This window comes from Chionomys nivalis, chromosome 10 (genome assembly GCF_950005125.1).
Source record: "Chionomys nivalis chromosome 10, mChiNiv1.1, whole genome shotgun sequence".
NCBI lineage: Eukaryota > Metazoa > Chordata > Mammalia > Rodentia > Cricetidae > Chionomys > Chionomys nivalis.
In genome coordinates, this window is record NC_080095.1 from 23637887 (window position 1) to 23782065 (window position 144179).

At 40.7% G+C, this 144179-nt stretch overlaps 2 protein-coding genes across 5 annotated transcripts; one reads left to right on the plus strand and one right to left on the minus strand.

Moving 5' to 3' along the window:
• The first annotated feature begins 10138 nt into the window (after positions 1-10138).
• Positions 10139-16328, plus strand: Serpina10 (serpin family A member 10). Of its 2 annotated transcripts, none has more exons than XM_057783369.1 (4): positions 10139-10823; positions 12208-12481; positions 14595-14745; positions 16137-16328. In XM_057783369.1, exons 1-4 carry the CDS (start codon positions 10139-10141, stop codon positions 16326-16328), a joined length of 1302 nt encoding a protein of 433 aa, XP_057639352.1. The 2 variants fall into 2 exon arrangements, with proteins under 2 accessions (XP_057639352.1, XP_057639353.1); XM_057783370.1 differs by having other exon boundaries at positions 12370-12481.
• Positions 16329-19204: 2876 nt separating this feature from the next.
• On the minus strand, positions 19205-113943 carry Ppp4r4 (protein phosphatase 4 regulatory subunit 4). 3 transcript variants are annotated; one of them, XM_057783292.1, is made up of 25 exons: positions 113585-113943; positions 112160-112233; positions 84671-84773; positions 64250-64397; positions 63748-63821; positions 61323-61429; positions 58296-58403; positions 54868-54989; positions 52654-52776; positions 51384-51553; positions 50954-51073; positions 47830-47907; positions 47118-47201; positions 45665-45847; positions 42539-42644; positions 40974-41121; positions 38233-38377; positions 37398-37439; positions 37231-37305; positions 29489-29558; positions 28490-28573; positions 27675-27768; positions 25842-25912; positions 22458-22605; positions 19205-20220 (listed from the first exon to the last, which is right to left on the minus strand). In XM_057783292.1, the coding sequence occupies exons 1-25, from the start codon at positions 113705-113707 to the stop codon at positions 20196-20198; spliced, it is 2625 nt and encodes an 874-aa protein (XP_057639275.1). In that variant the 5' UTR covers positions 113708-113943; the 3' UTR covers positions 19205-20195. The 3 variants fall into 3 exon arrangements, with proteins under 3 accessions (XP_057639275.1, XP_057639276.1, XP_057639277.1); XM_057783293.1 differs by lacking the exon at positions 84671-84773 and having other exon boundaries at positions 113585-113636; XM_057783294.1 differs by lacking the exons at positions 84671-84773; positions 113585-113943 and adding an exon at positions 65117-65216 and having other exon boundaries at positions 112160-112213.
• Positions 113944-144179: the final 30236 nt, after the last annotated feature.

Here is a 144179-nt window from a genome sequence, read left to right on the forward strand (position 1 = left end):
ACATGGAAAAATGAAGAGCATCACAACAGTAATATGTGGGCAAAGATGGAAAATATTTCAAAGATACCTTTAAACTATGAATTATTATAATAGAAGTAATAGTAGCACAATTTGACAAGCAAGTTATCAATCAGTTTCATCAGCTCTCCCACCATCGTTGCTCTACAAATCTAAGTCCGGATCTTCTTGTTTCTGCTTCCACATTGGGCACGATGTTGGACTTTGTCAGTAGAGGGCGCCAGAGAGACACTGTAGAATGAAAGGGCTTCACTTTCTTGCCTGATTCAGGACAAACAAGTGAGACAGAGCACTAGATGATAATTAGATATAGATATAGACAGACAAGGATGGTAGAGAATGGAGTTTTAAAATATAGTTAGAAGTATGGACACATGACTAGACGGATGATGGACCCTGAAAAATAATAGTTAAATAATAGTTAAAAGACATTTTCTTAATGATATCTCTCAAATGCATATTTAGACACACATACACATCTGATTCTTATGTATTTCCTTCCTTATTTTGTTTTTTCAAGAAAAGGTTTCTCTGTAGCTTTGGAGCCTGTCCTGGAACTAGTTCTTGTAGACCAGGCTGGCCTCGAACTCAGAGATCCACTTGCCTCTGCCTTCTGAGTGCTGGGATTAAAGGCCTTATGCCACCACTGCCAGGCACACACCTGATTCTTAAAAGCCAGAACTTTTCTTACATAAAAAGCATTAAATTTATTCTTGATTCTTACTAAAGCAAAAGTTGAGACAAAAATACTCATTATGTCCACTGTCATTTCACATTGTACTAGAATTATTTACCAGATGATGCAGTTAATTACAGAAAGGGAAGTGGAAGGGGAGAACAAGACTGCATTTTCACGATGTGGTCATAGGCATCACTGAATAGATGAAAGGATTCCAAAGTCTATATCGAAACTACACACGAAAGCCAATGATCCCAGATATCGGTAAATGAGTCACCAAGATGTCCGGTTATAATTAGCATAAAATGACACTTTCAATACACACAAATAACTGCCAGTCAAGACATGCAATGGAAGAACAAAGCCAGCAGCTGTCCAAAAGATACCACACACGGGGATAAATATAACAGTGCCCCAAACCAGTATTGAGTAAAATAAACTGCTCCTTAAAAATCCAAAATCAAGGGCAGGGCGGTGGTGGCACACGCCTTTAATCCCAGCACTCGGGAGGCAGAGGCAGGCGGATCTCTGTGAGTTCGAGGTCAGCCTGATCTACAAAAACTAGTTCCAGGACAGGAACCGAAAAAGCTACGGAGAAACCCTGTCTCGAAAAATTAAAAAAAAAAAAAAATTCCAAAATCAAGTCGGGTGGTGGTGGCGCACGCCTGTAATCCCAGCACATGGGAGGCAGAGGCAGGTGGATCTCTGTGAATTCGAGACCAGCCTGGTGTACAGAGCAAGTTCCAGGGAAGTTAGGGCTGTTACACAGAGAAACCCTGTCTCTAAAAACCAGGGAAAATGCAATGCAAAATCAGATATGAACAAATTAGATGTGGAAAGTTATTCCTTCCTGAGTGGTTCAAAATCACCCACATGCTGTTTCCTCTCATACAATGAATTAATTTATTGGGGCTCCAGTGAAGATACCAACAATTTTCTTCTCCTAGACAGACAGCACGACATCAACCATTTACAAAGCACCCAAGGATTCCAGGACAAGAAGAAGCTGTGGGCTCGGGAAGAAGGGGGAGGCTCTTGTGACAGACGGCGAGCGGAGAACACAGATTCCTTAGTTCTAACGCTGGTAATTGCACATAGACACATAGGCAGACTGGTGGATGAGAGCTGTAAAGATGAGGCGGGACAGTCAACCACAACAAAGTGTGAAAAAAACAAGCAAACGAAGGAAACCTGCTACTTTGAAAGATAATTTTAAAAACAATTTTTAAAAATTTGGATTATATCTAGCTTGCTGATTTATTATTATTAAAATAAAGTATAATTAAAGATGACTGATAATTAAAGGGTTAAAAAAAAGTCTGGAAATGACTCAAGCACAAACAACAATAATATTTGATAAAGAATGATTTTTAGGAGCTAGAGAGAGATGACGTAGTGGTTAAGAGCACTGGCAGCTCTTCCAGAGGTCCTGAGTTCAGTTCCCAGCAAGCACATAGTGGCTCACAACCATCCATAATGCGATCTAATGCCCTCTTCTGGCCTGCAAACATACATGCAGATAGAGCGCACTCAATATAAATAAATAAATAAGTAAATAAATAAATAATAAATATTTTTCAGAATGAATGGCTTTTTAAATAAATGACTTGGGACAACTGGGTAACCATTTGAATGGGGGGTGTAGAATTCAAGCCGTTCAACATGTGAGGCATTGTACAGAGGAATAAAGGAATCAAAGATCTAGATGAGAAAAGAAATGCAGCTACACAGTATGAAAAGGAAAATGTCCCCCGTGTTGTGCAGGAGGTTATGAAACCTGTTGAGTTATAGGGTCAAGTTCATGGGTGCAGACTATGAGAGGTATGTCCTTAAAGAAGGTTTAGCCCAGCTTTTCTTCTATCCCTGTCGTCTGTCTCTGGTTTTTCAAGATGTGGCTGGAGGCCTGTGCCAGAAGCTCCCCACTACTTTAAGCAATGTATAGAAGGCATTTATTCTGGCTCCAGGTTTCAATCTGTACGTTGCTTCTGTCCAGTATTTTGTCACCGTGATGAAAGAGAGCAGTTAGTGCAGAAAACTGGTGCCAAGAAGTGGGGCCATTGCTGCGGTAAACCTGACAGTGGGCTGAAGGGGCCTCAGACTGATGTGGGCACTATGTAAGGGGCCAGCGTGGCAGGACTTCAGGAATGCTGACACCATCTGGACAGCAGAGTCTTTGTTCATGGCTTCCAGATGGGAACAGGGACCCTGCTGGATCTTGAGGCCATTCGTGGTGCATTTTAACAAAGAATCTGATTATGTTCTGCCCATGTCCAGACATTTTGAGACGGGATCTTAAAATAATATGCAGATTTGTTTGGCAGATGGAATTTCAAGACAGTGTAATGTTCAGACCATGCCATGGTCCTTACTTGCTGTTTTAAGCCCCGTTTATAACAATAATCTAGAGTGAGAAGTGGAGCAGAAGGCTGTGAGAAATACACAGTTGGGGAGGATGGGTTTAATGTTACAGGCAAGGTGAGCACAGAGAAAGAGCTGTAATTGTTAAAATGATGGACACAACTGAAAGGCAGCCATGCACTTTGCTCGGGCGCCATAAGAAATGTGTGCCCTAAGAGGGTCCTGCCCTCCATCTGAAGGTCCAGTGCGTAAAAATGCAAAGTCATTAGGAACACCTTCCTTTAAAAGTGAGAGCTTAAGAAGATTGAGCCTCGAGGGCATGCAGTTCAAACAGCCACCGAGGTGGGTATTTTCTCAGGCTCAGCCACACAGGCATTCAGAGAATGCTGCGTCCAAGGTGCAAGTGAGCCACGATGAGCTAGTCTCAAGATGAGCACAGACGTTGATGTCATATAGCGGGGGCTGTCTGCAGGCACAAAGATTTCCAGGGTTATGGGGGTCATGGAGACCTGCATTAAAGTTCCAGAGGAAAACCAATGAGAGCAGGCAACAAGTAACAGAACTGAATTCTGTGTCTGGAGAGATGCGCTTGGGTAAAGACTAAGTGGCAGTTGGCACTCGTGAGGGAGGCCATGTGTGCCATAGGCAGCAGAGACACAGGAATGGAACTAACCAGGCCCATTGGAGCCTAACCAATGTCACCACTTGTCACAGTTGGTTTTGGGTTCTCACTGTGGCCCAGTCTTTCCTTGCTATCCTCCTGCTCTCTTTTGGAATGGAGACATTTACTCTGTGTTATCGTACAGAAAAAGGATGTAACTCATGATTTGACTTTATAGGGGCTCACAGCTAAGAGTTTGCTTTGAGTCTCAGAAGAGACTTTGGATCTTGGACCTTTGAACAGTGTTGGAACTGTTAAGACTCTGGGGACTATTGAAATGAATGTTGCATTATCGATGGCTATAAGCCATGACAAGGGCATGGTTTGGGTATAAAATGTTCCCCGTAGACTCATATGTTTAAACATATGATATCCAGTTGGTGATTCTGTTGAGAGAGATTATGGTCCCTTAGGAGCATGGAACCTAGTTCATGGATACAGGATGCTTAGGGACAGAATTTTCAGGACTATAGGTAAGCTCTGTTTCTAGTCTTTTTTTTTTTTTCTCTAGTGCTTGATCCACTGAGATGTGGGGAGTATCTAGCACATGCTTTTAGCAATAGGAACTCAACTGTGTCTTCCCCTGAGATGATGGATAGAAACCATGAGCCAAAGTAAATCTTCCCTTTCTTAGATAGCTTCAATTGGGTGTTTTGTCAAAATGATGAGAAAATTAACTGATGCGGACACTATCATATGTGATCATTACTTTATAATTTAATGAAAAATTAAAAATTTTATACAAAATGAGCAGAGAGACATGAACACAAATATAGAGACAGTGATTAAACACTTAGATACACGCTCAACCTCACTTAAAAATCATCAACTAAAACTATCCTGAATTCCCATTTGCTAAGCACTAGGATGGCGGCAAATGTGAATACTTGGGGGTGTGACTGGGTGTGAAAGGGTCCTTCTCATCCTTCTTTAGTAGAGGCCAGACTTGCCCTGTGAAGAGAAGTTCACAATATACTTGGTGTTTGTTTTCTAAGGCGGATGTGACCAATTACCATAAACTAAATAGCCTTAAATGACAGAGCCATGCAGTTTTGGAGGGGTTAAGTTCAAGGTTAAAGTCTATCATTCCGTGTCTCCCTCCTACCTTGCAGGTGTCAGCAGCCATCTGCATTCCTTGGTTTCTGCACCCATCTTCATGCGGCCTTCCCCTGATAGTTCTCTGCCTCTCGGCCCCCTCTGCCTTTCTCTTGTGGGAATATTCATCATCCGAGCCAGGACCCTCTTCAATCGAGTAATGGCTTCCTTCCATCCTTAATTTGATTACACCCACAAAGATTAGTTCACCTAATTCTGTCACATTTACACATTCTGAGAGTTAGCTTGCATCTAATGCCAAGTTTTCTTTAAAAGGTTTTATTTATCTTATATGTGTGAGTGTTGTCTTTTGTATGTGCACCATATTGATGCTTGGTGCCTATGGAGGTCAGAAGAGGGTATTAGATTTCCTGGAACTAGAGTTAACAATGGCTGTGAGCCACCATGTGGGTGCTGGGAACCAAATCTAGGTCCTCTGCAAGAGCAGTCAGTGCCTTCATACACACACACACACATACATACACGTGCATATATATATATACATATACACACACACACACGCGCACACACACACACACAATCCAAAGTGGTCAGTGTTTGTATGTGTGTGAGCTTGTGTGTTCATACATGCTCCAACCTCAAGGCATGTACTGTTTTTCTCTTATACTTCCCTCCCATTTAATGTTCATGCTTAAATCTACATTAAAACCTCCTCTTAGTCAATTCCAACTTTATTCTAAAAAAAACAAAACAAAACCTTATAGTTTTAAGCATTTACCCTTGATCCAGAAGCCTGACTTTGAAGAATTTAAGCTAATGACACACATCTGGTGGCTTTAAAAATAATCTCCCTGAAGTGCAGTTGCAAAACATTAAAGCCTAAACATGGGAAATTTGTTGAGTGGACACTAGACATGACCGTGAAGTAAAGAAGTGACAATTCCTATGGGTGCCATCATGATTTTATGATTTCATAAGAAATAAATAAGACAAATGCATATGCTTATTCTTACATAAAGAAATCCAAGAAAAGGAGCTGGAAAGGAAATGGTTAAATGATGCACAGGAGGGAGGTTAGATGAGAGTGGAGGGATGGTGTGCAATGGGGCACCACCTCCTGCAACTTTTCATATGGCTTAGACTCTGGAAATAACAGTACCATCTTACAGCCTCAACAATACAATGAAGATGATAAAAGTCTCAAAGCCAAATGAAAAGATAAGCATAACAGCACATTTCAGATAACCACACAGAAGAAGAGAAAAAGAATTGAGCCAAGGATCTTCTGAACATGGCGTTTGGACCATATGCTCCCACTTTAAAGGAGAAAACACTGACAGCAAATCTCCAAGTTTTCTTTGCAGATTTGCTTCCAGAGTGGTGTAAGCATATGACGCTGTGATATTATTTATATGCCTATGGGACAGAGCAAAGAAGGGAAATGCAAATACGGGCCAGGACAGTAAGGAAGAATGCTGGGATACGGCTCAGTGGGAGAGTGCTTGCTTGGGATGTGTGAGGACCTAGGTTAGATCCCAAGCAAGAGAGAAACAGAGAGATGAAGGAGATGGGGACAGAGAAAGACAGAGGAGACAAAGACACAGAGACAGACGAGAGAGATAAGCAAAGAGACAAAGGTAGACAGAGTGACAGGGAAAGGAGGGGAGGGAAGGGTAGACTAAGGGAAGGAAGGGAAGATGAAGGGAGGGGAGGGAAAGGGGGACAAGGAATGGTCCTATGGGGCTAGATATGGATTGGTGGCATAAATGCATCCTTAGAGATATACATAAGTGCAAGCAAAATGAAAAAAAAAAACAGCCCTTAGTTGAGAAGTATTGAACATTCTTGAGAATCCATGGATCTCTTTTAGTAGTGCTAATAAATAAAAATACTTATATATACCTATATCAAAAAATAGATGGAAACTATGACATGGGACATGCACAACATATAAAGGGTGTAGGGGAATGAAGCAAGTGACTATGTACCCTGCAAAGATGAGGTAATTTACAGTCTTCTGTAAGAACTCAGCTTGGCATGCCTGCATCCATCTTGAGCTGCAATGACTGCGATTGGCACGGAATGATCCTAGTTATTTTCCTTGTGTAATTTCCCAGCTGCCTACAGACAGAGAACTGTCTCAGGGTATGTGGAGTGCTGCAACAGGACCAGAAGTGGGCCTGACTCAAATCCTAATCTAAGATAATTCCAGAACAATGAGGTCATTCAGACTAGCCAACCAAGTAGTCCCCATTTGTTCCCAGTGATTGGATGCATTTGCACTTGATACCAACGAGGGTCATGCTTCTGTTAGTAAGTCCACAAAATCACACTTCATGTCAGATGCCCACCTCTATACACCAGGCTGTTCCAGAGCAATCTTTCAGACCAAACCCAGGAACACTCAACCAACTAACCTTCAATCCCAGACCCTGTTACTTTTTTTTTCTATTCTTTGGGTAAGCTATATTGACTTTAAGTCTCATCTCAAGAATAGGAAGGGACACATAACAAAGCTGGCACATGACAACCTGCTATTGTGTCTTAAAGAGTCTTTTCCAGCTCTGACTCAGTGCTTGCTCGTGAGGGTCAGTCTCAACACAGACGGTCGTACGTGGACCTTGCAACAGGCTTTTTGTTGGAAGAAGTGACCCAGTAGGAGCCTGGTCTCCAGCACTAGACTGACAGTTCCTTAGGGAAAAGACAGTGTGTCTTAAATTCCACCCAAATCCACTAATGGTTCCCAGAAGCAGCCATGAGGCCCACCATAACCTTCTTTCTAGAAACTTCACTCCCCACCCTGCAAGGGTGAGCCTCTTGAGAATTCCGGTTATTGTTGGGGCCACAGGATCAGCCTGCAGAATTTCCAGAAAGTCAACCATATCCCAGCAGGATGTTAATCAGTAACACCCCAAGGGGACCACACTTTGGAATAACAAATATTTGCACAAGGCTCTGGGCCGCAAGCTTCTGCTTGCTCTGAATGATCTTAACAGCAGAGGTCGGAACTGGTAAGAGGCGGTGGATGGCGGGGTCCTCCTGCATGTCTAACAGGGCAGGGGTGGGGAGAAGCGCTGCTTCCACTCTCTCCTAGTGGGCTTCAAGGTGAGATCTGGGGGGAAGGCATGCTGTCTTTCAGCTTAGACCCCAAAGGGCTGTAAGTCCAAGTTGGTTTTGGGGTGGCATAAAAGGCATGTCAGCCAGAAATAGGAGGCGGCCAGGGGGATGGCTCTGAAGACTTGGTAGTTGTCTGCTGTAGCTCACTGCCCAGGCAAGCGAGCCTGGTCCCACCAGGGCTGGGGAGAGGCAAGGGAGGCACTGCTCCACACACGCTGCTCAGAGCTGAGTGTCAGGTTGACAGCCCATTTCCTGCTGTTCGGGCTCCGTGTGAGCAGGTGTGTCCTCAGCACACCTGATGGTGCCCTGCTCCTGGGAGCACCATCCCAGGAGCACCATCCTGGGAGCACCCTGCGTATATCGTTGATGGTTCCCATGACGAACAAAGGCCTGAAAGCTCAAGCTACACTGTTCCGTAAGCAGGTGTCGTAACACCGGTAGCAGACGTTACAGGGCTACTTCAGGAAGAGTGGGACTTAGTCCTAGGAAAGGGTGACAGCAAGCTGGTGCCTGGCAAAGTTCCCTGATGGCCGAGACAGTCAGAAGCAACTGTGAAATCAGGAATAATCGGAGGGCTTAAGTTACAAAGCTGAACTAAACACAATGATGGAATTCTCCTGGGCAGCTCGGGCTATTGGGACAGAAAATAACAAATTCAGGAAGCCTAACAAATATGTTTTCACGGTAATAGCGGTCCAAGATGAGGGGCAGCATGGTTGGGTGTGATGAGGACCCACTTACTGGTTTGTGGATGGCTGTCCTCTCAATGTGTCCTTGGCGGAGAGAGGAAGGTTCCAGTGTCTCGTATTCTAAGGACAAAAGCTAGCACCAATCTCCCTATGCTTATGACCTCTTCCAGCCACCTCTCGAAGGCTCCGCCTTGCCATGTCTTCACCTTAGAGGGTAGGGCTTCAGTTATGAGTTGTGAAGGAACAGAGGTATGGTGTCCAAAATGAAGGCATGATACTGGGGATATTTCGTACCTGGAAGGAGCTAACAACCCAATGCTTACAGTAATGTGGTGGCCTACAAAGTGTGGTCTTGTCATTAGCACCGGTAAGTAAATCCTAAATAGTGACATTTGAGAAACCCAGCAGGTCATTCAGGCTGGAAGGCAAGGGTGGGACTGGTTTCTGTGGGGGCGTTTAGCAAAGCAAGTGGCAAGGGCCCGTGTCCTAGGGCTGGATGTGGTTTGTAACAAGTATAGAAGAGGGACTGGGAGCAGTTCAGAAGCTGCTTGTCACATTCTGACTTGGGGTCCCATGGTCAGAGTGAGGGGCTCTACTGATGGGAACTGTCAGGCATCCCCCACAGGATACCTACTGACCTGGGTATCCTGTTATCCAGGCCTTCCTGTGGGCCAGCAGAGAGTGGACTATTGGGGACATCTTAGTGGCATATATGTCAGACTCTAGGATACTGGTAATATGGATGACTACATTGAATGGCACAGTCCCAGAGCCAGATTTTGGATCTGAATGTGAAGAGGGAATTTCAGAAAGGTAGCAGATGACATCAGAGGGAAGAGTATGGTGCTAGAATGCCACTGCCAGGGCAAAGTTAGCTTCTACTGGGCTGTGGGTAGAGGAAGGGAGGAGTCCTTCTGGGAACTGTGTACAGGACATGCAGAGGAAGAAGGGCTTAAATCACAAAGCTCTACGTGGGGACGCCTTCCTTTGGTCAGACTCCCTCTTAGACCCTCCAAATTCCCAGTCAAAGGTGTCCCACATCAAGGCCCTGGGGCTCAGCATGGAGGGGGCTTGTATGATATATCCTGCAGCCAAATGATAAAGGCGGAGCCCGAGGCAGATCAATAAATGGCCCCAACTCCCACCTGGTCCTGCTCAGAGGCCCATTCCACAGAAAAGAGCCATACCCGGCCCTGCCGGAGGAAAGCCAGTGAGCAGAAACTGGGGGAGGGACCACAAGCTGTTCAAGAACCTGGCAGAGGACAGGACTTGGAAGAAGGCTTGTAACCACCACCCCCCAATGTGGTGTACCCCAACCTATCTGCTCCAGGTCAGTATGGGATATAGCTAACCCGCAAGAACCCAGAGAAACCCACACCTAGCAAAGATGTTTTATTAGGTATTAAGTCTCTCTCTCTCTCTCTCTCTCTCTCTCTCTCTCTCTCTCTCTCTCTCTCTCTCTCTCTCTCCTCTCCTCTCCTCTCCTCCTCTCCTCTCCTCTCTTCTCCTCTCCTCTCCTCTCCCAGGATGAAGTGGCCCCTGGCCTCCACAGCTGAGCATATGAGGGCAGCTTCTAGCCTGTTGCTTCCTGTCCTCCTGGCAGAGGTGTGTCTGGTGACCAGTTTAAACTTCAGCTCCCATTTACCAGAGGCCCAGGCAGAGTTAGAGTCTCAGGATCCTCAGAACCAGACTTGGGTTCCTAGCAATGAAGAGGAGGAAGAATATTGGCTGAGGACTAGCCAGCAGCAGCTGTCCAATGAGACTTCAAACTTTGGGTTCAGCCTGCTACGGAAGATCTCCATGAGACATGATGGCAATGTAATCTTTTCACCATTTGGCCTGTCTGTGGCCATGGTGAACTTGATGTTGGGGGCCAAGGGAGAGACCAAAGCCCAGGTGGAGAATGGGCTCCATCTACAGGCCCTGAGTCAGGCAGAACCCCTGATCCTCCCATCCCTCTTCAAGAGGCTCAGAGAAACCCTCTCCAACAATCAAGAGCTGGACCTCACCCAGGGGAGCTTTGCCTTCATCCACAAGGACTTCGATATCAAAGAGACCTACCTCAATCTATCCAAGAAGTATTTTGATACAGAGTGTGTGCCTACAAATTTTCGAAATTCCTCACAGGCCAAAGGGCTTATGAACTACTACATTAACAAAGAGACTCGGGGAAAAATTCCCAAACTCTTTGATGAGATTAATCCTGAAACAAAGTTAATTCTGGTGGACTACATCTTGTTCAAAGGTATTTTGTTAGTCTTCTGTTGCTGCAAAGCCATGGGAACCTGACCCTCTCTCCCTTTCCTTCTTCTGGTCAGTGTAGTTAGTGCAAAAGGATGCTCTGCAAGCATGGGCTCTGCTTTACAGGTCCAGCACACATTGAAGAGGGAACGATGCTTTCCCCGAGGCCCCTCTCTTACCACCTGTAGACCTGTGGTCCTCAGTTCCCACAGCTCCTCTGCCTGGTTTTCTTCCTAATGGTTGAGAGAAGTAGCACAGGTGTATTGAATGTGAAACTATCAGTGACTTGGGCTGCATCTCCCATTCTCTGTTTTTGTGATCTGGGCTAAAAGTGTGCGTGCATGCGTGCGTGCGTGCATGTGTGTGTCTGTGTGCAGGTAAACCCAGAGGTCAGAGGTGTTGGATCCTCCTAGAATTGGAATTACAGGCAGTTGTGAACTACCCAATATGGGTCCTAGGAACCACACTCGAGTCCTCTGTACAAGTAGTATGTGCTCTTAACTGCTAAGCCACCTCTCCAGTACCCTGATCTTAGATTTTTTTAATATAAAAATTGGGATTCTAACTTGCTATAGGTATAAAGCCACCATAGCTGACATATGCTAGGTACTGCACATTGTGCTTAGAACTTAATACCCACCATGGGACAGGAGCAGATGGCATCTTTGCTATTCCTGGTAGTCAACGTATCAAGCAGAGTAGGGCCACTGTCTCCTTTCTTAAAGGGATGCAGGTGAAGACTGAAGAAGCTAGGTTGATCAGGATCACAAATGGATGGTAGAGGCTAAATACAAAGAAGGATCCCATAACCTCATTACCCATTCTTCCAGCTCCAACAGGGCACAGGGTATGGTGTGGATGCCTCTGGTACTTAAAGCTGTACCAGGAGACTCACAAAGCCCTAGGTTGAAGGGCCATTTGCCAGCACCCCAAAACAGATACTCAGTAGATTCGTGTAGTGGCCTCTCCTCTTAGAGCCACATGAAGCAATGTTGAATTGGAAAAACCCCTACTACCAGTAAAGTATATGTATGCATAAGGGCATGATGGGGCCATGCGGTAGCCAGGAGTCCCTCATGCAGATAGTCATTGGAAGCCATTCACCAGGAAATGAAGTTTTGTTCAGATCCAGAATAAGGGAACAAATGAGAGGAAGGGTCATCTTTGTCTTTGTGGGTGGTTCCATGATGGGTCATGGTTAGAGCTAAAGTTTGATGTTTGGGGAATTCATTGCCTGGGCTATGGTTCAAGCAAACTTGAAAAAGGAGTGGCACTCCCTGTCCCGAGTAAACGGGGTAGGTAGGATAGTCTCTCCTCCATGACTCAAGCAAAACCAATGTGTTCTGTGGAGGCTTGCTTCCATAGGGGCTTTCTTCTGACTTGTTCAGGGAAGTGGCTGACTCCATTTGATCCTGTCTCCACCGAGGCTGACAATTTCCACCTGGACAAATACAAGGCTGTTAAGGTGCCCATGATGTACCGGGAAGGCAACTTTGCCTCCACCTTTGATAAGAAGTTCCGTTGTCACATCCTCAAACTGCCCTACCAAGGAAATGCCACCATGCTAGTGGTCCTCATGGAGAAAACAGGTGACCACTTGGCCCTAGAGGACTATCTGACCACAGACCTTGTGGAGACATGGCTCCAGGATATGAAAACCAGGTATGTTGCTTCCTCTGCCTCTCAGATTTGGCCTGCCATCCTCATGATCACTCCCAACAGTTTTACCCAATGCCCGGTGGCTTACTGCCCATGCTTCTCAGTGAGGACCAAGCCCTTACAGGTAGAAGCAATATCTGTCCTGTTTTCTATTCTATCTTCAGCATCCCCAATGTAGGCCTAGGTTTATTGTTTATTAACTCAGCAAATACAACTATTTGCCTATTGAGATACCTCTTGATATCACGGTTGTATGGGTTAAGAAGCTGGTCCAAGGGAGAGAGAGACCACACTATAAGAGGACGGAGCACATCAGCAGGTGCAGGCCAATGCCGGGGATGTTCTCATCTGGTGGTGGAGGGTAAATGTCATGATTATATCTGGGGAAAAGAGTGTTTAGAGGCAGTTCTGGGACAAAGCACAGCTGGGGGCTCTGAAGAACAGCAAATGTGGCTGCAGGCATTGGAGAAGAGGTGTGATGATTCAGGTACGGTCGCCTCAGGACCTCACATCACAAGCTCAGAAGTCCCGGGCTTTGCCTGCAGGAGCTGGGGAGCCACAGAGGGTTCTGAACAGAGGCTTGAGGAGATCCGAAGACAGGATCACACAAGAGCCTGTTCTGGGCACAGGCACTAAGAATGAGGACCACAAGGAAGCCAGTCAGTAGATGTTGTGTACTTCAAGATGCCAGCGCTTAGGTTATTGTGGTAGCAGGAGGTAGCAGAGGTAGATGAGACTCTGAATCTGTCAGGAAGCAACAACTGGCAATACTGATGACTAGAAAGGAATGGGTGGGGAGAAAAAGAAGGAGAAATAGAGACATGGGTCCTGGGGGACAGCAGTCAGTCAACAGTAGCTGTAGCTCTTGGCGTCAGCATCTCAAGGATGGGTATACATACTACTTACTAAGAACATGAAAGGAACAGGTCTGGTAGTGAGTTCAGAGCTCAGTCCTAACTTCTGAACTAGAAATGTCTCCCTAGCTCTATGTGAAGGAAACCAGGCCAGGGCTAGACCAGGGTCTGACTCTAAGGGTGACAAATGGTTTCCTTGGGTTAGAACCATAAGAGCAGGTAAGATTAAACATGGAGGGGACTCTGTGTGGAGAGAAGAGATGGAAGGGCAGGGTAGACATTTGGTGTTTGTTGGAAGTCAGTCCACCCACTGGAGCACAAGGCAGACAGATCCAATAAGAATCTCACGGTGCACCTTCCGAGTTCTTCCACTCCAGAACTGGTATGGAGATGAGCTCAATACACAACACAGGTTTCACTTTCATTTTTCTGTCATTTTTTTCCAAGTCTTTAAGAACTAGCCCTAACAAACATCTGTTGACTGATTATATTTATGAATTAACACTTAGGATGTGTCACATCCTCAGGTATTTCCAAAGTGAAACCTGGTCCAGCATGCAGCAAGGAGAGAGGTGGGGGAAGGGCGTATTTATGAAATAGTTGTTGTATACCAGATACTGTTCTGGATGCCTTGCATATGTCAATCATATGTCAATCATATGTCAACTCTGATATTGGTATATGTACTTTTGACTACTCTTTATAGAGCAAGAAAACTGAAAATTAAGATTTGATGTAATTAGTAGCTTTTTATTTTTTTCTGAGCCACAAAACTCATCTTTCCAAATCTCATAATCTCAGAGAACTCTGAGGGAAAATAAATAACCTTGGGGCCTTCCTGGCTAAGATGGCTGGGCTAGTTGAAAGCCCTCTTTGCTTCCTTTGTCTGCTCATCCCCACGTTCTCTGGGAATACTTGGTCTGGGGTACTGGGCTGGGACAGTACCCCAGCAGTCTGAAGGGATGCAGGAAGCAGCTAGGAAGTTGGTTGGGGTTGTTTTTTCAACATAAGGAAATGGACATGGAGTGTGGCATCCTTTGATAATTCTTTGGATTTTGCATAGTGAGCTAATAAACTAGCTCTCTGGGGGAGACAAAGTGACTCTTCATAAGCCTAAAGTATTTTCTCTGAGACAGAACACTATGAAAGGTCACATGAGCTATGTAAAGTCAGGCAAAAGAAATATTCCTGTAGGAAGGAAGAAACCACGTCCTTATCAGCAGTCCCTAGCCATTTTACCATCATCTGTCCATGTGCCACAGGAAAATGGAGGTTTTCTTCCCCAAGTTCAAGCTGGACCAGAGGTATGAGATGCACAAGCTGCTCCAGCAGATGGGAATCAGGAGAATCTTTTCCACCTCAGCTGACCTCAGCGAACTCTCAGTGGAGGCAAGAAATCTTCAGGTGTCCAAGGCAAGTCAGGGGCTGCACTGAGACCCAGTCCTCAGCTACAAAGCCACTGAAACCAACAAATACTGTGCAAACCATGTCGCTGTGATTAAATGTCTAGCTTTGGTAAGGAATTTTACTCCAGTTCTAATAACTTGAAGTAGCATCCAAGCCGGGTGTTCTAAGCACCTCAAGCCATGCTACTCAAACACCTTTTTAACTAGGTTCTTATTGGAAGAGTTCCATCCCTCTTCACTCCCAAGATCTAGGGAGGCATCTGCTCCTCATATGGACTGCCTTATAATCCATCAGTACCTGTGTTGAATATCAAAAAGGCTCATGAAATTATATCACCTTTAGTATGAAAGAAACCCCTAGTCATCACCTGGCCCAGCCTGCCATGACTTGTGATGGACATTCGACCTCCTCCATAATTACCCTCAGAAGACCCTCTTGTTCGTCCTCTCCCCCCTCTTCCCCCTCCTTCCCATTCTTCAGACAAGGGTCTCATCCCTTCTTTGAAAAACAGCCTAATACACAAATGGCTGATTATTTTGCAATATGTTGACTGGTAAGTACTCCAACCTACACTTTTTGGTCCTGTTTCTGAAGTACTGAGAACAAGTTTATTCAACTTTGGTACTAGTAAGCACATACTTTGTATGTATGAGAGCTGGTACCTCTGGAAGATATTTTGAGGTGCCTGGACCTACCAAACCCTTTGGTGTCCTTCTGGTTAGCACTGCTAGCTCACGCCAAATCTCTTTTGCTAATTAGTGTTCTTCTGGGAAGTAATCTTGGTTCTTGCAGCAGTTCTGGGCACTGCAATGAACTAGTGAGCATTCCTGGCCTGTGCTCATTGCAACTCTGTCCCTCATCGTTACAAACAAGGTTTGATTCAGATTTGCTCATACAATTGTTAATTCTGAGAGATTTAAATTGGTACCCATGTAAGTAGGAGCCAGCAGGGTAACCTCAGCCTGAGTAAAGACAACCAGGGTCCAGGAAGGCACCATAAACCCTGAGGCTTGCCCACAGGAAATGCCTCAGGGCAATACCAGGCAGCCCAAAGTGCCTTCAAGGCCCAGGAGCTCAGCTCAAGAAGCAGCATTACAAAGTACATGTTCAATAAATACATACTAGATGCCCACATGTAGAAATTTACCAGCCAGCTTCCCTGATCCCAAGCCTAGAATGCATCTCACAGACCCCACACCAGTTGCCATAGCCTCCTGGTATTGTTTTGATTTATGAGGCAGTCTATGGCACAATCTCATGCACCTCTTGGCAAAGATAGGCTACAACACTGAACCCCAGGAACATGGCTGGATGGGCAGAACTACTGTGGAGATTTTCTGTCAATTCCCTTTTCCCATTGCCACACAAACAGCCTTCTGCATCCTTTCCTTTTCTAGGTCTTACAACAATCAGTGCTTGAAGTAGATGAAAGAGGAACTGAGGCAGTGGCAGGGACACTGTCTGAGATTGTCGCTTACTCCATGCCTCCTGTCATCAAAGTGAACCGACCTTTTCATTTCATGATCTATGAGGAGATGTCCAAGATGCTTCTGTTCCTGGGCAGGGTGGTGAACCCCACTGTCCTGTGACTCAGGCGTGTGTAATCAGATGCTGAGTCAGAGGGGTCTGAACCACAGGACGCTGGTGGTGAATGGTAAAGAGTGTACCCTCCTCCGCATCTGGCCAGTTTGTTGTGGCTGTTCTCTGATTAACACAGAAATTAAATGACTCATATTTTAAGGAGATTCTGTGCAATCTGTCCAGCATTTTAAACTTGCTCCTGAGAGCCTTTGTTGACTGACTGAAGACTAGCTGAGTCACTCACATGTCTGCACGTTGAGAGCAGTAGGTAGGGCAGCTGGTGTCTCTGGGACAGTCTGGGGAGCACATGGGCATTCTCCTACAGGCATGTTTCTCCCTCTAGTTCTCTCACGCAAAATCAGGGTTTTAATTTAGTTTATCCCAGAATTCCTCTGTCTCTCTCTTTCCCTCTCTCTCTTCTTCCCCATCCCCACCCCACCCTCCACTGACAGGGGCCTACAAAACTCTATGAAGATCAGGCTGGCCTTGAACTTGAAGAAATCCACCTGCTTCTGCCTCCAGAGTGTTGGAATTAAAGGTGTGTGCCACCATGCTCAGAGGGTTTTTGCATTGTAATATGTTTTAATTAATCACAGAATTCTTTCATTTTTATTAAAATTAGCATGAAATCACCATAATCTATCCTAATCACAATGTCTGGCTCAACAACACCCCCTCATTTCCATGATACTTCTAGTCACATATTTTCATCACAAGAACCACAGATCATCCAGTTCAATGCTTTTGTTTTATACAGAAACTAGGGCCACATCCTGACTTTCAGGAATGACAGGCACTTTTTTCTCTGTGCACTCCTTTCTTCCTAAGACTTTATATATGTACGTATAAATACGTATGCTGTAGCAATGAATACAGTCTCAATTATATTTAGCTTTTGCCAACAAAAAGTATATGTCTTGTTCATTGCTGATTAAGGACACACCTTCATGAGCCTTTATCATGTGGAGGGCCTTGACTGTACGTGATGAATATATCAAGTCTTATATCTCAGTGGGAGGAAAACACTTGCCCAAGGCCACTCAGTATGACCATGGTAAGTCAATCCTTCCTTCTTCTTATTCTAGTCTCAAGTCTCCATCTTCCCTCTCTAAAAATCTCTCAGAGACTGCCTTGATCATCCACTGTGGTTAAACAAAAGTAAGCATGGACTTTGTCCCAATATGAAAGGAAAATGAAAATCCCTCTAAAGCATTCTTGGGTAGTCATATTCTATCTTATAGAAAATGAGATAAGACAGTACTTTGGAACTGAGCGGTGATGGTGCACACCTTTAATCCCAGCACTCGCAGAGGCAGGCAGATCTCTGAGTTCGAGGCCAGCCTGGTCTACAGAGTTCCAGATCAGCCAGGACTGTTACATAGAGAAACCCTGTCTCTAAAACACAAACAAACAAAAAGACAGTACTTTGGGATTAATCAGAGATTCCTGAATGAGGCTAACTAGTCTCAAAATGTCAGCTGTGTTGACGAAATTCTTAGTTGCACTTCTATCAGCTGTCTAATAATAAACACACCTAAACATAATTAGTTCCTTAGTGACTTAAAGACTGTAAGTCAAGAGTAACATCAACAGGAGGCAGTCTAAACCAGACTTCCTCACCATAGTCTCAACATTAACTCACTCTGTAGTTATCCCAGGCATTAATGATGTTCACTTAGGATCAGAAAACTCTGGGGCCTAGGATGAGAGACAAGAGAGAACGGTTCTAACTGGCATTCATAGGTACTTGTGTTCAGTTATTTGGTTGTGCTTGTGGGGAAATAGTACGAAGAGAAATTTTATTTTTTTAAAGATTTTTTATGTATATGGATATTTGTTTGCATGGATATTTGCACACCAGAGGAGAGCTTCGGATCCCATAGGACTACAGTTATAGGTGGCTGTGAGTCAGCAAGTGGACACTGGGAATTGAACCTGGGGCCAGAAAAGAGGAATTTCTGGCTCTTTTCCCATTTTGAGAGATGAAATCTAGTAAAGCAAACCTACAGTTATAACCATACTGAAATACACATAGCCAAAGCCAGTGGCAGGCAGGCCAGCACTGCACAGGGAGCAGAGCACTGCCAACACACCTAGTTCAAGGAGGTTAGGTTTGCTGACAAAATGAAGATATGAGTGGGTGTTCCTATCTGCCACCCACTTGCATTTTAATCTTCCTGCATATTTGTCTCTGAGATATGATTTTTAACAAAGATTCAAATTTTTAAAAAGTTTTTAATGCTTGTGAAAAGAAATACTTCCAAAAGTAATTTTGAATAACTGTTTAATTGAGAATTTAATGCCTAAGCAATTGACTTCCAACTTTATAAGCAGTGGTGACTATTCTGTTAGATCACTTCCCCCTTATCCCACATATATAACAAGAATATAAAAAGTTTATAACTACTAAGTGTATTATTTAACAATCAAATTGAAACTTTCGATTTTATTTAAAGTAGACAGAGTCAATGCCGACTTTTTGAACCAGAGTACTGGAAAAACTGATGCAGCCTTGAGGTCCCCTTATGCACAATGAATTCTCCAGACCACAGTAGATTCAATCCCACATTACTAACGCCAGTAGGAGACATAAACTAGTTAAACTGAATTCCCTTATGCAGAACAGTCAAGTTTCTCATGGCTATTAGACTCTCCCTTCTGACCTGACTGTCCTTGATGAATGGTGTTATGAGTCCCACAATGGTCCCTAAAGAGGTCATAGGGAAGGAAAGGAATGACAAAGAATGAAAAAGCAATAAGCAGCTGTCCCAGAGTCCTTTCGAGTTAACATAAATCTGTTCCATTTGCTCATTGTTTAAAGATGAACTGCCCTTTCTTCATAGAGCAAGAGCTGTAGGAAAGTATTTAAAACTTTTCTCACAAGTGCTCATTAACCTCTGCTTTATTTTAAACAAGCTCATTATCCATTTCACATTATAAAAAGTAACCACGCACACATATGCATTCACAAATTAGATCATCTTTATCATACATCAATATATCTTTAAAAAACAAGTATTTTCTGATATCAATATAGGTATATGCTGATTGCATTTGAAATAGAGAAGCTGACAATAGCTTCATACATTCTATCTCAGGAACCGATACTTTAAAGTTAAGGACAATCTATGTTCCACAGGCAAACTTTGATGGAAGTATTAGCATCAGTACAAATGGCTGCTGTTGACGTAGCGTGAGCATGATAACTTGAAATAACAGCTGATTCAAACTAGATTCATCATTTGAAATTAAGGACAGATACAATCCAAAATGTAAACAAAGCATTTATAAAAGAAATTCTGGGAATTAAGGAAATCATCAATCTATCATTTTTAAGGTATTTGTTAGCTAAAATTTTCATGAATCTTTGCAGATTTTCATGGCCGAATCTAGACTGGGGTTGTCCAGGTGCTGACACTGTCACAGGATCCCAGGACCCATAGGACAGTGTTTGGTTTGATTTTTCTTCTTGGCTTAGAGAGCTCTGAGGAAATACAGTGCCTTCCTTACCTCCCGTGTCCCTGCTCAGGTTGCTACCCAAGGAGCAATCAGCTAATCCAGACTGCTATGGAATTTCTAAATGCACAACTTAGAGTAACCAAGAGCAGCTTCTCACAGACAGGCATGTCTCTCCTGCAGTCTAGGTACACATCTCAAGTTGGAGCTCATTACACTGTACTGGACACTGAGGTTCAGAGCCCACGCTAAAACATGTCATACCTCCTAGGAAATCTAATTCCAAGTAAGGTACGTTTCACAGCAGCTGCATGATGTTCCCTTCCCCTCCACACTTTAACAAGCCCGGCCATCACTGGAGCTCTTTTCCACCGTCACAGTCTCTGCCGACCACTTGCCTCCTTCACCAAGCAGTTGACTTAAGGATTGGATTTTCTGGATTTTCTGATGAAAGAAGGAAACAAAGTAGAAGGAAAGAAGGGAAGGAAGCAGGGAAAGAGAAAGAGACCAAAAAAAAAAAAAAAACATAAAACAATTATCCATATAAAGTAAATAAAGAAATGTAAATTAATGCTACTCTGAGTAAGCCTACAACATGAGAACTCTGTGTAAGAGGAAATGAATTACACGTTAAGGATTACTCAGACTTACCTGTAAGTATCAAAGACCACCCTGTGGACACCTACTATCATCCCCTTCAATTTCCATAACTTTTTCTACACTTTCGATTTTGTTTGACCATAAAGGAAATTTCACTGGAATATCAACTGCCCAGCCTAGAAGACAGACGCTATGCCACACACCTGTACTTCCCTTCTGACACACCGCTTGTTAGCACCAGAGGTGTCATTGGTAAAGCAAGTGCATGCACTGCACAGAATTTTCCTAAGAAGTAAAAACTGAGGAAACACTTTCTGCAATCACTTCACAGGCTTGTTTTAAATAAAGAGTACCTCTTTTCTTTTCAATTTGGATATGACAGTCTCTGAAACACTGGAAAAAGGCCAGTATAGATCCCAATCACCCATCCAACCAATGGGCATGTTAGGAGCATATGCCAGGTGCTGCACAGTCGGTCATGTGTGAAGAAGCGGCTGTGTATGCTAGCAAGCCTTCCTTCAGATCACTTGAAACAGGTACAAACTCTGTATGAGTTCTCATGGGTCTTTATTGTGGATTCATTTTGGTAACCATCGGTTACACAAGAAAATAGGAAATATGGTTTGTGAAAAGGAAACGCGTGTTCAGCAACATAAGAACACACAAAGTATCTGGAATAAAGGAAAGCCACCACAAAATACTGGTTCAGCAGCCTTTTCTCTAGAAAACAAAACTAGTTCTGATGATGCTACCATGTTCCTCAGGAGAAGCTCAGGGCAGTAAAAAAGAGGGTCTGGATTCTAATGATAAAAAGATAGTTTATTTTCTTTTAAAAAAAAAAAACAAAAAAAATTTTAAAAAAGAGGGTCTGGGGTTAAAGAGAGAACTCTCAGGATAAAAAGAGGTCCCTTAAAGGAGCTATGGGCCAGACCTGCTATTTGACAGATATGTATAAGCCCGAGGGCCAGGCTCACCAATACACAGTAACTTTCCTCATACTTGAGTGGGTACATGAGTCTAGCCTAGAGTGCTGCATACCAACCCATGCCACCTCTGCTCCCATAGCTCCTAGACAGCACTAGAGCGTTCTGTAGAAAGAACATCCTTCAAGTTGGCACCACTATTCTGCAATATTTGAATCACCTGTTGCTATGATTATTTTTGGAGTATTTAGTCCCACTGAGTTTCATTCAATATCTTTATTTTTGAATTCTGAATGAAATGGGATACACATATTTCTAAGTATATACCAAATGGCCAATCAGAATTTGAAATGAATTATAACTAGCTCCTAAAAGAAACTTCAGCCAGCCAGAGAAGAGTTTCCATAGAAAGAAGTAGCTGAAAAACTTTATTCAAAAATGTAAGCTAGGCATAGTGAGGTATACTTGTAATTAATCTCAGCATTTGGGAGGCTATGGCAAGGGGTCTCAAGTTCTAGGCCAGAGTGAGCTATATAGTGACCCCTGTCTCAAAAACAGAAAGAAAGGAAGGAGGGAAGGAGAAAGAGAGGAAGGAAGGAAAAGATAGAAAGGAAAAGCCCATGAATTTAGTAAGTTTCATTGTGATTTGAATGGCTGTTCTGTATAAAAGAACAAAGCTGTAACTATAGTTTGGGCATCCTTGCAGTGTTGTTGTAATGATTTTTAGGGTATCATTCTTTTAAATGTCTAAAATAAACAAATTCAAACAAGGAGCAAATAGCACACAAAGGAACCATGGGGAAAGAAAGCAGGCCCTTTATAACTTTAACTTCAAAGCACAAGTATTGACTACAAATATGTTCAGCTCAGCCACACTCTGGGTCCCGTGCTGTTGAGACATCAGCTGTAGCCACCTTTCTGAATGCCAGGTGATCAGATACATCAGTTAGTGGGTGTTTAGGTACCTAGTAGACAATGTCTTTGCCACATGGTAATATCAAATATTTCGTACACTCTAACATAGTCAAGGCTCTCACTTACCTTCATCTTACAACATGTCCCTTGCTACAGACATTTTTAGTTCTTTCAAGTGTGGAAGTGGGAAGTAAGGTGCTCTGAGTCAAACAGCACACTCACCAGTGGGAAATTGGTACTTACAAGGTAGCCTTCCGAGGCTGCGCATCTTTACTTCCACTACTCTTTGGATCAGCTGTGTTACCTGTCCCACGGGAAGTACTGGGCAAAACAGGACTAGGAGAAAAGGAGGCTGGGACGCTACTGGTATTGCGAGTCCGGAATGAGTCATCTGGAAGTTAACATGTGGAGAGGCAGAGGTGTTGATAGATAGAGGTAGAAAGATGTCTACCAAGGAGAGAATATTCCAGACAGTGGGCTTTTTTCCCTTATAATTTATATTAAAGTAAAGTGTACTACATTAAGATTTGGCATGCGTATAATCCACTGCCATTATCACAATCAAGACATGAAAACATGCTATCCCAAATGTTCCATTGGGTCCTTCATAATCATTCCTCCTCTACCTCCTCTTTCTACAAACCACCACTTTTCCCCTTGCTAAAGATTAGCTTGCATTTTCAGGATTTAACATAAAAAGAGTTATACAGAATATACTTATTTTTTTCATATGATCAGTATAACTGAAGTTCATCTGTATAGGAATATTAGCACTTCATTGTTTATAGATGGGCTAACATTTCTCCTAATAAGAGTTTACTTAGAGGCAATGGGATGAATCTGGTTCTTTTTTTTTTTTTTTTTTTTTTTTTTTTTTTTTTTTGACAGGTTTCTCTGTAGCTTTGGAGCCTGTCCTGGAACTAGCTCTTGTAGACCAGGCTAGCCTCGAACTCACAGTGATCCGCCTGCCTCTGCCTCCCAAGAGCTGGGATTAAAGGCATGCACCACCATTACCCAGCTTGATTCTGGTTCTTGACTATAATACATAAAACCACTATGAACATCTGTATGTAGCTGTATACATCTGTATGTGGTTATGTTTTAATATTTTTCAATAAATGCTTAGGAATAGATGTGCTGGGTTTTTTTTTTTTTTTAGTGTGTTTAATTTCAGAAAAAAATTGCCAAAGCATTATCTAGCTCCTATCTTTCTCATTTCCTCTCCCTCTCTATGTATGGAAGTCTGCAGAGTACTCTTCATTCTTGAAAGTCATACTATGAGCACTTCATTTTCAAACATGTTATAAGCAACAAACAGTACAGCATTTTCCACACAGCTACTTCTTTGTTTTGTTTTAATAGAAGGTCTCCTACAGCCCAGGCTGCATCAGTATTGCATGCAGTCAAGGATGCGTTAACTCCTGATATTCCTGCCTCCAACTCTCAAGTCTAGGATTGCAGGCAGACACTGCTATGCTCCACTTTCTCACTGTTTTTACTTGTACTTCCCTAATGATTGGTGATGCAAAGCATTTTTACACTTATATCTTTATCTTTAAAAATTCACATTCAAATCTTTTGTCCGTTTTAAGCTTAGCTGCCTAGTCTTCTCTGAACATTCTTGACACAAATCCTTTGAGATAAGATACACTATGCATATTTTCTCCAAGCCAGGTCTTGACTCATGTTTTTCTATGGCCCTATCTCAAAGCCCAGATGACGCAATATGTCACTCCTTTACTGCTATGGTTAATAGATATATCTACCTGCTTCAGACTTTCTTCCATTAACTTCTTAAAAAATGTAATTTTATCTTTTGTGTTTAAGTCTACATAGTGAGCTAATGATTTCTATATAATGCCAGATATTAATTGAGGCTGAAGTTTGGGGTTTCATACCCAATGAGCCTAGTGCCATTTTTTTTTAATGTACCATGAGATATGGTGACATCATTATACAAGTACCATGACCAAAGCACTTCTGATTTCTAGTGATAATCTGGTCTACCATGTTGACGTCTTTGTGCGAATATCAATGTTTTGATTATAGAAAGAGATTCTGTTTTAGAAATGAAAACACTGTTTACAAACTATCTCGTATATATATATATACATATTTTTCATGAGAAGAAAATTAACATAGTAAAAAGGAAGACAGATTACTCAAAATAAAACTTAAAAACAAAAGATAGCTAAACTCTTAAAATTTCAGGCCCTCTGAAATTAAGGGTTACTATTATTTATCTTAGTATTTATCAATCATTATTATAACTCTCAACCAATATATACAACATTAGAAATATATATATAGCTATATATATATATAGCCACAAATAATTTTTAGTAATATATCCTAGTTTTTTCTATGAATAATTCTATCTTTGACTGTAAAATCCATAGTCAGCAAACTACATGTTGTGAAACAAATGCCTGTCTGGGTACTTAAGATGCTATAGAGCACACCATGTTTATTCAGCAGGCAACACCTATGGCTGCTGTCACACTGCAACAAGAGTTGAGTGACTGTAACTAGACCACAGTAGCTAAAACATTTACCACCTGGTCTTTAAATGAATCTTCTGGCCCTTGAAACAAACTTTCAGGTACATAAGACGGTAAGTGGATTCTGCCCAACTTCCTTATAAATTACTGGAAATGTCTGTCTTCAGCAGGCCCTTTGATCACAGTCTAACTAACCGACAATTAGTTCTTATTCTCTCTTTACAAGTGTTAAGCTCTGAGTCTTGATGCAGTTTAAAATAGTATATGGTCAAGTATTTCCTCGGCTGCTGTGTTATGGTAGTACCAAAGGCCCATTAAGAGAAAATGGCTGCATCCTAGCAAAAATAATGGCATCTACCTCTGGATAGAAACATACCATTGTCTGCTGGAGCCCCTTGAAGTTCTGTTGGATCTGCCCAACTCCCTGTGGCCTGATTCAGAAAGGCCTAACTTTTCTTTTTTTTCCTTTTCTTCCTCTCCAACGCTGTCCAGAGCCCAAGCACACTTTCTCTGGTACTTTGGACTTGTTATTCCTTCTCTAAAGCACCCCTCCCCACCCTACGGCTGCTTGTCTGCCACCTTGCCTTAACTCAGACGGCACGGCTTCCTATTTTTCTCTTCTCCATTTCTATTCTCCTGGCAACTGCTAAGATTTACATCTTGCTTGCCCTATTGCTTTTGTCTTAAATTCTAATAAAATTATCCCCCAGTTTCAAGTCTATTTATAAATTATTTTAGTAAGGAAACTAAGACCCCCAAAAAGGAACCTCAATTTCCCCAGTAACAAGAAAAGTTTATTGCTTAAGGACTTGATGAGGACACACATTTAAGAAAAACATCTTGGGGATAAAGAAATGGCTCAGGGGTTAAGAGCACTGACTGCTCTTCCAAAGTACCTGGGTTCAATTCCCAACACCCCATATGGCAGCTCATAACTGTCTATAACTCCAGTTCCAGGGGATCTGACACTCTCAAAAAGACACACATGCAGACAAAACACCAATGTACAGAAAAAGAAATAAATTTTTAAAAAGCATCATATCTAGAATTAGAAGGATGTACTGTTTAAAGTAAATAATGCTTTACTAAAGCAGCCATTTTGGGAAGAGTGTGTGCTACTGCTTACCAGTTAGTGAAAGCATGGCAGTCCTCACCAGCCCTGAGACAGAAGGTGTGTGAGCTAAGGTGGAGCTTTTACTAGGAAAAAAAGTGACATAGTTAGAACCTAAAACCACACTTTCAGACTTAGCTACCTAACACTTGGGGTTTTAACCTTGTTTTGAAAATACTTTCTTCTACTTCTTATGAAACATTAGTATTTTTTTATATTTCATCCTTCCAAATACACACTTTTTCTACAACTTAAAAGCATTTCCTTTGCTTCGTCAAAACTATAGATGTTCTTCTGATGCTCAGCAAAGGTCGGTAAGATGGGTAAAGCCTTCCTGGGACTAGCTACAGTCCTGTTTATACATCCTGAGAACACTCTTGGCTAGGAGAAATGCATGGATCTACTGATGATACCAAAAGCTAGAGCTGAAAGTCTGGAACAAGGTATAATTAATAACAGAAAAAACAAAACATACTTTTCTTCAAAATGTTCTTTTTTACATTTTTTTATTTAAAAATTTTTTTTTCATTTTACATACCAACCACAGTTCCCTCTCCCTCCCCTCCCCCCACTCCCCCACACTTTCTCCTATCCAACCTCTATCCACTCCTCAGAAAAAGTAAGACCTCCCATGGGGAGTCTACAAAGTCTGGCCTATCAATTCAACATGTTCTTTATCTTGAGAAATAATATTTTTAAAGTATTTGTGCTTTCTTTCTAATTTTCAATATCTTTTGATATAATAATTTAATAATAAAATAATTATATAGAATAAATAATATGTAATGTTTTGTATCAATATCTTTTAAATATTTTTATTAATTGAGAATTTCATACAATGTATTTTGACCATATTTTTCCCTATCTCTTCCTGGATCCACTCCCTTTTCTATCTTCCCACCATATCTCCCAACGCCATGTCTTTTTTTTTTTTTTAATAACCCACCAAGTACAGATTGTACTTCCCATATACTCACAGGTGTGGGACCACCCACCAGAACAGAGTTGACCCAGCAGGGGTCACAACCTTAAAGAAAACAAACCTGCTCCCCCCAGAAGCCATCTGCTGTCAGGAGCTGCTCAGTTAGGGGTAAGGGCTCATAAGTTCCTACACCAACCATGCCAGAATACTGACTGACATTTGATATTGTGCAGAGGTTTTGTGCAGGCAACCTCATGTTTTCTTAAAACTGCTTGGCTTTTCCAGTGACCTACAGCTGTTAATGCTATATGCATTTAACACATATTACAAATCATGGTAGTTTAATCATGCCGATTCTCTTCTAATCTTAACTGGTTACAATTTTGACCTGGGCTATAAACAAAAAGCAGATATATAGCTCCTATCAGATCTCTGTTGTGACTGCCTACTGGATAAGCACACCTGTGGCCTGTCCATATGCAGAAATGATACAATGTACATGGATGTGCAGCCTGTTGGCAAATAGAGCATGCTCACACTCATTTGGAAGTTAAGAGGTATGTATAATATATTCCACCTTTCTCATAGAGAATGGGTATTTTCTGTGATATTTTCATATAATGTCATGGAAACAGTTGTCCTACAGTGCAAAGATACCCATTTTTTTTTAATTTTTTTAATTTTTTTTCCTTGAGAAAAGATTTCCTGAAATACCTATTTTGATACAAATAGTAAATACCGTATAAGTACCTTCTATTTTTAGTGTGATAATCTTTACAGAAGAAATTGATAAATTGTCAGCCCATAAAAAATTCAGATTAATTCTGAGTTCGTGATGTAAATATTTACATATGAAAATATGTAAATAAGTAGGGTGACTGCAAAATAAAAACTCCAGTTAAGAACGAACAGTTGACAGCACATACCTGGCACACTTGTCTAAGTTGCCATATTTTGCATGAAAAGCTTGATTATTAAAAGATTGGCTTCGAATCAATTTGGATTTCTTGATTTCTTTGCCTAGAATGAAGCAGAATGAAGGAAAATACAAACTCTCAGTTCCCCCTTTACCATTCCAACCCCCTAGTCCTCCTCAAATCCTACCATGTCCAGAAAAACCCAGATGGGTGAAGTCTCCACTCTTCAGTCTGAGCTGACTGCAGTAATTCTAATTCAAACCACCCATGAGGAATAATGGGGAAACTAACTGGAGAAGTTAGGGCACTTTCAAAGTCAAAGTGTAATGGCCTGGCAGGGATAAAGATGCTCTACACAGACAACTCTGACCCACCCTTTGGCCATCAAAATATTGAAACAGCAGACCTCAAGAAACTAGAGTGTCCCAGGAATTTCATGCAGGATGAAGGGAGAGACTAAATTCCTGGATAAGGGATTTGCACTCTGTCAGATCACCTGAGAGAGGAGACAGTGAGTCAATGGCAGAGAGGACTACAAAGTGACCTTGACTGCTCAGATGCGCATAACTTTAGCCTTTAATTAAACCTGAACCTCATAACAGGACCCTGGAAATGGTCTTAGCAGTGAGGGAAGGTGGACGTCACTAGACCTTTACTCCTCTTTTCAGTGTAGCCACATTGAATAAATTTTCATTTTTGTTTTTACTATTAAAAAAATAAAAAGACACCTCAGAAATCATATATATAATCTAAAAGCAAATAAAACTGCAATTTGTCTTTTAAAACAAACATTGTACGAATCATAAAACAGAATGAGTCCTTACTTGTTGATGGAGTGCTAGATGGTCCAGGAACAGAAACGGGGATGCTCTTGGGTAGGCTCTGCGTTGGTGTCCTAGGGTCTCTGCCTAAAATAAACTCTGTTTTAAGTTGTATAACTTCATCTGACCCCTGTAAAATTCACTATCCCTATTTAATCAGCACTATTTCCCAAATACTCTTACTTCATATTTTCCATGGTTCAGTCTCCGCGATTGAGGGTCAGTTCCACAACCTTCTAATTGTCATCCAAGATTAAGGTTTCCCTTCCAGGGACTCAGCCTCACACTGCTACCTCCCTTTTCTCATGTACTCCTAATACCTATACCACATTAGTCAGCCAATTTTCAAAAGTAACTTCTTTTTAAAAGCAAAAAAAGTAATTTTCCCTATCAAATTAAAGCTCCACATAGTATTTCAGGATACAAAGATACAAAGCTACTGTAGCCTTGGTTGCCTAAATGTCAAAAGAATGGAATCAACCTCTGGGTGAGCCTGAGTCTGCTCCCTTAAGAGCTAATCCAATTGGGCTGGTCAAAAACCTGGCTAAGGGGCCATCATGCTTCAAGAAGGCAGATTTGCCTTGATAAAGAGAAGGGAAGAATAATAATCCCTCTAATAATTTACCATTTTTTCCCAGAACTCCTGGCTTCTGCGCAGTTGCTTACAGAGAACCGCAGGCACACAGCTTCACAGGTCTGCATTTCTCAGCGCGCTTTCCCTAATGCTTTGGGCTTCACCCTCTCTAAAGCTCCCCTCCCCACTGTATGCCTTCCTGTCCACCATTCCAGCTAATCTTCTGGCTTTCTCTTTCTCTTCTCCATCTTCCTCCTCCAGGCAGCTACCTGGATTAACAGCCCACTCCCAGGTTTTTCTTTTTAAACCAGTGAAGTTGTTCTTGAGCTTCCTTTTGCATGTATTCTGCTCTACAGAAAGGGACCTGGATTTCCCCAGTCATCCAACATTAATCCTGTAACTGAATGAGAAGACACAGAACCACTTACGTTTCTTCTCAAAGCTTTTCTCACTGGAGGACCTCCCTTCGTTCTGATGCTTCTCCTTCTCAAGCTGTTCCTGTTGGGATACAGTGGCCTGTTAGAGGTGCAGCGTGGGAGTTTGTTCTGGGGAAAATGACTCTGGCCTTCAGAGATACAAAAATACCTCTAAAAAATGGGGCTTTCCCTTGGTACAGAATTTGGAGGCTTGCCATTGTTTTAATTTGTGGTATTTTATATCACAGAATATTGCTCTTGGGAGTCTGTTCAACTAAAACAATGACTTTGGCATCATTCTACAATGAGTATTTATTTCCTACAAGGTGTTCGCTGGTTCTCATCAACATAGCATATGTTTAGGTATGGCCATTTCAATTCCTATTTGGCAAACAACAAAATGTTTTTCTTTAAAAAGTCTAAGAGGCCTTCTCTGGGTGGTGGTGGCACACAACTTTAATCCCAGCACTCAGAAGGCAAAGACAAATCGATCTCTGTAAATTCAAAGCCAGTTTTGTCATCAGAGCAAGTCCCAGGACAGCCAAGGCTACAAAGAGAAACCCTGTCTCACAAAACAACAACAAAAAATAAAACAAAAACAAAAAACTGAGAGGAAAAAGAAGTCTACCAAACATATTTAAAGTATCTTATTGAAGCATGATATATAGAAAAACTGAGGACTATAAACTTAAGATCGCAGGCATTTCCACAGTGGAGCTTGTGATTTTTAAGAGAATATTGCTGACAGAATTAAATTAACCTGGGCTAGCTTTAGTCCTTTAAACAGGTATCCATTGCCCACCACTGTACTTGCTTCAACATCTTTTTAACTATCAGGCAAAACTTTTGAAATGTGCGTTTAGGGAACGAGAAATAGCTAATGGAAAGAACAAATACTGCTCTTACAGAAGACTCACGCTGACTCACAACTGCTTACAAGTTCCAGAGGATCTGACTCTGGCTTCTGAGGACATCTGCACTCACATATACAACACATAACTAAAAATAGAGGAGAATTATTCTTCAGCGGACACTAGCTTCCACTAATCCAAAGTCTACAAATATTATCAGGCAGCACCTGATAGCTACAGCAGAGATGTCCCTACTTGACTGAGGTATGCCTGCCTGCCTGTGGTCCCAAGGTATAAGGAGATGAGTATGAGCAAAACACAATGCTGTATATGTATAAAATATTACGAAAACCACTCTCTTGTATGCTAACTAAAAAAGTTAATAAAAATTCAAGTTCTCACAGTAGCACACACTAAGTGACACCTCCAGCCCCTAGATTAGCTCCAGTTAACACAACACTAACTAAAATGCCAACACACTTTTGACAAATAAAAATTGACAAACTAGATGTCAATCTTTTATCAAAATGCAAAGGTCCTACACTGGCCAAAGCATTAAATAAATAAATAAATAAATAAATAAATAAATAAATAAATAAATAAACTTTTTAAAGAGTTCAAAAACATACCCTATCTGATTTTAAAAATACCTACAGTTAAAAAGTATGAAAGCAAGTTGGTATTGCCTAAAAAGCAGACATACAAATAAGTGAGTGGATCAGAAGAGGAAGTCAAGAAACACAAGGATGACTGACACTTGTGAAAGGTGGTAAAGCAATTTCAGTGGAAGAAAAGGAGTTTTGGTAAGTAGAGCCAAAATAGCTAATAACAAAAGATATAAATATTAATTTAAAATTGGGCAAAGGCCTAAGTGTAAAATTCAAAACTCAAATTTGTAGAATCATGGAGGAACATGTGAAGTCAAACAGACAAACGATTCTTAAAACAGCAAATCATAAAAGAAAGGCTTAGTAAGTTGGACTTTAGGGCTGGAGAAACAAGACAGTGGCTAAAGTACTTGAGGCCTTTGCAGAGAACCTGAGTCTGGTTCCTAACAACCCAAGTGGGTGGCAAATATCCACCTACAATCCAGGAGGCCTGATGCCCTCTTCAGGCCTTCAAGGGAAATCACACTTCTGTACATATACTACATACATACACACACACACACACACACACACACACACAATCAAAAATAGATCTTTTTAAAGAATAAAAGGAACATCAAAATTAAAACTTTCCAAAGAATGTTAAATACATCAAGAGAAGGCAGAGTTCAAGAAAATATTCACAATGTGTGCATGTGACAGAAGAGCTCTTAATGATGTGATCAGCCTACTTTAGGTTCTCAAAATGGACTTACAAAAACAAGACAGGGAAACAAGCTCCACCGGGAGCAGAAGCCAGGAGCAAATCCAGTCCCAGAAGCCAACCCAGTCCTGGGACACTGGTGAACCAGGATTGAGCCAGTGACCTCCACCAGAACTGGAATGAGACTGAACCAGCTACCTAGGACAGAGAGTGAACAAGCTCTACCAGGAGCAGAAGCCAGGAGCAAATCCAGTCCCAAAAGCAAACCCAGTCCCTAGACACTGGTGGATCAGGATTGAGTCAGCAACCATATCCAGAGTCAGTGATCTCCACTGGAACAGTTACAGGGGGGTAACCGCTGAGCAAGTGAGCCAGAGCTAGAGACCCCTGAAGGTTCAGACGTAAATCTGTAACCTTCAGGGGAGTAGACCTAAGCCAGGACCCTGGTGGGTCCGGGTGTGAGTCTAGGACCTCGCAGGAACTAGGCCTAAGCCAGTCTGGGCATGAGTGACCTTGGGACCTCTGAAGGAATAGGCAGTAACCAGAGATCTCAGTGGGGCCAGGTATGAGTCTGGGTCCTCAGAGGGAGTAGGTCTGAGCCAGGACCTCTTTGGGTACAGGCATTGGTCTGGGACATCAAAGGGAATAGGCAAGAATCTGAAACCTCTGAGTGCCTGAGCATGAGTCTGGGACCTCTGAGGGAGTAAGCAGGTCCTTTGTGATTCTGGGCGCACCTGAGCCTAGGACCTCTGAGGCAGTAGACCGAAGTCAGAAATCTTTCCAGGTCCAACTCCAACCCATGGACTTCTGCAGGAGGGGTTCCACACCAGAATTTACAGAAACAGGGCAAAGCCAGCAACCTAGGCCAAAGTAAACCTGAGACAGCAAACTTCAAGGGAACAGAGCAAATCACAGGAGAGCTAAGCTATCTCCAGGAACATGGAGTAACCAACAGGGTAACTAGAACTGTGACACTGACTGTGTGAGGAACAACCATCTGAGCTTTCTATTTACTGGCACCTAGAAGATTACTCAACAGAATCTCAGACAGCCTCAACCACACCTATTAGAAGAAAAGATGAGTAGAAAAGGTAAGAACACACGCTACACCACAAAGAGCAACACAACACCAGTAAAACAAAAAGACCTTACAACAGCAAGACCTGAACAACCAAATATGGATGAAACAGAAAAAAATGACCTAAAAAGTAACTTCAAGATAATGTTTGAAACTCTAGAGGAGGAAATGAGAAATTCCCTTAAATAAATGAAAAAAGACAAACAAAAAATTGAAAGATATCAGCAAATCACTTCAAGAAAACCAAGAAAAAGAAATCAAACATATGAAAGTATTCAGCACTTGAAAAGAGAAATAGAGGCAATAAAGAAAACACAAACCAAGGGAATTATAGAAATCATGACAAAATGATCAGGAACCACAAACACAAGCATGAACAGCAGAATACAAGAGATGGAAGAAAGAATCTCAAGCACTGAAGATACAATAGAGGAAGTAGACTTAACAGTTAAAGAAAACATTAAATCTAACAAGAGCTTAACCCAAAATATCCAGGAAATATGGAACACCATGAAAAGGCCAAATCTAAGAATAATAGGTATAGAAGAAGAGAAGAAGTTAAACTCAAAAGCATAGAAAACGTATTTAACAAAATCATAGAAGAAAACTTTCCCAACCTAAGGAAAGATATGCCTGTGAAGATACAAGAAGCTTACAGAACACCAAATAGACAGGATCCAAATAAAACATCCTCTTGCCACATAATAATCAAAACACTAAACATACAGAGTAAAGAAAGACTATTAAAAGCTGCAAAGGAAAAGGCCAAGTAACATAAAGGTAGACCGATCAGAATTACAACTGACTTCTCAGTGGAGACAATGAAAGAGAGAAGGTCCTAGTCAAGACTATGTAGACATTAAGAGACCATGGATGCCAGCCCAGACTACTATACCCAGCAAAACTGTCAGTCACCATAGAAGGACAAAACAAGATATTCAACGACAAATCTAGATTTCACCAATACCTAGCCACAAACCCAGCCCTACACAAAATACTAGAAGGAAAACTCCAACCCAAGGAAGTTGGCTACATCAACAAAAACACAACTGATGGTCTCATAGCAGCAAATCCCAACGAAGGGGAAAACACACAAGTTAACATCACCAACAATGACAACTAAAGTAACAGGAGATAGCAACTACTGGTCATTAATATGTCTTAACATAAACGGACTCAACTCACCTATAAAAAGGCACAGGCTAACAGACTGGATACAAAAACAGAATCCATCCTTCTTCTACATACAAGAAACACATCTCAACCTCAAAGACAAACATCATCTCAGAGTAAAGGGTTGGGAAAAAATATACGAATCAAAGGGACCTAAGAAACAAGCTGGTATAGCTATCCTAATATCTAACAAAATAGACTTCAAGCTAAAATCAGTCAAAAGAGACAAAGAAGGACATTTCATATTAGTCACAGGAAAAATCCATCAAGAGGAAATTTCAATACTGAACATCTATGCCCCAAATACAACGGTACCCTCATTCCTTGAAAAAAAAAAAAAAAACCACTTCTAAAGCTTAAATCATACATTAAACGTCATACACTAATAGTGAGAAACTTTAATGTTCCCCTCTCACCACTGGACAGGTCAATCAGACAAAAAATGAACAGAGAAATAAGAGAACTAACAGATGTTGTGACTCAAATGGACTTAACAGACATCTATAGATTATTCCATCCAAACAGGAAAGAATGTACCTTCGTCTCAGCACCTCATAATACCATCTCAAAAACTGACCATATACTCGGTAACAAAACAAACCTCAACAAATACAAAAAATTGGAATAACTCCCATGTGTCTTATCAGATCATCATGGTATAAAACTAGAAGTCAACAGCAATAGTAATTCCAGAAAGCCCACAAACACATGGAAATTAAACAGTGCTTCCCTGAATCATCACTGGGTCAAGGAAGAAATAAAGAAAGAAATTAAAGACTTCCTAAAATTCAATGAAAATGGTCACGCAACATACCCAAATTTATGGGACACAATGAAAGCAGTGTTGAGAGGAAAGTTCATAGCACTAAATGCCTACATAAAAAAAGCTAGAAAAATCCCACACTAGTGAATTAACAGAACGTTAGAAAACTTTAGAACAAAAAGAAGCAAACTCACCTAAGAGAACTAGACGGCAGGAAATAATCAAAGTGAGAGCTGAAATCAACAAAATAGAAACAAAGAAAACAATACAAAGAATCAATGAGGCAAAGAGTTGGTTTTTTGAGAAAATCAAAAAATAGACAAACCTTTATCCAAACTAACCAAAAGGCAGAGAGAAAATATCCAAATTAACAAAATCAGAAATGAAAAAAGGGACATAACAACACACACAGCAGAAATACAGAGAATCATCAGGTCATATTTCAAAAATCTGTACTCCACAAAATTGAAAAACCTTAAGGAAATGGACAACTTTCTGGATAAACATCACTTACCAAAATTAAATCAAGACCAGATAACCAAATTAAACAGTACTATAATTGGTGAAGAAATAGAAACAGCCATCAAAAGTCTCCCAACTAAAAAAAGCCCAGATGTTTTCAGCTCAGAATTCTACAAGACTTTCAAAGAAGAACCAATACCAATACTCCTCAAATTATTCCACACAATAGAAACAGAAGGAACATTGCCAAACTCTTTTTATGAGGTTACAATTACCCTGATACTCAAACCACAGAAACATTACTAAGAAAGAGAATTACAGACCAATCTCACTCATGAACATTGATGCAAAAATACTAAATAAAATACTGGCAAATCAAATCCAAGAACACATCAGAACCATCATCCACCATGATCAAGTCGACTTCATCCCACATATGCAGGGATGGTTCAATATACAAAAATCTGTCAACATAATCTACCATATAAACAAGCTAAAAAAATAAAAACCACATGATCATCTCATTAGATGCTGAAAAACCTTTCGACAAAATACAACATCCTTTCATGATAAAGGTCTTGGAGAGAGCAGGGATACAAGGAACATACCTAAACATAATAAAGGCAATATACATTAAGCCAACAGCCAACATCAAACTAAATGGAGAGAAACTCCCAGCAATCCCACTGAAATTAGGAAAAGATTCTGCAAAGCAAAGGACATGGTCAACAAGACAAAAACGACAGCCTACAGAATGGAAAAAGATCTTCACTAACCCCATCAGACAGAGGTCTGATCTCCAAAATATACAAAGAACTCAAGAAATTGGTCACCAAAAGAACACATAATCTAATAAAAAAATGGAGTACAGTACAGACCTAAACAGAGAACTCTCAACAGAGGAATCTAAATGGCTGAAAGACACTTAAGGAAATGTTCAACAGCTGTAGTCATCAAAGAAATGCTAATCAAAACAACTCTGAGATTCCATCTTACACCTGTAATAATGGCCAAGATCAAAAACACTGATGACAACTTATGCTGGAGAGGTTGTGGGAAAAAGGGAACACTTCTGCATTGCTGGTGGGAATGCAACCTGGTACAATCCCTTAGGATGTCAGTGTGGCGATTTCTCAGAAAATTAGGAAACAACCTTCCTCAAGACCCAGTAATACCACTTTTGGGTATATATCCAAAGGATGCTCAATTGTGCCCCAAGGACATGTGCTCAACTATGTTCATAGCAGCTTTGTTCTTCATAGACAGAAGCTGGAAACAACCTAAATGCCCCTTGTCCAAAGAATAGATAAGCAAAATGTGGTACATTTACACAATGGAGTACTACACAGCAGGAAAAAACAATTATCTTGAATTTTGCAGGAAAATGGAGTTAGAAAACATTACTTTGAGTGAGGTAACCCAGACACAGAAAGACAATTATATGTACTCACTCTTAGGTGGTTTTTAAACATAAAGCAAAGAAAGCCAACCTACAAACCATAATCCCAGAGAACTTAGACAACAATAAGGACACTAAGAGAGACTTACATAGATCAAATCTACATGGGAAGTAGAAAGTAGAAAAAGATAAGATCTCCTGAGTAAATTGGAAGCATGGGGACCTTGGGGTAGGGCTAAAGGGGAGAGGGGAGAGGCAGGGAGGGGAAACAGGGAAAAATGTAAAGCTCAATTTAAAAAAAGTAATTTTGATGTAAAAGTTGGAAAAAAACAAGATAGGATGGCCTATAAGCAAAACACTAGTTTGTATCTTTGGCATCAGGGACATTTAAAGCCACATGAGTTCTAGAAAATATGATCACCATAGTGGTAGAGACTTATTCAATGAATTCTGAGAATGGATTGCCAGGGGCAGGTGGGAATGTCTCAACCGAGTCTGAATACATGTGGCTGCATACCCACTAGTTTCACTTAAGAAACTCATTTTCCTAAACACTCTCAACTATAATTTTTCTTCCAATTAAGAACAGATAAAACTTTAGAAAATGAAGACTTCAGTCTTTCAGAAAATTTGCAAAACTGAAATAAACTAGTTTTAGGTATACTATCAAAGCCCATCTAAAGCTAGTCAGAAAGAAGAGTGCATGGGACAACATACCATTTCCAAAAACAGTAGTTCTTCTCTTTCTTTCTCTTGATCCAACAAATCTTTCTCATAATTTTTTTTCTGAAACTGTTTAAAATTTAAAATGGCATTGTTAATCATTTGTGCCAACTTCTTACTGATGTAAGTATCTCTTTACTATAAGGGTAGAATGTACTCACCATATCCATAGACATTTCCATTCTGTCCAACTCTAATACTGTCTACAAGGAAAGTTTTTAGAAATTACAGTTGATCCAACAGTAATGAAATGCAATCAATAAGTATTTATCAAAGAAACTCTTTCCCCGGGGATATTCAAAGAGAAGAGCTTACACTATGCTAATCTGTAACCACCAATAAGCCTTCGAAAACTGTGTTCCAAAGTCATACCCATCCATAGTCTTTTTATTGATCTTCTAACAGTGTCAGTTACATATTAAGTTCAGTTTTTGAAAGCTAAAGCATTTTAAATGTTTTACTATCTTAGTTTCTCAACATTTTCAAACAATTCACATAACAGATCCTCATGCTAGAGCAAAATCATATGGCATAAATTTTGGAAAGAGATGTGCTTGGGTGATATCAGATCTTCACCACCTATTAGCATGTTCTCAAGCAGCCAGTTTCTAGCTCTAGTGCCTTTACAAGGCCAAACAGCCCACTGGATTCACTCTGAGGGTTCTTCCCACACTCTTCTAGAAAAAATGACTTCCTGAATTGAGAACAATAATAGATAAAATCTAGTGAATGAGGTATTGGTCATCATTTGAGCCAGGCTCACAGACACCTCACAAATGCTCAGCTCTCCCACAAGGAACTCATACTGCTAGTAACAAAAATGATTACTTTTAGAAACACCCTTCAAAGGAACTGGTATAGCCAGCAGCAGCAAACACACCTACCATGTATTAATTCTTACCACAGATTGTTATCCTATCAAGTTAAGGTAGGGAAGCTGAAGTTAACACTGCCATACTGCAAGACACATGCTTTCTAAGCAGAAGAGACACTTACTTTTTTCACAATAGCCAGGACATCTTTATCTTTTTCTTGACACAGGAGTTTTCTCACACACATTTCTAACTGCTGAAGAAGATGCATGTCTGCAGGAATCTTCAGAGCTGATTTCACTTTGGGCAGCATGTAGCAAAGTTTCATTCTGCATTTAGAGTGAGCTTAATAATAACTAACAGTAATAGGAATGTGCAACAGAAAAAGTTTAATCTTTAGAAATCTCAGAGTTCAATTGTCCATGCATGTGTGGAGTGCCTACTATTTATAAGGCATTCATTATTGTGGGTACCAAGACACAAAATTGAACCAAACCAATAAAATCTTCGGTTTTTCAAGAATTTACATTCTGGTATGAGGCATGGAAAATAGAATGCTTATAAAGAAAATGTCTGCCAGAAAGTGCTGAGTCAGTCTGAAAGACAGTGTTGGAGTAGTAATGTTTTCACTGAAAATATGTATTTAAGGAAAGATCTAGAAAGACAGGGAGCAAGTCTCTCACAAGTGTCTGGAAAAGCATTGTGGCCAAGAAGGAAGGCTTGCCTAGTGATACTCTGAATTAGCAAACTAGCCTCGAGAAAGAATATAGCAAAGATGAGCTTAGTAGGAGACCTGAGTGGTGACAAGGGGCCAGCTCATGCAGGGCTCTGCGGGACACTGTACAGAGCCTGGCTTCTATTTCAGATGCAATGAGAAGCACTGGAGGCTATGAGCAGAGGAGTATAGTGATCTAACTTAACTTTCCTAATTATCATCTGCTGTTTGAGATTAGACTGTAAGTGGTTAAGGAGAGAGAGAAGCAATGGAGAAAACCCTAATCAAGAGCTAATGGTGCTTTGAGCAAGGCGCAGTAGAGGTGCCCAGAGAAGCCTGCTCTCTGCATCTCTTTGTGAGCAGCAGAGTAGCCACAGGGACTGCAGAAGGGAAGATAGAGAGAATAGGGTTTAAGTTTAGGCCTGGGCAGTGGGAAGTTGAACCAGTTGCTTATTGAGATGCAGAACACTGCAGAAGGAAGAGATGCAGACAAAGCAGACCCAGCACTGAATGCTAGGCAGATTAAGTCTGGGATGCCCATTAGATATTCTATGGGAATTATAAATCTGCAGCTAGCTCAGTAAGCCTGGAGTCCAGGTGGATGTCCTTGCAAGAGATAAAGTCAGGAATGCATAAAAATGATAGTTTAGGCAAGAGAATGGAGAGATCGTTAACATAATAAAGGCAGTGAGGGAAGAAGAGAAATGGGAAACATGCTAAGTCTCTACCATTGTCTAGATCCATTAAGAAGAAACAAGGAGGCTAAGGATTGCCAGGGAGGTGAGCAGAGATCCAAGAGAGTGAAGAAAGCCTTCCCAGGAGAAGGTTGTCAATGAGATGTTCTGCTTTGTTAAACTCCACCTTTCCTTCTTTTTAGGCTAGTTCTGGGGACAGAAGCTGGGCAGTTTTCTATCTTAAAGCTGCTAGATTCATTTGCTCATTGTGTGTTCTCCAGGTTAATGCTCTGTATTCCTTTTTGCAAATCTTGAGGCAGCTAAGTGCCACTGCAGGGTTTCCAGGATGGGGTTTTGGCAGATGCTTAGCTGAGAGCTTTTTCTACACAGTAGCCCTTGCTTCTGTGCATATGAAAAGTGAAGAAGCTCTTCTCTGGGATTCTCAATACTATGCACCAATTGTCTCCATCTCAACCACTGCTCAGCACAGATACTGGGGACATTGTAACTAATAACCCTCAAGTCCCCTCTGGAGAAATGACTTCACTCTGGTCACTGGAGAGAAGGGTCCTTGAAATACCAATATAGGATTTTCCTAGCCTTGATGGTGTCTAAATGCAGTAAATTAAATATTAAAACATTTATGTAGAGAAGCACACAATTTATTACCCAAAGCATATCTAGAAAACATTTTGATTCATGGGTCACAAGATAATAAAGTTCTTGAAAATAAGGACTATAGCTTTTAGTAAGAAATACTTTTTAAGGATCTTATATTAATAATAGTTACTCAGCCAGACTGGCAGACTGGCTTTGATTTGTGCTTGCTCAATTCAGTAAGACAAAAGATGTCGACATCAATTACGAGACTGAGATTGTTATCCCAAGACTATTACTAACCAGGCTATGAAGCCAACTGAGCTATGCACCAACTGGTAAAGAAAATATGGTATAAAAACACAATTCTAACAAAGAATGAAACACTACTACAACACAAAGGGCAAAGGAAGGTGTTACAAAAAGTGAAATAAAGTAAACACAGAGTACTGTATGTTGCTCCTTAGATTCCTTAGATGTGGAAGCTAAAAGGTGAATAGTGGAATGGTGGTCATCAGCAAATAGATGGGTAGGAGGAAGGAAGGTTGGAAGGAGGTGCAAAGGATGTAAAACTTCAGTTAATATACAAGGAATATCTTGAAGCCTTTGCAATAGAGTGGATAACTACAGTTCATAGCAACTCATTATATATTTTATAAATAAATAAAGACCAGTCTGAAGGCTCTGAGCAAATAAAAATGACAAATATTTAAGGAAAAAATGCTAACTAGCCTGATTTTTATTGCTACATATCCATATATTATCCATGCAGGATCCCATAAATGTGTGGCTGTTAAGTCAATCTTCAAAAACAACTACTGAGACTCTGAAAGTAGGCATCAATTCCTTACTTGACTTAATTAAGAGAGTTTTCAAACATTTACCACAAAGGACATATGAGAAACGCAATATTTTCAAACCTTGCAGAGTGATACATACCTCACATTCGCTACTGGGTCATGGGTTAGTTCAATAACAGGTAGAAAGAAATATTTGCAGAAAAATGATTTGGAAAAGATCTCTATGATAAATTCACAGGTATCCAAAAACCGAAGTCTATTCCAATAACTCTTTCCTTGGCCCAACTCTACAAAACAACAAAAAAAACCCGTAACCTATTTTTTCCTATATGAAATTAAATATTATAAAGCTAAATATAAAAAATTATGCAAAGTTTCATTATACCTGTAACTTATTTAACAAATATAATAGATAAGAGAAAATAGTCATTGTATACTCTAGGTTTGTAGACTAGAATATTTACACACCAAAAACTAGAAAAGGATTTTATTAACACTGAATAAACTCCAGTAAGCACTGATGGACTGTGATGACTGAATGTCTAGCGTTACTATGTTTGACCATTGCCTATATGCTGAGTACCCTGTCTTATTGAAACCTGGAAAGCAATCTGAGTGAATGTACACACTTAAAACAATTCAAATGTGATCTGCAAACCCTCCAAGTCTCTCCAAACTAAACTAATTGTTCTCTCGTTGTTTCCTTAAAAGTGTCTGACATGCATAAAATCATACGTAAACACAATTACTGACAATGGTTTAGGTCAGTTTTTCAAAAATAATCTCCTCATTTTCACATAACTGTGTAAAGGCAAAGTTCTTAATACTTAAAACCAAACAGAATCTTTAAAATGAGACTTATCCTAAATTTAAGTCCCTACCAATGTAAAATGAAAACAGAATTAAAACAGGCCAAAAAATGAAAAATCAAAATACTGAGCAAAACAAACAAACAAACAAAAAAATACTGAGCACAGTTTTCCTTAAATAGAATTTTATGGAAGTATTTTTCCCCTGAAAAGTGGTGATTCATGATTAATATGGTGAATTCTAATAGTCAGGAAGTCCTTTTCCTTGTCTGTACTGGATAATAGTTTTATTAAAAAATATTTAAGCATAATTATAGTCAAGGCAAGTGTTCAATGATTAAACAAATGTATATATTTGCTACCAGAATTAACAACTTAAAGATTTTTGCCATGATGTTTATCCCTTAACAAATCACAATAAATTGCATGTGTTAACCTAATTTCTAAATAGTCAAATCATCACAGCTCACTATTAACATTAATATGTACTGTCAACACCATTCAAGAAAGAATTATAAGCCCATATTTGGTTCATTCAATTAATATTTAAAACAGCATTATAAAGTAAATTACTAGATTTAAAAAAATATTCTATTTGTGCTTTAGTTGCAAATGCTATTTCATTAAGGTAGAAATTAGCCTTTCAACATACATTTATGTATTTAAATTTCTTAAGTGTTGGAATTCACAAAAGAGGGCTCTGATTAAATACTACTTTCATCTATGAAAATTTTGATCATGACAAAGATTTCCAAGATAAATTAACCTATAAAATTCCACGAAAAGCACAATCAGATATTCACCTGCTTTATCTTTGAAAAATAATATGTAATACATTGTAGATATAATTAAGGTCAACTACTTCAGTAACTTTTTTTCCAAAATGATTACTTACGTTCAATTAATTTTTGAATGACTTCATGCCTCTGCTCTTGTTTACGATTATAGCGTAGAAAAACACATAGAGTTCGTGCAGCTGCTCTTTGGACAGGTAAGACATTCTTAAAGAAATAAAATAGGAAAGACAATTACACTACCCTAACATACATCCTCAACTAGTCTCCAGCAAATAAATTAGTTATTGGCTAAATGAAAAGTGTTCACTATCTGTCAAACTCTGGGCTCACACCCTTCTGGGAGATCTCTGTTACCTAATGCTAATGTCACTCAGGGAAATAAAATGTCCTATCACAAGCTAATTCAGTTGCAGAGTCACATCCAAATTACCCATGTTTAACTATCATTTCCCTGCCAGCTCATCTTAAATGACATGTTCTTCAGCCACCAATCCTTTCAGTCAACAGAATATTATTTCTACACATTCAACAAACATTTCCAGGAGTATGACATGTGCCAATTACATAACCAAAACCGTGCTACTTCTAAAGCAGAAATTTAGAGAGCCCATGTTCAAGTACATTGCTGAAGAATTTGGGTGATGGTATCTTATCTACGGCTGGAGACTAAATATCTAAGCCCAGGAGGTGCAATGCTATTCACTGTTCAGGGCTAAGGAAGCTCAATTTCCTATGCCTACACAAAAGCTGTAACATGTGTCAGTGTGGAGGTAAAGGTTCCAAAACACTCCACAAGGGTGTTAATATTAGAGAGTGCCACCAGCCAGAGCAAAAGGACCCAGCCAGCTGACAGGTAGCATCACCAGTTGGTGTGGAACAATTCTGTAGTCTGTCAATTATGTTTTAAATACACTGATTGGCTAGCAGCCAGGCAGGAAGTATAGATGGGACAACCAGACAGGAAGTTGAGGCAGGGCAATGAGAACAGGAGTATTCTGGGAAGAAGGGAGTTCTTCCCGCAGTCCTGCCCAGACACCGAAGAAGCAGGATGTGACCTGCCCCGATGAAAAAAGTACTGAGCCATGTGGCTAACATAGATAAGAATAATGGGTTAATATAAGTTATAAGAGTTAATAATAAACCTAAGCTAATGGGCCAATCAGTTTATCATTAATGTAGACTTTCTGTGTGATCTTCTTTGGAACCTAAAAACTGTGGGAACTGGGCAGGACAGAAACCCCAACTAGCAGGACTCCATGTTACAACCAGTATTCCAAACTCTCTGTCCTTAAGATTTTCATTACACCACTATACAGAATCTTGATTCTAAATGAATTTAACCAGTAAACTTTACTGAAAATTGGAGGGGAAAATCCAATACCTTTAAGAAAAATCTGTAACCCAAGTATACTGTTTCCATTGTAAATTCATGTTCACCATCCTGACATACTTATCAATATTATAATATTTCTTCACCTAACACCCAGACACTATAGTAGTAATCTCTGACAGGTAACCACAGCTGTGTAGTGTAGAGTCAGTGCTGATTGTACCCTCTTCCATCTACACAAGTGTCCATTATACTGGGCACTATGCTATGTGATATTGTTAACTGTTGGATACAAAAGGACAGTATTTGCTATGGTTTAGAACTGAAAATTTAAGAACTGCACATAAGCAGAAATATAATAGGGCTTAAATGGATTTCAGACAGTGAACTAAATAAAAGCCTGTTCCTCCCTTCTTTCATTTGGTTTAGTATGACAAATTTTCAAATCCATATATTCAAGACACATGAAAATATGCTCAGTTTATGCTTCATGTAATGTCTTATAATGCAAGGTAAATATTCATTTTGGGACAGAAATCAATGATGAGGGCCTAGAACAGCTTCCATAAATTGTCACGGTATCTGTGTGCTCTTACACATACTCACATGCACACACAGCAAATAAATAAATAAATAAATAAATAAATAAATAAATAATAAGTTACAGAAGTTATTCTTAACAAATAATTTTTTCAGATTATTATGTCTATAGCACAACCTTCAATTCCTCAGATTTCCATTGCTATGTGTGATGAACTTGTTAGGTGGTAGGTAATATACTGTGCTTCTTATTTTTTTAAGTTGATAATATCAGTAATATTTTTCTCCTTTCTAAATCTTTGAAACTAAAACTGATTTAGAATTTTGTAGATGATTCTTGGATTCCTCATTTCCCTTTTATGAAATGAAACATTAAGATACTTCAGTTCAGATTGTAAAGTAGAAACATATGTAAGCTTTTGTTTGTTTGTTTTTTGCCCTGTTACAGGAGATTGAGCCTATGACCTTATACACGATTCAAATGCCCTGTTGTTAAGCTACATCCCCAGAAGTTGCAGATTTTTCAAAAATAAAAAAAATAAAAACAACTTTCAAAACTGTTTTTAGGATGCCATCGTGCATGCACAGTGGATTACAAGCTAAACAGTCCTTCCTGGAAGTGTTATAAAAGGTGGACAATGAGGTTCTCACATAGCTGTTTTCAAGTTGTTACTACCTTCACTTGAATGGGCTATCTGCACTAAGGCATCCATACTTTCAGTGCAACTGTACTTAGGCCCTATAAAAGACACACTAACAGGGACTGCTGGGGAGTCTTGAGAATAATGGCCTGGCAGATGTGAGATGCTGACGTTGTGGGTACATTCAGAAGAAAGAGCAAAGCAGAGGTTCTTCTGCAGTTGACATTACTGAGTCCTGTCAACCTTTCTCTCCAGAAGTACTGTTAACAAGTCTAAGGTAAACCCTGAGTTCAGTCCCCATCACCACATAAACTAAGTATGGTGCCACACACTTATGGCCAGCAGAGATAGAGGCAGGAGGATAAATGTCATCTTCAGTTATGTAATAAATTTGAGGACAGATTGGGCTACCATGCAGTGCTTCTGAAAACAACACAAAAGAGTGAGGTGAGTCTAAGCACACTCCTCTGGTAGTGGACAAAGAGTATGTGTAAATGGAGTTCCGTTCATACCTCCCTGCAGCTAATGGTGGAAGAGCAAAGAGTACATCAGAGAAGCAGAGGAGACTTGATTCCCCTCCTCGGGGACCTGTGGAGATGCTGCCCTTCCAAGCTGACAGGAAATAAGGTTCATGTATCTTGAACAGGTAAAGAATTTGGTAATGACAAAATTATCCCCAATTTCAAAACCATCAGGGGAAATTCAGAGCTCACATTTGTCATCATGATGGTGAACATTCTTTGCAAGAAACGGTAATAAATCTGGTCGCTTGATATGATGTGAGGCAGACAGGCATATTTCTGCAGCAGCTTCTCATGGGTCCTCCACTTCAGAGAGGATGCAGCTCGCTGCTCAGCAGCCGTGAGTGCAGGAATCAAGTCAGGCAGAGAAGACAACTGGAAAGCAATAGAAGGGTGATGGTGACTAAATCCAAAACTGCAGCCTATAATGTAAACATATACCAAAGGACTTCAGAGTTCAGAAGCCATCTCAGAAGTCACTGGGAGGTAGTTACCAGACAGAAACAAGTATTTTAAAAATTCTTGAGTAAAATTTATGACACCAGGAAATGAAATCTCTAGAGCATGGACTTGTTATTCTCCCTTGGTTGTTTACCAAGGCAACTATACTACTAACTAGTGCAAAAACCCTTACATATTACTCTGGGCAAGTTTTGACCTTCTAAATTCCTACTCTTTGTCCCACTTGTTATGCTTATAATAAACATTAATACTGAAAATATGAACATAAATTCCAAGGGCAATAATAAGAATTGTGTGGTAGGTGGAACCACTACATAGTAGCTGCAGAGAGCAGTTTATGCTGGCAGCTTTCACAGGCATAGACATGGCTATGCAGCAAGTGCTATTTAATTTAGTCGCTAATTTATTGTAAATAACCAGTAAGCTTAATGTTTTTGAAAAGGGCCTTTCTTTAGAAGTTTTCAAATACTCTACCCACTTCAGTGTGTCACCCATATAGCAGAAGCACAGGAAATAGCCTGAGGGGAAAGGAGTTGGTAACTTGGAAGATTTTGTTCTTACATCGTTTCACCATCTGTGGAAATACAGGTGTGTGGGCGCCTATGGCTTTTGGGCCTTCAAATTCCTTAATAACAGGATAAAAACTGAGAGCTTGAGACATTTCAAAGTAATTGTGTCTCACAGTAATGCTTCCAAATATGGCTCAGAGCTATGAAAGTAACCTGAGCTTCCTTTCTATAGCATAACACTCACACAAACTCGCTTATATATTTATTTTTATTTTTTAATTATGTGCATGTGTGTGGTGATGGGGGAATGGTACACTTGAATGCAGTGTCAAAGGAGGCTGTAAGAGGGCACTAGATTCCTTTGGAAACAGGACTTAGTTACCTGTGATCATCAGGTGCCCAATAAGGATGCTGGCATGGAAGCCAGGCCTTTACAAGAGCGGTGGAGCTCTTAGCTGCTAAACCATCTCTCTAGACCCCTTGTGTAAATTTTAAAGCCAGCTTTGGATGCACTACCTGCCATTCCCGGGTCCTGACAAATGCACAGAAGGCTGACACTGGCCAGCACAACAGCAAGTACTATTTTGATGCTTCTCACACATTCACCGTTTCCTCGCAATCACCCTGTACAATAAGATCACAGACTTGTATCTTTCCTGAAAAATAAGATTTACCTTATTTTCTTGAATACTGCTTTCTCCACCAATAGACATAAGTTCCAAGATTTCCGGGAGGTGATTTATAAGAGCATCTAGTACCTTAAAGAGATATTGATTAAGTTTATAATGGTTACTATCGGTCTTCTAAATTAGTTAACTCCACATTTCAATTTATATACAGAAATATTTTTGACCAAGCAACATTAGGTATATTTCTATGAAAAAAAATTGTGGCATCTACTTGTCTAAACTGGAGAAGGCTAATATCCTCAAAACTATCGCATCAGGTGGCACCCTCAAGTATCATGTGATGAGCTAAGTCCTCTCAGGCTAATGGTCATTTTGGTGAATAAAATGTGCCAAACAGCACCAGACGGAAGAATTTCAGTATCTTCATGAGTCTACGTACAAGGTAAATACTCCTGAAGCAATACTGAGCAAAAATCCAAAATGTGTTATGATTACAAGTGTGAACAGAAAAAAAAGCAACACCTATTAAGAGAAAAATGTAACAAAATGTCAACAGTGATTTAATTAAAGGTCCTCTCTTGTCTACTTATTGGCACTTCCTAATCTTCCTTAATAAACAACACACACTTCCATTTTAAAAGCAGATGTCCTGGAAGTTCTAATTTCCAAGACCTTCCCAGTGATGTAGTGACACAAGCACTGATATAGTCTGGCTCACCACAAAAGAAGTAAACACCAGGGTGGGGACTTATATTACCTCCAGTGATTCATCTTGTAATAATGTTATCAGTTCTTTGTGTATTAAATATACGCCAGAATTCAGAAGTTTAGATACCTAAAATACAACAATAAGATCTCTCAGATTTGAAACTATATAAAGTTAAGATACATATTTTAAAGCTACATTCTTATTAAACATTCCTCCTAAAAATAAGTTACAACATAAATATAAAGTTAATTTCTAATAAATTGAGTTTTGCATAGGTCTGTTTCCTAACATGCTAGTGTGTACGGCCACAGGGCGAGATGTGCATAAGTTGGGAGAGAAAGTGCAAAGGATAAGATTACCAGAGCGGGAACTTCTGCACAGTTCATCATAACCCACAGGTGCCATTACTCACACTTTAAATCTTAGAACAATCAAAGGCATCTCAAAGAATACCTGAGATATATAGGCATACATTTCCACTAAAGCTTCTCAAAGACAGAAACTGGATTGGAGGCCACTGGGGTGTCATAACTCTCAACTGCAAACAGTCTTCCTCAGCCCTGTCAGACTGTCCTCGGTCTGAGAGGATCTGACAGAGTCACAGTCAGTCTAGATCAGTGCTCTTGGTTTCGTTCCTCTAAATAAATTCAGAGTCTGCAAAGGGAGTTCATCTATTTGTACTTTACCTTTTAAAGGTGGAAAAGAATATATACTATAGTGGGCTTGAGTCAGTTTTGTTTACAGGGGTTGGGGATGGGAAGATGCCTGAATAAAGACAGTATTTTAAAATCTTTGGCTTTGGGTTGTTTTTAAGTTGCTAGAAAGATTTTCAAACTGGCATTTTCTGAAAAATAAGAATAAAGTTACAATTTAGCAGTTATCAAATCTAGCATTAACACTAGATTAGAAAACTTGTAAACACCCTGGGAATTTTCATTATTTAAAGGGCAAAATAAAATATGCCCTTTATTTTAGGGAACTGAACATTTCTTTTAGCCTACACACATTATGAAAATATAAAAACTAGACATCCATAAAATATATAGAACAGCCATCTCCAAAGTGACTCCTATTACAGAAATACTGATGTGTGTTGTTTTGTCTGCTACGAAATATAACTAAAATCAAAGGTTAAACAAAGTAGACAAGAGAAACTAACATTTGTATAGATATTCTCAGACTTGAAGACTGCATGGAAATCAACCCAAATGAACAAATGACCTGCAGGATCCACCGGAAGCACTTTCTGCCTTTTCTTCCTCTAAAAGCAAGCGTTTGTGGGTTAATTTACAGAGCTGATACAACTGTGTAACATTGTGATTATTTTAAACAATCATATCATTTAAGAGGAATATTTCCTAGACTTTGTACTATGATTTCATCCATACATTTCAGAAAAGTGTAATTTTTACATTTTTATTTCATTGTTTTCATTTTCACATGTGTTTGGGAGTATGCATGTGTGTGTGCATATTCACATGTATGTGGGCACATAAAGTTGATATTGGGTATCTTCCTTGATCACTCTCCATTTTCACATGTGTTTGGGAGTATGCATGTGTGTGCATATTCACATGTATGTGAGCACATAAAGTGATATTGGGTATCTTCCTTGATCACTCTCCATTTTATATATTGAAGGTTTCTCACTTAAACCTAGGACTCCAGGTTGGGCTATTTTAGCTAGTTAGCTTGCTTTGGAGATGTCCTGTCTCTGCCTCCTGAGGGCGTCGATCACAGGCAGGCTGCCATGCCCACCAAGGTTTACATGGAATCTGAACTAATCCTCACACTCAGGCAAGCACTTTACCCACTGAGCCATCTCCCTAGCCCCAGAAAAGTGCTATTTTAAAGAAGAATACAGCTCAACATCCCAAAGAACCATAAATAACATTTATAATGATGCTATGAATATCCTTCATTCTCTCAGCTAATCTAGTGGTGCTTTGACATGGGAGAGAGTGCAAGGAAGATGATGAAACATTCTTACTGGCAGTAAGAATTTACTATACCATTTACAAGGAAAGAAAAGATGTTATATCAATATAAAGAGCGTGTCACGTAACTATTTTGAATTGACAAGTTATAGTTTACATATTGTGATGGTTAATACTGACTGTTAATGTGACAGAATCTAGACTTACACCAGCAGACAAACTTCAACATACATCTGTGAGGGAATTTTTAAATTGGAGTAGCTTAGATGAGAAGACCCACAATGTCCTAGTTAGCTTTAGTTGTCAACTTTCTTAACACAGAGTCACCTGGGAAGAGGAAGCTTAGTTGAGGAATTGCCTAGATTAGACTGGGTGATTTTGTTGAGCACTGTCTTTATTGATGGTGGATATGGGATAGCCCAGGCTGAACTGTGTAAGAAAGTCAGCTGAGTCATAGAGCAAGCCTGTAAAACAGCATTCTTCCAGAGTTCTGCTTTGAGTTTCTACTTGAGTTCTTGCCCTGACTTCCCTCAGTGATGGGCTATGATATGGAAGTGTAAGTCAAATAAACCCTTCTCTCCTACAGGTTGCTTCAGGTCATGGTACTTATTAGAGAAGCAAACTAAGACACACTAATTGTGAGCAGCACCATCTGGTGGCCTGTGACCCTGGACTAAATAAAAATGAGAGAGCAAGTTGAGAAGCAGCATTCAGTGCTCTCTCTCTGTTTCCTGCCTGTGCTCCCTCCATGACGGAATGTGCCCCGACCTATAAGCTCAAGGAAACCTTCCTTTTGTACATAATTTATGCAATGTGCTAAAAGCTATGCTCATTATATTTCATTTACGGTAAAAACAATAAATGTAAACAATTTGTTACTCAAATTTCCATTTACTCTAAAACTACTCAAACATAAGGGCAAAGTACAAAAAGTACAAAGCACATAAAATTATAGCTATCGAGTCTGCCCTAAACTAAGGATTCAGTTTAAATATGTTGAAAAATAGGTTAATGAGTAAATGAATATAATGTATTTATGTAAATGGATTTTGTAAACACATTAAAAAGAGAATTATGGGAATTCAAAAATAAGACTTAAAACTATAGCATGAAAGAGCTATGGGATCTCTATCTTATAACAAGTCTGTAAATACAGCATACAGAATATTAAAACAGCATCTAATATATACAGACAGAATCAACATGTGTACCATGGAATTCATTCTCAGACTTACTTCATAAAAGCAAATAGCAATAGTGTATCTGACTGGTACTTCAGGGTCATGACAAAGGCAGAAGAATGTAGAATAGAGTTCCATGTGGAAGTTTTTAGGATCAACAAAAACAATCATGGCCTAGTGGAGGTGGAAGGAAATGAATGGGAAGGAGAGAAAAACATGCATCAATACCTAATATAATCATTTCACTAAAACTGAAATCATATCCTATTAAGCATATTTAATAAAATTTTGTTTATAAACACAAATGCATGCACATAATATACAGAAATATAAATTCTGCCAATATTTGCTTCATATTTCCTATATATTTAGATACAATGCTAAGCAGCAGGTGTCAAGCATGTAAATATTTTAATGGATTCTGTTCTTATATTCTAATGTCATAATCTTCACAGCCCGTAAATACAAACAAGTATTTTGTTACCGGAAAGTTGTAAGCACAGTTCTTCCGTACTGAAGTGTATTTTTTCTCCTGCTCTATAATTTGGGATGGAATCTGGTTTTCACTGTGACCATTTTCTTGTTGCAAACCCAATGTACAAAGTTTCTTATAAAATTCCAAAAATCTCAAGTGCTGATCTGGAGTGAAAATTCCTAAAACATTAAATGTGAAACCTGTGTCCAACATTTCAATTGCAAACAAAAAATTAAAAAAAGAAACTCAAAGTGCAATAAAAACATATTTAGAACAAAATATTTAAGCCAAATGTTTACAGATGGTTCATAATTATAGCAATGAGCAAAGAACTACTCTGAAGAAAGCTAAAAGGTCATATTTTTCACCTTGTGCTCACTTGAATAATATTTTAACTTTAAAAACATAAACTACAGAAAACAAGAATCACGTCTACATTAGTTAACACTGTTTGTAGAGAACTAAGATATCATCATCAGGATTGTACTTACAATAGTGCTGTTTGTTTATGGTACATGTTTTAAAGTCTCTGCAGAAAAAAATGCATGTGTATCTATGAGAAGGAACCTAGGAACTTAGTCTGGAGAATGTCACAGTGATTAAAATATTATTTATCAACAGAATGACTCCACATTCATCAGCTCTTGTAGAAATAAGGATTTGTGGAATATTGTAAAACACTTCTCAATTACTAGGTGTCTACAATCCATATGAAATATGTTACTGTGCTAGAAAACAGCTCAATTCTTACATGGTTACAGTAAACTAAGGATGTTCTCAAATACCTAAACTCTTGGGTATTGGTCTACATTCTAAGCTGAACTATTCACATGCTATATTTATTATTTGAAAAAAAGGTTTATTTATTTTTTGCTGGGCAGTGGTGGTGCACGCCTTTAATCCCAGCACTCGGGAGGCAGAGTTCAAGGCCAGTCTCATCTACAAGAGCTAGTTCTAGGACAGGCTCCAAAGCTATAGAGAAACACAGCCTCAAAAAAACAAAAACAAAAACAAAAAAGTTTTTTAAATTATTTTCACTTCACACCAACAGTTAACATACCTGACCTTCTGTTAGCACACTCCAACTTAAACATGCAACATGCCCAGAAATTCCAAGAGCTATGCCTATTTGACTCTTTCAAATAGGGTTCCATTCGTGAAAATGTCATTTCTAAGTGTGTTCTAAAGACTTCACATACTTGAGAACAAGTGCTATGAGTAAAGAGCTAAACGAAAGGAGTAGGAGCAAAAGAAAAAAACAACTAGTTTTGCAACATACCATAGAGTCCATGGCAGAGCTTTCCTAAATGAAAAGATAAAGAAATAAGAATGGATTCATCCGCTTTAAAAGATTTTTCACAGAATGATTTCACTAAAGGAAGTATAGTTTGACTTCTGTCATCTGAAAGACAAAACAGAATAACATATAGTTATAGTATATAGTTTAGAGCTAGTTGCTCACATTACCATGTGGAAACTAATACACATATCCCCTCCAGAAGAAAAATGTCCACGTTAGACTAACAGGGATAGAAATTTCTGCTAACAGTGACAGGAAGAGGACAAGTGACAAGGAGTAAGATCACCAGAAACATTAAATTTGGGCTTCAAAGGAGCCACACAAGATAGGGTCATCACAAGCAAAATAATAAGGTGCCTGAGGTCTTGAATCTGAATAACAGGAAGAGTTCTAACATTTTCAATTTAAGTAGACAGACAGCAGGCCTAGGAAACTTCTAATTCTCTCTTTCATTCACTCTATGCCATGCTTTTTTTTTTAAATCAAAGTCAGTTTGAAATGTAACATGTCTGCCTGCTTAATTTTATGTTTTTAGTTTTTAGATGGCTCTTTAGAGGTTGACCAATTCTTTAAATATATCTATCTAGTTCATATGCTTCTGATAGATTAGAAATATTTAAGTCTCCCTTCCAGGTACTCTTGAAAACCCTCAAAATTTGATTAAGCTATTAGACATGCACCAGTACTTAGAGGTAAGAAGCTCTAATGGGCAGAAATGTTACTGTTATTATGATTGCTATTATATCATAATTCAGGGCCTTATCTTCAGTTGTTACCAGATGAAATCCATACAGTATTGCCAGCTTAACAATACAAGTAATATATTAAGGGGGAGAAGTTTCATTAGGTAAAGAATAATAAATGGTCTTATAACTTGAAGAACAAATCAGCAAAGAAACTAAACACACAAAATAATGATACAATATGGTCACCATTTTAAAGGCCAAGGCAGGGATCTGAAAGCGGGTTTCATAGACGATCTAGTTTGTGTAGGCTATTTATTCCAACCACCCATCTCTGTCCCCATAGCACCAGAATAGCCATACATAATATATACACAAGTGAACATAGCTAACTTCCAACAAACTTTAGCTAAACACATAGGGTTTAAACACTTAAGTAACCTTCCAAGCTCTCATATAAGTAACTTGAAAAGATAAAAGAGAGGAAAATGTATTTGAACTAGACACTACAAGAAGCCTAAAAGTTGTATAGGACAAAAATAGAGGAGGGGGGAAAGAAACTTAGAGGCAACATCAGGGAGAGGAAAGTGGACATAGCGAGATGTGCTGGAGTTGGAGCACCAGGAAGAACAGGAGGAAATAAAGTAAGGTCTGCAAAACCGAAGCCCAGGGCAGTGAGGCAGGAAAAAAAATCAATGCCAACATTTCCTTCAAGTCTGGATTCTGGGGTTGCCCCCATTATTAAAGGCAAAAAGATTCATCCAATTATGTGCAGTGTCGCTCCTGTGATTTATCATATTATCTCAACGATCATTCTGAAATATTTACACAAAATTATTGTCTATACCGCAATAATCTCCAGGGGCCATCCCAGTTCAGACAAAATGTTGATAGTCCCAGTCAACCCAGTCCTACAATTACACAACTGATTTTCACACCTCAGACTTGACATTTAGCCCTCCAAGTGTTACCTTGTCATGATGAACTACTTGTCCAGAGCTAGGCACCAGTCTAGGTCTAGGTATACACTTGGTAGAGCAGCTAGCTGTTCTGTGGCTTGGTTTGCATAAGAACAAGAAACACCTTCTTACACGTCCCCACTGAGTTATCTACTCCAAATTTCTCCTCCCATGACCAGATTTCTGGCATTAAAATATTATTAAGAAAGAATTCATTAAGGCATATTATGATCATGTTATAGTCATTTAGACATATTGCAGGATTTGACATCAGTTAGTTAAGGAAGTTAAGGGCTACTTCTCAGGACAAAATCTTCAACTTCTACATATGTCAGTTACGTTTTGAAGACAGAAGTGAGAAGCATGAGACATACAGCAGCACTAGATACCATGAGGGTAAGAGTAGAAGCATGAATGACATCATAAAGGAAAAAAATCATAAAACTCTAAACTAAACAAAAAATTCTGAATTAGTCTCTGTTCCTTATTAGTAATATAAAACACGGAAAATAGTCTTTCAGAAATAAAGATACCTGCACATGCAGATTTACCTGTGTCAAACATGTCAAGCATGTTAACCAAGGTTTCAAAAGCAGCAAGTCGCACACTGCCACTCTCGTCCCTAGAGAGTTCTATTAATTCGGGGAGCACCACACTCTTTGTCAGTTCTGTCCTGCACAATAAGCAGTAGAAAAAAGTAAGTCAGACCAACAAACCTGCAGCAAGAGTCCAATGAACACAAGTGATTAGCACAATTAGTCCCGGTGCCCAAGTGTGCCATCTGGTTGGGAAAGCAGCCAAGGGTGTAAGTAATACAGGGTAGATGCAGGAGGAGTTATGGAGGGCTGTCAAGGAATATAATTAAAATAAAATATATCATGTGAAATTCTCAAAGAATTAAAAATATTTAAATAAATATTAATATTAATTGCATTATTAAATCAATTCTATTTTCTTCTGTAAACTACTGTTAACTATAGAAATGTTAATGACCTGGACCTATATTAAGCTTTATAAATTATGCCATTTTCTATTTTAAAGAAATTTCAAGAAATGATCCAACTAATTAAGAAAAAATATATTATAAGAATTTGTAGAAACTCAAGCAAAATCATTTGATAGATTTTGGGGCATATGTTATTTTTATAATCATCTGAAGTACAACTTTACAATAATTAGTTTCCACACAGAAGATTGACAAACAACACTGGATATTCAACATAAAAGAATAAGGTACAAAGATGCTTTGGGAGAATAAATAACGTTTAGAACATAGTCATAAGCTGCAAAAAGCCAGCACTTCATTCCTACTGATGACAAGGGTTCAGACTCAGATAAAGGAAGTCTTGATACATAAATGGCTTTCTTAAATGCAGTAAGGAAGATAACATAAATTAGACCCAGTATAGCATATTGACAGAATTTAAAAAAAAATAGCAGAAGCAGGTAGATCTCTGTGAGTTTAAGGCCAGCATGGTCTCTAAAGTAAGTTCCATGCCAGCCAGGGCTTCACAGTAAGACCATCTTTAAAATAATAATAATAATGGTCAGGCAGTGGTGGTACATGTCTTTAATCCCAGCACTTGGAAGGAAGTGGCAGGTGGATCTCTGTGAGTTCAAGGGCAGCCTGGTCTATAGAGTGAGTTCCAGGACAGCCAAGACTGTTTCACAGCAAAATCCGGTTTCAAAATACAAAACAAACAAACAAATAAATTTAAAAAAACATTAAAAACTGGGAGAAGTGGCACACTCCTTTAATTCCAACATTGGGAGGCAAAGACAGGTGAATTTCTAAGTTTGGGGCCAGCCTGTTCTGCATAGTGAACTCCAGGCCAGCAAAGGCTATATAGTGAGACCCAGTCAAAATAAATCAATAACTAAATAAAGCAAACAAAAAGCTTTCAACTGAAGATTGTTCCTTCAGTTTCCTCAAACGAGTTTTGAATGAAGTGTCCTTCTATGCTGTCTGCAATTACTGCATTTGTTGTTAGCTAGGACATCATCATGAACCGCAGCTGGCCATGTGGTAGACAGTTCCTGCCCCACCACATCTAACAGCATACCTCTAGGCAATTCATAAGTGCATCTTTCTCTTCTGAACTCGGAGAATGATTATGTAAAACTATTCACTATGCATTTGGATTTTCTATCCCATTTTAATTTTTAAAAGAGTTAATTTTAGCTTTATTTAAACTTTCATTCTCACAGCTTTTTCATCTCAAAAATGTCACCTCATTAAATCCTCAACCACATTGTATTAATGAGAATTTACATACTTTTAAATATTAATAAGATAATTAATTTTTCTCTTTTTATTAAAGCCAAAAACAGTTTTGCTTTTTGACTATTATAAGGAGGTAATGGGAACTTTATGACATAGGACATATTGGGAGTTTTCCAGACACTGGAGACATGCACTGGAAGCAGAAAGTCCCTTCTTTCTCATTTTCGTTTCCTGGTTAAGAAGTGATGGCTGTGCTCCCCCACACTCTCCAACATGATGGGCTGCCTCCCTAGAGACCCAAAAGTAAGAGAAAAACATCCAAAGAATGACTCCAAATAAAACTTTTCTCCTCATAAGTTGTTACAGCATCTGTGACAACAATGGAAAGCTTACTGTCACAACTAGAAATAAGGTACCTTTACTTTTCAGTTATCACACCATTAAAAGTCCTCTAAGTGCATTTGTTAATAGGACAAAAGAACTCAGCAAATAAATGTACATATATGATCAAGAAAATTGGTTCCTTAAAAATATTCTAACCTACAGAAGTTGAGTATATTCTCTGTAATTTTCATTAATTAATTCTTAAGGAATAATTCAATTTGAAGAAGACTAATTTGAACATCCTTGGTGTGGTGGTTTAATTGTTTGAATGCTTGGGTCACCAGTTGAAACTGCTTGAGAAGAATAGATGTGGCTTGTTAGAGAGGGTGCATCACTAGAGGTGGGCTTTGGAGCATAAAAAGGCCACATCAGACTCTGTGTCTTTCCCTCCCTCCCTCCCTCCCTCCCTCCCTCCCTCCCTCCCTCCCTCCCTCCCTCCCTCCCTCTCTCTGCCTGCTGATTAGAATATTAAACTCTCAACTACTGCTCCAGTGCCGTGCTTGTCTACTTCCCACCATGATGACTATGAACTAACTCTGAACTGTCAGCAGCCCCCAGCCAAATGCCTTCTTTTCTTTCATAAGTTGTCTTGTCACGGTGTCATTTCACAGCAACAGAACCATAACTAAGAAACTCAGCCTTCCCATTTTTTAAACAGTAGAAAAATGTTAGGTGGTTAAAAAAAAAGCAAATAAATACATATTTCTCGTCTTTATAAAGTGAAGCAATACACTGTCCAATCAAATTCTGATTCTACCCAAAGTAAGACACCAGAGTTTCACCAACGACTTTAGAATCCTTAAAGCAAAAATCACTTCCCAAGATAGTTTTTAGATGTTTCCTTTAATACTACACTTGTACCCTGACCTGGGAGCTGTTTTTAAGCAGAGGGTGAACTGCCTGTCCTATGCTTCTACTTCCTCAACAGTATGTGGTTCTTCTTGTGCCCAAATAACTTGTCCCCAAAGGAAAAGAAGAACCACAAATCCAGAAGCACACAAAGCTTGGAATTGCACAGGGACATACTTCAATGACAGCAAACCCACCTAAAACACTTAAAATATGGTCATCTAAAAGAAATGCTCAACATATTCCAGATATTGTTCCTGCTAGGATATGGTCCCTTGTTGGACTTGGTTACTGAGTAACCATGGTGAGAAAGAAAGAAACAGACATTAATTGAATATATACTGCTATGCTAAACACATCCCTTCTTATCTCTTTTACTGTAGACTCATTAGGAGAGGCCTGCAATTGAAGAAAGCACAGAAAAATGAATAACACACTTTCATGGAATGCATGAGCAGGATATGCTCGCCACACAATCTGGATCTAAGACTGTGTGGCATAAGGACTTGGAAGTACACTTACCCAATGCCCTGAGCTATATTTTCTAACTGCCGACACATACAAGATCGAACTTCATATTCCACATCTTGACAGAGTGATTTTACCAGGGGAAGTATTTCTCTTTTAATGCTGAGAAAGACAGATTTAAAAAACATGTAAATGAATGAACATTTTAGACTAATTTTTCAATGATTTTCAAAATTTCAAATTACCTCATATGAGAGAGTTTTTAGATTTGTAAGTTTAATATGGAGTGTCTGTAGAAATCAGGAAGCTAGAACAGGCAAATAAGATGGGGGAGGAAGTGGCCTTGAGGGAAGGGATAGTAGAGTTCATATGATATGAAAATAGAACAGGAGGAATATTGGGAATTAAAGGTTTAAGCAGGGATTGAGGCGGGAGAATGGAGGGATAAATAAGGTGGAAGGTGGGTGTGGTGGTATGAATAAGAATGACCCCTATAGGCCCATAGATTTGAATGCTTAGTCATCAGGAAGTGGCACTACTTGAAAAGGATTAGGAGGTGCGGCCTTGTTAGAGGAAGTATGTCACGGGGGGATGTGCTTCGTAGTTTCAAAATCTCAAGCCAGGTCCAGTGTGTCTCTTTTATCCTGCTGCCTACAGATCTGGGTGTAGAAGGCTTGGCTATATCTCCAGCACCATGTCTTCCTGCTTGCTGCCATGCTTCCCACCATAATGATAATAGATTAAACCTCTGAAATTGTCCAATTAAATGCTTTCTTGTATAAGAGTTGCCATAGTCCTGGCATCTCTTCACAGCAACAGAACACTGACAAAGACAGTTGGTTAACCAAAACTAAGGGTATATGGAAAAGCTTTAACGAAAATCACTGCTTTGTCAGATAATTTTAGTTTAGTTTAGTTTTTGTTTTTCAAGACAGGGCGTCTCTGTAGCTTTGGAGCCTGTCCTGGAACTAGCCCTTGTAGACCAGGCTGGCCTCGAACTCACAGAGATCCGCCTGCCTCTGTCTCCTGAGTGTTGGGATTAAAGGCATGTACCACCATTGCCCAGCTTGTCACGTAAGTTTTAAGGTACAATGTTTTATAAAGGAGTTTGAAAGGCAGTGTTCTGTATGGGTATACAATACTTCTTTCTACAGAAGACATGGGTTATTAAATGAAAATCTTGGTGCTAGATGTGGGATAGCTCCATATTAGTGATACTGTTCTTGGCTTCCCATGTAATAATATATTAAGACCCTAATACTCAAGATACAAAATATTTTAGTTGTAGGGCATAGAGAAATCAAGTCATAACTGACATAAAAACTTCTACTCCGCTGGCTAGATTTCATGGTGTCAGAAGGTACAATGCAGGTGACCAATGGAGAATAGAATTACCTGGTGGTTGATCTTGATACTGACCCATGAGACAAGATGTGACTACTGATACAAAAGTGGCAAGACTGTTGTAGTTGTAATGAACTACTTTCTGATTGGGTTTTAATTCTGTTCCATGGGAAGGCGGATCTCTGTGTGTTCGAGGCCAGCCTGGTCTACAAGAGCTAGTTCCAGGACAGGCTCCAAAACCACAGAGAAACCCTGTCTCAAAAAAACCAAAAAAAAAAAAAAAAAAAAAAAAAAAAAAAAAAAAAAAAAAAAAAAAACAGAGATGGAAAGACATGCTGTGAAAGTCTGTCTTCTTGATATGGCATGGCTGTTGTGCTCGTGAATTTACAGCAGCTGTGGTTACTGGCATATGAGCAAGCTAGACAACATTCTAGCATGGATGGGAAAGGGACACATGAGGTTCCACCCATTGCTGAGGAGCTACTGGCAACTAATGGCTATAGAAGGGTTGCTTTTCTCCAGGGTGGGGAGATAGGTTGCCCTACATCCATGTGTATGCAGGTAGTACTGATTGATAAGATTATTTTTTAAAAAGAAGACATGAAAGTGGGAAGGGAAATATCTAGAGTAGCTTAATGGGAGTAAGGGGGATTTGGATTAGATATGTTTTATATATCTATATGAATGTATGTACATATACAAATGTATATATGTATATATATGACATTGTTAAAGAATATTAAAACATTCTTTAAAATCATAAATGCCTTATTAACCATATACTTTAACATTGTGTTTAGCAGTTTATAATGCGTTGTTTTGTTTTGTTTTTTGTTTTTCGAGACAGGGTTTCTTTGTAGCTTTGGAGCCTATCCTGGAACTAGCTCTTGTATACCAGGCTGGCCTTGAACTCACAGAGTGCTGAGATTAAAGGCTGTGTCACCACCGCCTAGCTATAATGCATTTTTACATAAATTCTTTACTTTGAACACTATCATCAGTTACTTGTATCTGTCTTAGCAGTTAAATGTCAATAGCTAATTCAAAAGTCTTTAGCAGTGTAATGTCTGATTCTGGCAATCGTCAGTCAAAATATACTTCTGTTTTGATTGATGTTCACTCTCATGTTATACTTCACACAGCACATCAAGTGTGAACATGTGTCATTTGTTATCGAGGTAGAGAGCAGCATGTACACTGTAGCTAGGCTCTGATATGAAATTATTCAAAATAAGGGATTCATAATAGTGATGTAAGAAACCCTATCTTGGCTGGGTGGTGGTGGTACACGCCTTTATTCCCAGCACTCGGGAGTCAGAGGCAGGAGGATCTCTGTGAGTTTGAGACCAGCCTGGTCTACAAGAGCTAGTTCCAGGACAGATTCCAAAGCCACAGAGAAACCCTGTCTCGAAAAACAAACAAGCAAAACCCAAACAAACAAAAAAGAAACCCTATCTTTATGTCAGGTTTACCTGACATGATTTTGGAAGTTCCAAGATAATGCTATTTTAGCTTCACAAGAAAACATGGTATGGGGCTGAGAAGACTTGATCAGAAAATCCATGAAACTGAGAAGAAATGCTTCCAACAAGTAGATTTCTGTCTGAGAAGTGTAGCTAGGTGGTTAAGTCTGTGAGTAATGTGGAATAATACAAAAGTAACCATTGTTGATACAGTCATTACATGTTTAAATAAACTCATTTGATAAAAAAGACAAAATTACATATACTTACTTACCTATGGGCATCAAATTTGTTGGTTAGTTTTCCTAAAATTTTACAGCTAACTAAACGCGACTGGACAGTTTGGGAAAGTTGTGCCTTGGAAACAAGTGGATTCAGAATCTGAAAGGCAACAAGTTAGAGTAAAGGTAGGAAGTCACCAACTTCTTCAAAAAACATTTTCATGTTTTGAACACTTTTAAAGAACATTCATTACAACTGAGATACACGGCCATTCTTGACCTGGAGCAGTTTCTTTGTCTTCTTGGCTAAGGTAAGATGTCAAACTATGGAATTAAAACCAATTAGAAGAAAACACTGAAGTAAAGCTCAAATGTTGCAGTGATCTGAGTGCATACAAAGACAATTTAAAAAACACATTTTTTAACAGAGAAAAGCAAATTAATTACCAGATACTCTGAATTTTATTTCAGAAGAAGTTTTATATTTATCCTAAAGAATACAGAAAAATCTATTTTGAAATTCTGTTACATAATGACCAAAGTCTTGTGCTATATTATGCACATACTATGCACTCAAACATTCAATAGCATGACACACTGTAAAGAATTATGAATAGTGGTCTACTATCCTAGCACCAACTCTTCAATTTTTAAGCTTGCTATTTCTCATCACAAGGAATCTATCAAAGAGCACATGCTAAAAATGCTGAGCACTCTTGAGTAGCAATGGCCTCATTTACATTTACACTGTTCTTCAAAAACACAAAGAAAACATCTCCACATTGTGCTCAGCAGTTCAGTATGTGTATGTCTAGATACTTGCCATCAGGTACAGATTCTTTTAACTGGCTAAAACATGTCATCTTAAAGAGTATTCTGGTGTTGTGATAGAATAACAAACTATAATGACAAAAGACACAATAAAAGCAGTTGGAGGGCCGAGAGATGGCTCAGAGGTTAAGAGCATTGCCTGTTCTTCCAAAGGTCCTGAGTTCAATTCCCAGCAACCAAAGGTGGCTCACAACCATCTGTAATGAGGTCTGGTGCCCTCTTCTGGCCTGCAGGCATACACACAGACAGAATATTGTATACATAATAAATAAATATTTAAAAAATTGTACAGGGAGATTTTTAAAAAACATAAAATAAAATAAAATCAGTCGGTGGAAGATATTTCAATGAATAACATTTTACCATGATATGTTTGCAAAGAAATATATACAGGGATAATAGTCAAGATTGCTTGAGGACAGTTTCTGTCTATTTTTTCTAGTCTGTCATCTTAATTTATAATAAAACCTTTCAAGATGGACAGAATAAACCATACTGGAAATTAAAAGGCAATAATTCTTATACAAATATGTACAAACATAACAAAAGATGGCAGAGAGATGGTATATGTAAATAGTGCTAAAGGATATGATCAGATAATTTCTAAAGAATAAGTACAACTAAAACAATAAAAAAAGATATAGAAGCTCTCTAGCTGGGCAGTGGTGGCGTACCCTTATAATTCCAGCACTGAGGAGGCAGAGGCAGGAGGATCTCTGTGAATAGAGGCTGGTCTGGTCTACAAAGTGAGTTACAGTCCAGCCAAAACTGTTACACAGAGAAACCCTGTCTCAAAAAAGAAAAAAATACAACTAATTTGATATAATATATGAAAAAGCAGCCGACAGTATAATTTAAATTTTCCAACTAAATGGAGGTGTGCCTTTAGCCTATCAAATTAAATTGGAACACCATTTTTGTTAATTGATTTTGAGGCACGGTCTCATGTAATCCAGGCTGACCTTGAATTCACAATGCAGCCAAAAAGGGCCTTGAACTCCTCATCTTCCTATCTTCACCTTGTGAGCCCCAGGATTATAGGCATATGACCCTGTGCCTAGTTCACATGCATGCGGTCATATGTATATGAACTGGGGATCAAATCCGGGCTTCAGTGCACACTAGGTAAGCACTCTACCAAATAAGCTACATCCCCAGTGGAACACTATTTTTAATAAAAACTCAGGGTGACTACATTTCACATATTTAGTAGAGTTTAAGAATCTTAATATCTTCTCACCAGGTGACACTTGTGTGGATGCTACAGTTAAAGAGCTACATAAAGCTCTACCGAGATGCCTTATTTCAATAGCAAAACTTAAGGCTCAAAATAGCTTCCAGCGTGTAACAAATAAAATAATTTTCAATTATGCACAGAAAATAACGCTCCGTGAAAAGTGACCACACCCAGATTCAATACGATTACTGACATGACAAGCAGTGACCACAGAGGGGAAAATCTGAAGGATATCTATCAAAAACTTATAAGCAGCTAACTACAGAAGTATACATTATTTTTCTCTCTTACATTTTCCAAATTACTTAAATTTTCTGCAATGAGTATTGTTGCTTTCACAATGGAAAATAATCTTATTATTAAAAAAATCATAAAGTTGACTATTTACAAAAAAAAAAACACAGTATTACCTCATGCCTCAGGGTTTCTTTTGGTAATAATTCTATTGCAGAGAGAAGCGTTTCCAGCCATGCATTGCTGACTCCTAATGGGCACAGACATGACATGCTAGCTTAAAACATCTCAGGTGCAAATGCACTCTCAACTCATCCAATTAACAGCTGCAATAACATTGTATTACAAAATACGAGTAATAGTTGTTATTACCATTCTAAGACATTTTCCACAACTTTTGTCTTGACTAACTTTAGAAAATTTAAAAAACTGAAAATAATTTGAGGGAGATAATTCTAACTCAAGGTATTCTGTTCTCACTGTATGATAACTCCATGAACATAAATGTAAAGGAAAACATCTAAGGAGAGAAGACCCCTGAGAACGCTCTAGGGTGTTCTCTCTCTCCCAGGGCATTTCTTAGAGGGACCCCAGCTATTTTCATCAGCCCCATAGATGGAAATGAACCACAGCCATTTGCCATAAACAAGAGCGTAATTAAGTACACGTGGACCTGACCTGTGTCCCTGTGCTCCAGGTTCAGGAGAATGATTTGCAGGAAGGAGTGTGCATAGGTGTGGACTGACATTGATTCTTCCTGTAGAATGGTCAGAAATGACACTGCAGCCGTTAGCTGCATTTCCACGCTTGCAACATGCAGGACTTCCTGTATGATCAGAAAGAATTAGCTATTTACAGAGATGAGAGGTCAGAAAAGTAATGTTTAAAAGAGCCAAGGTTGCAGAAAGCCAATAGTCACACTCCACAAATCACTAAATATAACTTTTAGGGATATGCACCATTATTACTTAAGAGGACCGTATTAATCTGTCCCTAATATTTAATTCATTTTCTTAAGAAATCTTAAATGTTTTAAGAATTTATATAATATAATGCTATTTTGCTTTACTGGATGAAAATGATAAAGCACATGTAAACCTTTAAAGAACAGAGTAGGTGGCTTTGATGGATTTGAACTTTTACACTGCTAATGTCAATATGCAAATGTCATCCTACTGAACACACTAATGTTAAAGCTCAATTTCATGTATTCTCATTTCCTGTATTTCTGCTTCAAAAATAAGGGCTGGAGAGATAACTCAGTGGCTAAGAGCTTGTACAGCTTTGGCAGAAGACCTGAATTCAATTCCCAGCACCCAGGTCAGGCAGCTCTCAACTGTCTGTGACTCCAGCTCCAAGGATACAATGGATCCTTCTTGCCTCTGCAGGTAACTCCATTCATATGCACATACTTCAAAACAGATACATACATGACTACACATAATTAAAAACAGAACAAATCTAAAATAAATAAATAAACTTATACATTCTCATATAAAAGGAAATACTTAAGAATGTACAAATGGTCCATGTGGTGGCACACACCTTTAATCCCAGCACTTGGGAGGTAGAGGATCTCTGTGAGTTCCAGGCCAGCCTGGTTTACAGAGAAAGTTCAGGCCTGCCAGAGTTACACAGTGAGACCCTGTCTCAAAAATAAAAAAAAGTATAAATGTGGCTTCTTTCCCCTTGATACAACTGATTAGAGAATAAATTACCATGAAGTAAACTAAATTTAAGGAAGTTTCTTAAACATAAGGATGTTTCTAAACAATAAATTATATTCATAAACATTTAAAAATGTGAGCATGCATATTCAAATTTAAAGCATATACTAAAACATATACTTTTAGTACATCAAAGGCTAAAAAATAACCTAAGGAGCCTTACCAAATACCGAGATAACTGTACTTCTCTAGAAGCCTGTAAGTTTTAAGGATGTATGTAAAATATAAAGGCAGAACAGAATTTTTTTGCTCAATCATGGAAATTGTGAGAATTTCACTTATACAGCAACTTTGTGACTGGCAGAGAAAAATTTTCAGAATATCATGATACTTGTCATAAAGTATTTTTTTGTGATCTTGAGAAAACTAACCTTTCTAGTATTATTTCCTTATATAATAAAAGTCAATTACAACATGACCATCATACAAATTTAAATTATTTAAGCAGCTTTTATTTGTACAATTTACCAAGTTACTGTGCAAACGACCATTTAAATAATGACACTGTCCACCCAGTATCTTTCTCTACACTACCCTTGAGTTCATAGAAGGAACAGCACCTTGCCCACATCTTCACTGCTCTTGTCCTAAAACCTAAGCTTCCTGTCACCTTCCTCACCTGTTCTACAACTCTGTTTTCACAAGCAGGAAGAGCTTAGGTAGAATTTCTGGGCAGAGAGAAAGGAGGAGATGAATCTAGGCATAGGAGAGTCACAAGCTGCAGAGGAAGCAAGACATGCAGAAGTAGAGGTAAAAGCCACCTTGTGGCAGCAGGTAGATTGCACATTTTCTTTATTAAACATACAATTGAAAATCATCAAAAAAAAAAAAAAGAAATGGGTTAAGTTATAAGAGAAAGTTAGAAACAAGCCTAAGCTAAGGCCAAACTTTCATAATTAATAAGTCTCCATGTCATTTGTGAGCTGGTGGCCCAAAGAAAAATCCATCTACACCTGGTGCTGCTCCCTATTGTGCCTGTGGTGTTGATGAGCCAGGATACAGCAGGGCAGGGAATGCTGAAGCGCTTCCATGTTGACTCTACCTCATTTACTCTCAGATCCGGTGTTTTCAAGAATCAAATTCCCAGGCTGACAGAATTTTTTCATTCACATTTGTTAAGGACAAGAGTCAGGCTAAGGACTGAGTAGTTGGGAAAAATCAAAGATCTGGTTCTCTACCTTCAAATGACTACTGCTCTTCTCAGACATTTAGACACTCAAGAAATAGCCAATCACATTCAAGGATTATGCTGAGTGCTAGAGACTTAGCAATCAATCAAGACCAGGAGTGAGCCTTATATTTTGTTAATTCTGTTGTTAAAATTGTGATGAGAGCTAATGGTGAGAAGTTCAAGACACCATGAGAGCCCTAGCAGATAATAACTGAGGAGTTAAAGAAAGCTTTCCTGAGAAGTAACTGTCTGTGTAAGGAGAAAGGAAAACCTATACAGAGATTGCAATAGGCGAAGACAGGAAAGCAAGAAGCATAATAAAGAGAGCAGTCCCAGCATACAGCGCTGGGAAGTGTGGAGAAACATACTAAAAAAGAGAACTAGAAAAAACGATCCATTTGCTTGTAGCAAAGAGGTAGGTTTGCTTTGGCAGTAAATAGGCAGCTCAATTAGGCAAAGCATCAGACTCTTTAAACATAAGAAGAAATACAGTGTAGTTCTAAATGCTTTAAAATGTCCTGCCTACTAAGAGTTGAAATAGAATTAGAAGTAGAGAAGCAGCACACCATGAGAGGGAAGCAAGGATAGGGAAACCCTGAAAAGCTACTGTGCTTACCAGAGCAAACCATCACAATTGCTGGGGCCAGCACAGGCGCAGTGTGGCTGGGAAAAGTGGATACATTAAAGAAGTATTTATGACATAAAATAAACAAGACTACATAAGAGAATAAGTAGTATAAGAACCAAAGGTATCTGGATAATTCTTAAGCCAGGAAAACACTGAAACACCTTGGCAGAGAAGACAGTGAAGGAAATCCATATGTTGGGAGAAATGTCATAAGCAGGCCAGCAAGATGGCTCTGGCTCCATGGGTAATGATCTGTGCTTGATTCCCCAAAACCCACACAGTAGGAGAGAGACAACTCTTGCCAAATTTTGCGTGTGCACACACGCACGCACCACACACACGCACTCACGCATTACACACACACACACACACCAGAAAATGCACCCAAACACGCATATAAAATAAATAAATGTAAAACAACAAAAAGAAATTCTACAAGCTCAATTTTAGGTCTGCCGATTAAGACATAAATAGATACCACAAGAAGAACGCTACATATACAGATCTCATACTCTTTAAGTACCCTAGTTAGATTTTTATCAACTTGATACAAGCTAGAGCCATCTGGGAAGAAAAACTTCAGTTAATAAAATACCTTTATCAAATTACCTACAGGCAAACTTGATGAATGGTGTGAGAAGACACAACATATGGGGGGGGGGTTCCTCTCAGCAGGTGGCCCTGGACGGTTCAACAAAGCAGGCTGAGGAGCCATGGAAAGCAAGCTAGTGAGCAGGGTTCTTCCATAGCTTCCACTTCAGTTTCCACCTCCAGGGTCCTGCCTAGGCTTCCCCCAGTGGACTGTGAGTCAAGAAATGTAAACCAAATAAACCCTTTCCTCCACAGGCTGCTTATAGCCACAGTGTTTTATCACAATAATAGAAAACCAAAGTAAGACAGTAAGTGAATTCATATAGATGAATTTAAAGGCACAGATTTATGAAATTTCTCAAAGAGAAAATAGAGATGAAAGTGGGAAATTACAGAATATTTAACTGCAGGTTCCGGAGTATTCCTAACATATCATTAGAAATTAATTAATTGGCCTGTGTGAGTACTATTATAGAAATAGTAGAGGAAGATATGCATACCTAAAACCTATGGAGTTATATAAACAAAAACAGTCTGAGGGCTCGGGAGAAGGCCCCACAGTTAAGTGTACATACTGCTCTTCCAGAGGATCTAAGTTTGGTCCCCAGCACTCACACAGGAAGTTACTCCAGATCCAGGTCTCTTCAGGCACCTGTACACATATGCACATACCTATACACATGTACACATAAATAAATCTCAATGTTAACATTCTGAAATTAAAACAAGGAAAAATAAAGTGAACTTCTTCTTTTAGTAATGGCAGATGGGTAATTCTCATTAATACTCCCAACAAGGATTTTTTAAAATCTAGACAAAAATATAAAAACTGTCTCCATGGAAACACATAGACATTAACAAGGTAGTGAAAAGTTACCCACTGAACCTCAAGAGACTATGTAAACACGGTAAAGCAAGCACGTAATTTTGAATTGCTTCTCCTCTTCAATAGTTGCTGATTTGAGACAAGAAACAGGAGAGGTTGGTAGCTTAAGAGACTGGCTGCTCTGCTAGGCTTTCAGAGCCCTGGGAGCCCTCTTCCCATCAGAGAGGAGCACTCTGGCTACAGTTGGTAGCCTCGCACTTGGATAAATGCCAGAAGCAACTGAGAGGAGGAGAGGTGTGTTTTGGCTCAGAGCTTCAGCTAATGGGTGGCTGGCTCCACAGCTGTGATGATGCAGAACATTAAGGCAGAGAGGGAAGAGTGACCAGAAAAGGGGACAGAGTCACTTACTCATGAATGAAACAAAGGGGAGAAGAGGAAGCTAGCATCTAAGTGTCCTATTGAAACATTCCATCTTGCAGAAATGCTTCTTAAGCAGGAAGGTAAAGAACTGAAAATAAATTCAGCAAGTCCCTGAGACTGACCAGATTCACTAGGCCCCTCCCTCCCAGAGTAAACAATAAAGCTGCAAGACTGTCAGGCAAGTGAGGTTACAAAGATGTCTCTGAGACCAGACCAGAAACAGAAAGCAGCCAAGATGAATGAAAAAGTTTAAACCAGAGTTTCTTGGAAAGAACACATTCCAACCTGCTGAACTGCCTGCATGCTGTACAGTTTGCTTCAGGTTTCCCAGTTTTTATGAGCTGTCACCCATGCTGGGGTGGGCCTTGGCGAGGCAGCTGTCTTTGAGTCACTTCTGCTCTTGTAAGTAACCTCTCACCCATACTCCTGTAAGTAATCCAAATAAAACTCACTGGTTCGTCAAGGTGGTCTTTGATGGTATCCGTTCTTTGTTCTGTTATGGGCTTCTTATCTGGAGTGAGTACATGTGTATTGGATCTCCCCAAAGACAGTTTTGTCATACAACAGAGGGAGAGGTTCCAGGGACAGGACCTACCCTTCAAGGACATGTACCCAGTGACTTGTTTTTTCCAAGCAGGTCCCACTTTCCAGTAACCCTATGATCATCACCTAAGATCATTATCTATAATCATCAATGATTGACTTACTGATAAAGTTAGCACCCTCATGATTCAGTCACCTCTCAACAGTGCCACCAGATGGGAACTAAGTCTTCGACCCAAGTACTTTCAAGGTTATTTTATACCTGAATCACAATACATCCTATACCTGAAATGGGATTACAAGAGACTTTAGTACAATAGTTAAGTAGTTGGATAAAAGAAAAAATATTCCCTTCTAAATGAAGCTATGTTGTGGGGCTGAAACCATATCAACAAATAACTTGGCAAATATAACATCAGGCACAAAGTCCATAATATGCAGGAAGGTGAGGATATTAGACAATACAAAAAAGAATCAGCAAAACAGCAGGAAATAGAAACACCCTGGGTAGGCCTGGTGGCACAGGCCTATAATCCCAAATACTCCAGAGGCAGAGACAGACAGATCTCGGTGAATTCAAAACTAGCCTTTTCTAGAAAGAGTTCAGGACAGCCAGGGCCACATAGTGAAACCCTGTCTTCAAAACAAATACACTAAAAGGAGTGCCAGGTCCTGATGTTATCAAATACATTGCCTGGTTAAAGAAAACAAAAAATACAATTAAGAATTTCAACAGAAAATTCCAATATATTTAAATGGGTTGTAGAAGATTTACAAAAATTAAGTAGAATTTCCAGACCTAAAAAATATAGTTATCAAAATTAAAATTAGGTTAGACACAAACTACTAAACTAGACAATTGATCAAGACTAAACACTCAACATAAATCACAAAGAAGAAAATGACAGAAAAAATAAAAGACAAAGGATACTAAGAAGAGGTCTAATTATATGAGAAATGGGAAACTTGGAAGGGATGAAGTAGAAGCACATTTGATTTTTTTTAAAAAAAATTATAGTTCAGAATTTTCCAAAGCTAGCAACATAAAATAAACCATGGATTAGAGAAGCCATATGTGTGTCAAAAAAAGACAACAACAACAAAAAAAGCTGCCAGTAGGTGCCTAAAATGAAATATGTTTAGAAATGAGCACGAAGGACAGGTATGGTCGTACACACCTATAGTACCAACACTAGGGAATCTGAGGTACAGAATATACAAGTTCAAGGACAAACTAGAATACATACTAAAACCCTGTGTCATAAATACAAAAGTATTATCCCATGGTTGTGCTGTTACAATTTATTTATCTATTACTAATGGATGTATATTTCAGTTGTTTTCAGCATTAGCTGCAAGTAACTAACCATAAACTTCAATGCCTTCATGACCAAGTCTCTATGCAAACATGAGTGTCAGTCTTAATCCACACAAGGAAAGCAACAGAGTAACATACTAAGTATTTGTCTAAATTTTTGAGAAACTCAGTCTTCCCATGTGGCGAGTCATTTCACATTTCCACCAGCAATGTGTTTCTAATCAGATATTCACTTCTTACCTATGTTACCCTAAGTAATATTTCCTGCTCCTTTCTTTCTGGCTGATCTCAAGACTGTCTCATTTTCCCTTATCACTGTGTTCCTGGGAGAGAGAGTGTTTGTGCGTTTATGTGTGACTATGTGCATTTGTGTGTGTTTCTCCTGTTTGGTGTCCTTATATTCTTGGAGCTAAGGTTTCTTGTCTTTTACTAATTCCAGAGTCTTGGACATTATTTCTTCCATTTACCATTTTGTCTTTCTGAGATCCAACTGGAATACTAGGTCACTTCTTTGCTAAGTTTTATACTCTTTGTTGTCTTTCAGGTCGGCATGGATAACATCTGTCTTCATGTTCACTGATTCCCCAGTTGTGTCCAAACTTCCAATAAATACATGCTTCAAGTCTGATATTACTCTTTACTTCCAGCATTTCCTTTTGATTATTTTTATTGAACCACCACCTCTCTGTTGAGATTCCTATATAGCATGCATATCATTTTCCACCAAATTTTCTAACAAGTTAATCATAGTTATTCAATTTACCTATCTTGTATCTCATACTTCTTGGGCCATCATTGATACTTGGTCATTTCCTCCCTTTATTTTGGGGGTTAGCAATTTTTCTATTCAATACTATTCACTGAAGAGAGATGCAACAACTCTAAAACAGACATGCCTCCTCTCCAAGGTTATGGGGGTTGGCAAATAAATCTACTCAGTAACTCACATAGGTTCAAGTTTTATTGTTGCTATGGTAACTTCTATGGCATCGCTGGTTTTAGATTCCTTCAACAGTGAAGCACTGTTACTTTGTGTTTAGCATGCAGTCTGAAATACCAAAGGTTTCTCCCCCATAACCCAACAGTACTCTCAAGCAGGGATTTTTTTTTCATACTTTATCTTCCCTATTTATAAAGCACTGTTGCTTATAGCTATACATTGGCCTAGTGGGAGAAGTAAGAGACTTTCATTCCTTATTTCTGTGTCATTAGTCAGGACCTTTGAGACCAGTCTGCAAAAAAAAATGAGGCTTTTTCAGTGTACCTATCTGACTATTTCTTGGAGCAGGGCAGTATTTGGCAGGGTCAAATTTCTTGCCACTTCCCCACTAGCAGATCTCTATGCATTATTTGGGTACAGAGTCTTGGATCTAACATTTCCTCCCCTTTTCTCAAAGTCAAGATGCTTATGTTTCCATTGTATTCCAGAAGCAGTAACCATTGCATTGTCATGAAGAAAGGACACCTGATATCTGTCATAATTATAACTCTGCTGGCCTGCCCTGTTGTTACCTGGGTACCCTGTCCCTTTAAGATACAAGTTCCACCAACTCCCATCTCCCCCTTCCCACCAAGGGAAGCTGATCTATGTCTCCTCTCTCTCTCTCTCTCTCTCTCTCTCTCTCTCTCTCTCTCTCTCTCTCTCTCTCTCTCTATCCCTCTGTTCATCCTTCTTCTGAAGAGGCAGCTTCTGTCTCTCCCTTCCCCCTCTTCCACTTTCCTCTCTTCTTCAGTCTCTCTCTCTCTCTCTCTCTCTCTCTCTCTCTCTCTCTCTCTCTCGCCTGTCTTTCTCCTCCCCCACATAGCCCCTTACCCTTATACCCTTCCTTCCCAATACTCACCAAATAAACTCTATACCCAAGCTCTCTCTGCATGGTGTATCTGTCTGTCTCTCACCTGCTGTGGTCTCATACTCGGACCTGCCAGGATCACCTAACATAAATCATAAATCACAACACTAGAGCATGACTCAGCCAGGATCCCTCCATGTTCTCTCCCACCTGTGGGCAGACTAGCTGAGGCCCATGAGGATCCTGAACTAGTACCATTTTCCAACTTCCTGTGTCCGCTCCATTGCTGCACACAACACCAACTAAATGGTAAGGTCACCTTCTCCAAGTCAGCTTTAGCTGACTTTCATTTCTGGTAATTCCCCATGGCTGAGGACTAGGATCTCATTTCTTGTCTCAGACTGTTGTCCCTCAGACTACTCGGAGTGGTCCTTTGTGCTGACGAGCCTTAGTAGGGCTTGACCAACATGCTCTACCCTTGCATTATTTTAGGGACACCTAGAATATTTTGCTATTGGATCTCTTCTCTCGTCCCTCCCTCAGCTCTGGGAAATGGCCTACGTACCCCTTAAATAACAACCTATATTGGCCACCTAATGGCAGACCCCAACACGGAAGCTTTCTAATTTCTGTCAGTGAACAGGCAGATATAAAAAGTTTCAATCCAGTTATGTTAAATTCTGTCACACCAGCATCTCACACCCATCTGCTTATCCCACCGCTGTGCTGCCTCCCATAGAGGCCAAGTCTGTCTGTGACTGGATCTCAGGCAGGAGCCAGCAAGGCTGGTCAGTGCTACAAGTAGCAACATTATACAGTAATTGCTCAGTCATCTTCTCATGAGTGACTTATCAGAACCAAGGGATCTAGTAAAGGCTAAACCAAAAGGCAAGGCTTTATGGCATTATTGCTTTGTGAAAAAGTGGGTGTGCTTTGCTGTAGATATTTTGCTGGAGCTGACTTCCCTTTTCTGTTACATATTTGGGAATTAATTTCCACAGTTCAGAACTGTTTTGTGAGAACAGTTTCTCACTGCCAGATCTCTGTTCCTCCCCACTAGATAAGCGTGGAGAGTTGCCTTCCTGTCAGTATCCAGGCATAGGGCATTCCATCTAAGATATTCTCACAGTACTACTTGCCCAAGCTGCTGCTCTGATTTTACCCCAAGACCAGAACAGCAGATAACAGCATACACTGGAACTGATCATTTAGAGGATTGGTTCTCTTCTTCACTTCAGCTTCTCCCTGACTGTTTATGTAGGTTGCTTGGTTACCTGGCAGCCTATATGCATACTGGGAGAAGAGTAGTGATGAGCTGATTTAAACAATCCATACTCTATTCATAATTTTACTGAAAATAAACTTTTTAGCCCTAATTAGTCACCTAAAAATGCAGTATAGCACACTAATCTTCCCCTCTAGAATTCCCTGGTGATTTAATTCCTTTCTTAACTAATTTTCTCTACTAAGAAGTTCACCAGACATGTACTAGCCACTCCCATGGATCTGTGTGGGGGCGGGTGTGTGTGTGTGTGTGTGTGTGTGTGTGTGTGTGTGTGTGTGTGTGTGTGTGTGTAAACCCTTATTTGGTTTTCTATGGGGTAAAAGAATCCCGGGACCTTCTAGGGTGCTGGGGGATTACTGGTTTTAAGGATATATATTACTGGGAATGGTTGGCAATGGGCTATAGAGAAGAATAAAGAAACATGGACAGACGATTTGCATTGTGAGCAGACTTCTTTACCTTCAGATTTCTAGCCCTCCTTTAGCTATTCGTGTGGCTTTAGTTGAACCCTGAAAGGGATTGTGAGTTCAAGCATAGCCAGAGCAACAAAGAAAGAGTTGGTATTCAAACAAATGAAAAAGCCAGTGGTCCCATGTCCCACCTTCTTTAAAGAACTAAGCAACATGTTGCTCTTTAAAATTCAACTCATGAAGCAGCCTTGGGACTTCTGTGACATGCTCAAGAAAAGATATGAGCATGTGGATTTAGTAGCTAACCTAGTTATAGAAAGAGAATAATACTTTCTTACAGCTCCTCTACAACCTAAGAAGGAGTGGAGCTAACCGTTTTTTGAGCCCAGGAATTGTTTCATATTCTTTTAAGCTCTATACATTTAAAAGCATTTCAGAAAATCCACCTCATTTTTATTACAGTCAGGATGGATGACTAAATGACCAAGGAACAAATATATGAACACTGTTCTTTACAAGAATTTTATGAAGGCCGGGCGGTGGTGGCGCACACCTTTAATCCCAGCACTCGGGAGGCAGAGGCAGGCGGATCTCTGTGAGTTCGAGGCCAGCCTGGTCTACAAGAGCTAGTTCCAGGACAGGCACCAAAGCTACAGAGAAACCCCTGTCTCGAAAAAACCAAAAAAAAAAAAAAATTATGAAACAAAAATCAAATTTTAGATCTATTAAAAATATTAACTGCTGATCATGGTGACACACGCCTATAACCCTGACACTTGGGAAGCTGAAGCAGGAGGATCAGAGGTTCAAGGCCATTCTTTGATGCATAAAGAATCTGAGACTGGGACTGGCCAGGTTACATCACACCTTGTCTCATAAGAAAAAAAAAAATAACTGTCTTGCTTATATTAATTTTCCTTTTTGTCCAATCTACATACTTGTAAATGTTTTCATAGATCTTTATTATTATAAAGTAATTAGTAATGTTAATCTATTTGTCCTTAAAATAAAATAGCCTTTGTATCCTTTACAAATAGATAAGATTTAAAAGGATAACATAGGCATTATCTTTAAAAGATTATGTTCAACATAATTTTATTTTACACTATAACTCACAAAAGAGCAGTCCCCAGAGTCTGTCCCTGCTCCAGTTTCTCCAGTTGTCGCTCTCTCTTGGTGAACTGGGAGAGTGTTTTATAACTTCATACCTCTAGACCACAAAGTCTCCTGCACTGCACAGTTGATTCTTACCCTGATGCTGGAAACCTCCATTAACCTTACACCACTGTGGGAATCTTCCCCCTCCCCTCTTTCCCTGCCTGCAATCAGAGTGTCAGCCAATGGAATGCTATGCTCCACCACAGGCCATCTGTGACCTGCAGGGTTCCTGGAACATCATGTTCTGTTTCAGATATATAATTGTGCTGCTTTCATAAAACCCTTTTGCTTTTCTCGGAATTTAAACTTTTATCACAAAAAATGTCAACTCTGATGAGGAAGAGAGTAACGTTTTCTGAGATGCAAACCAAAGAAGATAGCAGCAATTTGTATTGCTCATTTGTATTCCTTCATTTCTTAATTAAGACTTTTTTTCAGAGAACTATCAAAACCAATTATATATTCTTTCATACTTCTTAGAAACCTTCTAACAAAACACTGCAGTCAAATATTGAACTTTAAGTGCACATTTCCTCAACCTTAAATGAGTATAATACATCATATGGAACTGACAGTTGTTTACAGGGTGTGTCTGGGGCATGCGGCACAGCGCCTGCCCCACGGATCGTTATTGTTTGTCCATTCAACTGTACTACTTCAAATAAGACTTTTTTAAAAGCGTATTCACGTTTTCATTCACAAATATCTTTATTTGCAAAGTAAATGACTTCTATTCAAATTCAAAATGAGACCATTTAAGAATCTATCTCTATTCAGTATAAATGCTGTATCATTTACATCAGGAGATATTTTTGGTATTTTCTTATTGTATCACTCATAAAAATAAAGTCACAAACAGTAATAAAAGAAGTGGTACATCTTTGCAGAATCAAAATATTGCTAAATCACATCTACCAACTTTAAATAATCAAATTTCACACTGATTTATAGACTATGTCTCTTTTGTCTTCTATTATGTACTTCCACTTTCTCCTCTTACTCCTGTAAAATGTCTGAGAGCAAAAGTCAGTGTCATAGCATGCTGTCAATGCTGTCTTCAGTCAAGAAGGCTTCAGTGAGTGGGGCCAGAGTGTCAAACACACCAAGGGTCTTTTGGGTAGATACTGATTCTCTGAGAACATTCAGTTTAATCAACATTCTTTCTCAAGCAGGCCGTGAGTGCCTGTTATTTCCAAACACCATTCCAGGCTCTAAGGATAAAATGGCAAATTAGAGTGATAAAGATTCTACCTTTATGGAAAAGAGGGAAAGACTAGTAGGTGCCAAGGTCAGAAAGGACATGACAGCAAGTTTTATTCTATCTGAAATGAAATTTGTTTCCTTTAGTTTTCTTGTAGCTACTATTAAAAATTAACACAGCTAAATATGTTAAAGCAGCAGAAATTTACTCTCTCACAATTCTAGAGGCCAGATGTGCTAAAGCAGTATTACTCAGGCCAAGATGTTCAGTGCCACACTCCCTTCCTTATCACTTCCAGCTATTATGCTGTCACTTGTTGGCTTTCCCATATCTTTCCCTATCTTTACTGTTGTCTTTCCCATTCATTCATCTTCTGCCTTCCTCTTCTAAGAGATACGTTGTAGCATGAATAATAAAAACCCAGAGACAGGGGGCTGGAGAGATGACTTAGAGGTTAAGAGCACTGGTTGCTCTGGAAGGTCCTGAGTTCAATTCCCAGAAACCACATGGTGGCTCACAATCATCTGTAATGAGATCTGGCGCCCTCTTCTGTAGTGAGGGCATACATGGAGGCAGAATGTTGTATACATAATAAATAAATAAATCTAAAAAAAAAAATAGAGACAGAGACAGAAATTGGAGTTCAACCCAAAAACAAGAAAAGCAAGGCAGCCAAGCAACTAGAGAAGTCTTACCTCTACTAAGGCTAGGTGACAGCAAAACTAAGCAGGAGTTAAAACTGAGCTATCCACGTGACAGCGTTTGGGCCCCATCCAAAGGATCCAAGACAATCTCCCTATCTCCGAATCTGTTATTTACCCACATCCTGAAATTACCTTGTTCTGGAATAAGGTAACATTTACAGTTTCCTGGTATGAGGGCTTGATTCTTACAAATAAAGGGAAGGGACAGAACAGAAGGGAGGGAAGGGAAGGGGATAGTATTCTGTCACTTCACTTCACATTGAAGTAGTACTCTTCTCACAAGAGTATTGGTATTGGTTGGTACTTTTTAAAGACCTCTCTGGGTGAGTAGTTTCTAGAAGGCTTCTAGAAGTAGAAGCAATAGGTCCTGTGTGTAGCTTGCTGTAGATTCACACAAAGTAGCTGAGGCCTGAGAAGTGAATTACACATTAGAGATCTCTGCAATCAGATCAGCCAGTCAAGAGGATGACAAAGCTCAGATGACTAAGACCAAAACCTCAAATGACAGCTTATGCTGGAGAGAATATGTAGTAAGGGGAACACTCCTCCATTGCTGGTAGGATGGCAAACTTGCATAGCCACTTTGGAAATTAATATGGCAGTTTGTCAGAAAATTAGGAATCAATCTACCTCAAGACCCAGCTATACCACTCTTGGGCATATACATAAAGGATGCTCAATCATACAAGGATACTTGCTTAACTATGTTTATAGCAGCTTTATTTGTAATAGCCAGAACCTGGAAACAATGTAGATGCCCCTCAACCAAAGAATGAATAAAGAAAATATGGTACATTTACATGTACCATACAATGGAGTAATACAATGGAGTATTACTCCGCTGTTAAAAACAATGACATCAGAAAATTTGAAAATGATTAGACGGAACTAGAAAAAAATATTATCATGAGGTAACCCAGACCCAGAAAGAAAAACATAATTTGTACTCACTCATAAGTGAATATTAGCTGTAAAGTAAAGGATATCCATGCTTTAATCCACAGACCTATAGAGACTAGGTAGTAAGGAGGACCCAAGAAGGGGACATATGAATCTTCCTAGAATGGGAATAGAAGAGACTTCTTGGGTGGCCTGGGGCTGGTGGGGATGGGAATCTGAGAGATTGGGTTGAGGGGTAGATGGAGGGGGAGAGTACTGAAAAAGAAAACTGGAAATGGGGGGATGGCACATTTCAGGGTCAGGTAGAAACCTGATGCAAGTGAAACTTCCACAAATGGCCCCAGCTAAGACTTCTAACAATAGTGGAAATGTAGCCTGAACTAGCCATCTCCTGTGATCAGACTGGTGACTACCCCAATTGTCATTAGAGAGCCACTGTCTACTAACAGACAGAAACAGATGCAGATATACAGCCAAACATTAGGCCAAACTCAGAGAATCCTGATGAAGAGTGGGAGGAAGGATTATAGGAGTCAGAGGAGTCAAGGACATCACAAGAAAGCTCACAGAAAAAAAAGCTAATCTGGCTCACAGGAACTCATAGAGTCTGAACCAACAACCACAGTGCCTGCAAGGAACTGACCTTGGCCCTCTACAAATATGTGACAGTTGCAGTTACGTAGGTTGGTCTGCTTGTGGAACTCCTAACAAAAGGAGCAGGGCTGTCCCTAACACTTTGACTGGCTCTTGGAGTCCTACTCCTCACACTGGGTCACCTTGCCCCTTAAAACAAGGAGAGGAACTTAGCCTTACTGCAACTTGATATTCCATGCTTTGTTGATATCCATGGAAGGCCTGCCCCTTTCTGAACAGAAACACAAAAGGAGTGGATTGCAGGGGAGGGGAAAATGGGAGGGAAGGAGTGAGGGGAAACTTTGGTTGAATGTAAAACAAATAAATAAGGTTAACTAAACTGCCACAGGAAGTTGGTTGATTAAGCTGTCCCTTTCTTTGTGGGATGAACAGGCATCACAGAACTGTTGTCTGAATTCAGAGATTCAAATATATAAAACATTCAATAGTGTACAGCGTCTGGCACCCAGTAAGACCTTAGTAAATATTCATTACAGTCATTTTCTGAGTCTAACGACACACCTTTTCTACTGTACAATATTATGACACAGTTTTGGAACAAAATATAAGTAAATGAGATTAATTCAAAAGTTCAACAGGAAGAAATGTTTGGTGCTGTATTATAATGAAGTTCATTATGCTATCTTAAGTGTAATGATATCACCTGTAGTGGCATTTCATTTGTATTTTAATAAATAAAGCTTGTCTAAGGATCAGAAAAGTAAAACAGTCACATTGGCTAGCCTTAAAGACCAGGCAGTAATGACACATGCCTTCAATCCCAGAGGGCACACTAGTCACCATAAAAACCAGGTACTGCATGCCCTTAATCCCAGTGGTTTATGCCTTTAATTCCAGGCCTAGAGGGGAATATAAAACGAAAGGAGATGGCTCACAGCCACAGCCTCATCCTGAGATTCCTGGAGGCAGGATCATCATTTGGGACTGAGGTAGAATTATGAGCCAGTGGCTAGCTGTTTTGCTTTTCTGATCTTCAGGTTGAACCCCAATTTCTGTCTCTGAGTTTTTATTAATTGTGTTTCATTTGGTGCCCAAATAAAATACAAATGAAATGCCACTACAATAACCCTCATTTGTAATTTTATAAAAGGATACAGAATTTTAGAAATTTATCTTGACAGTCAAAATCCATTCACTTCCAGATAACATAAGCACAAGTATATTATTAAAGTATAATGTCTCAGAATTCAGTTTATTAAGTTCTGGAAAAATACTAGATCAATAATGATCATATAATTAAACTATATAACATGAATAAAATAACTATATCTTGAAATATTTTCACATCTTTTAGAACTTAAATTTCCTTCTTGATTCTTACTAAAATTCTACATTGAGACAAGTACACAACCCTTTAACATCCACTTTGGATACAGTTTAGAAAGGAAATTTTGGAAATAATTGAAATTAGTTCAATTATAATCCTAATTTTTTGGCTGGAATTTTAATATTTTATTTATTTTGTTTTTAGATTTTATTTTTAATTGTGTGTTTGTGTGTGCACATTCACACATGTGCATGTATGCACATGTATACACATGTGAGTACAGTGTCCATAGAGGCCAGAAGAGGGCATCAGATCTCCTGGAGTTGGGGTTAGAAGTGACTGTAATCCATCCTGCCTAAGTGCCAGGAACCAAACTCAGATTCTCTAGAGCAGTATGCACTCTTAACTGCTGAAACATCTCTCTAGTCCCTCCTGTTTTAAAGTTTAAATTTCTTCATCTTGGCAAAGTGTCGTGGCTCACACCTTTGATCCTAGCACTTGGGAGACAGAGGAAGAATATTCTTTGTGAGTCTAAGGACAGCCTTGTCTATATAGAAAATTCCAGAACAGCCAGGACTACCTAAAAAGATCTTGTCAGGAAAAAAAGGCAAATTTCTTTATCTCTAAAACAGTGAAAACAGCAACCTTTCAATTAAGACATAGGAGACACAGTGGCAATGATAAAATGAAAATGTAGTAAAAAACAAAATATCACCAATACAATTTTATAATGTGTAAGACCAGCTAAGCCCCAACATTCCTTTTCCTCATGTTCTTTTAGGTGAAGCAAGGTAAAGGGTGAGCTCTGAAAGTTGTTTAGTCTGGAGTCACAAATGTGGGTAATACCCTTGGGAATAATTACTTCCTCTGTGAAATACTTACTGCTTGGATTTTTAGATTCTCTCAAAGTGAATCATGAAAGATCAATATTAGCCAGCATTTCTATTATTATCACCGTGGACTCAACAGACCTTCTACTATCACAATGAAAACCACTAGATGTTCACACCAATCATCTGGAAACTGTTCCCAACTACAACACAACTGGAATTTTGTTCATTCTGATATATGCAACTGAGACATATATGCACACCACTCCATTGCTTTAGTTCATCATTTCAATCCAACTTGCCATTGACTCTTATTTAAGACCCAGTACTGAAACACTGAAACTGTCCCATTGAATCTGTGCTCTATACATTAATCAAAATGAACACAAGATGCAAATAGATTAAGTAACTCTGATGCTCAAAGTCTCCAATAGCTTTCCACTGTCCTTAAAATCAATGTCATTGACATTTGTCCAGCCTGTTCTCTGATCCCACTCCACCCCTCCCATTAGCCCCAACCACACCTACCACTGTTCTATCAGGTTCTTGCATCTCAGGCCACCTGCTGCTGTCTTGGCCACAATCTTGCAAAGAGGATTTACTTGCCCTCCCAGTGCATGGAAGGTCTTCTGCTAACTTACTACTTTGTCTCAGTGTCCCAGTTTTGTTTTTTGTACATTCAGAGCACTTATCACAAGTGACAGTCAGCCTTTTGTTTGGTTACTTATTAAAGTCTGGGTCTCCTCCGCACTACAGCCTCCTAACAAGTTACCTGTTTTTATTCATCTCTACTTCAGTGTTTACAACTGTGCCTCATTCCTGGCAAGTAGTGCTCAGTAAATAAACACAAGTGAGCATAAATGCCATTATTATTAAATGTTCACTGTGGCATACAACATGGATTTGCCACAAAATCAACTAAGAAATAGCAAGGTGAAGAAACTGACTATGAGAACTATATTATCATAGCTTATCACTAGAATAAACCAGGCAGAGCTGAAAACGGGCCAGCCTGAAGTACCAGTAAGTCCTGACAATCTCTGAGCACAATGGTTTTTAAAATCATCTACAAATAGGCATTGTTTCACCAGTTAAAATGCACTGAGAAATGTTTGACCATCTTCTATTGTGTGTTGCGCTGTCCACAAAAGATGATCATCACTGTTACCCCCATAAACTTTATCTCCTGTGCTTCACTTGAATGTCTTCAGGCCAAGTGAGAACTACACAGTACTCTACTACATTCTGCTGCTCCTTCACCCAGCTGCATGACTTAAGGACTTTCCTGATGAGGGATCCCACCTGAGACCCTTCTACCTTTTTGTATCTCCTCCAAACAGTGCAGGCAAGAGAGACGAAGGTCCTAACAAATGCTTGCTTACTAGTTATCCTGAAGAAAGAATGAAGAGCTGGGGTTATAGCTCAGCTGCAGAGTACTCGCCTAGCTTGCACAGGGCCCCAGGTTCGAGCCCTAGCACTACATGAACTGGCCACAGGAATGTAACCCTCTAATACTAATGCTTGGGAGGTGGAAGTAGGAAAATCATCAGAAGCTCAGTGTCATCCTCAGCTACATATTGAGTTCTACACCAGCCTGGGTTATATGAGATTCTGAGTAGAAACTAATTAATTAAATAAAAAAGAAAGTAATCATTCATCAATAAAGATTTTCTTAAAACAAATTCATTAGTGGGTACTTGTTTTGAATCAATTAATCAGTTAATGTTCTGTATTAAAACCATATCTTTATCCCAGCAGTGGTGGCGCACGCCTTTAATCCCAGCACTTGGGAGGCAGAGGCAGGCAGATCTCTGTGAGTTCAAACCCAGCTTGGTCTACAAGAGTTAGTTCTAGGACAGGGTCCAAAGCTACAGAGAAACCCTGTCTTTAAAAAAAAAATTTCAGCTAGACATGGTGAAACACACCCTTAATTCCAGGCTTCAATAAACAGAGGCAGGCAGAGCTCTGAATTTGAGGCTAGCCTGATCTACAGAGAGTTCCAGGCTATCTGGGGCTACACAGAGAAGTCCTGTCTCAAAGAACATAAAGCAAACATATCTTCAATAATGCAAGCATATCTTATAGTTTCAGAAGATACATCTGAAACTGCATATAAATACACTGTATATATGAAATGAATGTATATTCTCCTTTCTTCTTTTTTCTAAAGGGGAGGTATTTTGGTGCTGGGAACTGAGATGAACCCAGGTCCTCACATATGCAAAATTTCTTAGTAGTTATACATAGTTGTCTTGACTATGAACACATTAGCAAAATTTTGGCAGAACTATTTCAGAACCTACAAAGGTTGCTGCTGTCTACCTTTCATCCTCTATTGTTGTTTTGGAGAACTGGATGCTAGGGGCTGGAGAGATGGCTGCTCTTCCAGAGGACCTGGAATTCAATTCCCAGAAGCCAGAAGGCAGCTTACAACTATCTATAACTCTAGTCCTGGAGATCCTAATACCTCTTTGGGAACCAGGTATGCACTTTGGACACTCTGTGAACTAGACTTAGCCAACTCAACACAGTATGCAGAGATGTTTTACATTAAATTAATTTTCTTACTTATATGAACTTCTTTCAACCATTTACTTTGTGCCTCTGGTGTCATGATAATAATGTTAGGTCAGTTAACACTACCAAAATCAAATGTACAAATAGGCTTGATCTATATACTTATCCACTTCAAAATTAGACATGATTCTGGGAAAGAGACATAACAAAGCTCAATGAATTCATGAATCAACATGGTAGCCAGTAAAAAATCATATTGACTTGTAGAAATGTGGGTTTCTTATGAAAATGACAGTAGTTGCAACCATGCTATAAATAATTTCAAAAACAAAGCTCAAAGATATATTAATGATTACAGTTTGAAAATATCTATAAATTCGTTTGTAAGCAGTTATAACAAAATGGAAAGCTGAAGGTAAGTAAATATTAGCAAATATTATCTCCCATAGCAGGCAACCTCTGAGACCATTAGTGATTATGATGCTAGAGAACATAAAGACAGCTGTCCAGATTGTTCATAAAATACTTGTTAAAAAATTAAAAAAAGGAGTTCTTCATATGCACACAGGTGCAAATAAATAATAACTATCAATTATTAATATCTAGCATGATATATTAGCAATCAATGAACATTACATACTTGAGGAGAAATAGGACAGTAGAGAAAATATTTATGGTCACAGCAAGAAACTAATTCTCAAGAAACTTTGGAAGGAGTGAAATCCATGTAAACTAAAACTGAGATGATCATAATGAACTCCATTTGAGGATTCCTCAGAAGTCAGCACAAGCCTATCCACAGGATCTTAGTTAAATTACTATCAGTAGTGAAGACATAAAATTAGTGTGCTAATTTTTGAAACTTTTGAAAACAATATCAAATGATATATCTATAATTTTATAAAGATAGCTACATTTTTAAGCTATTACAAATTTACCTTTAAAATGTCTTTACTGAAAATCACCTAGAAACTCTTTACAACTAATTTTCCTAAATATGTTTATTATAATTCAAAATAAACATAACATTTCTTCTACTCCATTAGTAGGTGTAAAAGATCAACCATCAAAGCTCCAAATTTTTCTCTTAATAGTGACAACATGCTACTGGGGAAAGAAAAAAATCGAGAAACTTGAATCTTATTTCATACCAACTTACTCTGACTTTGGGTAAGACTCTCCGAAGGGTCTCAGTAGGATTCTGTCGCATCAAAATTGGAAGATTTGCAATCACACTTGTTCCTTGGATATCTTGACCAGCACTTACAAGGAAAATGCAAATTTTTAAATTTAAAATTAGGAGCTGAATTTTAAATTTAATGGGTCAATTTGAAAAAATAAGCGTTTTAATGACTTCCTACAATGTTTCAACCACATCATTGAAATACAAAAGTAAAACCAGATATAAAATCTTATTAAATAAATCTTATAACAAATACATATAGATATTACAGATATGCTAAAATACAATTTTCTGTTAATATACATGTCATAAAGTGTTAACCATTTTACTAATACTTTACAAATCTACCACATTTTTCTCTGTGATGTGAAAGTTTGCCATACTTTATAAAAATATATGATAGAATATAGTAAAATAATAATTATAGCAACAATTAAAATAATCTACACAAAACCACAATGCTGAGTACACTGAAATGACTTATATAGTTTGGCTTCATGAAATGCAAGAAACTTCTGAAAGATACACTAGCCACTAGGACATTTTATATAATGCCTTTTTGGTCTAACATGCATTACAGCTTTGTTCCCAAAATAATATCTGTGGTATTCTAGAGGCCTAAATACTTTGGGAAATATTCAAATCCTTCTGGAAAGAACACTTCCATGAACTACAAATACTTCTTTAAAATACAGCAATAGTCCCTGCAGAAATTATAGTAACTTTTACTAATGATGAAATTAACGAACTATGGGAAGTAAGTGGACCCTGACAAAGAGCTTGTAGTACAACTATCCCAAAAGCCTATCAAAATATATATTATAATCTTTAAACCATGAAGATATGGTTCAGAATAGCTTCCTATTTTAGAGTCTTTTTTTTTTTTTTTTTTTTTTTTGCTACCTTTTGTAATCTTGAACATGTGATGTTTGCCTTTTGAGGTCCAAGTTTACAAACACTTAGCCTTTACTCACATATAAATCACAACAGTAGTGTATTTGTCTATGTGTAACCTGAGACAACAAGAAATATTGTTTTCATAGCTCTGTAGACCAGAAGCCCCAAGTCAAGAAATCAGTGGTACCCAGTTTTGGCCCTCTTAGCTTCCTGCATCAGCATACCTTATCTTGTGGCTACATCACTCCCATCTCCATTTTTGTGGTCAAATTGCCTTCTCTTGTCCTGTGTTTTACTCTGGATAACTCCTTTATATACACATGTTACTAGACCTAGATAATATAGGATAATCTCTTCATTTCAGGATTCTTCTAAAAATTAAGAATACACTCCAGCATTCTAGATTAGGGTGTAGACATATTTTAGGGGTTACCTTTCATTGTATGACAAGTAATTTTTTGGACAACTTTAGTTTTCACCTCTGACAATCTTCCAAGATTAGCATAGTCCCTTATTTCATGCTGTTCTCTTTTCTCTTCATTTTTTTCTTTAAAAGATCTACTTACAAAGGTAAGAAAGCTGCCATGATCAAGTCTTGATCTGCTGCACTACAGCAGACTATGGAATACAGGGTTTCACAATCATTTCACTTTCTTACCTTTGTAAGTAGATCTTACATTTCACATTTCCAACATTGTAAAATTTCATAAATCTTCACAAATGTTTGTTTCTGCTGTTCTAAAGACATATAATGGTCTTTTTGTAGTCCCAGTCCAATTAAAGACTAAAACTAGCTTTGGAGTTGGAGTGTGGCTCTCTCCTTCTCTAAACCAAATCATGATTATTAAAGTGAAATTCAAAATCTCTGTCTTGTGTCAGAAGAGTCACCTGATAGGGGACAGAAGAAAAACAAAAATTTAAGGACTATTTTATTGCTATTAATCTCATAATCCTTTGGCTTTATATTGACCCTTTGACAGCTTTTCTTAAGGTATAAGATATATAAGATATATATTTTAAACTTTTTGTCATGTATTAATGGTCATATAGAGTATTAACTAATTCTAGAAAAATGTTTCATCTACCTTCCTGTACATGATTTTGGTTTGAGTCTCTATCAGTTTTCTCCAGTGAACCATGAGCACACCTAACAGCAACCTTTGAAGTCTCCATAGGGAGCCTGGGGCCCCACAACGATGAAGACGACGACTCCTCCAGGACTATGCTAACACTATTAAGCTGAGAAACACCACCTAATTATTGGCTTTGGACTATAAACTGCTCAGAATAATTTCGAGGTGGCTAGCTGAGATGATCCAACCTAAAAACTACTCTAGCCAGGACTTGAGACAAGGCCTGCACTTTCCCATTACGCAAAGACTGGACAAAAAAAAAAAAAAAAGATAAAGCTACCTCTCCCAGAACTTGACAATTAACTCAAATTTTTCTTTTCAGGATCCCCTAAAGATACCGTCACCCCCAGACAACAGGAAGTAAATTTAAAAATACAATGTTCACATTCCCAAGAGATGGGGTAGGTGGTGTTTGGTCATTCAATGGATTATGGATATTTGTTATTGTTTGGGGGGTTAGTAATAAGTTATTCTTGGTAATGGTCAGGAAAAAAGGTAAACAAAAGAAATTAGATTTAAGGTTCTCGTTTTGAAAACAAAAAATGGTGGGATATAGATATGATAGAACAAAAGGGTAGATATTGAATCTACTCTGAAAAAAAGAGAGGATATAGAAATGATAAGATAAAAAGGTAGGCTATTGAATCTACTTCTAAAAATCAACTACTAATTTTAAACATTTTACATTGGATTGAACTTTTGTATATTGTATACAAACTTTGTATATTGAGATTAATTCTGTTAGAACCTACTGTACATACATTTCTACTCTTATTCAAGGTATTATAACTATACAGCTTATTAAACAATATAAGGCAAATTTCTAGTCCTTAAAAGTTATTATTAACAACTGTTTAGGATAATAAGGGAGTGCAGGTTAGTAATTAGCCACCTATTATAATCAAACTTATAGTCACATTAGGTATGTTTTCAAGGTCAAAGATATATTTTAGATATATCTTCAAATACTTCAGACATCTAGAGAATATAGCATTTAAGATGTTAAAATAACTTTGATGTAGGTTGGTCTTCTATCTATCTCTTGCTTTCATTGGTTAATTAATAAAGAAAACTGCTTGGCCTGATAGGGCAGAATTTAGATAGGAGGAGTAGACCAAACAGAATGCTGGGAAGAAGGCAATGAGGCAGACAATATAGCTCTCCTCTCCAAGATGGACAAAGGTTAAGATCCTTCCTGGTAAGCCACCACCTCGTGATGCTACACAGATTATTAGAAATGGGTTAATCAAGATGTGAGAATTAGCCAGTAAGAGGCTAGAGATAATGGGCCAAGCAGTGTTTAAAAGAATACAGTTTCCATGTAATTATTTTGGGTAAAGCTAGCTGGGAGCCAGGCGGCGGGAAGCGGCCCGCAGCTCCTTCTATATAACTTAGGTTCTTTTTATGACAATGAGGCATGTCTGCCCCTGGCAGTACCATTCTACTTCACTAGGTATTTTTTCAAGGTCAAAGATATATTTTAGATACATCTTCAAACACTTCAGAGATCTAGAAAACATAGCATTTAAGATGTTAAAATAACTTAGGTTCTTTTTATGACAATGAGGCATGTCTGCCCCTGGCAGTACCAGTCTACTTCAGAGAAGATAAAGGGCATTGAAGAAGTTTACTTTCTTTGTGGCAAAAGTAAGCCATGGAGCAAGAAAATATCCTTGCTTTGACTGCTGACAGTATGCTGTCCTAATAGAACAAGCAGGACACAAAAGAAAGTGACACCAAACATTGTCAAAACAAGGAGGAACTGTCCTTCCCAATATCCTGCTTCACAAAAAAAAAAAAAAAAAAAAAAAAAAAAAAAAATATATATATATATATATATATATATATATATGTCTGTCAGATATGCTAGGGCCTGTAGGCTGAAGATGGATACCCCAACATTGCAGAGGAACTTTGGGTGAAAGTTCAGGAAGTCAGCTGTTTTTGTCATTTCTCACAGTTTTTGAAAATGCTTGCTTGCTTATTCAGTTAATATTATTTCCTTCTTGGGTCTCTGAGAGGGTTGAAGACTAGATAGTTATAGTTTTCCTTGTTTACCAGATGCAGAAAGCAAGTTTTGATAGAAAGTAAAGGTACAAGACTTTGGACTCACCAAGATAGGATAGATATGGAGTATTTTCTCTGAATTTGTCAAATGCAAATGAACTAGGTGTTGTTAATGTACTTATTGCCTGTATGCCTGTATATACTGTATACTGCTATTATATTTACTGTATATAGTTTTTCTTATATTAGTTATATACTTTTAATTTTAGATAAAAAAGGAAAAATATAGTGATATTTTGTTTCCCTTTTCATAAATAAAGCTTGTCACTACAAGTCAGGCAGTGGTGACACACACTTTTAATCCAAGGATTTGGGAGACAGAGGCAGATGGATCTCTGTAAATCCAAGGCCATCCTGAGCTAAACAAGATCAATGCAGAAACAAATCCAGCTGGTGGCGCCTCACATCTTTAATCCCAATACTAGAAAGTTTTACACCTTTAATCCCAGCACTAGAGGGAATATAGTTTGGAGGAGAGAGAGAGGCTCTGGCTGCTTAGTCTGCTTAGTCTATGGTCACCCAATCTTGGTAGAGATAAGACTTCTCTAGTGGCTTGGTTGATTTGCTTTTCTGGTTGAACCCCAATATCTGTCTCTGGATTTTTATTATTTGTGCTACAGTCATGAATATGGAAGACATTTGTATGAAGAAGGGAGGGCGGCAGGAGGAGAGGGTGAGCAACCAGAGTACACTATATACATGTATGAAATGGTCAAAGAAAATGTGTTTTTTAAAGGTTGGCAAAATGGCTCAGCAGGTAAATGCACTTGCCTCTAAGTCTGACAACCTAAATTCAATTCCTGGAACCTATATACAGGTAAAAAGGAAAAAACTAACTCCACAAAGTTGTCCTCTGGCTTCCACATGCATGCCATGGTAAAAAAAAATTAAGTAAATATTTAAAAATTTTAATGAAGAGTTACAAAGATGGCTTATTAGTTAACAGCGCTTGCTGCTCTTGCAGAGGACCCAGCTAAGATTCCCATAACCTACATGGTAGCTCTTTTTCATCTGCAACTCCAGTTCCAGGGGATCAGATACCCTCTTCTGACCTCCATAGGCACCAAGGACACATGTAGTGTACAGACCCATACACACACAGATGAAACACCCACACATATAAATTTTAAAATTAATTTTTTCTAAAATTAAAAAAATGAAAGAGCATACCATATTCCCAAGAAATCAATACAGTACAACCACCACTTAGATAAACAGTTGAACTTTAAAGAAAATAAAAATTATTTGGGAATCCAAATAAAATGAACAAGTTACTTAACAACAGAAAATCACACTGCCATTGATTTTGATAGCAATATGATATTAACAAAGCAGTGATGCTTCAGAGGCTGACACTGCTTACTATACCTAGGATATAAACAGGAAAAAAAGAAAATCAACCTAAACCATAATTCTTATAATTGCTGACAAACAAAAAACTAAATTTCTATAATCAATTAATACCTGGCTCTTCTCCTGACAGGAAGAGAAAAAGGTATTATGGATAACATAGTGGGCATCATCAGTTAATAGAGAACAGGTCAGTGAACTCCTTCTTTCCTTCCTACCCCTGTTTGGGGTCCATTTACAATATACTGTTACCCAGCAGGTAGAGCCCAGGATGCTGCTAAACATCCTACAGTGTGTAGGACAGCTCCCCACAATGAAAAACATCCATTTCCCAACAACAACAAAAATCCAAGAAACTCTGGTTTAGGCAAAGCAACTATTAGCTAAATAATGTGAATAGCAGTGTTAGATAACTGCTTAGCTAAAATGGTTATTTCCTATTTTTGACTACATGTTCAGTTTAGCAGAAATACACAGGTGCTAACTTCATGCTGGGAAGTACGACACACTAGAGAAGTGGCTCTCAAACTTAGCATGCTTGAGATCAGCAGAGCACTTGATAATACTAAGCCAAATCCCAGATCCTCTGGGTTATAGGTCTCACTGAGGCCTAAGGACTTGATTTCTCACAGGTACCCAGTGATCCTGCTGCTGTGGTCTGGGCCAGGCATTTTAGGAGCCATCATTCTAGATGATTTTTTAATAATGAAAAAATAATTTTAAAAAGTATATTGATTAGTTTTTTGTCAACTTGATGCAACAAGAGTTGTCTCGAAAAAGCATCTTCAAATAAGAAAATATCCTCCATCAGGCTGCCTGTAAGCAATTTGTGGGACATTTTCTTGATTGATATGAGAGGGCCAAGCTCACTGGGCAGGTTGAAGAAACCAGGAGTAGCAAGCCAGGAAGCAGTAATCCTCTGTGACCACTGCTTCAGTCTCTGCCTCCATGTTCCTGCCCTGACTTCCCTTCAAGATGGACTATAAGCTATAAAATTAAATAACTTTTTTCCTTTCAAGTTACTTTTGGCTATGGTGCTTCTCACAACAATAAAATGCAAAGTAGGACATAAATGTAGAAAGAGCCTACAGAGTCACCACAGATGCAGAATGAGTGGAACCAGTCAGAATCACAGCAGCAGTTTGTGCAAATGAAGCAGCCTGTTGAACACACGTGCTCACTTCTTCATCCATCCTTCCAGTACTGATGTTGCGATAGGGATAGAACCAAAAGCAGCATAAATGTGTCCTAACTAGTTTTAAGTCAACTTGATACAAGCTAGTATAGTCATCAGAGAGGAACCTCAATTGAGACGATGCCTCGATAAGACTGGGCAGTAGGCAAGTCTATGGGGCATTTTCTTTTCTTTTTTTTTCTGTATACATTTTTATTTAATTAATTGTTTTTATTGAGCTATATATTTTTCTCCACTCCCCTTCTCTTTCCCCTCCCCTTCTACCCTCTTCCTTAATCCCCATGCTCCCAATTTACTCAAGAGATCTTGTCTTTTTCTACTTTCCATGTAGATTAGATCCATGTATGTCCCTCTTAGGATCTTCTTTGCTGTCTAGGTTATCTGGAATTGTGAATTGTAGGCTATTTTTTTTTTTTTTTTTTTTTGCTTTATGTCTAAAAGCCACTTATGAGTGAGTACATGTGATAATTGTCTTTCTGGGTCTGGGTTACCTCACTCAAAATGATGTTTTCTAGATCCATCCATTTGCCTGCAAATTTCAAGATGTTATTATTTTTCCCACTGTGTAGTACTCCATTGTGTAAATGTACCACATTTTCTTTATCCATTCTTCGATCGAGGGGCATTTAGGTTGTTTCCAGGTACTGGCTATTACAAATAATGCTGCTATGAACATAGTTAAGCACATGTCCTTGTGGTATGATTGAGCATCCTTTGGATGTTGAGGTAAGTTGTTTCCTAATTTTCTGAGAAATCACCATACTGATTTCTAAATTGGCTGTACCAGTTTGCACTCCCACCAGCAATGGCATTTTAATCAGTGATTGAGCGAGGAGGGACCAGTGCATTGTGGGTGGTGTCTTCCCTGGGCTGGTGGTAGGCTGAGCAAGCCACAAGAAGCAAGCCAGTAGGTACCACCCCTCAAAGCCTCTGCTTCAGTTCTTCCTTCCAGGTTCCTACCCTGCTTGAGTTCCTGTAAGCTGAATTAACCCATTCCTCCCCAGGTTGTTTTGGTCAGAGTGTTTCTGAACAGTAACCCAACTAAGAGTCTCTGCGTAAATATGCATTAGAAGAAAAGTATGAGGAACAATCTGAAAATGGTTGCCAATAGGACAAAAGAGACACAGAGAACAGTAGGCTTGGTTGCTAAAGTAGAGTGCTGAACTAGAATTTCTTAAGGCTATGAACCTGTGATTAGCATTTGCTAACTTTGGTGACAGGGTAAACATAACAAGTGTGTGCGATTAATTCATATCTGCACTACCATCACTGAGTGGAAGGGACCCAGAACAATATAGAGGTGTTAGTGTAAAATCATTTACTTAATGCAGCATATATAATCTTTAAATAATTATCCAATTAATCTTACCCTTTTTGTTTAAAAAATTAAGTTTTCAAGACTTCAAAACCTCCAGTTTTCTGTTGAAAGTGATGCATGAAGAACATTCATGGGCTGCCCCATGGCTTCCCTCTGCCCTAGTGTTTAGGGCATGCTTATTTTTAGGATACTCACTAAGAAACAAAAAGGATTCAAACAATTCACTCTAAAGCCAGTCAGCAAGACATTTCTCTAACACTGAAAAGAACTGGGTTAACCATCTAAGCTGTACACTAGAGGTTAAAAAGTGAAGAGGGAAAAATATAAGACTAAATAAATGGATGTAGGACAGCTATCTTTCAAATTCTAAATTAGTGCTACTAATTATTTGCTTTCCCTTGGGAGATGCACCTATTTTAAAAAGTCTCTTCCGTGATACATTAAGCCAATAAAAAACTCAAGCATTTGTTACCACAATAAAGTTTGATTGCCACCCTCTCTGCTGTAATAGTAAACACTACTCAGGTGACTAAGTGACCAAAGGGCAGTTTCCAACTTCTTCTAGTCAAGGGTGTTTTGGCCAGATCTTATACACTCCCATACCTGGCACAAGGCACACAGCAAATAGTTATTTATCTCTACTTCACATCCGCATTTCACTCCTGTTGTCAAAAGCTGGATCTTATTACCATGTCCAGAACCTTAAACTCTGATCTCGCTTGCTGGCCAGAACCTTGACTTTGCATTTTTTCATGGTTAAGACCAGTTTCACACCCATCACAATCCTAACTCCTCAGCTCTGGATTCTCCAGTTTCTAATACTAACATGCTAGTTTTCTTTTTTTTCTGTGCCAACCCTGCCCTCACTATTACATCAGTTACACATTCACCAAAAACATTATTTATTTGCTTCTCCCCAATAACAAGATAAAATAGTGTCTGCTATACTGCATACCAGGTGGTATGCTAATAAACACCTGACTTACTTTCACGTAAGCTAATTCTCACAATTATCTTAGCAAGTGGATAGATACTATCACAGGCTACATTCTATTTCCTCTTTAGGAAGATAAAGGTTCCAAAGCTATCCATCTGTACAACTCAAAACCTATGCTTCCAATCACTACATTACATAGCCTTTGCTATAGCTGGAAGTGTGGATACATACAAACTCATGTTGGGACTCCTGGTCCCCAGATAGGGGTGCTATTTGGTGAGACCTCAGAACACTTAGGAGATGGAGCCCCAGTGGCAGATGGAACACTAGAGGCCAGTCTTTAAGGGTTACAGACATCAAGGGTTCTGGTCTAGCTACCTCTGCTCACATCTACTACCATGGTGTAGCATGTCACAATTCTCTCCACCAAAAAATGAAGTCACCCACTATTCTACCTCCACCACCATCCCACTGTACCATGAGTCAAAACAAATCTTCTTCACTGAGTCATTTCTACCAGGTGTTTTGTCACAGCCACAAAGAAAAGAAAAATAACTAATAATGTACAACCATGTTTGAACTTCTCCTTCCACTTCATTCACTCCACTCTTGCTCCTAAGCTAGGCTATGTGCCCTACTGTGGAAAGATACAAAAAGTGATAATCAATTTGAGACAACCAAGGAAGGAAGGAAGGAAGGAAGGAAGGAAGGAAGGAAGGCAGACTGATTTGAGTATTTGTGTGTGTGTGTGCGTGTGTGTGTGTGTGTGTGTGTGTCTGACTGTCTGTCTGTCTGAGGGGGAAGGGCAGCGTATGGTGGCACATACCTATAATAAATATCAAGCAGCAGAGAGAATGAGAAAGATAGAAGTTCAAGGGTAGCCTGGGCTACATAGTAAGACTCTATCAAGAAAGGAAGGAAGGAAAAAAGGAGGAGCAGGGGGAGGAAGGAGGGAGGGAAAATTCATTATTTCTAGTCTCTGAAAATGAGGTTAGCTGTTCTAGTTCATAAAACCCTTGTCCAATCCCACAAAGTTACAATCCCACAAAGATAGGTATGTAGTTTAATAGAAGAATGTTTGCCTAGCATATAAGGAACTCTGGGTTTGATCCCAGCAATTACAATGAATTTATATTCTTAAATATTGTCATTAGTCTAGTACCCTACTCTAACCATCTAAAAGCTCAAAATTCAAAAAGAAGACAGATTCCCATGATAAGAATATTAACTATATAGCATAATGTTCCCTTTTTCCTACATAGTTTACTTAATCCTAAACTAGTCAGTAAAGAAAGAAGTGAAGTAGATGCTACCCACAAAAGATGGGATAACACAGTCACTACGGTATCTGAGAACTCTGCTTACTACTACTATTTGACTAAGTGCAGGGTTTAAATGACCTTAGCTCATACACAGTCAAGGAGCCCTTCCTAGGAGTTTCACTTAAGATCACACAACACAGAAATTACTGTGACAATGTGTTTGAATTTATGAGGAACTGGGTGCTAAACAGACCTTGCTTTGATATCATAACAAAAACTAAGCTTTATATAGTTACTTATTTCTTTATTCATCAAAGCCAACATTAAATCTTCAAAACGATGCCTTAAAATATTTATAAAGTCAGAGAACCATCAAACCTGTTTATAATCACCATGCTTAGTATCACAAAAAAATCAACATATCTATTTTAATGTAACTAAAGCAAGAATACAAGAAAAAAGAACACTGCAGGCCCTGCTTACAAAATGAGGCAAAATGCTATCCCTACGTATCTTATTAGTCTTTACACTAAATATATATAGTTATAACTTATAATTGTGTAAACTGAGATGCAAGGAATGAAAGCGGTGCACTCAAAGTTATGAACTAGTAAAGATTACGGGCAAGATTTCAACCTACAATTTTTAAGTCTATAATCTATGGCCGTGCATCCCTTCAGATCACAATCCTATTACAAGAAGCAGATTAACAGACAATCTTTTTAAAAGAAGTTCTCTGGGATGAGGATTAACTCAATGGGAGAGGACTTGCCTAGCACACACAACTGGGTCTGATCCCCAATTCCACCAAAAACAGAATCTCAGTTGATACTGCCACAAAGGTTGTCAGATGGTTTATTTGATATCAGTGCTATAAAATTTATTTTGCTGATGATTCCTGCTATGTGCCCTCTGCTATCAGCATGGGTTTGTACTAGTTGTAAAGAGCCACATTCCTCAACTTTATTAAACACATCATCAAGTGCAAAGAGATCACTGGCTGTGGAATAAATTCCAGCTACCTAAAACGGAGTTGGTTTTCCAGCCACCTTTTTACCAGAGACACAAAACAGCCCTCTGACTCTCAAATTCACATCACAGAATTAGCTTAAGTTTCCCTCTCCTCACACCTCACAACACTTACAGAGGACAAAACCTCCACTTTCTTGGAATAGAACTAACTTATAAAATACAAGAACACCTGAGGTATCATTAAATCTTAATTTTATGTAATTTACTTTGATTTTTTCCCATTTTATAGTTCCATATTAAGATTATTTTGGTGTTAGCATTGATGTTTTATTAGACATAGAGATAAAATAATTACTATTAAATTTTCATTATAAATACATATACTAATAAGCACACACACAAAGTGCACTTGTATACAGCCAATCACAACTTAAAATGTATTCCTACTGGTGAGGATACAGGCAGAAAAGTATAATAATGAAGACCATAGTTCTGTAGTAGTTTGCACAGTAAATGGGATGTGTTGAAGGTCTGCTTTTGTTCCTGAGGTTGGGTGCTGAAAGTTTGAAGGTATGCAAAATGCAAAGGTGTCCAGAAGCTCTTCCCTGTTAGGTTTTTAAGATAAGTTTAGGTTTGTTTTTATTTTAAGAAAATCCTTTAAAAATGTTTCTAAGATGTATTTTTGATATGTTATGGCATAACAGGAGAGATAGATCAAGCAAGAAAATGTAAGAGAAAATCTCAGAAGGGAAAGTAACAAGACAAGCAACCTTTGGGAGACAGAGACCTGAAGTCTGGCACCTATAAAAAAGAGGTGATCAGTAACTTCTGCAGGAAAGGACAAAACTCAGTTACTGAACTACAGAAGACAAATGGTCTGATGGAATCAGCCTTGAAGGAAGCACTTATTCAGAAATGCTGGCTTCCAGGCACTGGTCTCAATTCTCTAGCACAACCTAATAATGCTTTATGCCTAGACTAGATTTTGTCAGGTAGCAATTAGTGGCTGGGTACTTAGAGTACTGATGGGAAAATGAAGAGAAAAATTGAAATGATATAAAAGGACAGTCAGGCTTTAATAACAAGTAAACACATGTAGACTAAAAAGTGACTAATTCAATTTTACATCTGGAAGGCCAGCAAGACATTCTAGAGGAGACATTGTGGAACTACAATACCAGAGGGCCAGCAAAGTATCTTGGCCTGAATTTCATGGGGAAAAGGTTAGGGACAGCTACCTAAACTCCAGATTTGGAAGTGATATCATGGAGAGGATGACTAAAATCCAGAGTGAATAATATGACCCACACAGAGTCCAAATAACACATAATAGTTCCTGGCTGCTCATCTGACAGATGTGCTGGTAAATAAGGAACTGAGTTAGAAAAAATACAATACAAACAAATCAATTATAATACTTAGAAGATCTTGAGCCAACTAAGTCAGTCTGGAAAAGCTTTGTGGAACAAGGACTCCTTCTCCCTACCCAACCCCTCACCCAGGCTTTGAGCTGGGGATTGGGCATTTTTAGGTACTGTGAGGAATGTGAATTCCCTTTGCTGTGTATATACCTAAAAGAATCAAAGACAGCTACTGTGGAGACCAGCAAACCCATAATTAAGGATACACTACTAACAATACCCAAGTTATGAACTCAGTCTAAGTGCCCCTCAATGAATAAATGGATGGAGATTCATTGTATATGTCATTTTGTGATATATGTGATATATATATATATATGTATGTATGTATTTATGTATGTATACCAAGCCATAAAGAAAGATGAAATTATTCTGTTTGCAGGAAAATGGAACTAGAAATCATCATGCTAGTGAATTAAAACAGCCCCACAAAGACAGGTACTGCATGCTTTTTCTCATGTAATCCAGGAGATGGGGAAACCTGAAAGTAAAAATGAGACTATTAGGAATATGCACTGACAGGCAGTAGGAAAAATAAAAAAAAGTAATAGGGAAATATCAAAGTGCATTCTAGCCATGTACAGAACTCTTGGTAAAATCAACATAGGCCAACTTTTTAAAAGAAAGTTAGTTTATGCAGTCATTACTGTAAAGTATCTTTTGGTGTTTATTTAATATTTATTTATTTTTATTTTATGTATATGAATGTTTTCCCTGTATGTATGCATGTTCACATACAGGTGTGCAGTGCCAGGAAAGGGCACTGGATACCCTGGAACTGGAGTTACAGACAATTGTGAGCCACCATGTAGATGCTAGGAATCAAACCAGGGTCCTCTACCAAGCAGTAAGTGCTTTTAACCACTTGGCCATCTCTCCAGCCCCTCTGATTTTTTTTTAAATGGTCAAAACCTATTGGGATGAGTCAGGCAGCCACTTGATTGACAGCTTGCAAAACCTTGTGCCTGATTGCCTAACGCTATCAATAAACAAGTCCCTTCCTGGTCAGTTATATGGCTCTGCAAGCTAAGGTATTTAGTGCCAAACCTGACAACCTAAGTTCAAGCCCCAGGACCCACAAAGGAGAAAGAGAGACCCATTCTCAGAAGTAGACCTCTGACTGCCACATGTGTGCTATGACGTGTATATGCACACATGCACACATATGAAAATAAGTAAAGGAATGTTTTTAAGAAGTCCTTTCTTTGCCAATAAGCTAAACTGTCATCACAGCAGTTGGCTGCTTTGAACACTCTATGATTGTTCTGAGGAAACTCTACTCCAACTGTCAGGAACAGAAGTCCTGAATTCTGTTTCAGGAGGCTTTGCTCAGGAACAACCATTCCAATGTGCAATGACAATAAGCCTCTGTGAACTGGGTGATTGATGTCATATACTCTGCAGCTAATCTCACTTAAGATGGGAAAAGAAGCACCTCCTCATTGCCTCATCAAAAGGCCTGTGATGGTGCTTATTGTGTATATGTAAAGCATGCTATTGGTACTAGAAGCCAGGCACTGTGAAGTAAGGCTGTGATTGGTGACAGGCTGTTCACAACCATGTCATGCCCCTATGGCTACATAAACATGCTGGTTTTTACTCTTTTCAGGCCTATTCCAGTGGCTTCTCTCTGGTGCACTGCCCCTTGTGTTGCAACACTAGGTACCAATAAAGGTTTCTCCCAAGTGGACTTCTATTGCCTATTTGGGGTTTTTACTACAGGTGGAGCAGACTGAGCTGGGAATACCAAGAATAGATGAATCCTTGGGTTTTCAAGCCCAAGCATCCTGAAGCAGCAACTAAAACCTGCTGCAGAATAACATTCAAAAGAACCCAGGCCACTCTATTTATTCAGCAGTTAGAAGATGTCTTCAGAGTTCCAGAGAGTGGCAGGGAGTACAGACTAAGGAATGTGACAAAAAAGGACAGCAGAATAAGAAAGACCATGTAGGGGAGGACGCAGCCAGAGTTGCTGAAAGGGGGGTCTATCGGGCTGCCAAAGGTTAAGAAGCACCAACACCCCAAGTTCAAGGGCTGCAAAACTAGCTGCTGAGTGCAAGGAGCCACCGGTATTCACAGCCCAAACAGTAAACCACTGACCTGAGCACCAAGCTGTAAGTAAGTCTCTGGCCTAGAAAGCGTGGGGCCATGAGTCCCTAGTTTTCAAGGCTGTATAGCTTTCAAACGGGCTCCTGATTTGAAAGCCTGGTCTGTAAGCCTCTGGCACTCAAGAGCTCAACACTATGGAAGCTACTTCTCTTGCCTGCTTGTGATTTCTACCCCAAAAGAACAAAGAGACCTTCAACCAGTTATCTGTGACATGAAGAACAAGAAACAACAGGACATAATAGAATGTGGGAGTTATACAAAGATTTAAAAAGACAAATAACCGGGGCTGGAGAGATGGCTCAGTGGTTAAGAGCATTGCCTGCTCTTCCAAAGGTCCTGAGTTCAATTCCCAGCAACCACATGGTGGCTCACAACCATCTGTAAAGAGGTCTGGCGCCCTCTTCTGGCCTTCAGGCATACACACAGACAGAATATTGTATATATAATAAATAAAAAAAAAAAAGACAAATAACCTCTCTCATGGCCTTCATTTTGTGACAGTAAAGAAAGCAACTATGAAACTTGTTCAAAGTCATCCAACTGTCAGTGTGAAAGCATAATTTCCAAAAAGCAAGAATCTGATTAAAACAATCACCTACTGGTCCTCTACGATCTTCCACGACTTCCTATAGAACTCTTCACTTCACACCTGCATGTTTTCCTCATGAAAAAGTCAATTTTCTTCTCGATGTTCCTCATAGTAAAATAACTATTTTAGGCAAGTTTACCATTTCTCTTAATAACATATGAAGTATCAGTATCCTAAGTAACCTATAAAAAGGGGGATTTTAAGATTAACTGAAGCATAACTGACAAAATTTGTGTACGATATAGATATAGAATATAGTGAGGTTTTACCTCTTATAAAGTAAACTGACAACTTACATACACACACACACACACACACACACACACACACACACATGGCCATCAGGATACTTTGAGAAACATACACATTGTTGAGTGGATACCAGAATCAATCTAATTAACTTATCAATTAACTCACACACAATTTGACACTAGACAACCCATTGCTGTGTTCTTCCCTGAAGAAAATCACCTCTCTTGCTCCCAGCTTTCCTCCGTTGCCTATCTATAGTTCTTCATGTAGGGTTGAGGCCTCACAAGCTTTTCCCTGCCCACTTTATCAGTTTCACTCCGCAGGCACCACCTAGTGGCTGGAATGTGAAACTGATGTCCAATCTCCTTATCTTAGACTGAGTCTCAATCAGGCTCAGTCATCACTTTGAACACCTGAACCAGGAAACCTAGCAACTGAAGAGCTTAGGTGACAGAAACAGAACCCAAATACTTGTCTTTAGAAAAACAAACTGGCCCTCACTAAAGCCATACTGAAGAAACATTAATTCTAATCCTTTTAGCATTTACAACTAATACTTGTAACATTTAGAATATTTAGCTTAAAATGAAGAGCATAGATCTAAAACAGGAAAAACTAAATTCTTAACATTTCTTTTTTTAAAAAGGGGGAAAGATCTTGGTAATCTGTTAGGCAAATGTCTCCTAAACAAGACACAGAAATACTAACTATAAAGAAAAACATCAATAAACTATATCTCAACAAATTTAAAAGATTTTACTTTTCAAAAGATACACCTAAGAGAATTAAGAGGCAAGCAACCAGCTGGAAGAAAACACTTGGAAAGTATATCTAACAATGAGCAAAGATTCAAACAGACACATCATCAAAAAAGACTGCTTATGGCTGCTCCATTAACACACATGACCTCCACTGGCCACTGTGAAATCCAAATTATAGCTATTATGGAACATCATTACATCTGCATTATCTTGGCTTAAAATTAAGGAGATTGCTCACACAAGCTGCCAAAAAAAAAAATAGCAGTTTAGCTATTTCATAAAAGTGTAATAATAGACCCTGAATACAACCCAGCCACTCTACTTCTGGTGTTTAAACAGTGAGCAAGGACAAATGAAACATGGTCTCATGTATCTCAGGTTAACCTCAAACTCACTATGTAGCTGAGACTGTCCTTGAACTACTGATCCTCCTGTTTTAGCTCCCACATTGTAGGATCACAGTATGTGCTACCATAGCCAGCTCACACAAAGATTTGTAAATTAATGTTTATAGTCACTTGTTTTTTAATACTCAAAAACTACAAAAATTCCCCCAAACTACCCAAATGTTCATCAACTGATGAATGGCAGATAAACAAAATGTCTCACTACCATAAAATTATGAATTTCAATGAAATTATACTGAATAAAGGAAGCTGGACAAAGAGTAGATAATCTTCACTAGTCATGTCCATAGAATCCCTCAAATTGACAACTAATCCACAGCAATAGAAAACAGATCAACAATTGATGTAGGTGGGTCATCTGTCTATCTGTTGCTTTCATTGGTTAATTAATAAAGAAACTGCTTGGCCTTTGATAGGCCAGCCCTTAGGTGGGTGGAGTAGACAGAACAGAATTCTGGGAGAAAGAAAGCTGAGTCAGGCAGTGGCCATAGCTCTCCTCTCTGAGATGGATGCAGGTTAAGAATATTCCCAGTAAGACACCACACCACCTTGTGGTGCGACACAGATTATTAGATATGGGTTAATCAAGATGTGAGAGTTAGCCAGTAAGAGGCTAGAGCTAATGGGCCAAGCAGTGTTTAAAAGAATACAGTTTCCGTGTAATTACTTCGGGTATAAAGCTAACCATGTGGGCAGCGGGGCGCCAGGAACGCAGCCCACCGCTTCTTATTACAAACAATTATCCTGGGTGGAGGAAGAACTAGGAGACGTAAAAATCATGACAAAAGAATACAAAATAACTTTCTGGGATGACTAAATTATTTATTACCTATTCATAATAGTTTCACAGATAAGTACACATGTAAAAACTCACCAGATTTCACCATTTAAATATGTATAGTTTACTGGATGTCAAGTATATCTTAAAGCTATAAAAATGAAAAAAATATCCTTGACAGATGACTCATTGTATTATATCTAAAGCACTTATCCAAAAAAAATATGAAGACACATGTCTACATTCTAGAACAGGTAAAGCTAACCAACAGTCATAAAAAAACATGAGTGGCTGCTTAGGGTCAGGAGAAAGATTAACTGCAAAAGGATACTAGTGCAAATGTTCTATATGTTGACTGAAATGCTGGTCAGACAAGGTATCTGTTTTTCAAAATCATTAAACTGTATGTTTTATTTATTTGATATATACTCAATAAAGCTATTTGCACAACATTTTAGGAGGGGTCAGATATCATAACCTAGAAAACTGACCACACAAAGTTTCTGCACAGAAATTTTCCTCTGTATCAAAAGTAAAATATGTGGTGCCCTGAAAACAGGAGATTTAAGGAATAGTAAAAATTTGCTGACCACACAACTCTGCTGTGGGACAATGGTCTTGTACCCTGTCACTTATATTGTAGTGATTTAATAAAACGCTGATTGCCCAGTAGCCAGGCAGGAAGTATAGGCAGGACAACAAGAGCAGAAGAATTCTGGGAAGAGAAAAGGCTTAGTCTGTAGTTGTCACCCAGATGCAGAGGAAGCAAGATGAGAATGTCATGCTGATAAGAGGTAGCAAGCCACATGTCTAGCATAGATAAAAAATTATGGGTTAATATAAGATGTAAGAGTTAGTTAAATAAGGAAGCCTGAGCTAATAGGCCAATCAGTTTATAATTAATGTAGACCTCTGTGGTTTCTTTGGGACTGAACGGCTGTGGGACCTGGTGGGGCAGAAACCTCTGTAGGAAGCAAGATGAGAACACCTCACTGATAAAAGGTACCAAGACACATGGCTAACACAGCCAAGAATTATGGGCTAATTTAAGATGTAAGAATTAGTTAATAAGAATCCTGAGCTAATACACCAATCAGTTCATAATCAATGTAGACCTCTGTGGTTTTTTGGGACTGAACAGCTGCAGGACTGGGTGGGGCAGAAACCTCCGTGACACAACTCTATCAAGCTACATTCATTCCCTCTAGTCCTTTTGCCTATCCTACAAGTAGGTATTAATATTCCTACTTAGATTAGGCAAGGCTTGGGTTCAGAGAAGAGACACAATTTACCTAAGCTCTAATAAAGTAAGTGAATAAGCCTCAGTCTCCACATATGACTGACTCTCAATGATAAAAAATACTTGTGAATAATTAGGAATGACTTCTATGCCATTGAAAATTCATAAATTTCATTTGCCTGCTAAACAATGACTTCCTTGAATACAGGTATCTGTTAGTACACACCCATTTATTTATCAGGAAAAGCCTAGCATGTACATGCTTGATAAATATTTGGTATACTTCAATTTAAATTCATAAGAATCATTATAAAGTAACCTCTAGGTGCACTACAACTCTCTTCCATTATTTACATTTCTAATTAGAAGGAAGATTAAATTATGAGGCATGTTATCAAGAAGGGCATAAGATATTTAACAATTCTGATGTAATTATCATACACTAGAGTCTTATGAAGAAATGGCAGAAACAGGGACTATGAGAAACTAAGCCTCAGCATTTCTCCTTGCCTCCTACTTCTGATGGCCAACATGACCCATGAAAGACACTATACAAATTAAATGTCCATGTCCAAAAATGTACAGATTTAAATGATTAATAGAGTTTGTTCAATGGTTTCATGGCCTTCATTTAGTCCCAACTTGAAGACAGGTATGACTTTTATCACTTGTATAATAAACACTAATTCTTGATGGTTTATTAAGAAACCACTGTTAACTTCAACTAAGACTGCAAGCTAAGGAATACAATTTCAAATGCTTACTGGGAGCCCATTATGTATTCTTTAGGATAAAATTCAATCCTTAACTACATTCCCAAAGTATGTATGGATTAGCTATTTGTAAAGATATACATGTATGTAAAACTTACTTATGTTTATTATAGCTACATTATTGTAGCTACATGACTTGGCTTATATTGTATTCAAATGCATATAATCATTTATTTTAAATAATTCTATAATAGTTTCTTATAGAAATTCCTAAGCATTTTAGTAAGTAGTCAGATAACTGTACTTACAAGATGAAAACTTGCCTAGCTCTCTCATAACAGTTTCTTGCTATTAAACTCCAAACCTCTCCAATGACTTTATATGGGTCACTTTACAATGATGAAAATAGTTCACCTTTTATTTTGAAGCTTATCCTGCAGATCCCATGAGGCTGCTCTGCCTTCTGATTCACAGAGAGCGCTTCCTGCAGCTTCAGTACAAGGGGAAAAGAAAGCAGATACCTCCTGCAGTTGTCCTCAGAACAGAAGACAAGGAAAAAGAGATGGGCATCATCCCCAAGCCTCTTACTATTCAGAGACCTAGAACTCCAAAACAGGGACTTCACAGTTTGCCAAGAACTAAAGTCATTTGCTATTTGCTATGATGGAAGACAAGTATCTGAGCTCTATCTATAACTGTCTCTTAATACAGAAAACAATGGTCCTATACAAACAACAAATAAAAGGAGTACTGGAATTTCTATGTAAAAGGGTAAATCAGTTGGACATCAATTTTACAGAGGATGTCATCTCAGCAGTTTTTTAAAAAATAGGACTTCTGGGGCTCATTAAAAGCACCAGGACAAGGGTGGTACTTTCAGGAGGGGGGGGGGAAGCTCCAACATTCGCTTTGCTTCTTTTTCAGAAAAAAACACATAAAACATCTCATTACTCATGTAACCAAGAGTCTTCTAAGCCGAGACAAAGTAAGTACCAGTTGTGAACGTGTACAGAAACTCTCCTGTGGGGAAGAAGAGAAGCTAACAGACATAAGAAAGTCAAGACAAAGGACAGAAACACACAAAAGCTGTTAACTGAGATGACTATTAAGTTATCTCTGGTGGGCTAGGAAGTTTGTTGCTTTGTTTCCTAAAAATATATAAGTGGGACCACTTATGCACTGTTGACAGAATTAGAAGCTGACAGTTCTTCAAGTTTGGACATAGGAGTATGCTATGACCAATTATTCTATTTCTAGAAAAGATAACTAAAAGAAATATATCTTTTTACCTCAGGCTTATATATAATGCTTATAGCAGCATTATGCATAAAAGCCCCAAACTAGAAGCAAGGTAGACATTCATCATTGGCATTATAAGTTGTGATGCATTCCTACAAGAATATCATACAGCAATGAAAACAAACTACCTATTGCTTTTTGCAACAATATGGATAAACCTCTCTTTAATGTTGAGCAAAAGAGACTAGACACACACACAAAAAAACAAACAAAATACTGATTGTGGTTCCTATAAAGAAGCTGGAGGGAAAGGAATGAGTCTATGGGAGGCTACTGGGCCAATCAAATAGATAGTTTGATGTCTTAATATAATATGTCTTAATGATGATAGTTCCTTAGCTGTGTTCATTTACGAAAGTTAAACAAGTTATATATTTATGACCTTTGAACATTTCTGTATATTTTCAAAGTTTTCTTTAGAAGATAACACACACACATCCCTCTTTAAATGAGATTCTAAATTCTAAATTAATTTTACCTTAAGTATTTAAAGGGTAGACAGAACAGAACCTCACCATAAACGACTAAAACAACACTGAAAGCAGAAGACCTCAAAACTAGAAATCATAACAATAAAGAAAAAGCAAAGACATGTAAGGAAATAGAAGCTCTTTAAAACGTAGGCATCCAGTAGAGTTTTTCATACAAATTTTTACTTAAGAGGAATAGGTATTCTCTAAGATAGAAATCAAAACCTAGATGACAGAAAGCTACTCATTGGTACTATCCCTGGCTACCACCTTACAGAGTGAGGTGGAGCTCTTAGTGGGAATCACAATTTACTGCCCTGTGTTCATTGCCCCTGAACCTCCTTCACTGCCGGAGTACAAAATGTTTAAAAACTCACAGTACAAAGTAGAAAATACTTTCAAGTGGCTTTAAAAGTAAGCAACATTTAAATATGGGTTAGGTGCACTATCTAATGAACACATTCAACGCAAAATGTCAATAGCATATTGCTACGACGGGGCACCATTTGCAATATATCTGCAAGTCAATCCCACTCAGTTGAAAATGCTCAGCAAAGGAAGCGAACAGGGATCTATTGCAAACTGCAGTTGATAATTTTATTTATCCTTTATTAAATTATTGGCAGGAAAAAACAATAGCAGTATTCTCTTTATGATGTTGAAATGTATGCTAAGCTCTGAGAGACGGAGAAGCAGGGAAAGCAGAAAAGAGGCTGAAGTCTAGAATTAACTGCGCACCCACTGTGTGCTCAGTGCTCCACACAGTTCACATTTTTTGGAAATAGGAATATTTTCACTTTGCAAATGAAAAAAAAATCAAATCTCCAAAACTTCAGTAACTTTCCTATAGTCACAAAAGCAATGAATAATAGAATAGGATATAGCCTGATTCCACTGCCCACGATCCATGCTTGTGCACGCATACACACACACACATACACACACACACACACACACACACACACACACACCACAAGTTGCTTAATTCCTCTGGGGTTTTGACCATCTTAAATATACTTTACTGTGTGGGCATGGTGCCATACACCTTTAATTCCAGGACTCGGGAGACAGAGACAGGTGGATCTCTGTGAGTTCAAGGCCAGCCTGGTTTACAAAGCAAGTTCCAGGGCAGTGAAGGATGTTACAAAGAGAGGACCTGTCTCAAAAACAAACAAACAAAATGAAATATTCAGATCACAAAAAGAACAAGAAAGAATTAAAAACAGAACATGACTTGTCCTTCAAAAACGTGTGAAATCTGGTAAAGAAAAGGCATACAAGTTAAGGAGCATAAATGAATATTTGTCTTTGTTTTTATTTTTCGACATAGGGTTTCACTGTAGTTTTAGAGCCTGTCCTGAAACTAGCTCTTGTAGATCAGGCTGGCCTCGAACTCACAGAGATTCACCTGCCTCTGCCTCCCGAGTGCTAGGACTAAAGGCGTGCACCACCACCGCCTGACTTGTTTTTTGAGAGATATAAGTACTAAAACAATAGAGAAGCTGAGAGAAGCTTTAATGTTGGGGAAGGCCTCCTGGTGCTAGATTGCAGATATACCTTGGGATGTTAAATATTAGACAGGTCTGACAAGGGATATTCTGGAATGAGGAAAGGCAGAGTGAAGGGTGACCACATGGATCCAAGTGAAAAAAATTAACATTACTGCTCCAAAAGGTTCAGATCTGACTAGAAACAGCCTAAATGTTCATTTGCTGATGAACAGATCAACGAAATGTAGTACAATAGTTCTCCTTTACCGAAGATTTTGCTTTCTGTGGTTTGTTATTCACCCACAATTACTATTAGAAAATACTGAATGGAAAATTCCAGAAATAAAAAAAAAACATAACTTATAAATAGCATGCCATTTCTGCAAAAATGAAAAAAATTCTTCTTGCAATGTCTTGCAATATAGTACTGTGTGTATGTGTTTAAGTATTCCTTATTTAGTAATGGCCAAAGCATAGGGCTAGTAGGGCTGGCAATTTGGATATGCCAGAAAGAAGCCATGAAGTGCTTCCTTTACATGAGAAAGTGAACTTCTAAATAGAGGGATCAAAAAAAACAACTGTATACTAAGGTTGCTAAAACAAATGGTAGAAAAGATAGTTATGAGCCGGGCAGTGGTGGCACATGCCTTTAATCCCAGCACTCAGGAGGCAGAGGTAGGCGGATCTCTGTGAGTTCGAGTCCAGCCCGGTCTACAAGAGCTAGTTCCAGGACAGGCTCCAAAGCCACAGAGAAACCCTGTCTTGAAAAACAAAAACAAAAACAAAACAAAACAAACAAAAAAAAAAAACAGAAAAAAACAAAAAACAAAACAAAACAAAAAATCAAACAAAAAAAAGAGATAGTTATGTAAAAATAATAAGGAAAAAGACATTTCTGCTTATTTTGCTGCTGTTTTAACCTCAAACTACAAAAGTTATGGCCATATATATACTTGGCAACAATGGAAAATGTGTTAAATATCAGGATTTGGTACTCTGCAGGTTCAGCATCCAGTAGGAGGCCCTGAAACATATGGCCTGTAGTCAAGCGAGAACTACTATATGCCTATGCAATAAAACACTATCTACCAACAAAAAGGAATGTAATAATGATGATCTATCACCCTGAAAACATTTTGCTAAGTAAAAGAAGTCAGATTCAAAGGCCATATCATGTACCATTTCATTTATAGAATACAGAATAAGCAGGTCCACAGGGACAGGAAACAGATTAGTAAGTGGCTTTGAAAAGTTGAAAGGATCCAGAAGATGTAGCTACAAGCTTCAAGGGAGACGAGAATGTTCTAAAATTGACAGTAGTGTTAGCTGCACAGTTCTGTGAATACATGAAAACCACTAATTGTTCACTTCAAAGAAAACCATATGGAATGTGAAGCACAGTTTAGAAAAGCCATTTTAAAAAGTGAGAAAGAGCCAGGCAGTGGTAGTGCATGCTTTTAATCCCAGCACTGGGAGGCAGGGGCAGGTGGATCTCTGTAAGTTTGAGGCCAGCCTGGTCTAAAGAACAAGTTTCAGGACAGCCAGGACTACACAGAGAAACCCTGTCTTAGAAAAAAAAAAAAAGTGAGTAACAAACAGGATATACTTACCAAGGATTTTAAATGCCTTAAAGGTCTAAGATTATCTAGGAAACAATTTGAAAATTTACTTAATGAAAATACAGTATGCATACTTAGACTCTTCTCTAATAAAACTATTCACATATTTTGAGTACATTCCTAAAATACATGCCAAAATCACACAGAAGAGAGAGAACAAGAAAAAGATGCTGTGCTCTGAGTTTGACTAAGACACAAGCTGTGACTATTGGGAAGTTGTTTTGCTTCGGTTCTAAATGCCACAGATGGGTCTATCAGCATCATATTTATGCAAAACCACAAAATCATCTGTGCTAAATCTTCAAGCATCGTAATGTTCTAAACTTTCTGTTAAAATGACAATGATAACTGGCCTGTCACACTTTCAAAGTAAACAATGAATTTGTCTGTTAATAGATGCTGGATTCAATTTAAATGCTATGAGAACCTCCACAAATGTAAAGCTTCACCTACTGATGCTTACACATTCTAATTCAGTATTATTAATATTTCAAGAATGGGGGGCGGTGAAGAGATGGCTTAGTGGTTAATTTGTTTTATTAATTTATTTTATATTAACTTATTAATTTTATTAATAATTATCAGCTGTTCTTTCACAGGATAGAGGCTCCAGTTCCATCAGATCCAATGCCTTTTTCAGGCACTGACTACATGTGGAGCACAGACATGCAGGCAAAACATCCATATACAAAAATAAATATTTTAAATGATTCCCAGAGTTTAAATACACAATAAGAGAACCAAAGAAGCAAATATAACAAACAAGTTAATACACAAATCCAAAACTAGGAATAGTGAAGCACTCAAAATTAAACCTGAAAATCATCTACACAGGAAAAAGACTGAAGTTCCTAATTAGGTTCTAAAATATTCAGACAATTTTTTAAGAGAATAAATTATTTAAAATAGAAAGCTCACTCCAAGAGAGCAGATAAGACAGCAAGCTTTAACAGAAACAGTTTGAATACATCTGTAAAACTACCCTGCCCCCTCCTGAGTCCTGGGGAAGAAAGAACCCTTCCGGTAATCCTGCCTTAATCCCCTCTAAAGAAACCCCACTTTTCCCAAACACACCTGCCCCCAGGAGATAGTAAGAGGGTAGTAATACAAAAGAACCCACACATAAGCAAACTAGTGTTCCCCTATCCATAAGAAACTAAAGGAGACAGGTGATCTCTTTTTAAACTCTCTTCTTTAAAAAGGAGTATGAGGTATGTCTGTCTCATAAGGCCTTTATGACGGTCCATAAGGGAAACTTATGTTCGATATCTAAAAAAGAGGAGGGAAGGAGAGGGGAGGGGAGGGGAGGGGAGGGGAGAGAAGAGGAGAGGAGAGGAGAGGAGAAAAGAAGAAAAAGAATGAAAGTAAGGAAGGAAAAAAAGAAGGAAGGGAGGGAGGGAGGGAGGGAGGGAGGGAGGGAGGGAGGAAGGAAGGAAGGAAGGAAGGAAGGAAGGAAGGAAGGAAGGAAGGAAGGAAGGAAGAGACAGACAACTTAGTTCTCTAATCAACAGTAAAAGCAAAGTAAAAAACAAACTTAAAAAAACAGGTTTATCAATGACATCTAGAGTGAGGAGTCTGTACGACTCTGTTTCCTGATTATAAGTAAGGGTTTACACTAAAAGAAAAGCATGCCACAGGAATAAGCAGGACTTATTTTCCATCATTAACTGCTGCATATCAAGAGAAATGTATCCAATATTCTTCAGCTACTTAGTCATGTGCAGAAGAATCATGGTGAAAGCCAATGGACAGGAAAGGTCTCACCATGTAGCTAAGGCTGTCCTTGAACTCTCAGCAATTCTCCTGGGATTAAAGTGTGGCCACCAAGCTCCCCTTCACTTTACTTACTTCCTTGTGCTTGTCTGTCTGTCTGTCTGCCTGTCTATCTGTTTGGCTTGGTTTTTGTTTGTTATATTCATTGAAGACCATAATCAACAGGGTCTGAATGGTAGGTATATTGATAAATAGCAAGAACAGAAACTCAAGGTGCCACCAGGAGATAAATAATAATTAAGAAAAATCCTGGAGAGAGGCTAGGATACAGATCAGTGATGAACAGTTTGCTTCACATGGGCAAGGCCCTGAGTCTGAGGAAGAGGAGAAGGAAGAATCTTAGAAAAGGAATTTCTTATATACTCATTCAATAAACATGATGGGACTGGAAATGTGATCCATCGTCTATAATCAAGAACAGAATAAGAAGCTGGTCAGCACTTGAAACTAGTAAAGTAGATGTAAGCAAAGGAAACAAGGAGAATAGACATTGTAGGAGGTAACACCAGTTTTCAAAATCTGATTCCCAACAGCAAAAGTGAAGACTAATTTACCAAAAGGAAAAAAACACATAACAGATAAAAATAATTTTAAATATATACAAAATGCCTAGGACATTTTCTATTTCTGAAGACTTTTCATCAATATATTTACCTTTTAAATGATTCTGAACATTTGTATTAGTATGTTCATATATGCATATGAAGTTGATTCCAGTAAGGTCCTGAAGTCTATAAGTTAGAAGAGTAAGGACAGTCCCCGCTCCCAGCCCTCCACCCCCAGCACGGGACTGGAGACCTTTGTGTTTGATATAATGTAGAATCATCTGATGCATACATAATACAACATAACCATTTGTCTGAAGCTATTCTATAGAGCCTTTGAGATGATCTGAAACTTAAATGAGACCAGATTCAATTTAATTTTTTTAAAAAAGAAACACTTGTGCAATGTAAACTCATACTGCAAAACTAAATATATCCTGAGCACAAATCTGTATTTGTAAATTTTTCTATATAGGAAATAGCATGTAATATTCATACTCTACAATGAGCTTTAAAATTAATCACTGGATACCCTTAAATCTTATCTATCCTAACTGACTCCTGCATGAGCAAAGTTGGAAAGTAATTTTAAAAGGATGTGATTCAAGTCAAACCATTAGCTGTTCTGCTTTCCTCCTCCAGGCAATGTTCTTTAAATTAGATATGTTATTTGATTTCAGTTCTCAAATTCATAAGCCCAAGCCTAACCTAATTCACAACATAATTATGATGCATGCAAAAAAAGTACTTTGTTCAAGTGGGAGAGTAAATCTGAACACATCGACAATTGAAACATGACATTTCAGAAACAGTGCTTGTTTGCCCCACAGGCAAAGAGCGGCAATCTGACAGAAAGACTGAGACATACCTGAGCAGATAAACAGCCCTGTCAATATCACTGAGGTCTTCATCAACGGTCAATCTTTCTATTTCTTCTGGTGTCTGTCAAGTATAATATGCAAATTAGATGTACAAACATTGGTCCCTCTTGCCTCCCAAAGACCCTCAAAGACCCTATTGGTGAAAAGGTTTCAGTTATAGCAACGACAACTCATTCAGAGTCTGATGATTCCCTACATTATAGCAAACACCAAGGTCTCCAGTAGGGAGGGGGTTGGGCGCGGGGATTGTTTTTACTCTAACTGGCAGAGTCCAGGACCCCGCTGGAACCAACTTCATATGCATATATACCACATGTGGACACGGATACATATGTTCACATATTTTTATCTCCAACAGAATCCTCCAAGACTAAAGCATTTTTCCACACCAGGGAATGCTTTAATGGGGGGGGTGGGGTTATAGACTGCGAGTGGAATGGCATCGAAAAGGACAAGCTTTGGAGCTCGGTTGGGAGCCGAAGAGACTCAGCCTGAAAGGAAATCAAAGGTTCAAGAGAACTATGAGGGAGTGGCCAGATGAGGAGGGAAAGGGTCCCGAAACTAGGTTTACCGTCTGTAAGGATGAGGGTTGGCCTCTCAGAAGGCTGGGAAGATGACTTTGCGGGGTGGGGGAGCTAATGAGGGGAGGGACGGACAAATAAAGGTTGACTCCCTCAAGGGGACTGGGGAGCAGGGTCCCACCTACAGCCCTGGAGGGGCTGGGAGGAAAGGGATGCATGGTGACTCTGGATGGGAGAGGCTTTGAAACCCTAAACTAGGACAACTCTGGGAAGGGTGCCTGTCTTCGGGAGGTGAAGGGAGGCCATGCAGCCCTGGGCACCAGGAGACCCAAGCTTGATCGTACGAAGAGATCGGGGTGAGGACCGTGAATGGATGGGACCTGGGATGTCCGGTTGAGAGACCGAGGTAGGGCTATGTGAACCCGAAAAGTGGGCCAGCGTCCAGAACCTGGGAACACGGACCCAGAGAGAAGCCGGCTGCGGATGAGGGACACACCGAGGCTGGCTACAAGAACAGCGGCTTGGCCGTTCGCGGGGGAGGCCGGAGCCGGGTGGGGCGCAGGCTGGCCGCAGTCGAGGGACCGAGTCGGGGGACGGGCTGGTTCCAGTCAGGGGACAGTGCTGATTTCAGTTCCGAGACAGAACTGGCCGCAGTCAAGGGACCCCGCTGGTCCCTGTCCGAGGAAGGGGCTAGCCTCAGTGAGGAGACAAGGCTAGCTTCAGTCAGAGTGAGGGGCTGGCTTCAGTCAAGGGGACAGGGACAGGCCGACCCTCGGCTGCGGCGGAGAGTGAGGCTCTAAAGGCGGCTGCGGTGACACGGCGACCGGGGCCGTCGGATGCCGCCGGGTCGGGCGGACCGCCCTGAGGGAAGCGTCTCTCGGCCCTGCGCACCTTGAGGCTCCGGCGGACCGGTCTCTCGATGATGGTGAGTTCCTGCAGGTCCTCCATGTAGCCGAACAGGCTGTTCTGCCCGAAATCCATCGCGACGCCGGCAGCGGGCGGCGGCGGATGCATGGACCGCCGAGGGGGGCTCCCTCGCCGGCCGGCCCGAGCGGCCCCGGGATGCCGGACGCGCGCAGCCCCGCGCCGCCCACCAGAAGGACTCTCTGGTCCCGCTCTCGGCCGCGGGCGAGCGAAGCGAGAGGCCGCGGGCGGCGAGAGATCGAGCGCGGCGGGAGCCCGAGCGCAGCGCGCCGAGGGGGCGGGGTGGGTGGAGGGGGCGGGGCACGCGGAGGGGGCGGGACCAGAGCAGGGAGCCGCCTCAGCGGCCGCCTCGGCCCCGCCCCCGCCCGGGGGGCTGCGCGCGCCGTAGGACGCAACTGCCTCGCAACGACGCGCCCCGGTCGGGCTCCCTCGGCCCGCGCCCCGCCCTCAAGGGGCGCGCCCCGCCTCTCGGCGCGTGCGCAGAGCTCTCCGCGTCCCCAGGCGACCGGGAGGCGGGCTGGGGGCGGGGAATGGGCGCGGACAGGCTAAGCCAATGAGAGTGAAGAAGTGGGGAGAGGACGGTGGGTTGGGCTGTCATGCACCTGTGAGAGTAACTTTCCGGTTATTTGGTGGCTGCTCTGTGTGCCCTGCTGCCCGGCTGCTGATGTGGACAAGCCCTTGTTAGCTTAGCTCCCCAGGCCTACGGGACCTTTGAGTGGCCAAATCGGACGATTAGTGCGCAGTGTGTGTCTGAGGGTAGGGGACAGGGGTATAGGAATACAATCCTACGGCGTTGACATTGGGGGAAGGGAAAAGTCCCAAAGGGCCTTCTAGAAGAGAGACCTAAACTGAATCCTGAAAGATTAGTAAGGCTTTACTAAGAGAGGCTAGAGCCAGCCCTTTTAGAATGAAACATGGACCTGTTCAGGTTGTGACGAGAGCGGCTCTTCTTAGGGTACCCGAAGCTAGTGTTTGGCACGGTGGGGTGAGTAGAAAGTGATACTTAAGACCTTGGTGGAGTAGTGCCTTGCTCTAGAGGAGCTCGCAGACTCGTTTATATTTAGTTCTAACAAGAATAAGGCGGGTGAGCTGAAGAGATAGTTTCGTTAAGAACACTGGCTGCTCTTCCAGAGGACAAGGGTTCAATTCCCAGAACCTACGTGGAAGCTAATGCCCTTCTGAAACTCCAGTTTCAGGGCATCTGACCTCCTGAACAATGCACACATGTGGTACACAGCCATACATGTAGGCAAAACACCATACACATTAGTTTTTGAAGGAAGAAGAGAGTGTGGGATCAAGATGGTTCGGTGGATAAAGGAGCTTGCTGCCACACCTGACACCTTGAGTTCTGCCTGTTGAATGTACTTAGGTGGAGAGAGAGAACTGACTCCTACAAGTTGTCCTCTAGCCTCCACACTCTCTCCATTTTACACGCTTGCATGCACATGCACGTGTGTGTACAAGCACACACAATTTTTTGAAGACTAAGATGAATTGAAGGGATGGCTCAGTGAGTAAGAGCACTTGCTGTGCAATCTTAAAGAAATGAATTCAGATCCCAGCACACACAAAAAAGAAAGAGAGAGAGAGAGAGAGAGAGAGAGAGAGAGAGAGAGAGCAGCTTGAGCCTGCAACCCCAGCACTGATTGGAGACAAGGATATCTGGATCTTTTGTCTCTGGAGCTTACATGGTGCCTTCAGCTTCAGTGAGAGTATGCCATTCCTGGTGTGAAGCAGGGGATTAAAGCTAGTGCTTCATGCACAGGCCAACAACTTAGCTACTTTTCCAGCCTGTCTTTATATTCCCATGCCTTAGTTATACAGTACTCCTCCAGCTACAGTGTCATTTTTCATGGTTTCATTTACTGCCCATCATCTGTGGTCTGAAAATCCCCCCCCCAATAAACTTCCCAACACTTTAAATTGTGCTCTACTTGAAGTAAAGATTATCTCATGCCATTCTGTTCATCCTAGCTGAGACGGAACATGAATCACCCCATGCTCAGAGTATCCATATGGTACACACCAACCACCCATTAGTCACTTGGCAGCCATCTTGGTTATCAGGTAGGCTGTTGGGTCACAGTGCTTGTGTTTAGGTTAGATTTATTTTACTTAATTTATTTATTTATTGTTAGTTCCCATTTGACTCCCTTATGGTGTCTACTTCATAAACTATTTTGGAATTATAGAGGGAAAACAGAATATACAAAGTCAGATATTTATCTTAGGTTATACAAAGTCAGATATTTATCTTAGGTTTCAAGCATCTTGAAATATATTCCCTAAGGATAGAAGGGGTAACTAATGTCCGTCTTAATATCTGATAGAGTGCATCTCCCCACTATTCACTGTTTTTTTTTCCCAATGTTTCTTTTGAAATTCAAAATAGAAATCATTGGTGGTGAGCCCACAGCTAACACCTGAGTTTATGTTCCCTAGTCTACAAAGAGTAGTAGTCAAGGAGCCATGGAAAGGGGCAGAAATATGATGGGGAGGGGGCAAAGTCATGGGGTGTTGTGGGATACTTCTTTAAACTGTGCAGATGTGTCGCTGTAACTGGTTTAATAAACAGTTGAACGGCCAATAGATAGGCAGGAGAGGTTAGGCAGGACTTCCGGACAGAGGGAGGAGAACTCAGAGAGTTAGGACCAGAGGCACAGGAGAGATGCCAGCAAGATCCAAAGCAAGTTGACATACAGAATGGAAGAGAGGAAAAAGTCACATGACAAAACATAGATTAATTAAAGCAGGTTTGTTTACATTATGAACGCTAGCACAGAACAAGTCTAATCTAAGGCAAAGCTTTCATAATTAATAATAATCTCTGTGTCATTACTAGGGCTGGCGGGCCCACAAAAGAAAGTCCGACAGAAAGGCTGTGACAGGACCGAAGCCCGTGTGGCTTCCATTCGCTGTTAATTTCTGAAACCGACCCCTTCCCTTTGATCCTTGATCCATCACAAAAAGTAAATATTACTTATGAACCTGACCCTGCTCCAGCTAAGAAGGATTGCATATTTGGACGCTATAACTGTGTCATCTGAGATTTGGTGACACTCTTTGACATGGTTTCTTGACTAACGACATAGGCATGGCTTTGATGCTGGCTATTAGAAAGTAGGTTGGTGAAGAGGAAATGCTCAATTTGATGGCTTCAGTCTGTAAGTGTTCCCATGACCATCTTGGAATGGAAGTAGCCCGGCTGCTAGGAAACCTGAGTCTCAGTTCTGTCTCCACCAGTGAGATGTGGAAGAGCAGTGCTCAGGGCGCTGGGTTTCTTTCTTGCCCTGCTTTTACACCTGACTCAGTGTGCACTCACAGCAGGCCTGCGGCGTGCAGAGAAGACGCTGCACTGTTACTGTTTGACTAGTCGTGAAACTGAGGCTCAGAGACGTTATGTGATCTAGGGAAGAGCACACTAAGGAAAACTAGACAGCTCTGCCTCATTTATTCATTTACTAGTAACGTGAGGCCAAACACAAGGATTTTGAAGCTTACTGCCTAGACTTTAGTCAGGGCTCAGTCACTCCCCACCACCCTAGTTAGTGTCACTCTGTCCTTTAATATCTCTAAGTTAGAACTAGTAATAGTATTTAGAGAACTGGGGAGGTGGCTCAGTGGGTAAAGAGCTTGCTGCGCTCAGTGAGGATCTGGCTTTGAATCCCCACGACCACTGTAAAAGCTGCATGGGTGGCACATGCCTGTAACTACTGCCGGGGAGAAGGTGGAGGTAGGCGCAGGCAGATTTTTCTGTCTTGCCTGTCGGCTCCCAAATAACCACACAAAAACTTTTATTAATTATGAAAGTTCAGCCGATAGCTTAGGCTTCTTCTTAACTAGCTCTTATAACTTAGTTTGACCCATATTTTTATTAACCCACATTCTACCACGTCACTTTTACCTTTATCCCATGTTGTGTGTCCAACTCATTCCCTGTCTGTTTACCTTCTCTGCCCTTCTTCTTTCCAGCATTCTCTCTGCCCCTAAAATCCTACCTAGCTATTAGCTATTTAGTTTTTTATTAAACCAATCCAAGTGACAAATTTTCACAGTGTACAAAAAGATTATTCCACAATAGGTAGGTGGATCATGGGAGGTTCCAGAGACAGCCAGTCTAACCAAAGCAGTAAACTCCAGGTTCAGTGAGAGACCATCTCCAAAAATTACTGTTCAAAACAGTAGAGAAAGACACCCATCACACACATACATACACCCAATGCACACGTGTACACACAAAAAAGAATAACAATAAGAGGGCTGGAGAGATGGCTCATAAGTTAAGAGCACTGGCTGCTCTTCCGGAAATCCTGAGTTCAGTTCCCGGCAAACATACGATGGCTCACAACCATCTATAATGGGATCTTCTGTCGTGCAGGTACACAGGCATGCAGAACACTGTATACATAATAAATAAATAAGTCTTTTAAAAGAGAATAACAATAAAAGCTAGAGATGTTTAAGAGCCCAGTAGTTAAGATCACATACTTAGGTCTTCCAGAAGACCTAAATGCTATTCCAACCACCTATGTCAGAGGTTCATAACACTCTGTAACTCTAGCTCCAGAAGATCTGAACCCTCTTCTGAACTTCCTGGGAATCTATATTCACATGTGCACTCGTACACACACATGCACACACACATACAATTAAAAATAAATCTTAAATAATAATAGTATTTAGGATCAATTGTGGTTGAAAGAATTAAATGGGATAATATGCATTCGATGCTTTAAAAATTTCCAAGCATAAATGGTTGCTATTACTATTATTGCTGGCAGACTAGTAACCATGTGGATTCAGGTTCAGAAAAACTTCAATAAAATAAACTCTTTGGGTTTTGTGGGAGGTAAAGTAATGCTTCTCCAGACCCCAGAGATGTTCCTGGCCTAGTTCTGAGCCTGTGAATGATGTCTGGCATGGAAAAGGGTCTTTGATGTGACTGGTTTATGGTTCAAGGTGATCATCTGGCGAATATTCTCAGTTGTTTGTCGGAGTAGGTCTATCCATAGAGGACCTTTTGCATGAAAGAGAGGCAGACTTTGCCAGTCCTGGCAGAGAGAGTTCACATAAGGAGGACCAGGCTTGCCACTATGCATGTTCAAAAACAAAAAGAGAGGGGAGGCAAGCCCCCCCGAAACCTTGAAGGTTCTCTCCTCTTCATATGACACCTCAGATTCAATGCAATGGAAACCGCTTCCAACATCTTCCTTCCAGACTGTGAGAACAAAACTGTCATTTCTGCCCTCCAGTTGGTTGTGACTTGTTACAGCAGCAGGAGGAAGAACACAAAGAAAATGAACTGGAATTTAATTCCTACATAAATCAGCCCCCAGGAAACAATTTCAGGTGAATGAAAACAAAAACTGAAACTGGCAGACAAATCTCTCAATTTTTTGAAAGGAGATATGAGACTATTTACAACATCCAAATAAGGAAAGTGTTTTCTTTAACAAAAAAGCATAACCTACATCAAAAATGTGAATTTGTATTATCAAAGAGTGTTGACAAGGCATATCACAGACTGGGAAAACCTGTGACAAATTAATCCTAAAAGGATTACTGTCCAGAACCAGGAACTCTTTAAAAAATCAAGTAAACATTAAAAAGTGAGCAAAATATGTATACAATCTGATAAATTAGTCTGCCTCCATCTTGGGTTTGAAAGTCATTTTATAGTAAAGACAAACCATGTTCATTCTCTGTTTCTCAAGGATTGGGCTATGCCCCACCTGTGACTAACTACAAATGATTCTGAACTGCCTGTTCGGGAAAATGGCAGCCGTGCCTTTGTTTCAGGACTCGTTATAATTACCTTGCAACCATGTTTTCTTTTCAAAAGTTGTTATGACGACCTTGCTATGCTTATGTTCTGCTTCCGTGGCGCTGCCTACTTGCCCATCAAATCTCCTATTTAGAAACCCTACTCCTGAGCTATAAAAACCCTTATTTTCCTCATGTCCAATGCTGACCTCTTGAACCCCACCTTTAAGGAAAAACAGCCCATGTACATGAATTTTTTAAAAAATGGCTATGATTTGGATCTGAGGTCTTTTTCATCACATCTATGGGAGTAACAAAACTTTTCCAGAAGAATTGCCTGTAATCCCATGAAAACCAATTTGTCATCAATAATAACAATGGCTAGGGAGATGACTCTGTTGGAAAAATGCCCTCTGAGCAAGTTTGAAGACCTGAGTTTGGATCTCCAGCACCGTGTAAAAGCTAGGCTTCATGACACACATCTGTAATCCCAGCACCAAGAAAGCTGGAGATGGGCAGATTCCTGGAGCTCTCTGACCAACCAAATCGAGGAGTTTCAGATTCAATGAAAGAATCTGTCTCAAAATACAAGGTTGAAGAAAATACCCAACATTGACCTCCAGGCTACACACACCAATGTATGTAAACCTGCACACATATGTGCACATACACATGAACATGTACATGTATATACCACACACAAAATAAATTAATAATACCTTAATAATTAGGCTCAACAAACATTCATTAACAAAATAGGATAAACACATTTACATACTCACTAAACAGACAAAAATGCAAAGTTCTGATCATGCCATATGTTGTACAGATGACAAGCTAGGAGAACATGTACATATTGCTGGCTGAAGCGAAAACTGGTACAATCACTTGGGAAAAGAATTTGTCACTTGCTTGTAAAATAGGACATATCACTTCTTCTAGGTGTACATTCTTTACAGCATATGCCCAGGAGAAACTCTTACTTGTTTTCCCACAGAGACACGCACAAGAGAACTTGTGCATGCAGTATGATATTTTTGTACACTGCGAAGATGTGTCTCTGCTGAACAGTCAATAGCTAGTCAGGAGAGGATTGGCAAGACTTCCAGGAAGAGCTAGGAACTCTGAGAAGGAATCAGAGATACAGAGAGTTGCCAGCCAGACATGGAAGAAGTGGGACGTCCAGCATGGAAGGGAGGTAACGAACCATGTGGCGAAACGCGGATTAATATTTACAGGCTAAAAAGCCTAAGATAAGACCAAGCTTTCATACTTAATAAAATCTAAAGTATGAACTCTCGCACAAATTATCTTAAAGATAAAACAAAAACACAGGTTGCTACTTAAAACAAAACCAAACCAAATAAGAAAAACCGCAGAACATTCTAATGCTCTCCGTGGGCTCCCCTCTGATTACAATTCATTACTAAAGCTAAATACTAGGCTGCCTTTTGTGTTATCATCCCATCATTTTTTGAACGGGGAGTCATTTGGATCAAATGCAAATTATTGTCTTAGTACGCCCTGTGATGGTGTCAAGGTGTAGATAATCTTCAGCAATTTACATCTGTCATTCAACAGCTCCACATGCTCGTAAGATTTATCTTCGTGGATGATGGAGCCATTCATCTTCACTCTCGGTTTCCTATTTTGGGGCCTAAAAATATTAATTTATTTCATTGTCTGTTAATCATTGGTGGGGTTGTTTCCAGGTTTTTGCTACAATCTGTCCTGGAGGTTAAAGTCCAGAGCCAAAGTACCTGCAAGACTTGCTTTCTCCAGAAGCAGTGATAACCTCAGCTTTGTCCTGGTCAGTCCATCACTCTGTTAGGTTTACAGGCATCCCTGATTACCTGTCCCAGTTTTCTCCAAGGACGCTAATTATTTAACCTAGCCACCTAAGGCTTCAGGGGTCTCTGATATCTTGGGGTGTTTGCACTCAGGAATTTTAGGAGGTGTCATATTCAACCCCTGAGTCCCACCATCCCCAGATCAGCAGTGACCAATCCAACAGTTTGAAGATTTTATTTTTTCATATGGATTATGGTCTTTTTCTCTTCCAGGTCTCCACTGGAATGTCATGTTCCAGAAAACCAGGGATTTTTGTCAATTTCATTCCCTGCTGCACTCACAGTGCCTATGGGCACATGACAAACACTTGTTATAATTGTTACAGGCAGGAGCAAGAGCCACTTCTCCACGTTCCAACTGCACTTTTGGGAAAATCCTTTTACTTCTGTATTCTTCAGCTCCCTCCATCAGATGAGGGGGTCAGGCTAGGTAACACAGAACAAGAATTTTGGTCTACTAGCATAGGAGAAGTAATCTATCTTAGGTCTACTAGCATAGGGGCACTGATCTATCCTAGGTCTACTAGCATAGGAACATTGATCTATCCTAGGTCTACTAGCATAGGGGCACTGATCTATCCTAGGTCTACTAGCATAGGGGCACTGATCTATCCTAGGTCTACTAGCATAGGGGCACTGATCTATCCTAGGTCTACTAGCATAGGAACATTGATCTATCCTAGGTCTACTAGCATAGGGGCACTGATCTATCCTAGGTCTACTAGCATAGGGGCACTGATCTATCCTAGGTCTACTAGCATAGGGGCACTGATCTATCCTAGGTCTACTAGCATAGGAACATTGATCTATCCTAGGTCTACTAGCATAGGGGCACTGATCTATCCTAGGTCTACTAGCATAGGGGCACTGATCTATCCTAGGTCTACTAGCATAGGGGCACTGATCTATCCTAGGTCTACTAGCATAGGGGCACTGATCTATCCTAGGTCTACTAGCATAGGGGCACTGATCTATCCTAGGTCTACTAGCATAGGGGCACTGATCTATCCTAGGTCTACTAGCATAGGGGCACTGATCTATCCTAGGTCTACTAGCATAGGAGCACTGATCTATCCTAGGTCTACTAGCATAGGGACACTGATCTATCCTAGGTCTACTAGCGGTCTACTAGCATAGGGGCACTGATCTATCCTAGGTCTACTAGCATAGGGGCACTGATCTATCCTAGGTCTACTAGCATAGGGGCACTGATCTATCCTAGGTCTACTAGCATAGGGGCACTGATCTATCCTAGGTCTACTAGCATAGGGGCACTGATCTATCCTAGGTCTACTAGCATAGGAGAAGTAATCTATCCTAGGTCTACTAGCATAGGAGCACTGATCTATCCTAGGTCTACTAGCATAGGAGCACTGATCTATCCTAGGTCTATTAGCATAGGAACATTGATCTATCCTAGGTCTACTAGCATAGGGGCACTGATCTATCCTAGGTCTACTAGCATAGGGGCACTGATCTATCCTAGGTCTACTAGCAAAGGGGCACTGATCTATCCTAGGTCTACTAGCATAGGAGCACTGATCTATCCTAGGTCTACTAGCATAGGAGCACTGATCTATCCTAGGTCTACTAGCATAGGAGCACTGATCTATCCTAGGTCTACTAGCATAGGGGCACTGATCTATCCTAGGTCTACTAGCATAGGGGCACTGATCTATCCTAGGTCTACTAGCATAGGGGCACTGATCTATCCTAGGTCTACTAGCATAGGGGCACTGATCTATCCTAGGTCTACTAGCATAGGGGCACTGATCTATCCTAGGTCTACTAGCATAGGGGCACTGATCTATCCTAGGTCTACTAGCATAGGAACATTGATCTATCCTAGGTCTACTAGCATAGGGGCACTGATCTATCCTAGGTCTACTAGCATAGGAACATTGATCTATCCTAGGTCTACTAGCATAGGGGCACTGATCTATCCTAGGTCTACTAGCATAGGAACATTGATCTATCCTAGGTCTACTAGCATAGGGGCACTGATCTATCCTAGGTCTACTAGCATAGGAACATTGATCTATCCTAGGTCTACTAGCATAGGGGCACTGATCTATCCTAGGTCTACTAGCATAGGAACATTGATCTATCCTAGGTCTACTAGCATAGGGGCACTGATCTATCCTAGGTCTACTAGCATAGGGGCACTGATCTATCCTAGGTCTACTAGCATAGGGGCACTGATCTATCCTAGGTCTACTAGCATAGGAACATTGATCTATCCTAGGTCTACTAGCATAGGAGCACTGATCTATCCTAGGTCTACTAGCATAGGAGAAGTAATCTATCCTAGGTCTACTAGCATAGGAGCACTGATCTATCCTAGGTCTACTAGCATAGGGGCACTGATCTATCCTAGGTCTATTAGCATAGGAACATTGATCTATCCTAGGTCTACTAGCATAGGGGCACTGATCTATCCTAGGTCTACTAGCATAGGAACATTGATCTATCCTAGGTCTACTAGCATAGGGGCACTGATCTATCCTAGGTCTACTAGCATAGGAACATTGATCTATCCTAGGTCTACTAGCATAGGGGCACTGATCTATCCTAGGTCTACTAGCATAGGAACATTGATCTATCCTAGGTCTACTAGCATAGGGGCACTGATCTATCCTAGGTCTACTAGCATAGGAACATTGATCTATCCTAGGTCTACTAGCATAGGGGCACTGATCTATCCTAGGTCTACTAGCATAGGAACATTGATCTATCCTAGGTCTACTAGCATAGGGGCACTGATCTATCCTAGGTCTACTAGCATAGGAACATTGATCTATCCTAGGTCTACTAGCATAGGGGCACTGATCTATCCTAGGTCTACTAGCATAGGAACATTGATCTATCCTAGGTCTACTAGCATAGGGGCACTGATCTATCCTAGGTCTACTAGCATAGGAACATTGATCTATCCTAGGTCTACTAGCATAGGAGCACTGATCTATCCTAGGTCTACTAGCATAGGGGCACTGATCTATCCTAGGTCTACTAGCATAGGAGCACTGATCTATCCTAGGTCTACTAGCATAGGAGAAGTAATCTATCCTAGGTCTACTAGCATAGGAGCACTGATCTATCCTAGGTCTACTAGCATAGGAGCACTGATCTATCCTAGGTCTACTAGCATAGGGGCACTGATCTATCCTAGGTCTATTAGCATAGGAACATTGATCTATCCTAGGTCTACTAGCATAGGGGCACTGATCTATCCTAGGTCTACTAGCATAGGGGCACTGATCTATCCTAGGTCTACTAGCATAGGAACATTGATCTATCCTAGGTCTACTAGCATAGGAGCACTGATCTATCCTAGGTCTACTAGCATAGGAGCACTGATCTATCCTAGGTCTACTAGCATAGGAGCACTGATCTATCCTAGGTCTACTAGCATAGGAACATTGATCTATCCTAGGTCTACTAGCATAGGGGCACTGATCTATCCTAGGTCTACTAGCATAGGAGCACTGATCTATCCTAGGTCTATTAGCATAGGAGCACTGATCTATCCTAGGTCTACTAGCATAGGAGCACTGATCTATCCTAGGTTCTCAAGTAAACAAATGAGTGAAAAGTTTCCTTTCAACTGCTTCTAACCGGGGGGAGGGGGGGCGGGCACACAATTGGGGGAGCAGCAAAGAGATGGAGAAAGAAGTGAGTTAAGGAGGGTGAGAAGAGAAACCAGGGCACTGTGCAGACAAACTGGCTCCACTCCATTCAGCACCAGGCCACACAGACCATCCCCAGACAGGATGCACAGAAAATACAGGCCTGAGAACCACCTAAGGCAAGAGGGCATTTATGGCTTCCTCTTGTGCTTCTGACCAGCTAGGAGAGTTAGTTAATGTTCTTGCAACTTAATGGTCTCAGCAGGCTTGTTTTTGTTTGTTTGTTTGTTTGAGGCAGAGTTTTTCTGTATAGCCCTGGCTGTAATGGGACTTGCTCTGTAGACCAGCCTGGCCTCAAACTCAGTACTGGGATTAAAGGGCTGCAAGCGCTGCTGCCACCACCGCAACCACCACCAACAGCTGGCTCTAAGCCGCCTAGAGGGAGCCAGACCCTCAGTCCACTAGAGGAAGGCTTCACCCTAGTCCAGGAGCAAGCAGAGGAGCCTGCAAAGGTTGGCCTAAGGCTGCCATGAACTAAGCAAGAAGGGTTGAAAAGATTCATTTCTTGTTGCCTGTGGACCGGTAAGACCTCAGCTAGGTGGCCTGGCCAAAAACATGGCCAATATAGGAAAAGTGAAGGCAGCTGCAGGATAGTGGAAAACAGAGGTGGGGATAGGGCTGCCCAGAAGTGCTGGTGAACTCTAACATGAAAGACTGGGTTTAGTAGACTGGTTAAAAGCTACCTGCCAACTGATGGGTCATCGGAGCCAGAAGAGCTGGATAGAATGGTGACCTTTGACAGCCCTGACAGATAATCCCTGGCCTCGTGAAACTGTTCTGGGTCAGGCTCTAGGTGTGTGTGGCCTTGGACTGGCTGAAGGCCCAGCTGGGAGCCAATTCCATAGCACTGGAGCTGTGGGAGCCCAGCTCCCCACTGCTTCCCCTGTGCTGCCCAGCCTCCCACCAGCTCATCACTTTGCACACTCTTCCTCAACTCCCACCACCCCCAAAGCCATCTCCTCTCCTCCGCTAGGGAACCTGCCACCACTCCCCTTCTGGAGGGTGTGTTTTTCTCCTGTGCAGGCTGCTACTTGGGGTTGTGCCCTTCATGGCAAATCCCTTCCTCCCTTCAGAGGGATGAGACACTGGCAGAATCAACTGCCCCACGTCTCCTGGGAGGCAAACCAGCAGATCGCCACATGTGAGCATGGGGAGGGGGTGTCCGCGGAGCTGTAATGGGCTGAGACTTGCTGCTGGCTGCCTGCACAGGCAGCGGGAGGCTGATTATAGGGCTGGGTCCCTCGGCCCTGGCTGTGGGTGCAAGAAGCTGTCTATGAGGCTGAGCTGTCAAGGTGGGGGTGCTGGTTGCCCTGGTGACTGGGCTGGGAAGTGGGCTGGCTTTGTAGGCACAAATGCTGAGAAGAAAATATAATAAGCACCAGCTAGAGGGTTTTTTTTCCTCCCTCTTTCATTTCTTTTTATTGATTGGAGCATCATTTAGAGGGAGCCTTGCCATTGTAAACGAGGAATGACCTTCTGCATTTGGACCCCGACCCCAGCGATTTGTTATTCTCTGTTAAAAACCCCATTCTTACATTCATTCCTTTTGAATCCACTGAGATAGCCTAACTACTTAGCCCTACAACAAGGACAGATCACTTTCCCCTCTCTAAGCCACACTGGGATGAGGACGATTCCTGGGTCCCACCTCAGGACAGTAACTCAGTAGGAGGCCCAAACCTGGGAATCTGCATTTTATCCTTTCTACCCACTGCTCCCCCGGGTACCCTGCCCTGCCTTTCTGAACCACAGTCATCAGGCTCAGAGAGTTATGACTTTAGGATGGGTTAGGACAGATGCTCTGTCTTCCCATGAACCTGTCACCATCTAAGATGACCAGTCACACAGAGGCTCAGACAAGACGAAGCCACTTGCCTTGCTCAGTGCCTTTGCGTGCCAGGCTTTTGGCTTCCTTATTCTTTGTGAACCCACAGTGGCTCTACTAGGCCTCTCCCCGTCCCATCTGCTTGCTGTCCTATCCAAATCCCCTATCCAGGGAAATGATGTGAGCTTAGCAGTGAGCAGAGTCATCAGGCTGGCAGGCAGACAGCAGAGGAGGCAGCTCTAACAGCTGGGCTCCACACCAGAGCTCCAGCTCTCCCTAAGCTGTTTGTTACCATGGTGAACACAGCCACAACAACCTCTGGTGGGGGGGGAGGACCTTCCTCCACCATGGGAGGGCTGTGAAAAAGTCATTTCACAGAACACAAAGAGATTGAGCGCTTCCTACCCACTCACATTTCGCCCACCATTCCAAAGCCATCATTCAGGGTACACTTAAGACAAGGACTTGGCTGAATCTCTCTGGGAAGTCCCAGAGCCTGACACAGTGCCTGGCATACAGCAGGCACTCAATAAATGCTGATTCAGTGGATCAATCAAATGTAGGTCTGCTTCTCCTGAACCCCTTAATCTAAAATGAGCTTCCTTTGAGAGAAAGAATTTAATTAGGACTCTGCTATGATTTGCATATGAAATGCCCCTGCCCCCAAAGGATCAAGTGTTGAAGACTTGGTCCCCAGTGAAATGACCAGAGATGGGGCTTTGAGGCAGTGATTCAGACCATGAGGACACTGGCTTCCCAATGCACTCATCCGTCCGTGAGTTCATGATCTGCTAGCATTATTGAGAGGTGGTAGAGACAAGGAAGAGGAACCCAGTTAGAGGAGATTGTTACAGGCCTGCTCTTGAATGACCAACCTCCTTTCCAGTTCCTCCCCCATCCTCTCTACTTCCTGGCCACCATGCAGTGAGCGCCTGTGCTCTACTGTGCCCTGTTGCCATGGCACTCTGCCTCAGAACCAGCTACCCGCAGTCTCGGAAGTCTCTGAAGCTGTGCTGTGGCCCCAGGAAGACATTCCCTTCCTTCTGCTGTTCTTCTCGGGCATTTCAGCCCTGAAAAACAGTGTTTCTATGTCCTTTCTCTGACTTTTTTCCCCGCCCCCATCTCCTCTGGAAAGATGGCATTTTGTCCCCTTTAGATATCAGTTAATCCCCCAGGCGTTAATACTAGGCTCCCCTAAGAAAGCCTGAGGCATGCAGACACAACCTACCAGCCAGGCCCCAAGTGTTTAAAGTCGTTTTGCCTCCATAAATTTGTTCGGGTGAACCCCTGCGGACCATAACAGTTATTAGTACACCAAACTCAATATATGATGAACGAGTTAATATTTCCCTTGCAAGGACTTCCTTCCTTCAACCATGGATTTTTCACACTTCATCAGTCTCCATCCCCTTGTCTCTTGAGCACTGCCTAAGCCCTTCCCACCCCCTAAAACATAATAGAATTGGTAAAACTCAAATCTGCTCAGCACTGCAACTGGTTAACTAACCTTATATAAGAAAAAAAAATAATTAAAACTCTTGCTCAGGCAATTTTAAAAATTAATTCAAAGAATTATTACGTCTGTCGTTGGATATTAATTCATAGGCCTGTCGTTGAAAAGCGGTGTTTGGGCCAGATGTAGTAGCGGACACCTTTAATCCGGCACTCAGGAGGTAGGGACAGAAGCAGGTATCTCTATGAATTTAAATTCAATGCTAGCCCAGTCTATATAGTGAGTTCTGTATAAACTGATGTCATGACTGCTCTGTGGTATGGTCAAGGGGAAGGGTTTTTGCTTGTTTGTTTGTAAGACAGGGTTTCTCTGTAGCTTTGGAGCCTGTCCTGGAACTCTTGTAGACCAGACTGGCCTTGAACTCACAGAGATCCACCTGCCTCTGTCTCCCAAGTGCTGGGATTGAAGGTGTGTGCCACCACCGCCTAAGGGGAAAAAGAGAACAGCCAGAGGCATCTGGAAGAGGAGAGAGAGAGAGACAGAGAGACAGAGAGACAGAGACAGAGACTGAGCATGGCCAGAAGACTGGACATGGCCAGGGTCATCTGCCAGAGAGGGGAGGCTGGTAGTAGAGAGAGAATAGAGAGCTCATATGAGAGAAGCAGGAGTACAGATGGTGCCAGGAGAACACCAGGTTAGAAGAAGGATGAGTAGCTCAGGGAAGTCTGGAGAGAGTTCAGGGTAGAGGAGGAGTGAGAAGAGATTCTAGCATGGACTTTGAAATGTTTAACAGGGACTATACCGAGGGAGCCCGGAGGTCAGCATGGGCTTTGATATGCTGATAGGTGTCACAGGTAGCCATTTGTCCCTTCTGCCAGAGGTAAGGGACATGATTCCCTTTGGTAGACAGGAACCAACTTCACAAGTGCCTGAGGAGCGCTGCCTTTAGTCTGAACACCAGAAATTCCCCCTGGAAACCAAAGATCATTTCTAGACATTTGGACGGCCTTTTGGAGTTTGGGAAATTGCAGTCTCTTTTGGACCTGACAAGTTCCAGGTCAGCCAGGACTACATAGAGAGACCCTACCTTACAGCAGCAGCAGCAGCACCCGAGGAGGGAGAGAAGGAGGAAAGTTCAATAGTTCATTAATCAAGCAGGGCCAGAATACAAGCTCAGCACTACAAAATGCTCTGAGCTAGACTTTCTGCTGTGAGGATCCCGCTGTGCTTAATCATCTCAACTTTGATCCTGTGTTTGGCAAATGGGCCTTTTCAGACTCGGGCAGAGGAGATAGAGCCTTGCATGTGGTCCAGACAGACACCTAGAAGACACCTGAGGTGCGGAGAGTCAGTACAAATACCATGAGACCTGGGAGGTAGGAGCCACCATCAAAGGTGGGCTGGATTTTTTACTAGCTTGTTTTATTATTTATCCAATGTGTGTGTCTGTTTATTGTGTATATGCATGCATATTCACATGTGTGGAGATGCAACTCTGTGTGCCTGTAGAGGTCAGAGGTTAATGTGCGGTGTCTTCCTAGATCTTGCTCTACTTTCTATGTTGAGACAGGGTCTCTAATTATCCCGCTTCCTATAAGGATCCCCTGTCTGCCCTTTCTGTCCCTCCCCATAGGCTGAGACTACAGGCTGCCATGCCCATCCAGCATTGACGTGTATTCTTGGGATCCAAACTCCAGTTCTCACAAGCTAGAGGGCTCAGCAGGTGAAACCACCCACTGAGTTTCTTCCCAACACCTGCCCACTTGAAGAGCCAGCTCCTAAACACACATCTCAAAACACCTGAGCAGCAAGCCCGTGTGAGCAAGGCTGCATTCAGCATGGGATGCACGGAGCCAGGATGTGAATACCTCCACATTTTTCTCAGCATGCCTCTGAGAGGCTCCTGAGAGCTGGTGCCAGCATGGTGTCTGTCTTGGCACAAGGTACCAGAGGCGGTCCATCGCCACCTGTTTCCCTGCAACACTCACTAACAACACTCACTAAGACTCACGCCTGACTCACACCGACTCCCTGTTTCATAAGAGGGGGCAGCGCCACTCCTCTCCCTGTGTCACCACAATAATTACAGAGAACAATAATTCTAACAATGAGAACTTATAATTCTCTAGCAACAGGCAAATGTAGTGTCATTTACAGAAAAATAATCTCCTGCGTATCAGGTAGTGGAAACTACTGTGTTCTGCCTTGGTCTGTATGGCAAGCATGCAAAGTAGCTGTGAATGGGTTGGGAATCTTCCCTTCACCTCCTCATTCATCCGGTACACACTCCTGGATCCCAGGCATGCAGAAGGCAGTAGGGACACTACTACAGGACAACCTAGCTTCATTTCTTCCCACATCTTCACCCAGACGGAAGGGCAGCCAGAACAGTCTTCATTTCATGCTGGGTTAGTGGAGACATACATCACAGACATCCAGGAATACCATGAGGGGTCACAGTGCAAACCTCAAACCAGAGTGACCTCTTATAAAGAGGGAGGTAGGGTGGTAGCACTCTCTTGGATGGTGGAGACCAAATCAGGCAGCATGCAGCAGCATGTGATTGGTCCCCAGCTTTCCAAGGACTCTGCAACTGGATCTACCATGTCCTGTATTGGTGATTGGCGAGTGTATTTCCCACCTTTTATATCTTAGTAAATCCTTGATACCCTTAAACAGACACACGTGGATTTCTCATAACATTCATGCAGACCCCATACATGGGACAAAGTAGGCAGATCTGGGGTGAAGGAAGAATTGAGGTCACATGGAAAAGGGAAGGAAAATATGCTTTCTTTCATGAGCTAATAGCACAAAAGTATCCCACCTTTAATGCATGTGTTATGGGAGTTCACATGTGTATGTAGGTGCATGTGCATATGTGTTCAGGCTCAAGTGGAAACCAGAGGTCAACCTTGGGTGCCACCCTTAAGAACACCATGCTCCTCTTTGAGACATGGTCTCTCATTGGCCTGGAGTTCACCAGTTCAGCTTGGTTGGCTGGTCAAGAAGCCCCAGGTTCACCTGTCTCCATCTCCTCCCCTGTGTTGGGATTATAAGTATGTGTCACCACATCTGACTATAAATATATATGCATATATACACATATATGTGTATGCATATGTGTATATTTATGCATGTATGCGCATACATGTATATGTGCACATATGTATATATGTTATTTTTAATTCTGAGTGTGTGAGAGTGAGTGTGGAGGCAGGGTATATGCATGTAAATACAGGTGCTTACAGAGGCCAGAGGTGTCAAGGGCTCCTGGAGCTAGAGTTACAGATGACTATGTGTCACCCAATGTAGGCTCTGTCCTCTGCAAGAGCTGCACAGACTCTTAACAACTGAGCCACTCCTCCAGCGCCACAACTGCCTATTTTAAACACGGGTTCTAGAACACAAAGCTATGTTCTCATGCTTGCAAGACAGGCACTTCACCAAATTGCTCTTTTCCCATGCCCAAATATGCTTTTTAACATGGTGTTCTGGGAGGACTCTGGGGACCACACTTGGACCAGGTAGTAATCCATCAAATATAGTGCTGCCCAATTATGACCCTGGGCACCTGCCTTCTCCTTTCGGTACCTCTACTGCAAGAAGCAAAATGAAAATAAAACACCACTCCAGCAACAGAAAACAGGGGGATCTGCCGGACTTCGATGCTAAAGCTGACCTTAAGCTTGTCTAAGCTGCTGCAGGAGAATTGCTCTGAGCCCAGCACAGTGTAAATGTCAAATGTGCATAGATAAGACTAGTTGCTCAGAAAATTAGCTCTGGCCTACGACTCCTTTTCAGGACTACTACCGCCTCTCGGCTCCACCAGGTGACTTGACTGCAGTGAGTTCTGGAGAACCAGCTCCATGCTGAGCTGAGCGGCCCTTCTACCTCTAGCAGTGACAGCACAGCCTGGACACAAACACAACCTGCTTTACACGGCTTCTTGTCCGTTGCTAAGCAACCATGACTGCGTGGTATTAGTGTGTGGCCACTGCTTCTTACTTCAACTTGTCGCACCAACTTAATTGCACAGCCTTAACACCGGAGAATGGAACAGGAGGAGCTTCATTTTTCAAAGCTTACACTGCCTAGGAGCCTGAAGAGTATTTTCTGGGAAAAAGTGAAGGCAGGGAGACGCCAAGGAAGAAATGTGGACGTGAGGGAGGAAGGATTAACCAGTCAGCAGTCAACCACTTCCTGTCCCCTTCCCCCTTCAAACATTGTCTAGTTGTATGTCTGGGCACCTAGGACTTGAAATCATAAAGTACATCGACCAGAAGAGTGAGGCAGAGGTCAGAGCTTTCTCCAGTCCCAAGGGACACACAGGCCACTAGCAATATGGTGACCATCTTCCCTTTCAAGAGCAAGAGAAGCAAAAGTAACTGGAAATTTCTTGCAATCACCATGTCCCTGAAGCTGGGATCTTTGAAACTCTTGGTGACTGAAGTTTCCCACAATTCCACAGTCACTCAGAAACCTATCACTTCTCTTAGGAACCTATCACTTCCTTCCGAACTGTAAGTCATCCATTACTACCCAGTTTTAACAGGGTATGACCGCGAAGTAAAGGATGTGTGCAGGCTGGGACATGGCTCCACGGGTAAATCACATACATCACATATATGAGGGACTGAGTTCAGCTCCCCAGGACCCATGGACAAAGCTAGGCAAAATGGGTATATACTCCCAGAGATGGCGAGATGGAAGGCAGAGACAATGAAGGTCCCAGAAGCTTGTGGGCCAGTCATCCTGGCCCACCGGTGACATCCCAGACCAATGCAAGTCCCTGCCTCAAACAAAAGGTGGAAAGTGTCCAAGGACTAATACCTAAAATCATCCCCCTGACCTCTGCACACGTGTCATGCATGTGTGCACCTGAGCCCACACACGCACACACACATACACACACACACACACACACATGCAAACTCCTACAAAGTTGCCTGCATTTAAGGTATACATCATGTTTTGCTACATTATACATTCTGAAATGATTAGCATGCTCAAGCTATTTAACACCCATTACTTCTCCTAGCTGTGTGATAAGACCTCACACCTATTCCCTTAGCACATTGCACCGATGGAATTCATGCATTATTAATAAGCTTGGTCATTTGCTGTGCACTAGTTCTCACAGAACTGCAGTACTTCTGTGCCCTGGACCCTTGGAGTAATGCCCCCCCACTTTCTTCACCTCTGATCCTTAGTGACTGTCCTTCCACTCGTTCTGTGACTTTGACCTTTTCGGGTCCCACTTCAACATTAAAGCCATCTTCCTCGTGTTAGTCACTCTTCTCATCGCGGTTACAAAGCATGTAACAAAAGAAATTTAAGGAAGGGTGAGGGTGAATCTGTTTTGAGAAGACATAAAGCCCTATCATAACATGGAAGCCACTGCCGTAGGAGTGTGAGACAGCTGGCCACCAGGAAGTGGAGAGAGAGGGGATGGATGTGATGTCAGACTATAACACTTCAAGGGCTGCCCCCAGTGGCCACTTCCCCCATGAGGCTCCACCTCCTAGAGATTCTACAACCTTTTCCAAAACAGCGCCACCATCTGGGAACCAAGTGTTCAAACACACAAGCCTCTGGGGAACATTCACCTTCAAAACCATTGTCTGTTTTACTAAACAATCCTTTAACACCTTGACCCCAGCAACGTTGATCCACATCAACACCCAGGGCTGGGTTAGACCTCTCATTAGACCCTGAGTAAGGTAGAAGAGTCCCTGATGAACTAATGTCCTAGGATCAGCAACTCTGATTTCTTTGCTTCTTCCCTATGGTGAATGCAGCACCTCTTGCAGGCCGGATGTGTCTTAATATTAATCGCTGGCTCTTTCTGTCACCTGCCCAGGCATCTTAAGTACCTGCTCACCAGCTCAACAATCCACTCCACCTTCCTCCTGCTCCTCATCCATCAACTTGCAATCTCCATAGTAAGAGTACACATTGAACTTGACAGTTTCATTAAAGCAAAAGCAAACAAACACCATACCAAAATTGCCTCCGGGCTCTCGTCTGTCTCAGTGGAGGAGACCCTCTGTTGTTCTGGGTCTAAACTGGGTCAACACACGACACACACACACACAGGGTGGGTGGTTAGTTGTGAGCATTCATTTCCCAGGGAAGGAGTAGCAGTGTCCTTTAAACTTATCAAGTCAGAGAAGGAGGCACATGCACACCCCTGCTCGCATGTTAGCTGTGTTAGCCCTGTTTTCACATGTACCTGATGCTACAGGGAAAATAGACAGTGCCAGTGTTCACGAGCCACCTGTCTTGAGGAACTCATGGAACTGGGTGGTTCTCAAAGCCTAGTCTGGGTGGTACACTGTGTACCTTGGATTTTAGACTTTCTTAATTGCTGTCATCATTTTTCTATTCAAGAACTTGAGCTGATACCTAAATCTAATGGAAGCTAATCCAAAGGTTCTCCCCATGCCTTGTATGGCAAAATCCCTCCCAGACTTAGACTCTGGCTCTTAAGGAGGATTCTCCTGCTGGGTGTTTGTTACCACACTAATCCTGTCATGGGCTTTGCGAGTCTAGCCATAAAGGAGTTCCGTCCACCCCATGTCTGGTCAATGGTCACCAGAGCTGGTCCCTCAAAGGGCAATGCACCTGTTCTGCTCAGTGCCTCACACCCTCACCCTACCTCTCTTCAGTGACTTGCATGTCCTGCCCCCCCCCACAACTTCTGTAAGCCCCCATTTTGGTCTTTGTTTCCAATGTGGACAGCAATATAATGGGAAACTCACTGTGTTTGGAACACCATCTTGACTTTGCCACCTCCCAACTGTGTGGCTTTGGTAAAGTTCTTTCATCTCTCTGGGCCTCAGTTTCCTCACCTATAAGAAGGAAGCAATGATTCCTATCTTGCAGGAGTGTGGTGATTGGTGTAGGGAATGGGCGCAGATGCCCCTGGCATGCACATAGGGAATTCAGTGATGGTCAGTGATGGTGGCCACTATGCGGCTCACAACCTCTGCATGTCCTTTTCTGGCCTTCTCAAATCGAGTATAGCCCGCTAGCTGCTGCAGCAGAAGCAGTGATTTCCTTCTTCCTCCTCTGCCCAGTCCTGTCTGAACATGCAAACCCTTCCCACCCCCAAGCCTTCCTCTAGGTGTACACACAATGCCACCGGCTACTGTTGAGTTTTGAGTGTCCTTGCTCCATTCATTCCAGAGTGCCGTTTGCTCCTCCCCTGCGCCCTATCTGGGATCCTCTGCTGGCCACTTCACCTACAGGACCCAGCTAGATGCCACCTGCCCCTGCAAGTCCTCTGTGGGCCTTTCGGCAAAAGCTGCCTCGTGTGCCCTCGGTCCTCACTCTCGATGCACACACTGTTCTCAGTCTTGTTCTGTGGCCTGTTAACAGCCTAGGAGTTCATCGGGGGGTGGGGGGGGAGGCAAGCACTGAAGAAGAGCTGGCTATTCACCTCGTCCGTCTATCTCTCCAGGCTGCACCTTCAACAGTTCCTAGACCCCTGCATGATGTCTGGTCCCTGGCCTCTGACTTCCTAGTTGATTCAGCTGATGATGAAAGAGAAAAACTGGGAAGGGGCTGGAAGGAGGGGACAGTGTGGTTAGCATATTGTTTCCCATAGGCCTTCTCTGTCAGTGTCTGGCTAAAGCAGTCATCAGGCAGAGACTCCATCCTCGCAGCCCTCTTCCTAACAGTCCCTCCTGTTCCCTCAGGCTGCCTGGTATCCTGAAGGACAGCCCTGTGGCTCCCCTACACCTGATTTCACCTCTATGAATATTCCTTTCATCAAATTCATCTGAACTCTCCCACGATAACAATGTCAACTTTCCTTGCCAGTCCCTGACTGCCACCCACTCTCCCCATATCTCCATAACAAGACTCTGTGTAGATAAAGGTCATGGGTTCCCTCAGGTTCCCAGAGACCCTTCTAGATGTATTTTTAAGCACACTTTAAACAGTTATAATGACACTTCTAGACAGCATCATTAATATGAATTGTAAGACATTTGAAATTATTAAATATTTATCCTCAACGTTTCTAAAGAATATATTGGGGTATCCTGGGACCCACAGATACATTGGCCCCTCGATCACACAGTGCCCCAAAGCAAAAGCAAATAAAAGAGGCCTGTGTAGTTTCTTTTTTTTTTTTTTTCCTCTTTAGGGGCCCGCCACCCAGTTCCCAAATAAATACATGGAGACTTACTCTTACTTATGAATTCCCAGCTTTAGCTTGGCTTGTTTCTAGCCAGCTTTTCTAACATAAATTATCCCATTTCTCTTCAACTATGTTTTGCCTCCGCACTTTTTACCTTTATTTATTCTGGATATCTTTCTTTCCTTCTTACTCTGTGGCTAACTGTGTAGCTGGGTGGCTGCCCTGGCGTCCTCCTCTCCTCCTTTTCTCTCTTTTTTATCCTCTCTGCCTGTCAATCCCACCTTTTTCTCTCTCCTGTCTATCTATTGGCCATCTCTTTATTAGACTAAGGTGGTGTTTTAGGCACAGTAACAGAGCTTCATAGAGTTAAATGTAACATAAAAGAATGCAACACATTTTTCGTCACTCAACAAATATTCCACAGCATAAACGAATATAACACATCTGAAACTAATATTCTACAACAACCCCGGGTGAGGGGTGACTGAAGGGACATTGCAAGGACCCTGATCTGAAATTTGGCTGTCACAGCAGGGACAGGCATCCCTGTGACTAATCCCTAGGTAGCTGTTGTCTCCTGTTCCCTCTTCAGAGGCGCAGTGCCCTCTCGGGGCCCTGAGCAGAGAGTGTGACTCCCAAGGTGTAGTTACTCTAACAGCAGCGACAGGTATGTGGGAGGCAGTCTCACGACAAACTGATAATCAGCCAAGCCCAGTCCTTGACAGTGGCAATTGCAAGTCAGATTTCATTTGCTTCAGTTGAATTTTTATCGCATTTATTGATTGTGCCCTCATGTGCACGTTTGTGTATATACATACACATGTGACAGGGCAAGACAGTACACAGGTTCCTCCATCTTGTATTCTTGCTGGGGCCATTTCAGGTTTAGCCAGAATTTGATCTCCCTGATGGAGGATCCCATGGAAAACTACCCAACTCTATTCTAGGAACCCGAGGTCAGAATGTTTTAGCTATCTTAGCTTCTGTGAAACTGCTTTCTTGTTCAAACCTTCCCCTGCAGCTGCAGAGCAAGATATCAGGATGTGCTCTCTGCCTTTAAAGCCCCTTGGTGTAAATGCTCAGGGCTACACTTAGGTCAGGAATGCCTGAATATAGTCCAGTCAGCTGTCAACGGTCTATAAACTGTGTCTGTGTGGTCATCCCTGGTGGACTCCCTGTAACAAGTGGAGATCAGAAGATAACTTTCAGAAGTTGACTCTCTTCCTCTGCCATGAGAGTCTCAGGGATCGAACTCAAGTCAGGCTTGGCAGCAATCCCCTTTACCCAGAAAGCCATCTCACTGGCCCTTGGTTTGACTTTAATAATTTACTTTTACTTTGTATACATTGCTGTCATATGCATTATGTGCACACATGTCTGTGGGAGGCTTTTGGATGCCCTGGAACTGGAGTTACAGACAGTGTGAGCTGCCATGTGGGGGGCTGGGAATAGAACCTTGGTCCTCTGGAAGAGTAGCTAGTGCTCTTAACCACTGAGTCATCTCTCAAGACCCCCTTGATTTGATTTGATTTTGAACAAAGAAATGAGGTACTTTTTAAAAAAAATGATCCATTTTATTTTATGTGTCTGAGGTTTTTTTGCCTGCATGTGTGCTTGTGCATGACATGCATGTCTGGTGGCTGCTGAGACCAGAAGATGGTGTTGGATCCCCTGGAATTGGAGTTACAGACACTTGTGATCTAACACATGGGTGCTGAGACCCGAAATCTGCCCTCTGCAAGAGCAGTCAGTGCCCTTAACCACAGAGTCATCTCTCTGGTCCAGAGGCACTTCTTGATTCTTAACAAGGTCTCATTTGTCCCACGCTGGTCTTAATCTAGTCATATAAATGAGAATGTCCTTGAACTTCTGATCTTGCTGCCTGCAGCTTCTAAACACTGGAATTACAGTTGTGTGCCGCCACAGCACAGGGGATTAAACCTAGGGATCTGAATGCTGGGCAAGAGCTCTCACTACATCTCCAGCCCCACATTTTTGTTGTTGTTGATTATCAAGGCAGTTTCTTTGTGTGTATCTCTGGCTCTCCTGGAACTCTCTCTCTCTCTCTCTCTCTCTTTCTCTCTCTCTGTAGACCAGGCTGGCCTTGAACTCACAGAGTTCCACCTGTTTCTTCCTCCTGAGTGCTGGGATTAAATGCATGCGTCACCACCACCACCACCACCACCACCACCACCACCACCACCACCACCACCACCACCACCACCACCACTACTGTTCCCCCAATGTCTAGCCCAGGCTGGCCTTGAAACCATGATCCTCCTGTCTCTCTGCCTCCTTCAGTAAATCCTACCAACCAGCACCACCACAACCAGCTAGTCCCACTTTCTGAAACTCTTTGTTTTGGCAGATATTGGTCATTGCTGCCCATTCTGTCTAACAGGAAAGACCAAAGATGATGTCTACACAGTAGAAAGACCTGTTTCTCAGCCTCCTTTGCAGTTTTTCATATGAGCAGAATTTCCTGGTGACACTGGGATGTAGGGAAAACTCAAGGCCCACAAAGGACACAGAATCCAGGGACAAAGGGCACCTTAGCTCCTGAGATTGTACGGAGCCTTGTAAGACTAGGCCATTAGTGCGCATGGTCTCTGCTATCTGAAGAATCTAAAGGGGGAAGCTGTGGAGGAAGTTTTTCACAAGAGAAATGTAGAGTGCTGTAACCCACAAAGATAATCAAAAAAGAAAATGCTCTCCAAACTGATAAGTGAGCTCAGCAAGTAAGAAAACAAAACCCTGGTTTTAAAAAATAGCCAGCACCAAGTCCAGGACCTGTCTTACAGACAGGAAGGAGTCAACCAGCTTAGCAGAAAAGAGAATAAGAACTGAAAGGAAAGACGCCTTGATGCACAGGTCAGCCCTTCATTCAACCAGCAAACGTTACTCGAAGCCAGACAAACACAAGGCAGATAGAAATGACAGCTCAGCAGAGACCTAAGACAGAATATGTCCTGCACAGGGACGGAAAGGGATGCCAGCCTGTTGGAATGTGCCCCCCCCAACCCTAGGGCCATATCCAGGATTTGACCCCCTTTCATGTGTACCCCCTTGTGTTAGTCAGAGGCTACTGTGATAGAATCCCTGAGACAATCAAGTTGAAAAGAGGAAACGCTTCTTTGGGTTCGTGGTTTCAATACTTGAAGCCCTTGTTGCTTCGGATGTGTGGCAGGCACAGAGCTTGGGACCCAATATCACCATCAAGAGCATATTCCCTGAGATTTCAGTATCTTCTACTACCTTCTAAAGCCTCTGCCAGCTCCCAATATTGCCATATGCTGGGGACCGTACTGCACTGTGTAGGCCTTTGGCAACCATTGAAGGTAGCACCCTTACCCCTGAATAGGAACCTTATAGATTCCTGCCAGGTCTCTTAAGCCCAGATCCCCTTTGAGCTATTTAAGAAAAGTCAGACAAGATCTGGTCCATGAAAAGGTAAAGAGGTAAGCCAGGTGAATGACATAAGACTACAGTTCAGAGGCCCAAACTGTGGCTCTATTACTGCCCATAACAAGCAGGGAAACTTGGGACCAGCATCAGGCAGCCCTGGGCCTCTGTTCTCCAGCTAGTCTGTCGTATGTCCAACCTTCCAACCTAGCCAGTCTCAGTTGCCTGAGGGCTCAGCTGTCACTCAGTGTTTTTCTTCTTTTCTTCCCCAAGATCTGAACCCTGGAGTATATGGTCTTTTGTCAAAGGCTGGAAGGCTTTAACTGCAGATAAAAGCCCATGTTCCGCCCCGATTGGAAATGTAGAAACTGAACGCCTGGCCTCAGCCCGCCCCCTCTTTTGACCATGCTCAGTGCCCTTGGCACAGCCCACAATCCTCCTACAAGGAGTCTGTCATTTCTTCCATCACAGCCCTTCTGGCGGATCAGCAGCCTCTATTCTTTCAGTGTATCGTTTATCTGGCCCATTTTCCCTGCCAAGGACAGCTCTCAGAGAGCACTTGATCCGGCACAGGAAAACAGTAAGCTTGGCCCGCTAGGATGTGTGTGTTCTCCACCTCCAGCCATTCACAACTTCTCTAAGGGTTCTTTTTGTTTTAATGGGGTGTCTCACTAGGCCAGAACAATGGCACCTCAGAATAATGGAACAGTTGTCACAATCTCAAGGCTGCTTCTCAGCAGCAGGGTTCAAGTGACATCAAACACATGAAATGGTTTGCAGCAGCTACAGGATCTTGTCTGGCAGCCTGGGGCCAAGCCTTTATGCATCTTTGGAGGAGAGCAGTGTGATGGGCCAAGCCCAAGAAGCTGAATCATTTGCTTTGCCCTCTTCCTGAATGCTGCTTGCTCAGTACGGGGCTTCAGTGATGGCATGTCAACTCTCTGAACTTTGGCCAACTAGCCTGTAAAACACTAAGGTGGGCTAGGAATGTGACTCAGTTGGTGAAGTGCTTGCCTAGCTTGCCCAAAAGCCTGGGTCTCAGCCCCAGAACTGTATAGACTGGGCCTGGTGGCTTACGCTTGTTTTGTGGAAGAGGCAGAAATATCAGAAGTTCAAGGTCATTCTCAGAAATGTAGCAAGTTCAAAGCCAGCCTAAGATATACCAGACCCTGTCTGAGTTATTTTTCTACTTCTGTGACAAAGCAGCATGATCAAGGAAACTCACAGAAGAAAGGGTATAACAGCTTTTCTTTGGGGCCACCAACCAGCTCCCAAATAAAGACATGGAGACTTATTAGCTGTGAATGCTTAGCCTTATCTTATGCTTGTCCTACATTCTTTCTCTCTCTCTCTCTCTCTCTCTCTCTCTCTCTCTCTCTCTCTCTCTCTCTCTCTCCCTCTCTCTCTTTTCAAGATAGGGTTTCTCTGTGTAACAGCCCTAACTGTCCTGAACTAGTTCTTGAAACCAGGCTGGCCTCAAACTCACAGAGATTTGCCTGCCTCTGCCTCCCAAGGGCTGAGATTAAAGGTGTGCGCCACCACCGCCTAGCTTCCCACAAGCTCTTATAACTTAAATTAACCTGTTTCTCTTCATCTACATTTTGCCTCAAAGTTTTCTTTCTTTCTTTCTTTCTTTCTTTCTTTCTTTCTTTCTTTCTTTCTTTCTTCCTTCCTTCCTTCCTTCCTTTTTTTTTCTTTCTCTCTCTCTCTCTCTCTCTCTCTCTCTCTCTCTCTCTCCTACGGGGGCCATTCTCATTCAAACCACAACAGAACCTAACTCAAAACAAAAAAGAAGAAAGGACACAAATACATTTGCAAGACCCTGCCAGTCTCATTGGGTGTACTGATTGGTTTGTGTATCAACTTGACACAAGCTAGAGTCATCAGAGAGGATAAAGCCTCAGTTGAGGAAATGCTCACATGAGAGCCATCTGTAAGGCATTTTCAAGTTAGTGATCAATGGAGGAGGACCCAGCCCATGTGGGTAGTGTTAATTCCTGGGCTGGTGGTCCTGGGTTCTATAAGACAGCAGGCTGAGCAAGTTATGGAAAGCAAACTGGTAACCAGCACCCCTGCATGGCCTCTGCATCAGCTCCTGCCTCCAGGATCCTGCTCAGTTTGAGTTCCTGTCCTGACTGCCTTCAGTGGTGAACAATGATGTGGGAGTGTGAGCTGAGTAAACCCTTTCCTCCCCAACTTGCTTTATGGTCATGGTGTTTTATAGCAGTAATAGAAACCCTAACAAAAACACTGGGTTACAGTACGAATCAAGAGGAAAAGCATTTTTACTACATACTTTTAAAAATAAATAGATAAAGCAACACACACTTGCTAGGCAAAGATTACTTCAAGGACTTCATCTTAGAGCTTGTGAGGGATGCTGAATCCAGGGCTGGAGAGATGACTCAGTGGTTAAGAGCACTTGCTGTTCTTGCAGAGGATCCAGCTTTGGTTCCTATCATCCACATGACATTCCAAGGGATCCAGAGCCTTCTTCTGCCCTCTGCCGGCACTGCACACACACAATACTCATATCTATGTGCAGGTCAAATAGACACAAAAAATAACAATAAATATTTAAAAGTAAACAGTAGGGGAAAAAAGAGATGCCAATTCCCAGGGCTCTCCCAGACCTATTGATTCAGAATCTGCATTTTCCCCCAGCTTAGGTGAGGGGTACCACAGTCTGCAAGCTTGGAACTATGGGCAAGAATGAGATTTTGAGCCTTGCACTCTTAGTATGAATGCAGCTCAGCCGGAGAAGATCTTCATGGGGGTCACTGGCCACTGGAGCCCCAGTTTCCTCAAGCACAGAACAGTTAAGTGTGCTGAGCATGTGAAACACAGCCCTTTCCCAGGGGGGAGAAGGGAAAGCGAGGACTGGGAGGGCTGGCGGTGGCCAGACAGGAAATGGATACCGAGGAGATGAGACGGTGGAGATCAGAAACAGATCAGGGCTTCTGCTGCCAAGCCTGCTGGCCTCCACGCTGGCCCTTCCCAGTCACCAGAATGCCTTGGCACAGACTCTCAGGCCAGCTGTTGGCCAGATTCCACTGAAGATGTGAGCACCTGGCTCTCAGACACCAGGATGGCACTGGAAGGGCTGGAGGGATTTCCATCTGTTCCAGGCCACAAAATGTCTCCAGGATGGTACCTGAAGATGGTACCTGAGCTCAGTGAGAGAAGTGGGGAGACAGCATGTGCGGCCGCGGTGCCTCCTGGGTACAGAGCTGCAGAGCAGACACGTTAGTGACGGAAACACACAGCACACTGACCTTTTCGCTGAGCACTCTCCTCACCAGAGCCTGAAGAAAAGGGGACTTGCGTGACCTGTGTCCCCAGATTCTCCAGCAGTTCTGGGAAATGTCCTCCACGAGAGTCCACTCAAGCAATTACCCATGAGGAGTGTGGCTGTAAATTGCAGGGATGGGAGCCCTCACTGAAATGTCAAGGTCTAAAATGACCAATTTTATGGGGCTGCGGTGAGCATTACAGGAGATCATGTGGGAAGCCCTTCTTGCCACAGGCTTGCTAGTCGCTTCCAGAGGGATTCAAAGCTTTGCTGTGGCCAGGAGGCCCCTTCCCCAGCCTTGCCTTGCCCTAGCAACTGCAGCTGCAACTTAATGGCCCTGCTAATGTATGTTTCAAGTCCATGGTGGTAGAACCGACCCTGAAGGCCTAACTCCTGGCTGAGGCTGCTTCTCTGATAAAAGCCCTTCTGATCTTTGCAAGTACCACGGGAAACTTGGTCCCCTGTGCTTTCCATAGCTGAAGGAAGTCAAGTTAAAAGATGCCTTTTCTGACAATCATTTGATATGCTACTTAAGGTATTGTTTTCTTTCTTTTTTAAAATTTGTTTTTATTCTAGTATACACAGTAATGGGTCTCATTAAGACATTTGACTCTTTCCCCTTTTTGAAATTAAAATATGATTATATCATTTATCTTTTTCCTACACACACACGAGAGAGAGAGAGAGAGAGAGAGAGAGAGAGAGAGAGAGAGAGAGAGAAACTAAGAAACTATCAAGATGGCTTGGCATATAAAGGTGTTTGTCATCAAGCTGACCTGAGTTAGATCCCGAAGATACACACAAGACTGAGAGAACCGACTCCTGCCAGTTATCTTCTGTCTGCCACAAGCAGCACACTATCGTGTACATACACACACACACAGACACACAGACACTTCTTTAAGGCTAAAATTTGTAGATAAAAAGTTAAAATGGTGACGCCAGCATGGTAGCACATGCCTTTAATCCCAGCAGAGGCCTGCAGAAGCAGGTGAATCTTTATCAGTCTGAGACCAGCCTGGTCTACAAAGTGAGTTCCAGCACAGACTGGGCTATACAGAGAATAAAAACCGTAAAAGAAAAAAGATAAAATAAAGAAGCTGTTTGTCTCTCCCATCTCTGTAAGAAGGTCTCTTATC

Coding starts and splice junctions, on each gene's coding strand:
- Serpina10 (XM_057783369.1), top strand. CDS start 10,139: ATGAGGGCAGCTTCTAGCCTGTTGCTTCCTGTCCTCCTGGCAGAGGTG. Junction 10,824..12,207: donor GGACTACATCTTGTTCAAAG/GTATTTTGTTAG, acceptor TGACTTGTTCAG/GGAAGTGGCTGACTCCATTT. Junction 14,746..16,136: donor GAAATCTTCAGGTGTCCAAG/GCAAGTCAGGGG, acceptor TTCCTTTTCTAG/GTCTTACAACAATCAGTGCT.
- Ppp4r4 (XM_057783292.1), bottom strand. CDS start 113,707: ATGCATCCGCCGCCGCCCGCTGCCGGCGTCGCGATGGATTTCGGGCAG. Junction 47,202..47,829: donor TACAAGATGAATCACTGGAG/GTAATATAAGTC, acceptor TATCTCTTTAAG/GTACTAGATGCTCTTATAAA. Junction 27,769..28,489: donor ATCTAGCACTCCATCAACAA/GTAAGGACTCAT, acceptor GCTTCATTCTAG/GCAAAGAAATCAAGAAATCC.